The 144179-nt window shown below is 37.1% G+C and overlaps 4 protein-coding genes across 6 annotated transcripts; 2 read left to right on the top strand and 2 right to left on the bottom strand.

The window, feature by feature from the left end:
- Positions 1–60359: 60359 nt before the first annotated feature.
- RXFP1 (relaxin family peptide receptor 1) lies at positions 60360–105756 on the top strand. The gene is made up of 18 exons (XM_051790719.1): positions 60360–60740; positions 76580–76735; positions 87540–87644; positions 88494–88599; positions 89745–89816; positions 91366–91437; positions 92482–92553; positions 93399–93470; positions 94135–94209; positions 94493–94564; positions 95516–95587; positions 97439–97510; positions 98226–98297; positions 99560–99631; positions 99854–100083; positions 101308–101718; positions 102184–102402; positions 104436–105756. The coding sequence occupies exons 1-18, from the start codon at positions 60692–60694 to the stop codon at positions 104735–104737; spliced, it is 2301 nt and encodes a 766-aa protein (XP_051646679.1). The 5' UTR covers positions 60360–60691; the 3' UTR covers positions 104738–105756.
- Positions 105757–106576: 820 nt separating this feature from the next.
- Positions 106577–108167, bottom strand: CUNH4orf46 (chromosome unknown C4orf46 homolog). The gene is made up of 2 exons (XM_051790726.1): positions 107913–108167; positions 106577–107812 (listed from the first exon to the last, which is right to left on the bottom strand). Exons 1-2 carry the CDS (start codon positions 108072–108074, stop codon positions 107657–107659), a joined length of 318 nt encoding a protein of 105 aa, XP_051646686.1. The 5' UTR covers positions 108075–108167; the 3' UTR covers positions 106577–107656.
- A 113-nt stretch (positions 108168–108280) lies between these two features.
- Positions 108281–126921, top strand: ETFDH (electron transfer flavoprotein dehydrogenase). 2 transcript variants are annotated; one of them, XM_051790720.1, is made up of 13 exons: positions 108281–108426; positions 110390–110536; positions 110934–111163; positions 111983–112064; positions 112348–112466; positions 112787–112864; positions 115274–115420; positions 116850–116990; positions 118612–118755; positions 123709–123877; positions 125583–125765; positions 126062–126283; positions 126584–126921. In XM_051790720.1, exons 1-13 carry the CDS (start codon positions 108393–108395, stop codon positions 126742–126744), a joined length of 1857 nt encoding a protein of 618 aa, XP_051646680.1. In that variant the 5' UTR covers positions 108281–108392; the 3' UTR covers positions 126745–126921. The 2 variants fall into 2 exon arrangements, with proteins under 2 accessions (XP_051646680.1, XP_051646682.1); XM_051790722.1 differs by lacking the exon at positions 108281–108426 and adding an exon at positions 108677–108801.
- Positions 126922–127485: 564 nt separating this feature from the next.
- On the bottom strand, positions 127486–143290 carry PPID (peptidylprolyl isomerase D). 2 transcript variants are annotated; one of them, XM_051790725.1, is made up of 10 exons: positions 143128–143290; positions 141296–141436; positions 140745–140851; positions 135910–136098; positions 135029–135151; positions 133335–133441; positions 130647–130788; positions 128377–128463; positions 128256–128298; positions 127486–127713 (listed from the first exon to the last, which is right to left on the bottom strand). In XM_051790725.1, the coding sequence occupies exons 1-10, from the start codon at positions 143210–143212 to the stop codon at positions 127625–127627; spliced, it is 1113 nt and encodes a 370-aa protein (XP_051646685.1). In that variant the 5' UTR covers positions 143213–143290; the 3' UTR covers positions 127486–127624. The 2 variants fall into 2 exon arrangements, with proteins under 2 accessions (XP_051646685.1, XP_051646684.1); XM_051790724.1 differs by having other exon boundaries at positions 128256–128463.
- Between the last annotated feature and the right edge of the window lie 889 nt (positions 143291–144179).

The raw sequence follows: 144179 nt of genomic DNA, 5'->3' as shown, positions 1-144179 counted from the left end.
TTGTCGTTATCTGCCCATATAAAAAATCTCTCAGTTTTTATACACCCCCTTAAGCTTCTGGAAGGCTGCAGTGAGGTCTCCCTGACACCTTCTCCATGCTGATCTCTCCCTAAGTGGACTAGGTCTGTCTAGAAAACCAAGACATGGCAGTCAGGCTACAGTCTTAGAAAAACAAAGACCAACAGTAAGATTATGGATTTTTTCCCCGTCCAATTTGCAGGCTCTGTTCGTGGTTATACATCATAGTATTACACATTCCATGGTTACACATACATAGGATGACACTTTTCGCTATCAGGGCTTGATATTGTTAACATGTTCAGATTGCAATTATAGTTTTGCCTTTCTCCCTTCCAACCTTCTTTACTCTGTAACAGATTTGATCATAGAACAACTGTTACTTAACCTACTTTTTCCCATCTTGTGTTGTTTATTCCAACACAAGTGTCAGTACTTGTTGTCTGACAAGTTTTTTCCCCTTTAAGCTATTTCTCTAATTTTGGTCTGTATGTTAATCCCGTCCTTCAGCAAATCAGCAGTATTTTTCAGTCAGATGTTGTCTGCAAATGTAATAAACCTACTCTATAATTGTTGTAAATAATGAAAATGCTGCACAATACTGGCCTTTACTTACTTTTTGAAATGTAATACTTCTTTTCACTCTGACAGGGAACAATTGATTACCCTATCCCTCTGTACAATTTCCCTCCGTCTTAGAATGATTTTATTTAGACTGCTTTCTCTGAGCTTTTACATAACATCTGTAGTGGGTTGACCTTGGCTGGATGCCAGGTGCCCACCAAGCCACTTTATCACTCCCCACCTGGAAAGGGGACAGAGAATAAGGTGGAAAATGACTCATAGGTTGAGATAAGGCAGTTTACTAAAGCAAAGGCAAAAGTTTGTGTGCACACAAGCAAAGAGGAAAATAACAAGGTTTATTCTCTTCTTTCTGTCAGCAAGTGGTATTTGGTTTTTTTCCTGGGAAGCAGGGCTTCAGCACCTGTAGCAGTTGCTCCAGAAGGCAAACATTGTAAATAATGAATGCCTCCCTCTTTCCTCCTTTCCTTAGCTTTTATATCTGAGCTGATGTCATAAGGTATGGAATATCCTTTTGGTTAGTTAGTCTGAACAGGACCAAGAGCTACCGCACAAGCTGTTTCCTGTTTGATCTTCTCAAAGTCAAAATATCTGGCCACACAAACCCAATATAGATCTGATAGAGTTGTTCAAGTCAAGGTACATGATGTGTTCCACCCTAACGCCTGTTATTGGACAGAAAACTGGTCATTTCTGTGTTCAGTATCCAGGCACAATTTCTCCTTGACAGATTCTGGACTGTTATTTACCTAGCCATTATTCTATTGGCTCAGACAAGGAAAAGTAATATGTTTACATGTTTTTTAAATAAATTAAAATGGACATTTATTAACTTCCCTGGATCAGTTTCCTTTCTTAAAGATCACAATCCTAAAGGTTCCCTTAGTAAATATTACTGGAATACACTCCATGCCATAAAGTTGCTGATAGACAAAGAATTGGCAAAACCAAAATGCAGTGTTCTCAATCTTCTCTAGTTTACAGATCTGCTTTAATATGGCAGTTCTTCCCAGTCAGGATTAGTTTTTATTCCCATGTCCCTAATCACAGTTATGTTAAACCCGGGCTGTGCTCTGTTTAAGTAAGACTGAAGGAACAAGGGTGCTATTCACCTTAGTTTACAATGTCATTGCGGAATAGGGGCAAATTATTTCTGATTTCAACACAGGTACTGACAAAAGTACTAGACTTGTAACTCACTATTGTGCCAAAATATTTGCAATGCAATACAATATTTTTATAGTGTGATTACAGCACCAGTTCACTTCGATATACCAGTGCAGCTGCTCAGGCAGGATCATCTGTTTAGTTTACTACTACCTGTAGATCACCTTTCACATTTGGTTAAAGTCTGCAAGTACAGTGTATTCAGTGAGGTATACTCTTCACTAGTTTATGTTTGGTAAATTACTAACACCTCCGTTCTGCTCTCTGGGAGGTGGCAAAGGTAAAAGCGGGAGGACCTGCCTTGGACAAGTGGGTGACAGCAGCAGGGGCAGAGGCAGGTTCCTGTCCTTCACAGGCCCTGTTGCCCCCCCAGCCCCTCGCCTCACCAGCTGGAAGCCCCTGCTCTCAGTGAACAGAGGACTCTCCTCAAGAAACAACCCTCCTGCTTAAGGCTAGCGCTCCGGGCTCTGCACAGGCTGTTCTGGTGCCCCTGCATGGCAGGATGGACAGGGGATGCCGATTTTCCAACCATGCTCACCTGTGCCTGTTCCATCTCAGGTGCAAGACAGGTGCAGGCAGGGTGCCAAGAAACTCAAGGGTTCATGGTCACTGTAGCCAAGATGGCCACCAATCACCACTTTGCCTATGAGAGCCTCTCTGGGAACAAGCAACAGATCGCGGAGCACACCTCTCTGGACACAGCTCCCTGGGTCCCTGAACCAAGAAGTTGTTGTCCAGGTGTTTTAGGAATCTGCTGGAGCTGTTTTTACCAGCTGTGTGGTGTTCCCAGTTGACACCTGGCAAGGTGAATTCCTTCAAAAGGACAAGGGCAGTTGGTTTGGAGTTGTCCCTCGATTCCTTAAAGAATAATTTGTTGGTGTCGTCACTGTGACTGGATGACCAGTAGCAGCCTCCCACAATGACAGTGCACAATATTCTTTAACTTGTGTCCAAAATTATGATCATTTTAGGTAAAGATAGATCACTTTTAGATGAAGAAAAGAAACTTGGATGCAATATTCCATGCTGAACTGGCATACGGGAGATGTTATAAACTTTACATTCTGTTCATTGTCTCTAGAACATCCATGATTTTAAAGGCTCAGGATATTAGATATACTGCAGGAAAAAATCCCAACCAAGTAACCAGGTGGGTTTTCTTCTTCACTACTTGACGTGGACCCAGCTCAGCTATGGAGGGAGTACTTGATCCTGTGACTGCCGGTATTTCCATGATCATGAGAAACAGCACTACAAAAGAGACCACAACTTCCTCCCTTTCTCCTTAGCCTTCCTGCCATCCTACACCCATTCCCAGGGATAGATGATATCAAAGCCTCTACTGTTTCTTGAGGGATGCTGTAAAATTAACTTCTGGTATGAACACAGCATCCATTTACTGGATATGATTACAATTGAATCTTCCAGAGCAGAAGCACCTTTACATTTCCTAGTTTCTGTACAAAGTCATTGGCTTTCTGAAACAAACCAAAAACCTGAACTCCTGGCCATAGCAATTGCCATGTAAATGTATGTAGTTTGATGCAGTTCTCCAATCTATGTTGTAAAGCTATCAGATGTGCAAATTTAATTGCTGACTGCTAGGGTATTAATTAAAATTCTTGTTTGTGAAGTCTCAAGTATGACCTTTATTAAAATGGTTTTTAGCAGCTATCCTATTGCATTTGAATTGTCAACTGCAAAAAAAAAAAAACCAAAAACACCTCTTCAAGCACTTTGCTGTGAAAAATCCCATGTGGTAGTTCACCAGGATTCATGGTTTAAATATGTATGTATTCCAAAATAGTTTTTGTGATGATCACTTGGAATATGTTGTATAAATATTCCAATCATTTCTGAAATTTTCTTGGTCTTTAAGTTTCTAGTTAGAAGTAACACTCTTACTTCTTTCATGGGAGAATGCTGGATTAACAGCATGTTTATAGAGCTATTTGTACAAAACAGTCTGGCAGCAACCAAGTTTAGTAAGAAAAAATTCAACAACTAATATAAATTATCATTGTTCTGTTTATATAAGCATGTTTTTGTGTAAATGGAAGAATCACATTTCTGGGAGACAATTGAACTTTCAAATATTTGTTTAGGCCTGTTTAACAACTTTTAAGAATATATTTCAGCATACTGGAGGAATTTCTCTGGTAATACTTAAAGGCAAAGCAGCCTTTGAAACAGACTGGGAGCTCCTAAAATTTTTGTCCAGTGTTAGGAACCAGGGAACTCAATGTTATCTTTTTTTTTGATTTTCCTACCTGTTTATTCCTTTCTCTGTATTTATTATCTCATTCTGAGACTCACGGCCCTTCCAGATTTTGTTCCTTTGTATTCTTAGTAGAAATGATTGTTCTCTGGAAAAATAGCAATAGTTCCTCTCTTCAAATGTAAGCAGTGAAAACTGGCTTTTCTTATCCCCGTATAAATTTTATATTTTATCTATATCATAATTTTCTTTTTCAAATTATTCAAAGTTGATTAAATACTATTTCAACAGTCTGACCTGATCCTTGAGCTTTCTTGAATCTGGTGGGAAAATAAAATGAAAATCAAGATGATGCATGCTAGCAATTAGTGTCTTTTTTGTTCCTTTTAATATTGACCTTGCTTTCAAATAGAAAATGCCCTATTTTTTAATGCCCTATTCCATAATTACTGAATGACTAATGGATTCCACTTTCCTTAGCTATATAAAAAGCTGATAGATGGTTACTATGAAACATTTTATTTTGATGAAGTTGTTGTTCTTACATTCCTCATTCTTATCACAAAACATTTTTTAAAAATATAAAATATATTTAAATTTTTAAGTAAATACTGAATGGTTCTTGTGTCTCTTATTGCACCAAAGGGCCTGTTTGAGAGTATAACCTGAGAAAGGACATAAGACTCAAAGGAAATAGGATTTGCATTAGTCCTGCCAGTATCAGTGATTCAGGCAGTCTGACACCATAATCTGTTTGCAGATGGTGCAAGTAACTCCTAATGAACACGGATTTTGGTATTTATATAGGAACCAATGCACTATTAGTGACATTACTTACACCTCGAGATACATCAGTTATTTCTCATGTCCTAGCATTTTTCACACTGCATATCTTCTAAAAGCATTTCCTGCAGAACTAGAAGACAAACCACACAGTTTCCTGGACTTAAATAGGGAAGAGGTGGGGAAGGAGAGGTTTTTCACCTCACTAGTTAATAAAATGAGAGAACTGGTGGCAGCATTGTTTCTGTGGCCCTTGGTTTGCTGCAGTGAGGAAACAAACTAGCTACTCTGAGCTAGTCTCACTGAGCCCCATAGGCAAACCTTAAAGGACACTGGTTTTTGTTACCATTTGTGGACCAGAGAAAAAATTGTAATCTCTAACTGATGAGTCATTTTTCCTTTTTATTATTTGCAGATGGGGAGAGGAACACTTGTTCAGGAGTTGCAAAATTATAACTGGCCCTACCTGTATTTGCACATTTGAGCTTTGATCTTAGCTGAGGAAGAGCCCCTGGAATGCAAAGGCCACAGGCTCTTTGCAGATCCATCTTAGGCAAAGGGCTGATCTGGTACTTAACTGGTTAGCAACATTTCATATCAAGAAATACCCTGACACCGCAGTTTATTTTCCAGTTGATTTTGTGTGCAACTGAAAACTTGGAACTCATTGTATAAAACCATATCATGGCTTGTGTTTCTTGAAGCATATCATGCTCATCAAGTTCAAAGGAAATGGTTTTTAGACTGTTGGCTTGTTGTCTTTCTTCCAGATGTACTTGCAGTGAACATGCATGACCTCATCATCAACTGCTTCAGATGTTTGTGTCTAACATTTTTGAGTGAAACAGTTGAAATGCAGTTCATAAATCCATACAAAAGTTAGAGGTTTTAGCTAACTAAAGCTGTATGTGTTTAAAAAATTGACTCGAATGTTTTTAGAAGTTGGCAGCATTTCATATTATGTGATGTTTGCAATGTGAACAAGATATTTATTGCAAATAAATTAAGCACTTGCAACTTGTGACTCTTGCGATGTACATTGTGTTTTCTTGGCTTTCAAGACCTAGTCACCACAAAACTTTCTTCTTGCACTCTTCTAACTTTGCAGACATTGAAATAAAATGCTTGTCTTTTTTTTCTTCACTGATTACACTTATTATAGTTTAGAACTAGATAGCTTCTTTTTCATAACTTAATGAGCAACAGTTCATTCAATGAAGCAATTTGCAAAAAAGGAGGATAAACTGAACTATGTAGATATATTCATATGTGGTTTTGGTGATATCGAACCATGCTATTCGTTAGCAGATCACACCTTTTACTACTTTTATTTGGCAATTGCCAATCTTGCCTCGTCCCCTGCATGTCCTTTTTTTGAGGAAAATGGTGGTAATCAAGTTGGACTGATCTGGTTAATAAACTTCTGCTATCGAATCAGGGTTTCACTCATGGTTCTCATTATGTGGGTCATGTTGATGAAAGATTATGTAACTACCCAAGTGTTTGCTACTACCAGATACCTTTCAGTGAAACCAATGGATGAGATTGTGAGGGAGGTTGTGCTCTTAGGCAAAAAATCAGTTACATTAACTTTCTTTACTGTGAAGATATCACCTGATGAAATTCTGGGAGCAGCAAATGGCACTTCAACGTAGCACATTAAGAAGAGTATGCCCTTGCTACTTTTTATCTGATGCTTAGGACAAAACTGATGCTTCCTAAAACCTTTATTTCCTCTTTGTTTTACTTTGGTGAAAAGATTTAGTTTAATTTTTTTATCTGAAGATAAGCACTTTGCAAATATTTGCAAATTAACTATGCTCTGCTAGGCTTGCAAATTGATTTGCTGCTTGTCCTATTTAGTATAATTTCCTTGCCTTTACAGATATCATCTTGAGTTTACCAGAAATTCAGAATCTTGGCCACTTTAAACACAGTTTTGCATATGATTTGTTCTTTATCATCTATGCCTCAGACATTGCATATTAATATTTTCGGCTGTTTGGGGTTAGGGCTGTTTAAAGAAGAGATGTGTAAAGTTCAATGGTCTCTCTCTCCAGCGGTGGGTCCACAGAACCATTGACAAGGGTGGCTAGGATGTACCAGTCTTGACAGGAGAGTAAGTCAGGTAGACAAAATGTATATGCCCAACCTGTTCCTGCGTGGTGAGGACTACCACCACCAACTGGTAATCCTGCTTCATGGATGTTTTTCCTGAAGGAAAGCTGACTAACCATCAATTAACTCTACTCTTGTCTGTAACAGAGAAAAATTGTGTAGATTTCCATACTGATTCAGACCTGATAAGATAATCAGAATACCTATAGACAAAAAGCAGAATAAAACCTTTTTCTAGAGAGAGGAGGGACTGTAGAGTCTCTGCCTGTGATAAAAACAAGCTAGGCTCAAGGAGGACAATTTCCTTAAATTGCCACGAAAATAGGATTAGAGTGTTCTCAGCAGTGCAAAATGGTCAAGTGTCAGAACACACAGGAGTGGGTCTGACAGTGTCAAAGCTGAGCAATATAACATGATGTACTTTAGGTAAATCTTGACAAGCTTTAGCAGGGAAAAGAAAAGCCTGTTGCTCTGAAGAGCTGTTAATTGGCATTGACTGGCCTTGGAGTCCAGGAGTGTTCAGCCCCCACCATTGACTCGGTAAGATATTTATCCATACTGCCTGGACAGAACTGAGAGTGTATCTAAAGATTTTGACTGATTTTCCTGCTAGGGAAAGAAAAAGAAATCCTAATTTTTTTAGACAGAACTTATTTGAAGTCAATAGAAAAATAATTGTTATTGCTGCTATTGGTTAACTGAAGCAAATGAAACCTTAACACGTGAAAGAGAGTACTGTTCACACTTCTTTAGAAGACAGGTGCACCTGCAAAAGAAAAGGCATTCCCAGGTAAAACCTGAGCTAAAACTGAAAATATGATCAGTAGAAGGGTGTCTAACTATTAAGCTTTAACTTTTTCAAGTCATAGATTCTCAAAAGTATTCTTCTGCAGGATTTTCCAATTCAATAACTTTTGAAATGTTTAGTTCCATACAAAACATGAATGTTCAAGTATCTGTGAATTAAAAGTGCTCTTACAGTGAAAAACATTTACTTCAGCAGATTCTCATGAATGGAACACGAGCAATTATCAGAAAAAATGCATTCTTGCCAAGAGTCTGCTTTAAACATCTGTATTTCTGATTTTCACCTGCACTCATCTTCACACAAACTTCTTTTATGAGCTAATCTTTTTGTTTGCTTGGTTTTGTTTCTAGGCATGGAATTTGGTTTAAGATCATTTAAAACAATGTAGGAGTTTAGGGGGACAAAAAAGACACTGGAAAAGTGTGTGGGGTTTATTTAACTTAAGTGCAAATAGGGCTTGTAAAGCACAGTATTATTTCTTGAGCTTTAACTAATTATTTAATAGGAAAGGATTGCAAAATCATCTGTTGAGGAAACAGCATTTTAAAGATGAAATCTCATAATGCAAATTTGACCAAAGAGAAAATGTGTGAAATATGCCTTCTCGTATGATTCGGGGCAAAGCAGACATTTCCTGGGGAAATTTAAACTTTTGCAGGCTCAGAGGCCAAGGCAATTTGGGATGCAGTCTTTGAGAAGAGATGACTTTCCTCTCCTTTCATGTTTTAAATCAATTAATGGAAGGAATATAAAATTAATTAGCATAGGGCTATGTTTCAGAAGCTTCTTTCCCTCTCTTTCAAAGACTTCAAATAAATCTTCCCTTTTAGGTGACATTCCCTTTGGTCTTTATTTTACTTTAAGCTATACCTTACTTCCTCACACAGTATATGAAGTTCCATTTTTAGAGAACCATAGAAGACTTCTTTTATACTCATTCAAAATTTAGAAGTTGCTTATTGCTCTGTACTTTTCAGAGGTTTTTTACATGAAAAATTCCTTCATTGCAAAATATGCAAATATTTATGTCTTTATGATAAGAGAATAGAGATAGTTATTACTAATATTATTTGCTTTGAATAACTTATCTAATTATTATTGCAAAGAGATCTACAATATGTGTGTCACTTATTTCTTATTAAAGGTATGCTTGAATTTTTGACTGTAAGAATTTTTGTGCTATAAGACTTGAAAAAGATTTATAATTGCATAGATGGGTTCAAACTTCTGAATTTTTGTAAATAAGGGACAAATCCTTTTTATGCTGACAAAAATATTTATTCTTGGGGGTCTCTTCTTCCACCATGTAGCCACATGGTTCATGAATATTTTCAGGAGACTAAATAGACACATCTTACTGCCTTAAACCCTGTGTCGGAGTGGCAATAAGTTTATAGGCACAAAACATGCTATCCTCACTAAAGCAAAGGGTAATAACATTATTCCTTGTAAAAAAAATAGCTTGTCTGAACTGTAACAGAATTTCTTCTCTGTTCAGTCAAAGTCTATTTAAGTCTAAATCAGCATTATTATACTTGGTGCAATAACATGAGTTCTCCATTAAGCAAGTAAAATGCTGAAGTTTATTCGAGTTTAAACTGTGCAGTTCCAGCCCTGCTGTTTGTGGCTGTTTGAATTCAGCTCCCTAACCAGGATTCTGTTACACATTGTGCTCAAGTAAATTAACATCTGAATAAGTGATTCATTACTAGCTACGAATCACAGTTGCTTCCAGGAAGGTTCCATATTGTTAAAGTGGGCCTTGCAGTAAGTATAACTCCTGAGATAATTATAATTTGAAACTTGAAACTTCAAGATTACTTCAGTACAAACACAGGAAGCTGAGGTTTTGAGGCGTTTATTGGAATCTGTGCATAATTAGAAATGCTCACATGCTTATGCAATTGAATGTATTTTTTTTAAAAAGGGTTAATATCATCAGGAACGTAATTGGCAAAATAATGTCTCCATTATGCTAGGTAAGTAATGAACCAATAATCTTTTTCTCCTAGCTCATTATATGTGTCTGTCTCTCAACATGATTGCACCTGTTTCACAAATAGTGTATCTGGATCACTAGAAAATAAATAAAAAAGGGAGTTCCTAAACTGGTATGGCAATTATTATATTGTATTATTTATTTCAGTTAAACAAAAAATCATCTGTTCAACAATGTTCTTTTTCCTGCTCTTAATATCTTTACATCATGAATACAGTAGAATTTTCTTAATTGGTTTTGAGAGTTTTAGAAAATTCCCTTGTTAATAGATGGAATTTCTTAGATTTTTTTGTCTTTTGTTGTAAGGTATTCTGATAAAATGGTCAGATGCTAAAATGAAGTTATATTAAGAAACTCATAAACTGGAGTTATAGAAATGTATTTCTTTGGTTTTCTCCAGGTCTCTGAAATAATTTCTAATGAAAAAAATAGGGTAGCTGCTCCCACATAATAAAGAAAAACAAATTCTTCACAAAACTAATGTGGAAAATAATTCAAGCCTAGAATTTTATTTGCATATCTAAAAGTCTGATTTCTATCTGTTTAAATTCCATATTGTGACTCATAAAATGACTTGCACACAAGGCTTTTTATGATGCTGCAGTAGGATGTACAAAGAACAGTATGCTCTAAACTCTTCCACCTCTGAAGCAGAGTTTTAAAGGGGGCCCTGTGGTTTATCAGTCAGGAGCCAGCAATGGAGAAAATTTTCTTAGTGGGTTATTTGACCCTTTCTGGAGGATTTCCTTTCTTCAGCAGGTTACTGACTTGATTGTTTCTAGTGGCAAAACCTATGCCTGTAAATGTTATTTCACTGGATGAATATTGGAGGTCCTAAAACTTGTCCTCTCTAAATAGCTCCAGATTTTCTGTTTAGGAAGCAATGGTGAATCCTTTCAAAGTAATTCCTCTTTCATCCTCTTTGATGTATCCTTCCACAAAGAATCTCATACTGGAATGATGTGGAATTGAGCCCAAATTGACATAGTAGGTAATTCCTAAATTGCTGTCCTTAGGGTTCTCTTCTTCCACCACATAGCCACATGGTTCATGAATATTTTCAGGAGACTAAATAGACACATCTTACCCTTTCAAACACAAAAAACAAGAGACATTTTCCACCATTGTTATAAATATTTTGTAGTTAGGAAACGGATATGATTTAGTTTCGAACGCTGCTGGTGGAAATGCTTGTGCAATGTACTAGACTAAAGAACACATTATTTAGTTTTATTCTGTTTGTGACACAGAAAAATAGTTTATTTAATCATTGCACCAGAAAGTGTGGCATGCTCAGAAGGTAAACTTGCAAGACTTTATTATATTAAAGACTTTCCTGCATTTCTGCAAAAATATAGTGCTTTAGTTTACAGATAGAGACTGTAGATTTTCAGAGAAAACTTTGTGTAAATTCTCTATGTCAATTATGAGTCTATTCATTGAGGGATTACTCACTGATTTCTGTAAGATGATGCACTATGGAAGAGCAGAACATGATCAGAAGTTATGCTTCTGTCTAGCAGGCATATTGGAACCATAGAGGAGAAGAGGAAAAAAACTAAAGAACAGATGTTCAACAGAGACCTTTAATATGGACATAAAGAGCTAAACATGCTGAATAAATCTAAATATACCAGAGGACTGACAAGAAGGTCCTAAACAAATTAGTGATTTAACTTAAGTTTATACTCCAACATTCTGCAAATATCAGTTTGCTGATTTTGAAAACTAAGGCCTTCTCAGAGAGAAAGAGTGTGACCAAATATCTTGGTAACAGCAGATTATTTTATTTGTGATAAATTAATCTCTTCAATTGTTAAAATTGGTAATTAACAAAAAAGTATGTTAACAATAAATTCAGAAATAGATAATGACATTAGCAGACTACTGCTGCATTTTGCTAGATGTAAGGAAAATCTGCATGTTTATGGATTTTTTTTTCTTCTCATATTCAAATAAAAACATTTTGGCAACTTGACCATCCTCGTTTCCAGTTCCTTTCTTGTCAGAAATCCTACCTTCCTGGAAAACCATTCTCCTGACTTTCCTCTCATAAACTAAATTCATTATGCAATTTTCTTATATTACCATGTGTTTTTAACCCCCTAGATCCAACCTAGGTTACTTTTAATTCTCTTCAGTAAGAAGCTTCTAGCTTTCTGCCGCAGTCATCAGGAAACTAAGAATATGAAGCTGTCATGAATGCAGAATGGATCTGCTTTACAAGGCAGGTCTCATGAGATAAATCTCCAAAGTGGGATGATGTTGGAACACTTGCCTATCCCTTAAAAATTTATGCGTTGTTAATATTTTCATAGAATCATAGAGTGGTTTGGGTTGGAAGGGACCTTAAAGATCATCTAGTTCCAAACCCCTTGCCGTGGTCAGGGGCGCTTTCCACTAGACCAAGCTGATCAAAGCCCCATCCAACCTGGCCTTGAACACTTCCACAGCTTCTCTGGACAACCTGTGCCAGTGTCTCACCACCCTCACTGTGAAGAATTTCTTCCTAATATCTAATCTATACCTACCCTAACCTTGTCAAAATTCACTCTCTGGCTTTCTTGTAAGCCCCCTTTAGGTAACAGAAGGCTGCTATAAGGTCTCTCAGGAGCCTTCTCTTCTCCAGGTTGGACAACCTCAGCGCTCTCAGCCTGTCTTTGTAGGAGAGGTGGTCCAGCCTGCTGATCATTTTGGGGGCCCTTCTCTGGACTCGCACCAACAGGACCCCAAAGCTGGATGCAGCACTCCAGGAGAGGTCTCATCAGAGCAGAATAGAGGAACAGAATCCCTTCCCTTGGCCTGCTGGCCACGCTGCTTTTGATGCAGCCCGGGTAGGGTTGGCTTTCTGGGCTGCAAGCACACATTGACAGCTCATGTTGAGCTTCTCATCAGCTAACATCCCAGGTCCTTGTCCTTGAAGCTGCTTGGCCTATATTGATATCAGGATTAACCCTGACCCAGGTGTGGGACCTTCCATTTGGCCTTGTTGAACTTCCTGAGGTTCTCACAGGCCCACCCCTCAAGCATGTTAAGGTCCTTCTGGATGGCATCCCTTTCCTCCAGCATGCTGACCACTCCACACACCTTGGTGTTGTCAGTAAACTTTGAGGGTGTACTCAATCCCATTGTCCAGGGAGAACTGATAAGGGAAGATGAGGAAGAACAACTGCCAGACAGTTGTGGAGCAAGAGAATTTAAAAGGATTACACAGTTTAGGCAAAAGCCAATAGAGCAGTGCACACGTGCATGAGTGTTGGATGACAAGGATAAAATGAAGTAATTGACACATTTGCTTGTACTGTAGGTCTGCCTAAGTGTTTTAGAGGTTTTCAAAATGAGAGAAAGAAATCAAACTACGTGAGAAATCATGCACAGTTCTACTTGCAAGTGTTAGAACAATTTCTGATATGAAAAGTAATAGGAATTAAGAGAAAATACTTCTGAATGATATCTTTATTTTTATTTAGCAAAAATCTCTGAAACTAGTGATTTCTATAGCATACTAAAACTTTGAGATTCTTTCATGTCCTTTCTTTTTCCTTCTTGTTTTTTTTACAAGGCAAAACCAAATGTGGGCAGAGGTACTTGTCCAAGTCACTGCAAATTACATTAGTTTAACACTTCTCCTTTATTGTCAGTAAAGTTAATACAGCAGCATTAGACTACTGAGGGGTGAAAAATGTTGTGGTCCATTTGATTGCTGGTTCAATTGAATTACACTGGCAGAAGTCCTTAAAATTGCCAAGTTGTACCAGTAAAACTGCATTCTTCTCAGTAGAGCTCACACAATCCATTTACCATATTGGTACAGTGTGATCTCTTTAATACACCTTCATTTATACCAAGTGTTTTGCTAGTACCATACCTAACTCTGCTGGTATGGTGAAGCACTGCTAACATTGAAAACATTTAAGAATCCAAATGCATACTGTTTCTCAACCTTAATAAACCCTGTGTGGGCAGAACAATACGTTCTGTCATGAGCAACTTAAGCAAGAGGCATGTTTCCCCATTTCTTTTTTCTATTTTCTATTCTTTTCTGTCCTCAGCTTTGCTTACAAAATTTTTATCTGTGGTAGTTGCCTGCCAACAGTATTATTATTGGGCTTGTTGATGTTTATATTCGTGGTCATATTTTAAAAATAAATTTGTTTTTCTAAAGCAGGTGTCTGTCAAAGATATTTTATCAACAGAACGATTAGCTTCTTTTTCTTCATACTTTGAGAGAAAGTTGGCTTTGAAAAAGTCTTATCACTGTACTAGAGATAATGTTGCAGACTGTTAAGTCACAATCCGATTCCTCAAAGCAAGTTAATTAATCTTCAAATGCATATTTAATCACACATCCTATGCATTTCAGCACAGTTCAAGCATTACATACATCAGATATTACTTTTCAGTAAAAGGTGAAATGAATAATATATAACATTTGAGAAGCATGAATTTTAATCAAAAGTACATTAAAAGTATTTGATTTGGGATCTACAAGGCTGAACCTCCAGATGACTCGCTTTGTTACACAGCAGTGTTGCTGAATATCATTATTATTGCTTGACAGATGCTCTGTATCAGCTGTGAAGGAGTTACTGGTTACAGTTCACATACAACTGACAAGTCCCTACTTGGTAATTGTCACCAAGTGACACAAATTTGTAATTTACTTGGGCAAGTCTAAAGGCCAAAGATCAAAATAACAGCAGAGGGACAAGACACATAGGTAGGACAATATGTGCTGCCTTTCTCTGGGATGCATTTTCTCTTTCAGAGCTAATAAGTTACAATTTTTTAAAAATTTGCACAGAAACCTTTTCAAGGAACTTTGAAAACTCTTAAGTTATATATCTCTATTCAATTCCCTTCAGCAAAGTACATTCAATTTGATGTCCATTACCAACAGATCCATTTACTAAATTCATTTGCTTTAAACAGGGACATTTCTACTAATGCTTGCTCTTTTGTTGCTTCTTATGATCTTTTGACTATCTTAAAGATACACTGACAGTTTATTATTTCTAAAAGAACCAATTTCTAAACTCTGGATTTGGCTAGAATAACTGCTAAGACCATGTGTCTGTTTTAAAACGTCAGTTACAAAGTACTTTCTTTTCCTTTACCATCTTTTTTGTTCAGTGCTGCAATTTTCTCTAATACTTTCAACTCAATAACATGAATTTTTGATTTGCAGCATCATGACCTCCTTTATAAAAAGTCAGCTTTCAACTACTCTGGATTTTAGTGAAACAACCTCATAACATTTTCCATAGCAAAATGCTATGATGTAATTGCTTTTGAATTATGATCACTGCAAGAGACTATAAATGAGAAAAGCCTCACAAAGTGAAACAATAGCTAAGCATGTTTTCTTTGTACAAATACAGTCTATTTCAAAACTTTTCTATATGTAAGTTTTCTTTTAATAAGCATTGTACTACAAATGTATGACACTGTTGGTGGAAGATATGCTTATTCTGAGGAGACATAAATTATTTAAATTGACTATTTCATAACACATCTGTTCCTTTAACATATGAAAGAAATACTTCTCTCTGCTGTCAGCTGGAAAACAGTTAATTAGATTTTCATCTACATGTAGAGAAAATTAGGCTATTAGCTAAAAATAAGTCACCTGACAGACACAAGGCTTCTCCTGGTCCTAAGACATTATTTATAGACCAATGCTTAGTTAAGATGGTTGTTTTTCATGAATACCCATGAATACAGATTGTCTTTTTTCAGCTCATGAAGGTTTCACAAGCCATGTGATGATTGGTAGGTATTAAGAGTATCATATTAATGATTTGGGTTATAGTTTACTATCCCTTTTGCTTAGTTGGAAGACTGAGGTATTTCACTTGCAACATCATGTCTAAAATTCAGCTAGGAACTTACATACATAGTGCAAAGAACATGAAAATCCTTTGATATGCACCTACAGCATACAAAAAAAGTACTGAATGCCTTTAATGACTTCCTACTGTTGCTTCAAGAAGAAATTTGGTATTTCAGAGTGCAAACTGAGAATGCTTTTAGTATTAAAGCTACTTAAGTTGGAAAATGAAGCATTATTAGATAGGTATGATATTTCCTTAAAAACAGAGGGAAACCAACCAACCAACCAACCAAACCCCCAATATTTTAGTATAAGAGAATTCAGCTAATAATTATTAATGATAAAGCCACTCTAAATCTTGAAGCTAATGATTCTTCTGAATTTAAAGGTACTATCCTGAGAAAAGATATAATGGAATCAATACTTGACTCAAAGAGGACCATCTTTGAGAAGAATGAATTAAAGAAGAATCATCAAATGTGTTTTCCTTTTGTGCTGCTTATATAAAAGTATATCCTTGTCATACAACATCTTTTTTTTTTTTTTTTTTTGCAGATTGCTCTTTCACACTTTTAAAGAAGCAGGGAAGACTAATCCTCTGTGACTGCTAACAGGCATAACCAATGTGTGTTGTCACCATATTTTTTTAATATAGAGACTCCATTTAATTTCTTTGCCTTCTGTCTAATAATTTGTTTTTAGGCATAAGTACTAGAATATCTGAATTTTAAAAAAATCCAGCTTTTTGTGACTACTGAAATAACATTGGACACTACATACTTAGACATTACTTGGAAACTCTTTTGGAAGTGGGTTGGTTAACTGGTTATGAAAAGATTTTTTTTTTTCTCTTACTTTAAAGTATCTGGTGCTATCCCCAGAGGAACAAATATTAGCTTGACAAGAAAATGGCATAATTTAGTTAGATATCAATTTGGTATGATCACTTGGTAGCACTCCTTGAAAGGAATTTAACCTGCTTAGCAAGTAATGTACTCTGTGATTGTTCAAAAATCTCTTCTGTGAAAATGTTCAGCTTTTCAGAGTTGAATTCAGGATGAGTCACAAAGCACCCAAATCTTCCTTCATTCTTATTAGAACACCATTAGAGCACAAGTGTAATTGAATTTACATTATTTTATGGCACAAGAAACAAATCTCTAGGATCCAGAGGGAACTCATGCTGGATCACTGTGGAAAGAACCATTTAAAGTTGACTCTGAGAGAGCAACCTCTAAAGTTATATAGGAGTTTTGGCTGCAGCAATAAAAATCCTCTGTAAGTGGGATGTATTAAGTATGCAAAGAACAAAGGTGCTCAACATCTGGCAAAATTAGACCTTAGTTTTATGATCTGCTCTTTATATATATATAAATGTATATATATAAAATAGGCATTTTTATTTACAAATCAAAAGCTGGATGCACCCAGAGTAGATAAGTATGAGAAGTGGTCACAGCATCAAGCCTTGCAGAGTTCAAGAAGCATTTGGACAATACTCTCAGGCACATGGTGTGACTCTTGGAGATGGTCCTGTGCAGGGCTTAGGGTTGAACTCGGTGATCCTTGTGGGTCCCTTCCAACTAGGCATATTCTCTGATTCTGTGACTTCAAAAGCCAATTGTGTTCCCAGATCACAACAAATGCCAATATGAATCTAAGTGTTCTTAGACAAAAGCAATCTCATAACATCCTCTTGTCTTGCAGGGCTGTTTTTATACTTTCTCTTTTTGATGCCAACTGTTCTAATACAGACTTTCATTAAAGAATAGCAAATACAAAGTGTACAGCCTCATTCACTCCCCACCAAATACTAACATAAGAGTTTAGTTCTTCATATTAAATACAGGGATTTATTTTAATCATTGTTCACAGCAAATGGCTCCTACTAGAAATATACACAGAAGAGGGTACTTCAAATTTTCAAGAATGTACTCCAGACCATTGGCCTTATGCAAGTGTTTTTCAAAAGGCCACCTTGCCATTTTCCAGATAAGTGTAGTAAATATTCAGTCACTAACAAAGTACTTAAAACATGCTCTTCCTCTCTGTAGATTGTCTCTAGACAAAGGGTGTGTTACCCTTAACATCTCCCAACAGCACACTCTCTTCGTAGTGAGGTTACTAAAAGGGTATTCCTGTAGTGGAATTAAAAAAAAAAAAAATGAAAGAGAGAGAAGGAAAGAAGACTTGCTGAGATGTTTTCTACTCCAGAATTTTATGCTTAGCTTTAGCAGAGAAATAAACCAGAAGCTTGGACATCTGCTGGAGATCTCAGTGATATGGATAGACCTTGTTTTTTGCTGTAGCCAGTGAAAGTTCCATGCTTTCAGCAGTGGAAGAATTGGGTCATTTTGACAGATTTTGAATTAGTCAAAATATGTCTTTAACTCAACATATTTCAGTAGCCGAAAAGATGCATGACTAACTAATATAATGTGGAAAAATGTGTCAGGCTTAGTCCAGTATTCTTGTTGACCTTGACCTTGATCATAATTGTAATCTATTCTAGTTCAGGAATCGTGCAAGTCCTTGAGCTGTGTGAAGTTATTCTTTACTTCTCTCAGGTAAAATTAGCAAGTGGTTCTTTCAAATTTTTCAAGGGGTTTTTTTTGTGAGATTTCCAGATCCTCAGTTGCTATTGAAAAGAATATGAAAATCCAAAAGACCATGCAATAAAATAGATGTCTGTAGCTCCAGTTAAACTTCTACTAATTAGTTTAATGATCCATAGAGTATAAATACTGTGACAGATGACTGGGAAAATTTTTAGTTCTTTTTCACATAAGCTTTTTCTTACCTTTACTTATAAGTGTTACACTAGATTATGGAACACTTCTGAAAAGCACTTGGTGGTTCAATTACACATCTTCTAGATGAGTTGCCAAGAAAACATTGCTAATTTGCAAGTTCTGACCTTCCATAAAGGAAATCAGAGAGATGCAAATTTAAAATTGCATATATAGTGAGGAAATAAATGATTCATCACCAGTTTAGCACATTCAAGAAATGCTTTCTATGCTAAAGATCCAAAGAAGGATCATTCAGGTCATACAGGTACTCAACCAAAGCATAGTTTTGCATTTTATCATAGCTATATGCTAAATGAAACCATTATTTGAGGAGAACAGAGTCTTTAATTGATATCTAACTACTAATGTAGGACAAGAAAATGCTTTCTGATTTTCAAGAAATATAGTTGAACTTGTCAGATAAATAAAGTAAGAGATAAGCTACTAGGTCTTGTGTCTTATCTAATGCTGGAATTGATACAGTGCCACTTGCACCACTTTTGAATTGCAAGCCATGCTATAAGGGTATAAGCATTTAACCATATCATTTCCACAGAGAAGATATCTTCCTTATTGCCAAAAAAAAAAACTAGCAAAGTAAGAAAAAAGTGTATTAGACTCTGGAAGAGTATTAAATGATTTGGTCTTCTCTTTGTCCTTTGTGTGATGCCGAAAAAGACATCTGTTTCAAGAGATGAGCATTTAAGTCTTACTTCTGCTGCAGAGCTAGAGTATTGATTACTCTCCTGGTCTCGGGAGTAGAGAAGGCTGTTATTAGGAATTTTCTGAGAAAATACTGATGATGAGAAGATGTGTGTTTACTTAGCAAAAATATGTTGAAGGTTAATTAACTAATGAATTTATTACCTTCTGACACATTTGAGTCAGCCCCTTCTGCTTCAAGAGAACATGGATGCCACACCCTTTTATCCAAAAAAAATATTGGGATCACTGTAGTCGAGGATAAGAGTAAAACAAAACCCAAGCCTGTGTATATCTTAGGGTGTTTTCCAATCTGTGCAGGTCCCTCTGCTGAGTGATTCGTTTTAGCATTTCAGTGCCTCCCTTAAGCACAATTAAAAATTTCCTTAATGTGTATCACATTACTTCTTATACATCTCCTTCTCTGAGGGAAGAATAACATGCAATTCAATGTTTTGAGCTTAGGAGTTCTGATTCTGGATACTTGGTTTGGTGGGTTTTGATGGTAGTGGTAGTAAAGTGTTCTTTGGAGAGATACAAGATTTCCCTTTACTATCTTTCTTTCCAGCCTCTTGGTTTTTTACATTCTTTGTTTAGTCATGCAACAGTTGGGCAAACACACCTTTCCTCCTGTGAGTGGCTTTGCAGTTTAGAAGTCTAGAAAGCGTAATCTAGTGGTTAAAGGGCAGAGGGGTGGAAAGAAGGGGCTATAGAGTTGCTGAACCACTCTTAGCCTCCTCTTCTTTGATTAGATGCACTCTACTAAAGACAGAGTATGTCAAAGCAGACCAATGAAATGAGCCTTCCCTTGAACAGAAATTCTTAGTGTGGAATAAATCTTTCATTTCTAGAGGGGATAATTTTTTTAAAACTTCTGAAATTAGCTCTCTCATTCTGCCACCATTATGATTTCTTTAGTACTTCGCATGAAGCTTTTATTTCTTTCATTTTCTGGAAGCTGCAGTTGACATGTATTTTTTCATTGAATATTTGAGTTTTACCTATCTACTTTCCTCTAGCATTGCTGAGACAGAATCTGAGGTTTTACATAAAATAAGGTGATTATAGTTTGAGAAAATATAAGCAAACAAACTTGAAAGTTATGGGTATGCAAATTTATTAAAATTAACCAGCATAAAATAGTTTGCTATTCTAAATAAACCTGAAGCTGGTGCAGAACTACATCTGCTGCAGAAAGCAGTGCTGATGACTGCCTTGTAAATCTCTTCCATTTGGTTGGAGGTTTTGGAGATATACTGTGGGTTTCTTTTTTAAAAATTTAGAATTGCCTTTTTCATACTACAAAGTAAATTCCTGATTTTTTCCACTTTTGGCAATAGAGAAGCATGGTTGGTTTCCATACTTTTTACATTTAAATATCAAAATTTGTGATTATAATCACAATTCTAGATGTGTCAGCAGCAATAAAAAGTAGACTATTTTAAATATGAATGTAAAATATAAAGAAATTCAAGAACACAGAGTCATAGAATGGCTTGGTTTGGAAGGGGCCTTAAAGGTCATCTCATTCTAACCCCCCTGCCATAGGCAGGGACACCTTCCAGACCAGATTGCTCAGGGCTCCATTCAGGCTGGCCTTGAACACTTCCGGGGATGGGGCATCCACAACTTCTCTTGGCAACTTGTCCCAGTGCCTCTCCACCCTCAGAGTAAAGATTTCTTCCTAATATCTAATCTAAACATACTTTCTTTTGGTTTAAAGCCATTCCCCTTTGTCCTATCACTGCTTGGCCTTGCAAAAAGTCCCTCTTCAGCCTTTCTGTAGGCCTCGTTTATGTTTGGAAGGCTGCTATAATTTCTTCCCAGAGCCTTCACTTCTCCAGGCTGACAACAAAAAGGGATGTAGACAAAGCAGAGATGTGTATTGCTTTTTTTTGCCTTGATCTTCAACACCAACCATGTGCTCTGGGACCCCCAGAGCTGGGGAACCATAAGTCTGAGAATTATAAACTCCAAGACAACCCTGAACTTGTGAGATTTGCTGATCCAGCTGGATCCCTATAAGTCTATGGAGCCAATGGGATTGATCCCAGAGTACTCAAAGAGCTGGCTGATGTCATTGTGAAACCTCTCTCAATGATTTTTCAACAGTTTTGGGAATCTGGAGAGGTCCAAATCAACTGGAAGATTGCAAATGTTGTCCCAGTTTTGAAGAAGGACAAAAGAGATGACCCTGGTAATTACAGACGGATCAGTCTCACTTTAGTGCCTGGTAAAATTATGGTGAAGATTATTCTGAGTGTTCTTGAAAAATACCTGAAAGAAAACACAGTCATTGGTCACAGCCAGCATGGATTCACCAAGAGGATGTTCTGCTTGATAAACTTAATTTTATTTTATTACAAGGTAACCTACGTAGAAAAATACATAATGTGATGAGTGAACAACTAGTTGATGGGTTGAGCAAAAGGGTTACAGTAAATGGGGTTACAACAGGCTGGTGAGTGGTCATCAGTGAGGTTCTGCAGGACTCCATGGTGAAGGGTCTAGAAGGAAAGCTACATGAGGGGCAGCTGAGGTCACCTGCTCTGTTCAGTCTGGAGAAGGGGAGACTGAGAGATTCATTACAGTTACAACTTCCTTGTGAGGGGAAGAGGAGGGGCAAGCACTGATCTCCATGGTGACCAGTGACAGGACCCAAGGGAATGGCCTGAAGTTGTGTCAGGGGAGGTTTAGGTTGGATATTAGGAAAAGGTTCTTCACCCAGAGGGTGGTTGGGCGCTGGAACAGGCTTCCCAGGGAAGTGGTCACAGCACCAAGCCTGACAGAGTTCAAGAAACATTTGGACAACAATCTCATGCACATGCTGTGATTCTTGTGTCCTGTGTAGGGCCAGCAGTTGGACTCAACGATCCTTGTGTGTCCCTTCTAATTCAGGAGATTCTATGATATCTTCATTATTTGCAACAGTGATCTAAAATGTGGGTTGAGAGTAAACTTTGGCTCCTGTTGGATCAGAGTTTTCCAGAATGTACTTTCTAACACTGCTTCAAACAGCAATGAAAGGAAAACACAGTGTCTTAGGCTGAGATTTCTAAGACAGGCTACTAAATAAGTAAAGGAGGAGAAGGTGTCAAAATTACAGGAAATTCTTCTACAAGGCTTTTTTACTGCTTGTTGATCTGATGAGAAATGTAAAATAAAATGTGCTAGACTTTGATTTCCAAATTCTGTGAATGTCAACAAAAATTATGCAGCATTAATGGTTTCAAGAGCTTGGCTGCAGAGGATAAGTTAATTTTTGCAAACACAGCAGTAAAATGTAAGTCTCCCGAGGGAAACCTTGCAGTTCCTAGAAAATAGCATGATGTTTGGGGGTTTTTTTATGGGACTATATAATTTTACTCTTTGCAAATTAAATTTCATTTTGGGTAGATAAATAGCTACCAGTCAGATTCACACAGGAGAGAAATTACAAATTTTATTTTCCTTTCTTTGATGCAAGGGCTGGCTCAAGGCTGCTCTGATCCCATTCCAGTTACTTCATCCAATTACAAGCTTCAGCAAGGGTGGTCTGAAACTAAGGACAGCTACAATTCAGTGATACAGTCACATCAGAGGGTCTCCACAAACCAGAACTGGAAGACCAAAGCACAGCACTGAGTGCACTGACTGCCAGCTTTCCTAGTAATCTTCTAGGATGGGGGAAAATCCAACAAACAGAATAAACGATCTTCTGTTTTCCACCTGCCAGTATATAGATAAAGAATTAATTTTGGGAGAAAAAGAAGTGGTTTGTGATCTGAAATACGTGGTGTGGAGAAATGATTTTCCATCTACAGACCTCTTCAAAGGCATCTGTGAAAGGTAACTGCTTGATAGTAGGCTTAAATTTACAGTAAATTGTTTACACCTTCACTGGTGTAACTCCACAAATCAAAAACTGTTGAACACTCCCATGGAGAGATTCTGTGATGTAGGGAGGGGGCAATCTACAGGAAATATTTTGGTTCTCAGTCAAAACAGATATCACTTTGCAACACATTGCTAATGCTGGCGTGCAATTTGGGCATAGATACGTGAACAAATGCATTATTTTGAACAACTGTGGCAGAATAGTTTGGAAAAAAGTAGTCTAAAAGTTTGAGAATATTGTGAATATTCATCTCTCGAGAAATGAGGCAAAAAAAAAGAATAAAGCAATGAGCAATAGTTTTTTCTTTAGGTTATTTTTTATTTATTCTCTTCCCTCTAAACAGAAGCAAACAATTTATTCTCTAGAGCTCTGAAAGGTTAATCACTTGCAGTAAAATAAGAATGTGAAGAATAGCTAAGTAAAAAGAGCTAAGAATGCCATATGCCTGGGGATAAAGCAAATACTTCTGCTTTTTTCAAATCACTGGCTATTGTGTTTTTCTGAAGACAAGCATATTAGTTTAAATAATACATTACCTTTTGCATAAGGGGAATTGTCACTGGAGGCAAAGAAAAACATCAGTTTGGAAGTGGTGAAAGACTATGACCATTATTCAACTTTTTAGTGGACCACTACAGTGCAACAGGCAGGGAGCTTCTCTGCTGTCAGAAAGCACACTCTCATGCATGCTCAACAACAGGCAAGCACCAGATAAATCTTTTCAGAGAGACTAAATTCTTTATGAGAAGACACTTAGGAAGTTAATGATAGGTGTATTCGAAGAATATATATGTATATATATATATATGAATACCACCCCATTCAAATAATCTCACTGATCTAGGAAAAATAATGGGATCATTACGCAAAGAAATCTACTTTCAAAAATTTGCATCTGAACATTGCAAGTGTATCACCTAGAGATGTTCAAGATGTAAGATTTTATCTATAATTCAGGAGCAAGAGGCAAATGAAGGAATTTTCAAAGTTTATAATAAAATTCCTGAGACATAATCTCTAATTAATCCTTTCAGTAGTTTAATGTAGTTGCTTATGCTTGCTCTAGAGGCAGAGAATTAGTATATATTTCACACATTTTGGATACACAGGCCAAGAATGGAACAGTATTTTAAAGCTTGGTTTGTTTTGTGCTGCTCTCAATTTCATAACTTCCATGCCCCAAAAGCATACAAATTTGGAGAAGCTGGTTTGCAGAAGTGCAAATTTAACCTCTGCATTCTCCTGCTAACTTTTATCACTTTCTAATCTACAATTAAGTGATTGGAAGAGACTGCCTTGGTGGTAAATACAATTTTAATGAAAGAACCTTCTAAATCATGTTCTGATTATACACTCTAATTTGTTTTGTAAGGCATATTCCTGCTACAGGTTGTAGTCTGTTTACATTCACTTGATTCTTGGAGACAGGTTTATTTTCCTGTAATCCAAGGCAGTCCCAAGGCAAGCAGAAAGAGAATGAGATTTTGGCTGCAGGCATCTATATGGTTGACAATGAAACTATTTAAACAGAAAGAGTTTTTTCACATAGTACACTTTGTGATTGAAAGCAGATTTATTGTTTGAATGACCTGACCCTTTTCACAGTTGGGCACAATTTGGTTAATTTTGTGGAGGACTGTATCTTCCAGGGCAGCATGTTCTGTGGATACAGTAAATGATCTGTCCTACATTTTAGATGTATCAGAGCCACATTTAATTAAAATGCAAACATTCTGTATAATGTAACAACAGAACTGAGGCCAATCCTGGCTCCCAAGGAAATTATCTACTTTAACCAAAAGTTATTTTCCCTCTATACTGTGTAACTGTTTCTTTTATTAAACTTATTTAAACCAATTTAAGCTTTGATGTTCTGATGCTTTTTGGCTGGTGTTTTCATCAGAAGTTATTCATCCTCCTAAGGCATATGTTCTGCTTTCAAAGCAGATACGGACACTGCTCAGTAATTTATTCCTGTTTAAAATTAAGTGCATTTAAAATGTATCAAATTGACAGACCTGGAGATGTTAGTCTTCTTTATCCACATGATAGAAAGTGCACAAGCTGTAGTAGTGTCAGTTTTTCTTTATTAATCTAAGCTAGCAACTGTAAGCAAGATGATGATTTGTTCATTATATTCTTAAATAAATATATATGTATGAAAGTCCTTCTTTTATCCTCCTTATCTAGAATCTTGAGTGGTGTCCTCTCCTCTTACCATCAGTTTTAATGACATATTGCTATGAATATCCTTATACCTATTCTGGCTGTGAAAGTTCATCAGATAACTTAGTTTTTGTACAAGTAAGAAACTAATCATGGAGGATGATTCCTTTCATTCTCCCATGGGCAAGCACAATGAATTCTAGGAAACTGACTTCAAACAAGTTGGTAAAGAAATTTTATGCAAGGGTTCTACAATGAGGACCAAGAGATTTTGGAGGTAGTATGAATACAGTCTCTAGGATTGCTTCAGTGAAAAGTTCCAGGTCAGATCTTATTCAATTCTCATTGCATTTTAAGACCATATTATGAAGAACATCCAAATAGTCTTTGGATAATAACAAATAAATCAACAAATGTTACTTCTTGCTTTGGAGATATGCATAACATTTCTAGATTTTATTTTTTGTTGTGAGGATGATGTCGCAAATCTCCACATACAAATACTAGGAAATTATTCATTTCCTCAGGCTAAAGGACGCATTTTTTTGTCCAAGAACTCAAATGTGCTGCAGAGTTTTATAACTAGTGAAATAAATTTTATTCAGGTTGTCAAAGACCAAGCTGCATGTTTGAATGAACATAATAAACTGATCATATTGTTAGGCACCACATGTTCCTTTTCTAAGCCAAAAATGGCTAATGCTTCTTCATTGTCTCTTTTACAATTCCAGATAAGTAATAGATAAAATGGCATATCCACAATTTTTTAGAACATCAAATATTTTTTGAATATGAGGTGTCAGATACACTTCATGACAGACTTCATTTCTCTTTCAAGCTCTCTTAGTAATAAAGCAGCTTTGTAGGTTTGGACCAGCATTTTCTACTGCCCTCTTATCACATGTAACAATGTTCATATTATCCACATCCAGACAAGTAACAAGTACATCTTGACTATAATTAGTTTTCTCACCTCTGCCATCTCTATCAGATAGAGGGTTCCACACCTTTTTCCCATCGTGGTTAGAAACTTTCTCTTTGTATCTGTCCCAGGCTTTCATGTGACCACATTATGCTCAATTATTCTTAAACCAGTACTGGTTTATAGCTCTTTCCCTTCCTAGTGTTTAATCCACCAGATTTATCTAGAGGGATTGTGTTTATTCCCTTTGGCCTTCATTTTTTCTATGCTAAATTATACTAGTTTCTTTTCTGTCCTATTATATGAACAGACTGTGCATCCCTTCTGTTAGCAATCCTAATAGGCCTTCCTTGTTTGCACTGACACTGTTTTAAGAACTATTGCCTAGAAATAGGCAGAGTTAATATTTTAATTTTGTCTTCAAAATTTTGTGTTTAATTAATTGAATTTTTGGTGGGGCTTGTGAACTGAGAAGTGGACTGCAAAGGTGTATCAGTCCTAAACCAAACTCATTAGTCTGAACAAGGTGTCAGACCTGGGAGAAGTTTAGGAGGACACAGAGCAGCTCTCTAGAAGCTAAGAGGAAAAGAGGTAATGCTTCAGGTACATTGCTTTTCTAAGACTGTAACTCAACAAGTGTGATAGAGCTTCTCCTAAACTGTGCTCACAGAGAGAAGCTGCCCTGAAGGAAAGGGATAGGGGCATCAGTCTGAGAGTTAAGTGACCTGAAGCAGAGATAGAAAATTGAACAAAGGTCACTTTCTGGTTTGAAGTTTTCCAGAGCTGAGCTATGATCCCCGAAAAGATGAATTTCTGATAGTGTCTGAAATGAAGGAGTGACTCTATAAAGATTATTGTGGCACAGGAGACATATGCAAAATAGGCATGCAAAATAGTTTTTCATATTTAATATACTTTAAAAAATTTAAGTACATTCAAAATAATATCTCTTGGGAGATACCTGGTGAAGAAGAGAACTGAAACTGAATGTAAATAGTTATTTGGTCATCTTTTTTAAGAAGCCAAAACATGCTGCAAATATTGTTCCTGAAGAATAATTCTGAAAAGAATGTCACATAGAATTTGTAGTAGAAGAAGCTAGTTTTCCTAATTTTCAGAGCTGCTGCTTGTAAACTGAATCTTTTGATTGCTTCAAATAAGATCTAGAGTTCCAACAGACACCAAACCCTGTCTTCTGTACTTGTGCTTTTATTCAGGGTAGCCTAATAGGAGACAGCATTCATGTAACTCTCAAACTAAAAAGAAAAAAATGGGTGTAAAGTGTTTGGTTATACTGATATAAATTCATAATTAGAACTCTTCACTTACAGAAATTATACTGAACTTTCTTGGTCTTTTATAAGGCAAATGGACGTGGCTGGACCTTCATCTTAACTTAGCTCTTGTGAGTTACTCTGCAAAAGTTTTGGTCTCTGGAGCAAAAAAGAATGGTGACCTATAAGGAATTTGTGGAGGAAACTTTTAGTCCTCGTGAGACATAATAGATGGATTGAAATTGGGTCAAATAGCAGGAGATAAACTTATCAGTGGCTAATCCTTTGCCTCTTTTTCCCCTCCAGCCACTTCCCCCTCCCTTGACAGAAGATCTTCAGATTCAGAATTTCCTGGCACCACAACTGAAGATGCAGCTCGGAGTTCTGCAAATGTATTTTAGAAAGGTATGGTATGAAATTAGTAACTCTTAGTCTGAGAGTTTAATGGTGTTTTACAGCAGTGCTAATGTCTCTGTATGCCAGAAAAGAAATAGACTGAATGAAAGCATAGCTCAAAAGTTGTGTTGACTGAATTCTGGCAGCTGCTGGACCTGCCCATGAGCCATGCAGCCAACTGTGTAATGCCACCTCCTCCCTTCCAACAGTAGTGGATGCAGTGTATTTGAGCATCCCTGTGCACGACAGTCTCATTTCCCACAGCTACAATTGCTGTAGAAGTAAAAAAAGAACAAAAAACCCAAACAAAAAAAAAAAGACCCACACCAACCCAAAAACAAAACAAAAAAACCCAAACAAATTTTAAAAATCCTTAAATCTATTGCAGTCTGTTCATATTGAATATCCCTAAGCATCAGACATTATTTCCTGATGCTTACCTTTAGGATTATGTTGGCTGCTGGTTCTTCTCTACCCACACCACTGTTTGGGATCTGAGAACACTAACAGCCCTAACGTTTTGACCTTTTCTGCTTTTTATTTCTGAAGAGCTAAAAACAAATTCTTATTTTCTCATCTAAATGTTTCTTTTCCAAGAATCTGTCTTCTTTTTTCCAAAGAAAATAAGCTGTCTTCTTACTTTATAAACCTCTCATCATTCTGATTATTTTTCTTCTGGACTCTCTATTTGCCTTTTCTTTAAGAACATTTCAAACACACCCAGTTTTGGCCCAGTGAGATCCCATCAGTATCAACTAGAATAAAAGAATAACCCCTTTCTCATATGCTTATTAATATATCCCAGAGTGTCATGTTGAAGTTTGCTTTTTTTTTTTTTTTTTGCAGCAATCTATATGCTTTGAAGTTTTTGATCCATTATAACATCAGAATTATTTTCTGCCCTATGGCTCCTACTCAATTGTCTCCACGACTGACATCTCTGCTTCTGTTTCTTTCTGACATGTAGCTTTCAGTTTGTGTTGGCTTCCACCTTTTACTTCTGGAGCATCTGTCCAAGATATCAGTACCATGCTGATCATCTTTGAAGCTACCACAAAAACCTTGCTTGTTTACTCTCTAAATATATATCCCTTTCATTATTTAAATTACTAAATAATGGTACACATGTGAACTACTCTTGCTCCCACGGAACATCTAAAGACAAATCACATTTGTTTTCCTTTAAGATGAGACATATACAGTAACACTGTGCAAACCTTTCTACTTGCTCATACAATTTTTCATGACGTTGTTATGAAGTCCTTCCACACACAGAGTATAGCTGCAGTTGCACTGATCATGATGGGTTTGAGATGGATCCTTTCATTTGGCCACCTTCCTTGCCAGGAAGGAGGAGATATAAAACATCATTAAGACATAAAAAATACAGAAATAGAAATAAATTCTGATAAAAGTTAACCAGAGGCACAGTGGGGGGAGGGAGGGGGCTGGGGAGAGGGAATTGTGTGGTGTGTGTATATTAAATTGAGCTCTGACTTAGAAGCTGAGGGTTTTTTGTGAGTTTTGGTTGTTGGGTTTTGTTAGGAGTTAGGCTATGTATACTTCAAGTAATGAAGAAATCATGAAAGAAAATCAGATTGTTGTAGATAACTTACTCTTTATGCAAACATAGTAGTAGTTCAATATTAAATATCTTCTGTTTTCTCTACATTTCCCAATAAAGTCTGTGAATACTGATAGTATATAAGGACATGCTTGCAACAGAGAGGTTGCAACAAGCAATGGTTCCTGTTCTCTGCGCAGGAATCGCTTTTTGAGGAATTTCTCTTAGTTCACTTATTTTCCTCTTAGAGATATAAAAAGCAATTCTACAGTTCTTTACTGAGACCTCTTATCTGAACAGATTCCTACTATTTTGGGGATATTAGTAATTGAAGAGACCTTACTGAGTTTACATTAGAGTCCATCACCTGTGCATCAAAGGCTGTTTTGTCCCTCCATAGCTGACATAAACCATATTCACTGCAGTGGTGAATGGGGTTAATGTGACCATCTGTAAGTCTTTTATTTACATAAAATTTTTATTATTTTTCTATTTGTACTAAATCAGCTACAGTTTTTGAGATTCTAGCTAAAGGAAATATGTTGTAGTTTTTATTCTATCTTTCTGGCATGATTGTGACTGAAATCAAAAGTTCAAAATTACAGTTGACCAAAGTCGAACATGTAACATTGAGTTACAAAACTACAGTTACTCAAGTAATTCCAAATACTCATCCTCAACTGCTCAAAATACTTCAAACAAAAACTCAAGTAATTTTTTTCTTAATCTAGTTTTTTTAAAAAGGGGGGAAAAAAAAGCTCAAGTACTTTAAACTTCATCTTGATTTCTGCTTTAAGTGAAAGGTTAATGATATTTCCATCTTTCTGTAAATTGTATTCCTCCCTCAGCTGAACTAGCAAGCAAGAGTTCTTAGTTCAACTTGTTTCTAATCATCAGTCATCTAGGAGGTTTTTTTTTTCTCAAGCTTCTTAACTGTAAGTTTCACACTCAGTATGCTGAATCTGATGAAGTAAGTCGAGGAAATGTAATGTTATCTTTATAAATTTTGTGTGGTTGGGAATTTAATAACTAAAATAACCCCATCAGAATTCTTACATCTAATGTCCCAGCTTGAAAACTTTCCATTTTTTATGGGCTAGTTGGGCTGCATGTTTTCTTGTACTTTGTCAAACATTTTCTCAGAGCAACACCACAACAATTTCAAGAATCTTAAACCATGAAAGTGCTGTCATCTGCTTTGTATCCAAATCATTTTATGGGGTTTTAGCACAGAGGACAGTTTCCTGGGAAAATGAATATGCAGTTTTAGCCTGCTTTATCCTCTGAATGTTAAGGTCTAGTTTGAATTACATTATTGTTAATGGTAATGGTTTTCTATTATATTTGACAGAAATTTGATCTTGTTGACCCACACCTACTCTTCAGTAGGTGTGGCATAATGTCCCACTTCTGTATATGATGTTCAGAATTTTACTGCCTTTCAATATATTGCATAGTTCACTTGATTAGGACTGAGAATGAAGTTCTTGAATCCACTGCCTATCTTGTTTCATGAAATAAAACAAGGAATTTCATTCCACTGCAAAGTAAGTAGGTCTTTTATTGGAATTGATTGATTAATTACCAACAGAGTTTCTACAGAATATTAAGCACTGTTAAACAGAATATTATGCACTGTTAAACAACACAGTTGATATTATGCGTATCAGCACAGTTTCTCCAAAAACAACATACTGCATAATTCCCTTTATATACCTCTTTCTCATTCTTGAAATGGAGGAAATATGATGCCATTTTTGTTTATTTCAGCAGTTATTCAAGGATCTGAAAGAGTTCACTGAAAATCTCCATAAGGAATCACTAGTCCCAGCAAATCACACTGCCCAGCTTGTTTTAACATACCATTGGGTAAACAACCAAATCAGAATGTATGAAGATGAAAATCTTCTGAAGCAATTGCTCACCAAATGGTGTGGCTCAAGAAGACAACTTGATCCCTAGTTATACAGGATGGCAGTGTTTTTACAGTAAAACTAATATAAATAAAAATAGCTAATAACTAGAGAGTATATTGATGGGTTTGTCACAAAATCAGAGTCAGGCAGGCATGTGTCAATGTCAAAAGTGACTGGGCAATTTCTGCAGCAACAAGGATGCTCAGAACCTCCAATAGAGTAAAGCCATCCTGCTCACCAAGGACAGTGCCAAATGACTCGCTGCTTAGTTACAGGCTTGCTAACTGGCATTAACCTTTTCACATGCAAAGATTAATCTATGTGTTTTAGCCATTTGCCTCAAGTGTCTTTTCTGTTTTAAATGTGACATTCCCAAATTAATACCCAAAGACTCATACCAGTCCTAGGTAAAGGTGCAGATCTCTTAGGTTTCTGTGGAAACCTCATAATATTTCAAGTTGTTCTGCAGATCATCCAGTTACTGTCAATATAAAAGTAACAGAAGAGGTACTGTAGAACAACTAATCTTGGAGAAGATTTTGTTCAAATTTATCTTTTCAACTTCTTTCAATAACATAGACAACAGGCTTGAATCTAATGTGTTTGTTTTCTTTTCTTCTTCCTTCTAATTATTCTTTTGGGCAATGATTATCTATGCTTCTTTTCTCTTGGTGGGAATAATCTAAATTGCTTTCTTCAGACTTGGGTTTCCACTTCCATGCAACTGGAAATGATATAAAGCAATTCTGTATCTTACCAGAAATGCATTCTGCATTTCACATACCATGTTCCCTCCCTAAGAAAATACTGTGCTGCAGCACACTGCCTGGAAATGCCCACTACCTTCATCTTGTCAGTATCTGTTTTCTCTTGTCATACAATTAAGGTCTTAAAGAATTTTTTACATAGATCTCAGATTAATTTGAAGTTCGTAATTCTGAATACAATTGTACTGATTTTATTTTATTATTTTTTGCTTGCTAGCCAAGCGCTTCCACATGAGGGAAGAGTTCCCAAGCACTTTCTAGGAGGCGAGGGGATAAAACTGCATCTTAAATATCATGTGTTGTGCAGAGAATTATCTCAAGAAAACTACACTCAAACGTCCTCGTACTTATGAAGTTTCACAAGTTGCTCTATCATTTAGAAGAGGACAGCCTATTTCTCTGAGTGCTGTTTGCTTGCTCTGTGGGTTGGCATGAGGGAAATAAAACCATCATCCTGCTTCATTCTTATTTTCTTTGTGACAGATATTCATTTGTCTTTTACATGTGTACCACAAGAATATGCTCAAATCTTTTATGGTCCATGAAAGGTTTTCTGTCTCAGCCATTCTGCCACTGCAATTTTCAACTAAGGGACATAAATTTGACTTTTGTGGACTGTCCTGATTTTTACTATGATTCCTGTAAACATTGAGTGAAAGGTGTGAAATGTAAAGTGATGATGATTTTAGAGTACAAAAACTGGAAATGGAATATAAAAAAAATCAGGCTACACTTTAAAGTCAGTTTGCTATTAACTTTTAAACAAGTAATAACACAGCTAAAAATGCAAGCTGAGCTCCCTCACAACTACTTATTCTGTACTTAGACATGTATGCTGAGCATAGACTTCCTTATATTTCTGCACATTACTGCTTCACAAAGCTGTGGTTTTGTAGCCCTCCTTCTGTACATCCTAAGGTTTGCTGTTGACAGTATCATGAGTACAGCATTTTCCACTGCTACCACGTTTTGATTACTCAGGGTTCATAAATCATTTATTCAGGACAAATCAAATGAAATAAATAAATTCATTGATAGGCTTTGAGGATAATTTAATAATTTTATTTATTTATGAAAGTTATATGATCAACTCTTAAAATAATCATTCTTTATTCATGAGAAAAAACCCTAAAGAAATGCAAAATATCTGTATACATTCCCCATATAATTTCCCTTATCTGTTCTGATCATTTCAGACAGGAGTCTCCTCTCCCACCCATGAGCCCACAGAGACTCCCATCTCTTTCTGCAGCTCTGTCTCAGTCTCTTGCCTGGTTTTACAGACTTCTGTCATGAAATTTATGCCTCACTCTTTCATTCCCTCGCTAAGCACTGGAGACTAATATCTTTCCAACTGTCTCAGAACTTGAGAGCCTTGAAATAAGAAGTCTTGAAATCCTGATTTGGCAGGTGCCCCCTTTGTCCTATTTCCAAGGAAATACTACCATTTTCTGAAGTTAGAATTGGCTGGATAGGTGTCTCTAATCCCCTTGTTCACATATATCCTTTTGACAAATGTCAAAGTTTCAGTGACCTTTCTCTTTGCCTGGTCTGAAAGAGATGTGACAACCAAGGGTTTGCTTGATTGCTTTAATAAATAATGTATTCAATAATCTAACAGTACAATATCCTCAACTAGAACCAATAAACCACACACAGGTGTTCTTTCTAACTGAGAACCTCTGTATGTTAACTCTTCAGTCATTTTTTAAAATAGTATTCTGTTATCACTAGGAAAAAAGTGTAATTTAATTTTATTCCATGTTTAACCTGATTTTACAGTGAATTATCTTAGAAGAGACAATCAGCAGTCCTAAGTCTCTGCAAAAGAAAAATAGAAAAGATATTAAAATCATGTCTACAGCCTTTAATGGCTAGATATAAATGTGCTAATCACTCTAGCTCCAAATCCATCAAAGTGAAGGCACATCAAGCAGTAGAGGTTCATAAAACCTAGATAAAAATCCCTTTCAAATATTCTGTTAGTCTATGTATATGAATTTTCGTATTTAAATAGGCTTAAATATGCACAAGGAAAACAGATTCAGCTCTGAGCTATTATCATGAAATACTGTGGCACACCTACTTAGAGAAAGTAATCCCAATATCTGTCTGTCTGTCTATCTATTTATCTATCTGTCTATCTAAAGTCAGTACCTGAATAACTCAACTTTAACACAACACTTTTAACAGTGTTAGCAGCATGGTTTAGTGGGTGTGGAGGGAGTTGCTTTGTTCCTCTTTATATCTTGAGGTACTTTTACAACATATTGGACTTCAAAAAGAGAAAATAGAGTATCCTTTATTTCCATATGTTCATCCAGGAAAGCATGTTTGGAAAATCTTTGTTAGAATTTTATGCATTAGATTATTTGTAGTCATGATTATATCTGAATATTCAGGTTACACATTAAAAATATACAAGAGATTCCTCTGCCACACTCACCTTGACTTTTCAAATTCACTTTATTCTGGGCCTTCACAAAGATGCTAACTGACTTGATTTGATCAGAATTCCTTGTAAGACTAGACAGGCAATGCCCTGATAATCCTACAAATACATCTGCATTACAGTAATATGAAGAATTGTTCTTTGCAACTAAGTGCTACTTTAGAAAAATGAGGTCATATACACCTGAGATACATGTTGTAGAAAACCTGAGAATAAAAGATTCATCCATGTATCACAAGCACCTTTGAAGAACTTTGATGTAATAAGAGACTAATAGATTATTTTTCCTGTTGCCAAGACACTGCTGTATTCAATGCCTTTTCATTTTGTGATCAGAGGCCAAATGGTCTGTCTCCTCTTCCAGTCAGAATAGTATTTTTCTAGTCTGAATAGAAAAGCTCCTAAACAGTTCACATCTATAGAATTATTAGCACATGCCTATTTCAACAGCCTATAACAACCCAGCTAATTTGGGCAATGAGTCATATGGCAGCCTCCCCTTCACTTTCAGGTTTTAGTGAAACCAAAATGAGAAGACTCTTGGGGAAATTGTTTTAATTCATAAATAGGGAATGTCAGAAGCAAATTAAATTCAGTCAGCCTCTGTTCACGATCCCAAAATGTCATGAAAGTCAGTAGGAGTATCACAGAATCATAGAATGGTTTGGCTTGGAAAGGACAGTAAGGATCATTTAGTTCCAACCCTTTCCACTGAGACACTGAAAGAATCATGTTGATCTGCTGGAAGGCAGGAGGGCTCTGCAGAGGGACCTGGATAGGTTGGAGAGTTGGGCTGATTCCAACGGGATGAGGTTCGACAAGGCCAAGTGCCGGGTCCTGCACTTTGGCCACAACAAGCCCCAGCAGCCCCACGGGCTGGGAACAGAGTGGCTGGAGAGCAGCCAGGCAGTGAGGGACCTGGGAGTTTGGATTGACAAGAAGTTGGGCATGAGCCAGCAGTGTGCCCAGGTGGTCAAGAAGACCAATGGCATCCTGGCCTGTATCAGGAACAGTGTGGCCAGCAGGTCCAAGGAAGTGATTCTTCCCCTGTACTCAGCGCTGGTGAGGCCACGCCTGGAGTGCTGTGTCCAGTTCTGGGCCCCTCAGTTCAGAAAGGATATTGAGGTGCTGGAGCAGGTCCAGAGGAGGGCAACGAGGCTGGTGAAGGGACTCAAGCACAAGTCCTCTGAGGAGAGGCTGAGGGAGCTGGGGTTGTTCAGCCTGGAGAAGAGGAGGCTCTGGGGAGACCTCATCCCTTTCTACAACTACCTAAAAGGAGGTTGTAGCCAGGTGGGGATTGGTCTCTTTTCCCAGGCAACTATCAGCAAGACAAGAGGGCATGGTCTAAAGTTGTGCCAGGGGAGGTTTAGGTTAGATGTTAGAAAGAAATTCTTTACAGAGAGGGTAATCAGACATTGGAGTGGGCTGCCCAGGGAGGTGGTGGATTCTCCATCCCTGGAGGTTTTTAAGAAGAGACTGGATGAGGCACTCAGTGCCATGGTCTAGTAACTGCAGCGGTAGTGGATCAAGGGTTGGACTTGATGATCTCGGAGGTCCCTTCCAACCCAGGTGATTCTATGATTCTATGATTCTATGATTCTATGCTCTGTAGTTGAAGACTAACTTTAGAAAAATCATTACTGTTTTTTTATATTATTTTTAGACACTGTGCTACTGTATTTCTTCTGACAGTACTAGAAAGCAACCTGTAGTACTTAATGTTTGAATGTGGCTATTGTCAACTGGCTACTGCTCCTGCATTCCTTTTTATAATGTTATTTGCATATGCATACCTTTTCCCTCTGTTAACTACTCCATTATATATTGTCATCCTATATAAGCAATCCAAAGGGGGCACTGTTACGTGGTAACAACCAAAAAATCAACTGCCCAAGACTCCAAGTTCCCTCAAGCCTGATGTCTTGTATAGGGTGGTGGTTTTTCACTGATTTTCCTTTGAAATACTGCTATAATACTACAGATCAAAAAAAAACTTAAAGAAAAGCCCAGAAAAAAAAAAAAAAAAAAAAGACAGCAGAGTTCTGAAGCTGATGGGACCAGCACTCTACTGTGACTTTTTTTCCTACAAAGCCTTGGTACAAAATACCTTAGCACTGGTATTCAAAAAAAACCCAAAAATCTAGTGATGCTAGGTAAGGCTGTTTTCTGACAGAAGAGCCTTTCATAAAAGCAGCATAAAACCTGGGAGTTTCATACTGCAGAGGAAATGGCAAGTACTAATTTGTTCATCGTTAAATTTGCAGTTGATTTTCTTTTAAAACTCTAAACTAAAGTTGCTTTTAGTAACTTTCAGATATTTTATTTTTTTCTTCCTTTTTTGATTGTTATCTTCATCTGAAAACCACATTATATATTTTAACATGCAGCTTTTATCCACATAAAATGACCAGTCATCTCACATAACCTTGGGGATAGAAAGTTATTTGGTTTCTGTACCAGGTGTAACACTGTGGTACAAAACACACTGTCTCTAAAAAAAATTATCTAAAAATTGTTACTCCCTCAAATGGACATTTTATTTTTGACTGACTAATTTCTGGCCAAGTAAATCATCAGTATTTTCTGAATGTTTTTTCTAACTGGCATTTAAAGGACAGGAATTACTGTCACTTAGCAAGGTGTTCAATACCTCCTCACTGGAGATTTTAACAGACATCCATACCATGGCAGTGAAAAGAGGACGTGGCATCATGGTTCCAAGGGCAGAACCAGTGGGATATTTTTGGCAGAAAAGGTAGAGTGAAAAATTATTCAAAGCATGAAGTGTGGTCAAGAAAGATGTGAAGAATAGGATCTAGGGAGATAGAGGGTGAATAAGAAAAAGGACTAAACAGGCGGTAAGAGCTAAGTGTGATAGATAGAAGAAGCAGACAATTATTTAGGGAGTTCCAGGTTTAGACAAAATAGATGAAACTTCAACAAGGGAGGATATTAGCAGAAGGTTTCAAAGATGGAATTGATCTGACATCAACAAAGATCTTATAACACGGTGTCATTTAAAAAAAAATTGATGGTGATGAAGAGAATAATAGAAATTTTTTCAATGTAAGACATAAACACCCAAAAAGTTGTACAGTAATAGGAGTTGTATTTTCACTTCTCAGGAAGATAGAGTGATTTGCTTTAGTAAGGACAGATGTAGTGACAAAGACAGAAGCATTACTAGAGAAGAAGATGAGAGATTAGTTATGCATGGGAAACAATAGGCATTCGGAGGAGATGGAAACACACCTCACACGTTAATTTGAAGAAGCAGTGTTAGGAGGAAGCAATTTCAAGGTATAAATAACCATGATGCCAAAATGTAAGCAGCAAAGCTTGGTTCCTGTGCATAGGAGGAAACATAAGTTCAGCCCTTGTGGGTGTGAGGTCAGTGCACCACTCAATCCAAGTATAGGGGTGCAGGTCCCAGAAAAGGGACAAACAGCAGGCCCTGAAGATTTCTGGGACAGAGTACAGAGCCCAAGAGCTTGCAGACCTAGGTGAGGGCACTGGCAGCTTTGTTTCCTGTATGATATACAAGCCCTTTCACAGAGGGTAAAAGGAAACAAGGAAAACAAGAGGGAGGAGGGAATTGTAAAAATCTGGAGGAAGTTCACAGGAAGGAGACAAATGGATTAAAATGTCAGGGAGTAGAATAAGGAAAAGAGAGGAGATAGGAATGAAAAACAGGTTTCAATGGTAAAGTGTACCACTGCAATAAATACTCTGAGAACTATAAGAGAGGTAAGAACAGTCTGTGATCTGGTGTTTGGGAGTGAGACAAAGCTGAATAGAGGGGAAAATAATCACTCATGAAAAACAAATAGTTTATTCAAAGCATAGAATTATAATAAATAGTCTATTTAAGCATTGTTTACTAGATATTTTGTGCATGAAAGGCAAGCACAAGGCTTCCTTATCTATAAACCATTTTGTTAACCTATTTTTAACTTTTGACTGTTGGATTCTGAGTGATAATATTAAAAAGGAGACAAGTCTTATCTGCGGTGTCAGTGCCAATGCTCTGTTTAAAGCTTAGCTGCTGCCATTACAAATTGCAAGCAAGCCAAATGGCAGCTATACCTGCTTTTTGCTTTCTCCCTCTCTTCTCTCCATCCTTTTTAAGGTTAGCAATTGCACAGCAAATAGACACAGCAGAAGGATTTATTTACAGAGGCCACACTTTCATACCACCTCATTAGTTTCCATTCCTTCTGAGAATATTCTGTAGGTGTTGCACCGGGTCAATAACTTCTGAGAATAGTTCAATAATATTCTGGACCCTCTACTAAGTGTCCTGTACCCTTAGACATCCAATAAGCAGCAAGACAGTTTGTTAGAGAGTACTTTTTATTTCACCTTGGGAACTAGAATTTATTTAGGAGTGAAAATTGGTTTTTATGTGCATAAATTCTACATTTAACATTCCTCTTTGAGGGGGCCGGGGGGTGTTGAAAAGTATAGACTCTAAATCCATTTATTTTTACTGTGCTGGTGTTACACCATATTTCAAAACATGGTGTTAAAATGCAGCTGCTTAGCTATGCACTTTTTAATGCTAAGCTTTCCCATATTTCAATGGGGTCAAGAGAAAAGGAAGAGAAAATTAAATAGTTATCTTCAAAGCCCACCTTGCATAGAGCCAATATGTGACCTGAAATTTGCTTTGGGGGAGATGATGAATAAAAATTACTAGAGTTGCTTAGTATGTGTTTCTCATAGTAAAATTTATTAAATTATATAATGAAATATATGCAAATAAAGAATATAATGCTAGCTTTGGGTAGACAAATGGTGCAATAAGTGCATTTTCATAACATTGTTTTATGACCTGAAATCAGACTATTATGCAGAGCCCTGTATATTGCAGTGTGTGTCTAACTTGAAGCATGCAAATAGTTCAATATCATTTGAAGAACTCAGGACGTAAACAAATAAACATTAAAATACACATTATGAAAAATATTTTCATATAAATGTTTGTTGCAACTCTTCATCTTTGTTAGCAGAGACATGCTGTTAAGTGCAGTCAGGCTGGATTCAGCATCTGAAAGAAAGTGAATACCGGGAAAGAAAATCTTTTATGTCCCAACCATAATATAGCAATCAATGAGATTATAATTTAATTCTTCAAAATATGATTATACCTTTTCCCTGGAGTCAGTTGAGTTCATTCAAATTAGTATTTCATTTCAAGAATGCCTTTAAAGTGCCTGAATATTTCTGGCTGAGGTTCTTGCAATTGTGTTCCTTCTTGCACCAAAATAAAGCATAAGTCATAACTATCTTCATACATCAGAAGTCTTCATCACCTACAACAACTATCTCTGTTTTATTACAAAATGAAGCAGATGTAATTGCTAAACGGAATTCAAATTATTATCAGCACATCTGGCAGAGACAGTAGCATGAATCTCACACTAAGATTTCTTGGTTCGCATCACAGACTCGTATACATATGACACCTGACCATCATTATAGTAAATTGCCAAAACTGAGGCTCTTTGTCATTTTAGTGCATAAGCAAGCCCTCTGTTGGTTACAAGGTGAAAATTTTTTACCTTTTTCAGTCTCAGAACCATGAACGGCATGGCACCACATTTAAATCACTTTTTGTTTTTTCCTCTGGCTGTAAGAACAAAGGAGATGGGGAAACAAGGTTGGAAAATTTAGAGATTCTTTAAGGTTTCATGTAGATAAAAAAGGGTCCTGGCCTGAAAGATACTTTCTACATGGCTGGTGTGGTAGATAGAGACATCACTGAAACCAAAGAGCAGTCCTGTTCAGATAAAGATGGCAACAGGTAACACTTGTGCAGGTGACAAGGAAAACGGAAAACAAGTTTTTATCAACAGACAAAATACTATGAAAAGAGAAAGATGCAAAAAGCAGCAAAAACTAGGAAAAGGTGTCTGTGTAAACTAATCTTATTAGGTATGCTTGTAGCAATTGAGAAAGGGATTTCATTGTTTTAGGGGAAGTCTGCAGTAATTAAGAGAAGGTAATATGCACTGGTTTGTCCCCAGAATGAAAAAAAGAGAACACTTACGAGCAACATTAAAGGAGTCTAAGAGTGCAAGAAACTTTTAGCAGGTAGCTAAAAATTCAGAGGAAAATGGAAAGGACAGGGGTTTTATCTTCTCTTACTTCAGTCCCTTGACTTGGTCACAAAAATGTCAGAGACTTTAAACAGAATTTTTGGATGACCAAGAGAAAGCAGCTTTCCTGCTCCTGGCCAAACTTCATGTTAATTATAAGAAAATCTTTAGGGACTGAAAATCTATGAATGGCTCAGTGGAAAAGTTATAATGGGAAGGAAAAAAAAATACCCATTCGAGATGATTTTTGCAAGTCTGACTGCTCAAATGATTGAACCGTAGTTTTGTTCTCTTTACTTTTAATGACATACTCATGCATTCTACAGCACTGTGAGATCAGTATATTTTTCATGTGCTACTTCAGTGAAGTGATTTAAGGGAGTAAACCTGTATAAATAAATGACCCTCATCTGCTTTGCCTTTATGTAACAGAAATTATAACGTAAGTATAATGTACTTTGAAATCTGGCAAAACCAAGGATAGGGCTGAGGTATAAATGGGTAGTTCACGAGTTCAAACCAGAATTCTTTCTGTTCATCTGTTATGATAACAAGCTTTGATCATATACTATCTATATGCATACTTGCCCATGCCTGAGTCAGAAAATAGGAAATCAATCCTCTTTCTTTCCCTTTGAAGCCATATTTAGGTACTGGATTTTTAGCCCATTCCAACTACCAATGTATCATACACTACTGAGCTAAGTTGGTTGCAAAATTAATCAAACACTCCAGTAAGAACATATATATTGTTGCTGTACAAATAACTAATTTAGAATAACTGTGACAATTCTTTCAATAGGCCTAGATGATATCTTCTGAAGGAGGTGGTCATCATTGCTATTCACCAGTGAACTGAAGGAAACTGCAGCACCTCAGCTACATAAAATAATGAATGTGGTTTGATAACTAGCTCTGGGCCTATCACAAATATCTGTCTGTGCCATTGCGTAGGTGTGTGTGAAAAAATACTCCTCTGGAAAATACAGGCTACTTTCATTCTGATCACTTACCAAGAAACTGCATTACATTATCAGGTTGCTTCATATACCCAGGAGCATTTATGTTCTACACTATCTAAATTTGTCTAGCAAAATTTAAATCTTTGGGTAACTTTCAACAGGATTCTGAAACAGAGCTTGAATTTCTATTTCCCTAAGCAGATGGTAGAAAAACAGTTGGTATGGCCATCAACCAAAAGCACAAGGCTTTGAGGCTTGTGTTTTTGTCCACTGAACCCAGTGGCTAGGCTGCAAAATGCATGTTACCTCTTGTTCTCCCTTGGTGCAGGTCATGGAAGGTTTTAGGGAGTCGAGTGGGAGATTGATTTTCAGAAAGTAGCAGAAATAGCTGCTACTTGCCATCATGAGAGCAACTAACAGTTTTATTAAGGACCCACATCAGTACTCCCCATTCAGCCTGTTGTAGTTGGGTAATGTTACAGGAACAAAGACTGCTTGAGGATGTACTTGCATTACTACCTAAAGTGTTAGGTGATATCAGTAGCTGTCTATTAGAGGCAAAATTAAATACTTTTCAAAGCAGTAACCATTATTTACATACCAATCAAAGGAAAGTGAATCAAAATTAACATAATTACTTTAGATTTAACAATATTCAGACAATGAGTGCAATTATCAGATGCTCAACATTGCTGGTTCATGATCTTTCATTTTAATTATGTCTATTGCCAGAAGTTGCTCTGGTTAAAGTACATTCTGATGTCAAACATCGTGCATTAAAGAGTTATTAAAGATCTAAAACTGGGAGATAGCCACTAAATCATATAAACAACACCGACGATGACTCAAAGCAGCAATTGTCCAGAAAATACAAGGGAAACATCATTGCAAGGAATGTCAAGGCCACACTGAAGGAAACAATGGTTAGAAAATGGTTTCCTTCAATCCTTTCCCTGCAAAAGTTGCAAATATAATTATTCTTCTCCAATGGCTTTACATGTCAATGTACACAAAAAGTGTGCAAAAAGTGATTTAAAAAGGCTTTGCTTTTTAATGCCACTTCAAGTTTGTATTGAAGTTCTAGATGGATTTGAGGTGTTGTACCCTTTGTTTCATACTTCCTCTGTGGTCTGAGATCACATCACTTGCATGTCAAGGCAAGGATCATGGCTGGGCTTCGCGAACGAAGATTTGGGAAGGGCTCTACCCACGTTTGTTGCAAGTGCGCTGGTGGCTAAAAAGGCCAATACAAGATAGACATGTCCGGTTGCAAAAGGCACAACAGAAAGACTCCTTAGGTGGTATATTCTGCAAGGCACGATTCTTTCTGTGTTGTCTTTTCTCCTCAAGAGTGATCCTGCGTATGTTCTCAAAAGCATCAGCAGCGTTATAGATGGTGTGTCTCCAGGCCTCCCAGTTGGAGGCCAGAGTAGACCAGTTATGTTGATCAATATGGCCAAGGCTGAGATGTTGTTTCAGGGAGTCCTTGTATCTTTTCTTTGGGGCTCCTCTCTTGTGGCAGCCAGTGGTAAGTTCACCATAAAGCAAGATCTTAGGGAGGCGGTGGTCCTTCATCCTGGAGATGTGCCCTGCCCAGCACAGCTGTGTTCTCAGCACCATGGCCTCAATACTTGTGACTGCTGCTTGTTCTAGAACAGATGTATTGGTCACATAATCTGACCAGTGGATGTTTAGGATTGTAAGGAGACAGCGTTGATGGAAGCATTCTAGGAGTCGCAGGTGGTGGCGGTAGATGACCCATGATTCAGATCCATATAAGAGAGTAGACAGCACTATGGCTCTGTAAACACTGATCTTGGTGCTTTTCTTCGGGTGTTTATTATGTTGGTGCTATTTAGCATACACTTTTAACTAAGCACAAGAATACTGCCTTTATTTTAGATCTCAGTAATACTAAAAGTATATAAACAACTCAGTGTAGATGTCTTCTTCCTCGACATTAACCTCACTGCCCAGACTAAAGAAATGCTAAGTTAGGCTAATGACGTGGGCTATTATTCAAAATTCTAATAAAAAGAAGAGAGAGAGTTTTTAATACCCATTCTAGTTTACCATAAGTATGAAAAATTTTAGGAATGAAAAAGGAATAAGATTATCTGTGAAATTCAAGTAAAGCTAAAAAAATGTTTTCCATTTGTTTGGAAGATAAAATGCATTAAATTATAATTTCCTCAGAATATTTATTAGTCAGTGTGAGTTATTTATATCAGCTATTTTGTGAAAACTAATTTGCCTACACTTTAAAAGTGATTAATATTTAACATTAGATACTGAATCTTTTTACTGTTACTAGTTCAGTGTAGTTTTTCATAAACCATATTCTCAGCAGTTTCATTGTCATAACAGCCTGAGACACATGGTATTCTGTATTTATGAAACAACTAAATATTTTGTCATTCTCTATTAAAAACAGCATGAGTACAGGAAGATTTTAAGCAGAAAAATGCTAAAATACTGAAACAATCTTAAAGTGCTTTCTTTTTTTCTCCTCTCACTTTCTTTAAGGTGAACAGAAGAGTCATAGGGTCCAGTTGAATCTACTACCACTAAACCCAGGAGCTGGATCACGGTAAAGGATTTGAATCAGAGTCGTTAAGATTGAGTCATTCTGGGTTGATTTTTGATCAATAAGAAAATCTATAGAGTATGAGAAGGCAAGAAAAGAGTGTATTAATTAGAAGATTCTGCAGAAAAGACAGGTATAAGCAACAACAACAACAAAAAAGAATAACAGCACCATCTCTTTCCTGAGATGGTAATAAAATTAGAGAAAAAATCTCAGTGAGAAGGTTGGGGCACAATTTTCAATTAGTCTTGCACATCATGACAACATACTTGTTATCTTTCTGTTGGAATAATGCAATAAAAATCAGTGTTTCCTGAGTTCATAAAACTGATCTCCAAAATTCCTTTACCAAGGAGCCTTTTTTCACTTCCTTAGGATAATTGTTAATATGCCATATTTTAAAAGAAAATGAAACAACATGAATTTAATTAACTGCTTTTAATATTGGAAGAATGATGAATGGATCAATAAACACTGATTGTCCATCTTCATCAGTGGTGATTGTCCAGCATACTGAAAGACAGACAACATAGTGACTTTTCTTGGTGACTTTTTCTCAGTCTTAGAATTAATTGGCTGAGGAAAATGTCTACACAGAAGAGTGCTGCGCTGTCTTTAAAGAGCAGTCCAAAATAAATCCATTTTCCAGTTCTACAGTTTTGTATTGTCGCTCATCTATGTGCTAGCTGGAATTTCATGCTGTCAAATCTGATTGCAGGATCAAAGTCATAACTGTGTAACTTTCCATGCAGGAAAAGTATTGCACAAGATGTAATCTTCTTCATTCATCCAATCCCTTGTACTTAAATTGTGTATTCTACAAAAAAAAAAAAAAAAAGAAAACCAAAAAAAAAAACACCAACCCCCCTCTGGAATCTCCAGGGGACTCATTGCAACTCTTTAAGTCAAAAACTTCCTCATCTAAGTTTGCAGACCTCCAACATATTTTCAAGCACACCCTAATACTTTTACTATGGTGGGCCCTTATGGGAAGCAATTGCCACAAATGTGAGAGTTGCTGTTCTTTTTCCCTGCTTTTTCCTACTCTTAATTTACACAGATGGACCCACCAAGGAACTGAACAGCAAACTAGTATAAAATACCTGCACCTGCTCTGAATGGGTCCTGGCAGAGACTGTGCAGTTATTGTGTGAAAAGTACAGCGTGGAGATGTGTCGCACTGCAGGGGACACCCAAGGGGGACATCTGCCTTGGAGGCTCTGCTTCTCAGGTAGCCATTGGCAGTTTCTCCTTTCTGTTTTCTTTTTCCCTTGTAGGTTTTCCCACACCACACCACCCCCTTCCCCCCAAAAAAAGAAAAAAAGATAAATTTTCACCATTAGAATCTGCATGGGTAATCAGCCATGAACCCTCCAAAAAGCCTGTGCACATAAGTCTGTGTAAGAAATAAATAAGAACATAATGTGATCACTCTTTAAAAATCCATCTTGACATTCCCTGGGACTACTGGAACTGCAGCAGCATAATGAATTCACTGGTAAGTGGTATCTTGATGTTGAACAAACTCTTTCACTTCAGATGTACTCTGATGATAGCATTTTTCCTCCATGAGTTACATTCCATCTCTGCTATTTTAACCATCATTTTTACTTGTAATGTTGCTACCATGACTAATAGCTAGAAATGCAATGAGAAAAGTGCCTAAACAACATGAAAATATGATTGCATGCAATCCCATATGTCATGGAAAGCTGCAGATTTCAGGGTAAACAAGCATGTGCTTCTCTTTCTCTTTACTGCTACTGAGTCTAAGCAAGAATCAAATATTTGAAACACAAACAATTCAGGGGAAAACTTAAAAATTACATGCTGCTTTTATCAAAGTGTAGAGACTTAAGTGAACCATCTAAACTTGAATATTACTTATTATGTTTTTTTAAATGTACCTACTGCACACTTTCTCACTTCGAGGATGAAAGCACACAGGTGTAATTAGAAAAAGATTCAGTGCAAGGCAGATGAAGTTATAAACACCCAGAAGCCAATTATTCTTAAAAATAAAATATAAACCAAAGCATTGTTATTCTTACATTCTTTTATTACTTGCTGTTAAAATAATTATGTGTACCTAAATATTTTAAAACCTAAACTTGAATAAGTTATACTAGTGAATGTATATTTAGAAAAGAACTTCAAAGTTAACTCAGTTGATCTTTTTTAAGCAATATGCTTGATTTAAAGGTAGTTCTGGGCAAGAGTTTGTACAGTTTCCAATACCAGGAGACTGCAATACTTGCTAAACATCAATTCTTTCTTCAGGAAAATACATCTGGCATGTAATAAAGAAGGCCACAGGTGGAGAGAATAAAAAAAAAAGAAGAAACATGACAGGAATGCCGAGATAGTTGTTTTCATCAAACAGATTTCATCAAGCAGAGCCAAATTGAAAGCAGTATGGCAGACTTACAAATGAATATGAATAAAAATGTAAACATAGTTAAATTTTACTTTACACTCTTCATCAGTCTCCAGCATTTTATAATGGCTGTTTAGAGCTTCTGGGAGTGCATATATAGAAGGTAACTCTAAGTACCATATCACAGCTCCCTACAGGCAGTTGAGCTTCTCAATAGAATGAAGAAATCTAGAATAAACCTTGTAAATTCCACTGGAAACACAGGAACATGAGGTTCCTATTGCAGACAGCTAGATTAGGTGCCTAAAGCTGGAATATATAAATTAACTTTCTCTGTTCCATTAATTTGCTTTTTTTTTGAGAGAGAGAGAGAAAAAGGAGGAGCTATTGATACAAGTCAGTACAAAGAAAGTCTTCCCATTGTTTCTATACATAAATAACCGGGACTGCTAGGAAGTCTACTAGGCACAATTTTTTGGCTCAGCTCTATTTGTTGCTAAATCAAATTCTCTGGATAAAACCTCTAAATTGACCCAATACCTTTTTCTTGGAAAAATCCAGGTTTAGAGCCCAGTCAGGATTATGACTCAGTTTCACCTTTAGTCCCTGCCGTGGTGATAGGAACCCTTCTCAGTATTGCTCTCGGGATCTTTACAGGGCAACTGGTCTTCCCCTGATGGCTTAGTCAAAGAAATTATGCCAGAGTCACATATGAGCTTCATAGCAGTCTCAGAACTGTGCCCAGGCCTACTGCACTGCCTGCACTTGTATTTACACTCCTACTGTGAGGGGGAAGACCTGGATCTGTTTAAGGTGGTATACATTGACTGGCTCAATGCCCCTCTAATAGGACTAAAAAATGTAGTGACTGCAAGAGAGGCTTCATGCAGATGCTATGGAAAGTTCATGTACTCTTATGAAAACCAGTGGACACCACACAACAGTAGGAGTCTGAGGACCTGAAGCATACTAGTAATGGCAAATGTTTTCTGTATGCCTGTGGCATGCTGCATCTTCCACAGTGTCCTTGTTTTCATCACTAGTGAGTCTCAGGGTGGCAAAAGAAATGGGATATGCAGCACATAATCATTGGCCATGCCACATGGGGAGATTTTGAATGATCAGCTACTATGTCACGTGCCATTTTGCTAGATCTTGAAATATGGCGAAGTACATTGTACTAACACACTTCAGAGCTTTTAAAGTGCCTGCTGATTGTATTTTTCATGCCCCTACAGAGAGAGAACTGCCAATCTGCATGGGGCATATTGTACCCAGTAAATTTTATAGGCCATGTGGAAGAGGGGCTTATATCTTTTCTGAATAAAATTTCAATTTAAATGTAACTCTCTGCTTGTTGTCTAGAAATGTGGAGTCACATTTAATTGGCTTTCATCGATCTTTTGAAACTGCTTATTAGTTTAATGCAGTGTTTTGACAAAACCGTAGCCTTCAAATAAATGGAAAGAAAGGTTGTTACTTACACAGAATTTTATTCAAATTTTCCATTTACCAATATATGGATGTATGAAAAAGACATTTATAATCTCTGAAATTTGCTGTTTTTTTTAAACTATACACAAAAGTGGAACTTGAACAAAATTAAAATGTGGAGACTGACAGGAAAGCATTACTTGTTTCTTCTATATGTAGTGCTTGATCTGTCTATTTCCCAAAGAAATACCAGTGATTTTGGACAGAGATAAGAGTAGTGCACCCCTAATGAAATAGAAGTCTGCAATATCCCTTACAAGCAATAAAGCATTTATAAAGGTTTATGTACAGCACCAAAGACAAATAAATTAGTCCTCTATCTGTATAAAGGTTTTTCAAACCTGCTGACTATTATCAGTGTGATGTTCAAGTAAAAATTTCCTTGCCAACTTACTAAATATTCTGCAAATAGTACCTGCCAAAGTGGGGAAAACAAAAACAAAACAAAAACATAAAACCAATGAAATATACTACTTGATTGCTTCAACTTCCTTTGGTCTCGTTCTCAAGAACTTGTGATGAAGAGATAAAACAAAACCTGATTGATCTGACCATTACCAATAGCTCATCTTGGGAAAAGCCGCAATACACAGGAGCTTTGCTGAAATAAACAGGGTTTGTTGACTCTTTCCAGGGGAAGGAACCACTCTCTTGGAGTTACACGCTTTGGGTCATCTGGTGCTCTGTAACCCCGTCATCATTCTGTCATAGCACAACCTTTATATATTTGAAGTATATACAAGGGAAAAGAGACTTCTTGCTGCCTCAGTGGTCTGGTTAATAGGCATTGTCAGAGCTCTTGTCATGGTAAATTCTGCTTCAAAGCAAACTTTCAATAGCTCTATTGTAACTTGATTAAAGTTGTTTGTTCTATTTTTGCACCAGCCTTGCCTGCTGGTTCCAAATATATTACACATTCACACCTGAAGATGCCCCTATCTTTTCTTCATCTCTTGTTCACACTTTTAATTGACAACTCTTTTGAACTATTGAGTAGCAATACCCACAAAGCTGCTATGTGGACTGTACTAAACTTTAGCTTGTAGTTTCACATACTGATTGGACTTTTGATGAAAAGGACTTCAAAATTCTTCACTGAAAAACATGGCACTTTGGGGAGGAAAATTATGATATTTTCATTCTTTAAAATACAGGAGCAGAATTTTTCCATATTCTCAGTAGCATCTACACAGCATCTGTGGATGAATGTGATTCTACTTTACAGTATTTGCCGTGCTACAAACTATATATATATATGTACTTGACAAATAACATTTCTGGCTTTTATAAATAGATTGTAATTCAAAAAAAGTACCCATGTCTTAGCTGGAAAGTCATCAAATTCTGATCAGTCAATAAGTAATAAATGTGTATTCTCTATTCTGAGGTGTAATCTAGGGCTCCTGTGTACCATCATTGTTCCAAATGGGAAGTGTACTTATGTTATTTTTGGCCATGTGGATAAGTGAGAAGAATTTCACAGGTATTGGGTCCACAAGCAATAGCTGTGCAGAATAGGGAATATAGCACACATAATTCTACAGAAATTTCCCCCAAATGAGCCCAAATTATATGTGTGTTGACTAAAGAATAGTTTATACGGTGTTTCCTGTGGTGATTTATTCTTCTGATTAACTATCCTCATTATTGGAAAGCCATGCATTATTTCTTTTTAGACTTGTCTGGCTTTCAGCTCTTAACTGCTGTTTCATATTTCATCTTCTTCTGCTATATTAAATATCCCATTAGTACCCAGCAAAAGTAACTCTGCAGGAAAGTGCTTATATATCAAGTTACCTTTTGATCTCTATTTTGAGAAAGTAGAGAAAATTACTCACTAAAACTCTTATGTTATTTTTTTTCTCAGCATACTTTCCTAGTTTTTAGCTTCCTCTTTCACAAATTTAAATTTCTATGAACTGTCCTGAAAGTAGGCCAAGTTTTAATGCACTTGACTGTTTGCAAAGGTAATCATTAAACTCCGTATTGACTTAGCCAGATGTTCAAGGCACCTTAGGGTGAAGATCATTGGGCAAAGGCAGTAGGAAGATGTTAGACTTATTTACATGTACTCCAAAATATTCTTTACCTTCTTGGCCCTTTTTGTTGCTCTTATGTGGGCCAGCTGATCACCTTGAACTTTTGAGTGAAGACATCCAAATAAAGAACATTAAACACTCTTAAATGCAGTTACACTAAAGAGCCTTCACGAGACATTCAAAGGTAAGCACAGTTCCAACCCTTTCCTTTCTTTTTATGTTATGTTTCTGATTTGATGTTTTGTTGTCTCTTGATGTCCCCTGCTAGCGGCACCTCATTTTTTTTGTTGGTTATTTGATTTTGGCCAGCATCCCTGATCTATACCTTTGTACTCATCTTCAGCAATCTGATTTCATTTAAATGTTCAGTACAGTCCTTTCCTGCACTAGAGAAGAAAAATCACTGATTAAATCTGATTTTTTCATTACTTTGCCTTTCTTCCTCCCAGAATAGTATAGTTTACACTTTTATTCTAAATACTGCATCTCTAAGGAGCTGCCAAATTTCTTCAGGGTTTTTTTTAGATCAGTATCCCAGAAGAGTTCACCTATGAAACCTCTGATTTATGAAGTCTGCTTTGTGAAGCCTGCTTCTTTTTTTTTTTCGTACTGCGCCAGCTTTTCAAGCCAAACCTTTCCCACAGCTGCATTTTCTCCAAACATGTCAGAAGTTTCAGAGCGTTTTGGGATTTGCTGAATTACATGTGGATGCTATCAAGAAACAATAACAATCCTGTACATGCAATAAGCATGCAGGGAGTAATGACTGCTTAAAGGTGGGAGATTGTCAAAGGATTTTGTGATATTTTTTATTTCACCTCACGAGGAAATAAGCAGGAGAGGAAAACTTGCACCTAAGTAAAAAGATGTGCATCACTGTGCAGAGATGCAACATTTTTAAAGTGCATGCAGTAAAACACATGGCTGAAACCACATGAACTGACCAAATGAGTATCTTATGTAAAAAGAAACACAACATTCATTTAAACTAAAAAAAATAATTTTAAATTTTTTTTGAGACTAGCCTGTCTAACATAATGACTTTTAATGATCCAGCCATGAAGAAAATCTTTGAAAACAATCTTGTGTCTTAAGTTTTTTGGTAAAAATTATTTAGACTTATATCTTGCTTGATGAGGAAATGTCCTAAAATGGATTTGACCTGCAAGACTTGTCAATGAAAGGGATTCCATGGAAACAGAAAGAGCAAATAGCTCATGTAATGTCTTGAAGCGTTCATTCATATGAGCAAATTTTAAAACTTGAGAATAACTGCTAAAAATCTATTGAATTTCTCTTCCCTGATGACTACCTTGTCTACACACACAAAACTCTACCAGTTTCCTAGAATTTGCAAGTTACCAGGAAGAACTTTAGAAAATGTATTCTATGGTATTCAATCTAGTCCCTCAGTCATTTATAAGAATTGTGAAGCTATAATACTTAGCTTCAGTTTGCCAAGGTTAATATTGATAAACATGCTCTAATTTCCCTGTCTGAGCACATTTGCCTTTAAGATGATTCTGATAGGGAAATATTTCCAAAATTAAAGATCAAAAGAAATTACAAGTGTGAGCCAGACAGTAACATGGGACTGACTGGTATCCAATATCAGACCATTTCTCAAAAAAACCAGATGGTGTCTTAAGCAGTTTCCTTTCAAAGTTATATGTTTCATGAGGCTGCAGAATGAGTAAACCAAAGTCGCATCCTCAGCTTCAGGATGGAGGTATTGTTATTATTAGCAGCAAGGACAATCCTCTCACAATTTACAGTTTATAGAGGCACGGTTCCAAGTGCTGCCTAAATTCCTAGAATTGGATCATGGATTAGATTGCAGATATCTCAGAAAAGGATTACTGTATCTGCCTTGGAAAAAAAAAATAATTAATTAATTAATTAATTAAAATCATTAAAAATAATTCAAATAAAATAATAATTAATTTTCCTTGTGTTTCCCTGCATCCAGAACTGCTGAATGAGGCATTTCAGGGTCTATGCCCCTCCCTAGCCTTCCTGGAGACCACTCAGAGGCTCCTCGGTGTCCTCATCCCTTTTGGACTGCGGACACTGTCAGGCTGTACAGCAAGTGGAGTACCTGCTGGACAAAGTGTTTGGGCTGAAAGGAAGTTCCCAGGCCCCTGATCAGGGCATGTAAATGGACCATGGCATGCAAAACTGCCAAAAACAAGGAGACAAATTGCTGGCTGTGAGACATTACACTGTCAGAGGCTGTTCAAGGTCACAAAACAGATCCCCTGAGGGACAGCTGGATTTCACTGGAGGGGAAGATTTGGGATCCTGGGGTCCACATGTCAGGGCCAGTCCCAGGAGTAATGCCACCTTCCCAACCGTGTCCAATGTAAAGAAGTAAATCCTTCTCCCTGATGCAGAGGTGCTGGTCTCAATGCCTCAGTGCTGCAGGGTTTGCGATACAGTAGGGTTTGAGTTTTACTTTGTTATGTCTTAGGCTAGTGAGTGGTTAGAGAAAGGTGTAAAACATATGTGCTTTTTGGCTAGTGATGTTTCAAGAGAAAACATGCTTCAAGAGAGATTCAGGGTAGCAAGCACAGCTCACTTCAGTCCTGGGACAGGATCAGCCATAAGGCACTTCATTCTCCTCGGCATTTCATAATGACCACATCAGGAGGATCCTTGTCTCAGGGACTGCCCTTTTACCTACCCTCATCTCTCCACACAGTTCACACAGCTGTGAAGTACAAAAGGTTGCAGTAACAAAAATGCAGGCATTGTAGTTCTTCAGTGATTGCAGGCATGTAACATCATCAGTGACAAAATGTGTTTATGGAGTAGATAAAACACAGACAGTGGCCTATGTGGCAGCCAGAGGTGCTGCTGTAAGCTGCGTAGACTCATGTAAACCAGCCTTGCATCAGCTGGGGTAAGTATTGTTGTGGCGTGGCCTTGGGAAGACATCCCAAAATCTTATCTAGTTTTACACTTCAAACAAAGTGTAACTGGTTTTGGTTGCAGCAGTATTAAAATCTAGCTATCTGATTTTAAAACCCAGTAGATGTTTGCATGGATTTCTACCATGTTTTTAGATTGCAAGTTACAACTACTTTTTTAAAAAGGTGCAAATTTCGTTCTGGAAGGACACTGGAGTACCTCTAGCTGTGCTCACTGTGGATGGCCTTTATGCTGAATGCCTTCTTCCTTAGGGTTTTTGATTATACTCTATATTATTGGAAGGCAATTACTTAAGCTAAAACTACTTCAGCACACAGTTAATGATTCATCTTTTATAATAAAAATTCAAAGGGTTTATATATTGATAGAGAAATACAGACCTAGAGGAAGCCAAACTACTAGGCATTTAAATGATGCCTGGATAAAGCATCCATGGATCAGAAATATAATAATCATTCCTTCTTAGAATTCTACTCATCAGTTCATATTTATTTGTTTTGGTATTTTGGGCAATTACAAAGTCAGAAAAGGAATAATAACTATTAATTTGTATTTCCTCAGAGATCTGAAGATTAAAGCTGATGGGTAAAAATGTAGGTAATCAAAATATGTACAATAAATTGTGTGAGATGAAAACCTGCAGATATGTACCACATCTTTTGAAGCTAAAAGGGGCATCAGCTTTTTGAAATCACATAGCATCTATACAAGCAAAATTCATTGCTAAACTGCTGCTTCCAGGCCACTGGAGACAGTTTATTACCTGTAGGTTTAAGCATCTGCAAGTTTTGTTTCATTTTACTTCAACAGAATCCAGAAACTATGCATTCATCTGCCCAAACTCTGCGCAATCTTAATTTCAGAGCACACCTGTAGAACAAAATACTCAGACTCTGTGTAAAACATAATGATGGCCCCTGCTGTTTCCTTCAACACAAGCATGTGTCAGCACCAACCAGCACTGATTGCATTGCCATCTTTCATATCATAGCCCAGTATTTATGGCTTTTGAGCCAGATGTAAAAGACTTCATTCAATGCTCTAATATTTGAGAGGAGTACGCAAGGGACCAAGGATAACAGAATGAACTATTTCTTTTACTGAAATCACATTCCTGAACAAAAAATAATCCCAGACTCAGTCAGAAAGAGAGCACAAAAAAGAGCACTAAAATTCTAGCCATTCAAGCCCTTGTCTAGGATTTTTGTCTTATTATACCTGCCACAAGGATATTTTCCAAAATTAACATAGAAATCATCCTGAGATAACATACAACCACAGGTCTAATGCATTCTTTAAAGTTATCTCGGTCTTTGTCAAGATTTTACTTTATATTCTTAATGGTATTAGAATATTCAAGATAATTGGAAATAAATACCATCAAGGCGAAAAAAGATTTTTATATGTTAGTCAGCCAAACACTTGGGAAAAATACCAAATCTTTCTGCTTGAAATGTAAAGCTGTTACTCGGTCTTACAAACCTGAAAGTTTCAGCTGTATTTCAAAACAAAATCAGAAAACAAAAAGAAAAAAAACATAGCTTCCTATGGCTTAACCATGCATTTTACATGGTTACTTTTAAAAGGTTTTCTCCACTTGTATCACTCCCAGAACTGTATGATTAATATTGAAATAAATGTCTCCTTTTGGTTCAAGCTGATCACAGAAATATTGATTTTTTCATGCGTGAATTAAAAGAAAGCAGGAAAAACTGACCTGAATGAAAAACAGCTAATATAAGCTCCTTCACCATGGGCTATCAGCTGCCCCCAAAACCAACATCTTTTCTAGCTCTGTCAAGCAATTTTTATTTTATGCTTCCCAAAAGCTGAAGCATTAGATACAGATGTTATTTGCTGATTGAGTCAAATGTGTTTCTATGTAAAAGAACAATCTAAATAGCACCCCAAACAATGAAGTCAAAACCCCAGTGAATTTAGATCTTGAATATTTACTAGAATTAGGAGAATGTTATGTTACTGGTCCCTTGTAATTATATAGCAATGACCTTGAGATTTCTGAATTTCACATCTTCCTTCTGCTCTTTCCATTCTGTTTTCTGTAGGCTATTGCAGAAATACAAAATTGGATTTGTCAATTAAGGCATTACATGAAAGCCACTGGATTGGAAACCATACCTACTTCACAAAATGTGGTTAATTTTACAGAGGTTATTTTCTTCATAGCAGCCCATTGGTAAAGTGTGAGTATGGATAGTCCTACAAATAACGTCTCAAATGCATTCTTCATTTCAGTGATTTCCATTTTTGACAGTGTCTTCTTATGTTATATATTTACCCTTTAAGAAGCCATGCTTCCTCATACTGTAACCATCTTCGTCTTCCTTCTCACTTCTTATGAATTTTGGGGGATGTTCTTTTTATTCTTTTTTTTATATTCACTTTAACATGTGTTTGTCTACGTGTCTAATCAGCTGTTCTTTTTCTAAAACACCTTCCATCCTCAAAATTTTATTAACTGCATCTTTCTGGAGTGCATTCTATCAAAGTATGACTTAATTGCCAATGTTCATATGTTTGGTACTGTTTCATGTTCAAATATGTAAATAAATTGCTATGAACATTCTATGAACTTCATACCACCATTATTGTATTTTCAGCTATTAATGTCTAGGTGTCCCTTTTCTCCTAGAAGCTTAGGTGATGTAAAACAAAAGTTGTAATTATTAAATATTATTAATATATGACAGAAAGGGATAACTTGGAAAAAGAGTCACACTGAAAAAGCAGGATGTTGTGTACAGTTCCTATGACATTCCCAAACAATATAATAACTTACCAAAGCCATTAACATGATGCCTGTTGATTATACACAGTCACAGAAATACTGTCACACTCTTTAATCAGTTAAAAGGCTGGAAATGGCTGATTTGGAAAATACATCATTAGCAAAGCTTATATGTTTGGTATTTTGAAAGAAATGTACTTTCTACACTAGCAGCAGCTTTGAGTTAGGCACACTAGTGAGATTTTATTTGATTTAGTCAAAACATCCAGCTGGAACAAACAGCTGGAGAAAGCAGGAGAAAATGAGGGAGGTGATGATCAAGTTTGCTTTGACTGTGGCCTTCCTCCACAACAGGTCTGGGACAGCTAGATAGGGTCACCAAAGAACTCAGCAACAGAGAGTACCTTTTACAGAAGAAAGGAAATTATTTCAAGGAGCTCAGAGTCAGCTAGACGCTGCTGCTTGCACACCATTGTCTACAGCCAAGCTAGTGTCCCATCTACAAACCACAAAAGACATGTAAGGGACAAATAGTCATCCATGAATCCCTCCCCCTCTCTTTGCCTTTTTTCTGTGGAAAAATTAAACTCGTTTTCTGTGTTCGCCTCTGTAGCTACAACCTGAGACCTACCAAGGGAGATATAATCACTCTGCAGCTGGCAGCTGTCACTAGAGCCAAGTTTTGTACATTTGCTTTAGCTTAAAATAAGGTTGGCAGAACTGGTTTCTGTTTTGAGACTCTTGGTGGATATACTTATATAGTAAGAAAAAAAAATCTGTACTGTTCCTGTAAATAAAGCCCTTCAGAAGGGAACATCTAGCTCAGGTAGTTTTTCCAACAGAGGAAAGTTTCTCCCCTTTTTCCTAACGCAGGTGGAAGTAATCCCAGCTCAGCTGCAGCTGTGCAGATAAAAAGGGTCTGGAGAGGGGAGTGAGGAGTCAGGAGGCCCTACAGCATGAATGCCTACAGAGTTAGCTTGGACCATTAGGTTGGGTGTCCTAGGCCCTTCAGGTTTTGGGAGGTAGATCCTATTAAATCTCTGCAACTGTGAAATGGGGAAGAGTAATCTTTATCAAAAGATAGCACATTTTTAAAGTACGGTTTGAGACACAAGTATGTGAGATAGATAAAGGTACTGCAGCACAGCTTAAACTTTGGAAAGAGCTGCTGTAAATGAGATCTTTTCATTCTGTGCTTAGACATTTGTGAAGTTCTCTTAAAAGGTCCTTTAGTTTGCTTTGCTATGGACTCAGGGAACCTGGATGTAGATGTTAAATAAGGAATATATCTTCCAAAGGTAAGAGTCGTCCTGTAAAATGTGAATGTCTTATTCTCAGTTGCACTGTCTGCAAAGCATACTGACGGAGCTTTGAGAGCAGTGTAAATTAAATGTAATTAAGCCAAACATGTTCATTTGCACAATAATTATTCACATAGCTATAATACAAAACCTGGAGTTTGGTCATCAAAAGGATGAGAAAACAAGTGGTTCACTTCTTGAGTTATCATTTCTAAATATAAAATACATAATCTTCATAACTGCAGATGGCAACATGGGCCAAGTTTTACTTTCAGTGCTTCATCCTGCATATCCTGTATTTCACTAGAACAGCAAAACAGCTGACAATCTAGTCAGTGTTTTCAACTGAAAATTTGTTTTGCTTAATAAGCAATTCTTAGGTATAAAATCAACATTGAAATACCTATTGTCTTGTGGTTCTTCATTTTGATGCATGACATAAAGCATGCTTGAAATTATTCTTAATTAAACCAAGGAAAATTGCCACAACAGGAAAGAGCAGAAGTATATCTGAGATCCAGATTACTCAGTACTTGAAAAAAACGTGGTAACGGGTGGAGTTTGTATGCACCTATCTGTCCCGTATAGAGTAAAACTTTTATCCTTCATCTATTTGAAACTTATCAGTTATAACATTGAGTGTTAAGTCAGAGTTTGATGTACAGAGGTAAATCACAGAGGTAAATCACAGAACATTCTGAGTTGGAAGGGACTCACAAGGATCATTGAGTCCAACCCTTAGCAATATTTGTTAACCTCCAGGGGAGTGGCTGCAGCCTGTGAATCAATAAACCTTTTTCTTCAAGCTGAAAAGGAATTCTAATTTTTTTCTACAGTAGCAGATTTACAGCTTAGTGTATATTTGTTTTTAGTATTGACACTCACCATGGTGATGCATGCAACTATGGTTTGTTTACTTCTATGAATTTCCTTCTACATAGCACCTGATGTGAACAACAGAAGAGTAAAAGGTGCTAGAACTTTACTAGCAACTTATTTGAAAGTGCCTAATAATTACAGCTATTTAATTCTAAGCCCTGATTACTAAATTTGATTTCAAACACTTTGTAAAAGAAACATGAGATGACTCTTCTCAATAGCATAATAGCAATTACTGGAGTTAAGTGAAATTACTGTAGTTTAATGTATTCTGTTAGATTGTGGTGTGGTGGCACGATGTTTGTTGAATGTTTGGGGGGGGGTGCTATAGCTCAGATACACTTCAGACTGAATTTCAATTTTAAAATTGCTGTAAGTAGAAATACAAGAAAATACTGACCAACCTAACGAAGTCAAATATCTTCTCAAAGTTGTTTGAAACATAGATACAATTCTTATTTCTTTTCCATGTATGGGCTCAGAATATAAAGCCTATTACTTTCTTGAAAAGAGAGTTCTAAAACACCAACATGCCATAGCTTTTTACTTTTTAGTGAGAAGTATTTATTGCCTTTCTAATACACAGACAAGCTTCTTCTAGAAACAAGTAAAATTGCATTCAAGTAGGGTAAGCTAAAACCATTGTTCAAAATATAGTCCCTCCTCCTTTTTCTGCTCTGTATTCCACAGTTCAGCAATGAGTGTGTTTGTAACTCTAGCTTCTTGGTTTAAATGTAATTACACTGAGAGAACGAGCTGAAAACTGCTGCTGCTTTTTTATGTGTTATTATGAAAGTATAAAAAATTTAGAAGAAGGAAGGTCTCAGTAGATTTTCCATAGAGAGAGTGTTTGTGTACAGCAAAATTAATTTTAATGAGTATCCTTGCTAAATAAAGGTCCTTGAAAAAGAGGAAGGCTGAAAAGTGACAACTCCCACTAGGGCAGAGCTACAGAAAATATATGTGAGTGGTATGTACCACATTTGGAGGTTTTCCCTGTTTACCCTAAGGTAGAAAATCTTGAACTTTTGTAGAGGCTCAGACTGCTTTTTGAAGAAGCAGCTTGCTTGATCTATTATATTATCAGGTAAAAATGATCTATTCCAAACACACGTATGGTTCCTACACATGGTTGTGACTAGATCAGAAGCAGAAAGCCACAGTGGAAAGCATGCAAGAAAGAAAATCCTTTCTTTAGAACATGAGGTCTGTCTCATCCTGTAAAAGGAGGTAAAGCTTTTATTTTACTTTTCCTTGAAAATATATTTTGCTTATTCTTCACTTTCTTGGTTCAATTTCTTCCCCTATTTTCTCACCTTGGAAGCACTTTTCAGCTCAGGCATTAGCACTCGAGTATTTAGGAGTTAGCTTAACTTTTAAACAGTTGTTTGAGACAAGTGTGATTTTTACTTGATATGCTCAAAAATTAGTTCTCACCCTGTAAAGAAGCATTTTATAGGTTGCTAATCCATCTGATCCATTTTTGCATCTACATTGCCTATTACTGGTATTGGTACAGTAGATGTCAATGTACTTCTTGGGGATTCCATAGACTAGAACATTGTTTTATCCCACTCTTTTATATATGTTTTATATATATATTATATAGATATCATATACAGATATCATATATATATATCATATATATAATATATCTTTTATAGTAGAAATCAAGAGACTGGCAGTTCATAATATCTATTTTACAGACAACTTTGCCATAGCAACAATCTGGACTTTGATTTTGACTATAATATAGATTTTTCTCGTTCTCCAAATTCACTGTTTGGTGCATGTGTTCATGCATGCACATACTTCCTTAGTCTGAGAGGTTCTTTTCCTCAGGCACCTGACATAGATGCTGACAGGTTACCAGGGCTCTCTGACAATTGTCATCCTGGAAAACTGTTGAATCTAACAGGCTTTTTTGTTTAAAAAAAAAAAAAAATAATTAAAAAGTCTGAAACTCTTTGAGGCCACATAAAATTTAGCTTCTCATCTCGAGTTCATCTTTACTCACCAACTCATTTTGAAATATGTTTTGCTGTGTTGCTGAGTGTTAGCCTTCACATGATAAAAAAGATTTTAACCATGTGACTGTACATGTGATAGTGCATACCATGATCTACTGGTGACAGTAAATCAAGGGTTGGATAGGAAGGTCTTAATGTATTCAAAGAAGAAAATCTGTGAAAAAAACTTTTTCTCATAAAGAATAAGTTTCTGAACACCCTTGTTTGCTCTTTCAGATTGTTTTCCTTAGCATTAGTCACAAAGAGTGGTTTAATGTGCAAAAATAGTGACATGCTGGTCTTGGAAATAAGTTACGTCATGCATTTTTCTGTATTTCAGTGAGTGACTGGCTTGCTGCAAAGGGACTGTATTTATAAATTTTACTTCCTCTTAGTTGAAAAACCTCTAGTTTTTATCTAAACTATAGCAAATATTTGGTTTCAAACAGATTTGACTAAATAAAACTGTACTTATCAGACATCTCACAGCATTGCAACTTCAGAAAATAAAAGGGGGGGGAAATTGGACTATTGGTGACAATTCTTGGGACCTGGCTGTGTTTTGTGCAGCAGCAGCAGCCGCCTTCCTTGGAGCAGACCCGTGTCCATGCATACAGCACAGACTTTGCCTGCTGCAGAACAGACTCCATCCTGTAAAGGCAGAGCCTGAGGAGCCAATGTGATCCTGGAAATCTTCATGTGCATGTGTGCCAGGGAAGGGGGAGAGAGAGAGAGAGACCTAGTGTGAAGGAGAGTAGGGGAGGAAGGCAAGCAGGGAGAGAAGGGAGCTTGCTTCACGCACTGCTGAAGGCTGTCAGAAGCAGACCATACAAGCAACACTCTGGCTGGTGCACAGTTTAAGGGACAACATTCACTGACTTTATTCATTGAATTGCTGAAGGACAGATATGACATCCAACTGCTGCTTCTGTGTGTTCTTGCTTATTGGTACCAGGGGTAAGTGTACCTGACATTCTTTCTTGTTTTGAGCATTGCAAAGCAGATAGCTGATAAACTTCAACAGTGGATTTTTTTTAAAGAACTATGATATCTCGGTGTATTTTACGTTTCATGGCAATTATTTTTCAATAGAATCAAAGTGTAATGCAGTCCCTCAAGATTACTAGCTGCATGTCAGAATCAGATATTTTTGTATTTAATGCCTTGAGAGTAACTATTAATAGTTAGGAGCTGAAATTAAAAAATAAGAAACATTTTAAACATTGTGTAAATACTTGCTGTAAATATTTAATGAAGGTACATATAGAACTGACTCATCTCAGTTGTCACAAAATCCACATTTTAGACTCAGTTCAGCAGTTTGAGATGATACTGTGCAAGTGCTACTAGAATTGGTAGTTCTCAAAGGACAGACTATGTTCAGGTAATAGGAATTTTCAGCATGTTAGGCAGTATAGCATGTAAAATGGAGACAAATTTCAGTTTCCCTCCAGGTGCAAATCACTTCAGAGTGGTGGGAGTTACACCATACATTCTGCTTACTTTAGTAATGTTTTTCTCATTTCATTTGAGTACCTTATTTGTAAATGCTGCTTTTGACTTGATAGAGCTGTGCCTGTGAAGCTGCTGATACTGATCTGTATGTTGAATGCTCCTAATGGTTATCATTTTCTTTAGCTGTAATTATTATGTTATAAATTGCTTTCTGTCGCACAACGTCAATATTAAGATAGTGGTTTTTTAATTGAAGACGAAAATAGCTACTCTTTACGATGTCAACTGTTTTGTTAAACTAATAGAAGCATAGGGTTGAATTCTGCCACCTTCTGTATTGAACAACAGCTTGTTCTCTCTCCTGCTTTTAAATTAAAGCTTTTGGGGATTGTGTGTATACAGTGCTGCTTATGATTAGTAAGGCATATTGCTCCCCACTAGGAGTTTGGTAAACAGAGCTCCACATACAGTTATTATTATAGCTGTAAAACTTAGTTAAATCTTTTGAAAAACTTTAGGCAGTTCCCATGTGAAATATAGTATTCCATGTAGGGGGTTTCTTTGAAAACAAAGCAGCACCTATACCATGTTCTTTGTCAGCACAACAGCCTTGATTACAACATGGAGAAAAGTAAATTTCAGAATCTAGTCGTGGAACTGGCAGCACTGAATAAGTAGCAAGGATGACACCCTGCCCGGGTGGCTCACCCCCCTCGTGAAGGTAGCAGGTCACTTCAGGTGTGTGGCTGGCATTGCCCTGCCTGCTGCCGCATGTCTTCTCTTAGTAAACTAATCGGCTGTAATTACTGCAGCAACTGTAGTGCATGTTTGTGCCTTTAGCATTTCTTTGATTAGCTTTCTGAGGACAAAAGCTGTTTTATATTCCCGGGCTTTGGCTAAGTGACAGAATCTCAAACAATTCATTTATCAATCATTAAGCAAAACAGAAGAAAGTTAGTATCGAAAAGTATTCAAAGTGAGTTCCAAAAGGGATTTGGCAGGCTCCTTGTGAAAAACAATTACAACTCTTACTATTTTAACCCTTTCTGTTTGTGCCTCTATCTGATGTTTTCCAATCCTACTGCTTGCACCTGCAGTTCCCTTAACCTCTTCTTTATGTTCTCCCTCTCATATGTTATTTTCCCTTCCCTTACCCTCACTTTAAAATGCCTAGGAAAACTTTCTTAAAAACATCTGAACCTTGTTAGTCGTTTCGGTGCTTCATGAGGGTGACGGCTGTTTTCAAGGCCAAGATCTTTTACAGCAAATGCTTTATGTCAAATGTGGGAAAGAGACTATTCTAAACTATTTGGAAAAGTGCAAGTTTATGATTGTGCAGGAAAGTGCTCCTGTTTACATAGTTTGTAACATAATTTAAGATCCCTTCCAGATTTCTAAATAGAAAAGTGAAATTACTTCAGCCTTTGCACAAGCTCAAATAACCATTATGTAATAATAATGTTTGGTTATTTCTTTCACTTAACTTGGGTATTAATCTGACCAGCTATATTTTTACGTCTATCACAAAAATTAGTATCTTTACAAAAAATCAGGGATGAAGACTAGATTTGCTGAGGAAAATTCACTCTAATGTCAGTTAGAGGGTAGGTAAAAGTCTACACAATGTTAAACTAAAGTTTTTGAAGTTAGATCCTGCAACTGCTGCTTGGGCAAGGATGTTTTCTCCTCTCCGTTAACAGCACCAGGGTCTACCTAAGTTGAAAACCTGTCTTGACTGTTTATAGCAACTCTACCAGACTTGAACCTATTGCTCTGAAATTTTATGTGCAATGTGGAACTTTTACACCTTGAACAAGAAGACAAGCAAAATTTTATCAAAATAATTTCATTTTTCCAGAATGTGAGGAATTGTATTTTGCCTGTGTTGAACGATTCAGGGAATCTTGTACTAAGCAATGCCTTTTCTCAAACAAATAAGAACTTTTGAAGTGTTCCTCTACAAAATCACTGTGCCTGCGAGACAGCCCTCTGACAGGACATCCCACTAGAACTGATGAGGCTGTTCAAGCCTAGTTGCAGTAAAGCAAAAAATAACCTCTTCTAATAGATGTTACTGGATGCTAGAGATCAGTGTGACACTCATCAGAGAAAGTGCCATCAGTCATCTCAGCAAGGGTTTTCTGTTGGTGCCAAGTGTCCTAGACTTTGAAGCCATCAAATCAGACTTTGAAATGGCTGATTCCAGGTGGGGAGGCGCAGGAAGCTGAGAGGATCAGGGAGTCATACTGGTTGTATCTAAAAGACAGAGAAGGTGAAAATGTATTCAGAAGGACTGAATAAGGAAAATAAAAGAGGGACCAAAGGGATGGGTAGATGGGGCAATGGAGCAGAGAGATGAGGGAAAAGGCTAATGCTACTTAGAAGGGAAAATGGAAATCAGAAAGACTATTAGTCAGGGAGGGCAGAGACTGAGGAAAGAGATGTGTGAGAGGGAGACGGCAGGGAACAGTGAATTAATTAAAGGAGTTCTGAGCGAGGGGAGTGAGCACTTGAAGAATGAAGTCAGAGGATGGTGAGATCAGAACTAGAACACTATACAGACAGAAGGGGATAAGATAATGGGAAGTAGGTAGTGATTAGGCAAGAAAGGATGGAAGTGAGTGAAGTGGCCAGGACAAGGAAAAGATGAGACTGAGCAGAAAAAGCAGCTGTGCTTGGTAGGGTGAGCACTGTGTTACAAAGCCAGAAGGAAGCTCAAGATTGTCCTGTGACTTACTGATTCCTTTCAAAATGTCTCCTCCTGCATAACACCTCTGCTCAGAGACTGGTAATTAGTGCTTTCAGAACACTCTACCCTCTCATAAACTGAAGGTCTGGAGACCTAAAGGATCTAAACTAGTGATGCAGTATGGTGTCTTGCTATAAAATGTTGGAGGAAAACTGATTTTCTCTTTTAATAATCTGAGATGTCACCTATGTTAGTGAACATTATTAATTTTGTAAATCCAGGGCTTAGGAATTGAGGCAAAAGACATGATCATAGTTTGTCCTATGTACCCATACTGCATTTTCTTCTTGCTATAGCTCCACAAAAACTCATGCTTTGTGTCCTTCATTCAAAGAATGAATCAGAAACTTATGGGGAATTATGCTGCTTTGTGACCCTATCTTCATTTGCTGTAATTAATTAATTAAGATAAAATGTGAATGGCCATTTGATTAAAGCAACCGAACTCTGCTCTGGAAAACTGATTTCTATTCCTGCCTCTTGACTCAGACAGCAATGCTCTAAATGCTTATAAGTGGATAATAATTATATGGCAGATTTTCTAGGGGTTTTGCCTTGATCATCCTGATGTGGCAGTGTTCACCGCATGGCTGCCACTGACATCTATAAAAGTTGTTCTTTAAGTAGTCTTTGAAGCTGATTCTGAAAGTAGAAACCTAAAATTAGCAGAAACACTTGCCATACATATATTAATGTCTCAGCTTCCCGTCTGAGCAATAATATCGTATTCTAAACTGTAATCCAAACAATTTGTGAAGACGTAAAAATGGGAAGTCTAATTATTGTAGCTATGTGACTGAACTAATTAGGAATTTAATATTGTAGCTTGTAAGTGGTTAGACTGTAGACTAAGCAGCAAGATGTCAGTAATTCACCAGAAGACTAATTAAAGCGTAGATCACATGCCTTTAGTGTGTTATATGAAGGTGTGTTTGCAGAAATGTATGACATTTAAAGATCTTGAGTTTGAATTCACAATTTCAACATGTGTTGCTAATAACTGATGTTGCACATGAAGAAGTAGCTTTGTATATGCAAAGAAGCAATGCACAATATTATGCTCAATACCTTCTGTGTCTCAATGCTCGTGAGGGAACCAGCATGCAGTTGACTTGTGTGACAGTACACAAGTACACAAGATACATGTACCAGGAAGAAAGACAGAGGGGAAAACAGGGGTTTGGATGAGTCTCTGGAGCCATCAGCCGTGGCCCAGTGGGGAGATCCAGGCCTGGGAGGACAAGCTGACCTCATGTCAGGGGAAGAGGGTAGGGAGGAAGAGCCCAGGAGTAGTTTCTCTGATCCTACAGGACTTGCACACATGAAATCTCTCAGCAGAGTTTATCCAGAAAGGATGTTAAATCATTCAGTCTCATATAACATAGGTCACTGTGTTCCACCCATGCGCCCTGTATTAATCCTGAGGCTTTATTTGGTCAAAATGTTTATTCTCAGTCAAGTAATTTTTATTTCCAGGGAAGAGCAAGTGTCACTACACTACTAGGAATGGCAGTGGCTGTATAGCAACTGAGACTTAAAGAAGCGCACAGGTCTGTCAAAGTAGGCAACCGTTGCCTCTTTCTCCTCTACTCTGCAGAAAAAATAAAAGCACTGGCTTGACCTGTGAGAGGAGACTTTTCCCCATCACAGATCTGATTGTTAATATTGTGCTCAATGTAGGGGAAAAAAGCATAGTGCTTGGGAGGGGGTTGGTCATGGTATTTTTTAACTTAGCAATTTTTTTTCTATTTTTATTTTTTCAGTTTCAATTAAAAAAGAAGAGATCTAAAAAAAGTTCTTAAGTTCTACCCACAACATAGTTAAAGCCAAAGTTTGTGCATATGAGGAAGAAAAGGACTAAATTAATGAATTTAAAAACCATCTGATTGTACATCAAATGCTTTGATTAGTCTGGAGAATTTAATAGTAATACAGCCAAAAAAGATGATCTGCATTTTTAGAGGTTTGGTTCAAGAAGACCCATCTACCATAAAAATGCACTCCCTGATGTCATTTTCTGGACTTCATGTCCATGTTAATACATGTGACTTAACTGTTATATTGTCTTACCTAGAAATTACAGGCAATGGTTTTCAGAAACTAATTATTTTCTAGTATTCAAATAACACTACAAATCTGTAACTATTTTGGTATTGTCTTCATATTCAAAATCTGTTGTATAACAAAATCAGTTTCAAAGTATTTCTCAGCTAATTCCTTTCAAGTTCCTCTGGTGGCTGGTTTGAAAATACATTCATTTATAAATGCTTTGTCTTTGGTATGGATTTTCAGGACCATGCAGAAAGAGTTTCTACTTTTCCAAATACATATCAAAAATGGTTATTGGATAGTTGGCTTTTCTACAACCCTAATATTTATATGTCACGTGAGGTCTTTCTTTTTCTTACTATGTTTTAGAAAAAATATTTTAAAATAAATATAGATTAATTCTACAGCACACCTTCCTATATTTTTTTTTAGTTTTATCACTATTTTGCTTTTTTTTTAATTTTTAAATCTTTCATTTACATATTCACTGCTTTCACATCATCATTTAACTAGATTGGTTTCTTACTCAGAAATATTTCTTGGGTTTATGGGTATGCAGCTTTGGAGAAAATTACAGATTTTTTACGCTGCTTTAAGTACTGGGATATGATCTCATAATTTACAAATACTTTATTGTGATATAATTATCTTACTCAAGCTATTAAAAAAATGTGACCAGATTGTCATGTCTGATAACACAAAAAACCTCTTATTAAAGTAAAGTATCATAACAAAAATTCTCCATTTAAGACACGAAGTTTTAAGATTTACTCTCTGGATATGTCCAGCAACAAGCTGTACATTTTATCTAGGGAAACATTTGGAGCAAGAACCTTTAATGCACCTTCACTAAGTAAATTACAGGCGATCGTGTAGGTAAAATAAAGCAAAAACCTTACAGTTAAAAAAAAAAGGAGATACTGCCTTTAATACGACAGACATTGAAAGTACACTGACACTTTGACTTTAGAACATAAATGTCTTCTCACAACTCGCTGTGTGTGATTTGAAGTTATCAAAGCATTTAACTACGATGCTTTTAAAGCCTTGGGAAAAGCTGTGTTCTGATGCTTCCTCTTCTCAGTCTGCTTTCCACATCATGATGCAACTATCACAAGAATCTCTTAGGATTCCGCATGAGACCAGGCCTGTATTTGCCTATATTTGCCTAGGCACTCTTCTGCATGTCTTGTCCAGAAGTGCCCTCTGTCTGAGTCAACCATTCAGATATGGAATGAACAGGGATTGAGAGAAAGGTATCACAGGACCAAGGTGATGCATTGGAGCAAACCTTTCCTCCTCCCAGCCTGGTATCCTGCCTTGTGAGCCAAGCTTTTGATGGATCAGGATACTCTGACTGAAGCTGTGTTTCCCAGAGCATGCTCTCACTTATGTTAACAATGAGAAAACACTTGGTGTCAGGAGCAGACATCATCGTCTCTTGATTTAACTGAAGTGGGGTTGAAAGGAAGAGAAGGAGGAGCTATAGACTATATGGAGGTGGAATCCATCAGTAATCTATGCAAAAATATTGTTCAGTCAAACTGCATTTAAAATGGAGACACACTTCTGAATGTTGTCTCTTGTTATCTTTTCCAACCTAGTTGGGATATCCCAATAACCTACACATATGTACTGCTAATACAGTATTTCTTTATGCACATTAATATAAGTGTAAAATCTGAAAGTTATAATTAAAAAATCTATTACTCCTAATTTGGATGCACGTTTTTATATAACCTGCAAAAAAAGAAATAAGTCAGGTGTCTCTAGACATGGAGTCCAAAGAGAGGTTTTTCCCAACCTAAATGATTCTGTGGATCTATGGTTTGACCAGCTAACATTATTCCCTTTAAGAAAATCAAAAATCCTATTATCTTGAGATAATTTTTGGTTTTTTGCACTTTAATTGGAGCATCACAACTTATAGTTGTGAGTTATGTGTACTCATAGTGAAATAGAGTAGAGATAGGAAAATTGTGATTTTTAAATTGAACCCAATGTTAATGAGTCAGAATCCAATAATAATGCATTTATTTAAACATAGTCTGCAAATTGATTTTTCACAAAATAGTTCAGTGAGCTCTTAGAGTTTCAAGTTATTTTACTTCAAAACAGAACAACCAAGAGTTCCATATTTCCTAATACTTCAGGAGGGTAGAATCTCATAGATTTGTAGGGCACCGCCACATACCAAATCTGAACTTGTAGTGCTATATAAAATTTAAATTCTGAATAGTTATAAACGGTTCTTAGTAACAAAAATATGTGAATAAATAAAATGCACCAGATAATCTTGCCTCAGGGTCACCAAGAAATAATATATTTTTATTGTTCCAAAATTAAAATTAAGTATCCTTCAGAGTTCACTTAAAGCCATGCTGGCTTAGTTCCATTGTAAGAACTATCATTATGTTCCTTTTAGTCTTTATTAAAGCCACAATGAATGAAGGGGGAAAAAAAGAAAAGAAAAACAAATGATTATATTTCCTGTTTCAAATACTTTGTGTAGGGCTCCCAAAACATTTCTCTCTCCGGAGTCTCAGAAAAAGCGTGCCTGAGATTATTTTTCAAAGATTTATTTAAGATTGTGTTACTTGAGAGAAGAAGGAAAATATTGTGGCATTTGAAATTGTGGCTGATTGTGCATCTTGCTTAGTTGAAGTGCCTGTATAGCAAAATAAGAGACTAGAGAACAAGAGAAGATGGAGAAAGAGAAAACAGAATCTCCCACTGCCACCCTTAAGGTTCTTTTCCTGATACCGTGTCTGGTCTCACTGTTCTCAAACTTATTTTTCTATTGTCAGCATTGCAAGATGTTCATTCTACCATGTTGGAGTTTTGTGGGGCTTTTTCCCCATCCCAAGAGCACACCAAATTTTTAATACATTGCATAATTTAGCCATAATTTGTGGGGGTTTTTGAGTGGGAATGTGTAGACACACAACAGGAAAAAAAAAAGAAAGACAGGATTGCCCTATTTGACCTAAGAAAAGTTAGGCAAAGTGTTATGGTCTTTTGGGTTGTTTTCTGTTATGAGGAGAAGTTAAAGATAGTCACATAATTCTTTGCTGTTCTGCTTATTTGCAAATACTGTATTCTCAGACCATCCTACAATTTGAATATCAGCAAGTAATTTCCCGTTCATTGCCTTTGTAATTTTAGCTTTCTAATTGCCTTTCTAATTGCAGCTTTCTCTTAAGGCTTTGCTCCAAGTACTTTCTGTCTCATCCCCTGAATTTCTTTTTACTTCCATGCTTGAGTGTACACAAACTCTTCTCCTGTATATGATATTGTGTCATGGAGTCACTTAAATCCACCTTTTATTTATGGAAACTTGAGAGACATATTACAAATGTCTGTTGTTCGTTAACTTAAATAATTTAGTTTTCACAAATCACTGTTTCACTTTTGCTTACTTTACACATGGCTGAGTTAACTTGTTGAAAGCAGTCTGAAATTAACTTCTTTACACTAGTCTCTAACTACCCTCATCATGTATTTAAATTCAGAATTCTAGTTATCTAGATGAGGTGAACAATTGTTGCTTGAGGGACACCAATGTATTGATAAACATTTATCTTTAATCTTTTTGGCTAAAGCAAACTCCTTAGTGGTTATGAGAAAGAATCAACTCCTGGGAGAGGAGTCTTCCTTGATTTTGTTAGCTAACCATTGCCTTTCTAGGCCTTCCAGGTGGGATGGTACTGACTAGCACTGCATATTTAACTGTGCTAGTTAAAGGCACATTGGTGCCTTCATTTTTATTCAATATCTAATGCCACCTGAGCAAAAACCTAGTGTTTCATGTGTGCATCTTTAGACTTGATGTTGCTCTGCTTTGAAAAAGAAATAAGTGAAATTAAGAAGTTACACTGATGCAAAAAGACACAGGGGCAGGCAAAAGAACCTTCCCTTGATGTACTTTCTATTAGAAATCACATCAGAATACACAGATAGAACTTATTTCTAAACGGAAATAACAATCAGATCTAATTTAAATTCTGTTTATTTGGAAGAAAGGAGGAAGTGAAGCAACAGAAAGGTTTGGCTCTGTTCATTACTTTATGTCTTTGCTAGACATTATGCTGAACCCTCATCCTCTGGGAATGCCCTACAGAATTTGAGGTTTTGGATACAATTCATTTTACTACATGTTGGGACTTTTACAGGTATTATTATCTCCTTCAGCCCTTTCTGCGCATCAGAATCTCTTTATTCCAAGTTCTGTGCAAGCAGAACAAAGCCACAGATTAAAAAAAGTATAAGAGCCAAATCCTCTGGCAAGATGCCATGTGACCGGTCCGAGTTGCTCTACTGGCAGTTTCTGGCCCTGGAGTGGACTTGACTGGCGGTTAGACAAGAAAGATCTTTCAATCTTATAAGTGGATTAATTTTGACTGAATTATCTGTGGTGTAACCGATAACTAGCTTCAGTGATGTTAGAGATTGGAGGTGATATTTTCAAAAAGAGAGTACAAATTTTCTGCTTTGGAAGATGATTCTGAAATGAAAACATGGTGTAACCCACAGCAAGATATAAAGGTACTGTGTGAAATTAAAATAAAAATAATTACCAGATTGGCATGTAACAGTCATAATAGATGCACCTTCTTCGCTAAAATCCTTTGCACTGTATTGTGTTTCATGAAAGCAAACATAAACTTAGGTGTGTAGCTCAAGTACTACATATTCCTAGAATGACATCTAATATGGTCTACTAAAGATAAATATAATACAATAAAACTGAAAATGTAATTCTTGTTGCAAAAGAAACAGCTAAACATAAAAAAAATGCTAGTGTTTTAGAAATTACTCTGTTGCAGCCATTTGATATTCTGAATAAATGACACTGTGTCACTTGCACCCAACAAAATCTAATATTACAAACATGATGCATATGCAACACATATATTTAGAACAATTACAATAGCAGAGGAGCAAATTACAGAAAAGGCAATGTGATGATAATAGTTTAATTATACTTCTGTGAGGATCCTGTACAGATGTTTAAATCTTTTAAGCTACTGATGCTAAAGTACCTATCACCTTGAGACCAAGCTCTATTTTGGTCTACAAATTTTGCCCAAGGGGCAAAACAATGTGTGTACATTAAACAACACTAAGGTTCAAGTGTATAAACAAAACACCTGTTTTGTTCTTGCATGGAACTAGAATTTTTTCAATATGCTACTTATGTACAGTTTAAAAATTATTTTTATTAACATTAAATAATATAGGATTTCTGTTATGTATTCCCAGAAATCACTAGGAAGCTTTTCACAAGTGAAGAATCCAGTTTAGGAGAGTTTTTATAAAAGCATATGTTGAAAAAAGAAGTTGATTCTCACTGAAGAAGTTGTAGTAGGTTAAAAAAATCATGAGAAAGTTAACTTTTTTATTTCTATCCTGGCTTAACTTCAACCTTGTCCCAGTCATAAATTACTCAAAAATCCCTTGTTTAGTGGGAAGAAGCTGAAAATTCTGAACAAACCCAGGAAAACTAATGTAAGAAAGAATTAAATATCATTCACTTCTAGATATTCTTGTAATGGTAAAATTTAGACAACAAATTATTTTTAAAAAGTTTTTAAGATGTCATATCTTCTTTTTTTTCTGTCATTTGGTGATTTGAATGCTTCTGATCAAAGTTGTTCAGCCACTTGTCACTATTATTCTTTGTTAATCGTTAATTAAACATCTTTTGAGTTAAAAGAATTCAGTTATAAACTTTTATAACCTTGTTCTGATGATTTTTCTTTGAAAATTAAGGTTATAGGGCCTATGAGGTCTGCTCTATATTGTGCTAAAGGTTTTTCAAAGCCAGTTCACCTGCCCTTAACGTACCTTTCAGCAGAAGGGGATATTTTTTAATCATCTTGAAATATTCAGGCACAAAAATGACAGGCAAAATCGATTTCGACTTCAATGTTTCTTTCATTGACTCCTTCTGTTTCAGTTGAAGAAAACATTCTGTTTCAAAGCAAGCATTTCAAAAGAATATTTTCAGTCTTGATCCAGCCCATCTCCCAGTGTGTCTACAGGTACAGCAATTAAAATAAGCTATTGGAGCGTGGGGAAAATCCCATCATTTTTACATTAGTCTCTTTGATAACTTGGGCTTTTGTAGGTAAAATAACTTTCCATCAGAGTAAGTACAGGGTGGATTCTTCCTTACCATGATCATTACTTGGTCCTTGGCATCTAAGGACCCTTTTTTAAAACAATTGGATTTCCTCAGCACCAGTACTTTTAAACTGCTAACTCAATCAAAGTGAAAAAAACATGTTAGCTTATTTGACTGGTGCAATTCATGAATCATTTTGGACTCATGGCAATGGGTTTCATGCAAGTCAAATTCTTGAAAACACAAAAATATTTTCCTGATATTATGATATGCCTTAATTTGAATCTATACAGCTGAGACTGGTGTGACTAGTAGATACCAGGCAATGAGTAATGTTGCTTTGATTAGTTTAATTGCTTATGACTCAGTTGAATTAGGCTAGTACTGTTCCCATACAGAGTCATACTCACTTGTTTTATGGAAGCTAAAAGTAACTGTGCTAAGTCTCCATTCTTACAGCGCACATGTCCCTTTATTTGGTTTCTCAAACAGTGCTTGTGACCCAATCTCTCCATTTCAAAGAATGCACTAAACCAGCAAGCTTAATGAATCAATTTATTTGGAAGGAAAGCCATGTTCTCCTGGGAACATCTTGTTCTTGGCTTTCCCAAATGCGTTCCTTCTTTTTATTTCATTATATGAGAGCTTAAAGAGGGGTTGCCATGTTCTTTCTCCAGTTATTCTGCAACCATGCAACAAAGGAAAGAGACCTACCATCTATCCTAGATGACAACCCAACTCTTACTTATTCCTTTAACAAGGGAAAGCAGAGTTAATTTAGTCTTGTATTTAAAGACTAGCAGGAGAAGTTATCCACTTTCCCCTTCACTGCAGGTGTCTGCTATAGCAATAAGTGTCTTAAAGCAGCAGGTCTGGACAAGCTTAAAAGGTGCATGGCATGAATTCTTTTCTTTTTGAAAGTTTGAGAAGAACTGGGGGATGGTGGGGAACCTTAAGTACGTGACAGTCAGAAATATTATATTGCAGAATCATGAAGATGCAGTACTAGGGAGAACATTTTTCTATATTGAGACAACAAGCATCTTGTAAGAAAGATGCTTGTTTGTGGGTCTGCTTTTTGCATTGATATTGGTTCACCTATTTATTTTTTATTTGTTCTAGAAACATTGGAAATATTTTAATATTTATGCTGATCACTATGAGAAAAAAATTTGCTTGTACAGAATAGGTGGAATGCAGGCAATTATCTCTGTGTCAGCAGAAGGTAGCAGATGATTTTCTGCAGGAAGTATAAAAAGAAGAGGTTTTTTTACTTGGACATATCTGTAAAAGCAAACCTTCTGATATAAGCAAGTCTGTCACAGGTTTATCACTTTTCCTCTTCTTTCAGCTGCTAAAAAAAAAATTGAAAAAGAAACAAGATGCAACAAGAGCAGTTCAATCTTTTAATAGTGGAAAATCAATCAAATGTAGAAAATTCAACATCTTTAATACTGCATCACAAACATAGAGTGACAGTTCATTGTCTTGGCATGATAAACTCCGATGTCAGTCAAGTCTGTATTTGCAAAATAATAAGCACAAGTTTTAGTTGCTGCTGATGCATTGCTATTTTTATCAATTTCCTCACATAAAAGACAGTGTGTTTACTTCCTTGATGCAGAACATAATTGTTTGGACATTATCTAGCATTTTACAATTAATTTAACTCTCTTATCTCCTGTCTACCTTTGTCAGCTTTGCCAAATATTTCCTCAGAGAGTTGGTGCTTTTCCACACATAAATCTCCTGCAATCTGCAGAGTCCAAACTTCTGTCTTTTTTTGCATAAACAAAGTGATGTTAACAAGTCAGTGGACGAAGACCAGTGCTTTCAATGATTGTATAACTAGTATGAACTGTTGAGTTTTGATGCCTTAGTATCTCCTTTCCCAGGCAGATATTTACATGCCAGGGTAATCCAACATAGCAAAATATGAGTAATGCAGAGGAATAGATATCATCAAGGCTATAAATGTACAGAGAATTCAAAACATTAAACACTGTGAGTTATTCTTCATGGAAGAGTATAGATTTCTAAAATGCAACAGCAAATCCCTTAATTAGTTCAGGAATTAATACTATTTGACTAATGAATAATAATTCTTGGAACATGGTGTAAAATTCCATTGAATGGTACTGTGAGAAAACAAATGGTGTCATTTGAAATTTAAACTGCATGGAGATCAGTCCCTTTAAGCACGAGTTCAGATCAGTTTAAATATGTCTCCAGTGTGCAGGGTAAAAAGCTTGACAGGGTAAGCACAACTGATCTACTGCTTCTATAATGGATTGCAGAGTAAGAGGCTGATGGTTAGTTTTGGATGTTTTCATTTATGTTTAATTTTCCCACATTGGTGTCTTTTACCAGACATTTCATTAGCTACTTAGATTATAGCAAAAAGCTTTACTAAAGGGAGCCTCAGTTTCCTGCTCAGCTTTTTGCAGAAAGACACTAAGTACTACACATACCCTGTTTGCTTAACATTATGTCTGCATAAGATTTTTTTGCTACTTGTTTTCTGAGTGGGACAAGTTAATGGTAATGTTCTGAATACAAGTACAGAACAGCATAAATCTTTATGAACAATGTGCAAGTGTGAATTCACCCTGGGATTAGGATGTAGCTTTATTTTTGGTACCTATACATAAAAGGCATGAGGAACTAAGGCTCTTTGAGTAATTGCATGGGTTACACAGTTGTGGATAAAAGCAAATCAACTTTTCAAAATCATATGGTGGTTGTTAGCTGGAACATATAACTTTCTATGCAGGGAGCTTCTGACAGCAGAGGTAATTCTGTACATATGGAAATAACAGGATATTTATCTCAGTTTTCTGCAGCTACTGCTCTTACATTTCAAACAGTTGTAAAAAACACTGTCAAGGGCTTAACTGGAAGAAGGTTCTTCCAGAAGAGACTCCTTAAGAATCTGAAATATTTGATACAATTTCAGGTGATTTCCCTTAGGCCAAGAGAAAAATGAGTGCAAAAAATCAGGTGTTGTGAAAAAGCATATTCCTTTTTAATCTGAGAAAGTTGTGTGAAAGATTAAACTTTGACTTATGAAAATAGCCTGGAAAAATAGCAGTAGGTATAAAAAGTAGCAGATTACTATCTGAATAGGCATCACATCCCAGTTAATAAAGTTTGTATAGAGTATTTCAAGTGCTCTAAGACAGCAATGAAATTTAAAATATAATTTGTATTAGAATTTTTTTTTGTAACAGCATCCATTAAGTCAAATGATAGCTATAATAAGAAAGTGATATTCCTTTTGAAAGTACTTCAAAAATGTGAACCGAACAAATTTCATTCTAGAATAATTTAAAATCCTCTCCATAGTATACTCCTGGGAAGAAATTGGTCTTGTATGACAAGAAATCTGGCTTGGCACCCTGCAATCCGTTACAGAAGCAGTAGATCAGTTGTGCTTACCCTGGAAAAAGTGGTGGTGGCAGAATTTGTCCCTCAGGTGCACTGAAGCAACTGGTAAGTCATCAGGCAACTGCAAATGTAGGTAATTGCAGTACAGATTGCTGAGGGACAGGGGACAGGTAGACAACTCCAGCTGCCTTGGCTGTCCCTCATCAGCATCACTCTGCCTTTCCCCTCAGCACTGCTTGAATGAAGTCCCATGTTCTGTGAAACTACTTCCTAAAAAGCATGGGCTTAGCAGAACAATATCTGTATATGTAAACTTCACATTAATAGATTTTAAGCAGTATCTCCACATTTTTTGGACCAGACTGACAGCTCTTCCAAAGGATTCATAACGGCATCTTTATGTTGTCTTACTCATTTTTCAGCAAAACTGTGTCACAGATTTGATCTTAATTGTCTTGCTCTTTGATCCTTTACCAGTTTACACCTAGAAACTGCTTTAAAATGAGAATTAAATCAAAAATATATGTCTGATTTGTATAAAAGGGCCTCTCTATCTGGGTCTAAAATTTCAGCACAAATGAATATCACAGAATGGTTCGGGTTGGAAGGGACCTTAATGATCATCCAGTTCCAACTGCCCTGCCACAGACAGGGATACCTATAACTTATCTGGTATATTGCTATCATTAATTAATCTCTAGTGCAAAGAGAAACAATCCTTTAAAATAGTGGCCTTAGGTCATTTGTCTTGTATGACTAACCTTTTGATCTTATTAGGAGGATGAATGGGGAGGAATTACCTGTTTGCTGTGTATCAAAGGAAATTTTAATTAGCTAACAATAGAACAGTATTTTGCCAAGTTTAACAATTATTTCATATACTAATTGTAATTGAATGTCCAATGAACTAATATGTATTTCTTGCTTGATACTCACATTCAAATGTAAATGAGTATTTATAAAAGCATAACATCAAATATCTTTAAACACATCACAAAGTAAGCATATTTTTTTTTTGTTCCCATTTAGTCATCTGTGACTCTTTGGAAGATCATGTTTCTGGAACTGGGGTCAGGTGCCCCCTGGGCTACTTTCCGTGTGGCAACATCACAAAGTGTTTGCCCCAGCAACTTCACTGTAATGGTGAGGATGACTGTGGGAATCAGGCCGACGAAGAAAACTGTGGTACGTGGTTGAGACTTTTTCTCTGTGTCTAGCACCTGTAGTCACTGAAACCCATGCAGCACTCATACAAAACAGAAGACTTTACAGTGTTAGGAACAGAAATGTAACGTGCTTTGCAGAAGATGCAGCAGGTCTGCTTTAGCTAATAAAACCACCCAACAAGTCATTTGTTAGGTGAGAAGAATGGATCACATTTTTCTTTGTATATCGTATCAGTTTATCCAGTTTTATCCCTGCTTTGAACTGGTTTGCACATTTTGTATGTGTACAAATGGATGTATGTGATCTGTCAAAGGTCGCTGCTGAGAAGTAAATGTGTGCTCCAACACAGTTTATGTAAAGCTTAATGTGACTTAACGTGGGAGACATAATTTAGAGGAATTGTTAAGGGTTTTCAGAAATTACTTATGTCCTTATTTGAGAGAAACACATCTGTGTGAGTGTACTACACAAGCTGCACTACCAGCAGGCTTTGGGTTTTGAAAATGTAAAAATTTCAGGGAATACACACAGTCAGGTCATTTCTGCATGTTGTTATGATCCTTATCACTTCTGGCCTCTCTGGATGTTAGCTGTGAGCTTGACTTGGCTTGTCAAGTCCTGATCCTACCCTACTGTAAACTGGGTAGGATCAGGATATAGGCTTTGCGTGGGCACTTACCCGTCCACGCTGCTTATTTGTGAGCATGGCCCTGGCACAGCTTTAGTTTGTGCTGAGCCTCATCTCTTCCACAATGTTTAGATACAGCTTAGAGGTGGCACAGTCCTGGGATAGTCTGGAAAGGGGCTCCTATATGTTGAGAGAAGAGAGCTTGGCCATTTGGTTGTGATCTAAGACCACGGGGAGAGAAAATCAGCCCTGACACATTTTATTTATTGGTACTGTCATCTTACTAACAGCCTGCATATTTTCAGAGGTACTGATCCATGGTAGATGGGGAAACTAGGCTTCCTATTCCTTAGTAGTTTGCCTGTAGCCATGGAGGACAGCCAGGTGCATGATGCCCTGCCTCACACATTGCCTCCAGCTCTCTGGACCCAAGCAGGTGAACTGTTTACCTGTCCCAGCCAGGCATGTTGCCATCAGATCTGGGTGAGAGGAGTAGGATTTCGTAGTTTTATGTCATTTACTGATACTATAAACTTACTTTCTGTTGTAATTAATCAAAATCCTGAACAAAAATTGCTCATTCTGTTCTTTTCCTGTAATCATCTTGGCATAAAGTGGCAGAAATTGCTGATGGTGTTGCCCTCTTATGTTTAAGAAGTCCAAGGTCCATAAACCATGTTTTATCCGTGTTTAATTTCTGTATAATACCACAAGGTCTACTGTACAAGGACATGCTGAAAGCATACAGCTTGATACAATGCCAATTAGGATATACACAGTTTTGTAATGGGAAGTACAAGACAGTATAGAATCACAGAATCATTTAGGCTAGAAAAGAACTCTAAGATCATTGAGTCCATTAATCAAAGAGAGCTCTTCACGTCTAATCTGTATCATTACTGATACAGAACTGAGGTATTCTTGGATTACTGAAAACAAATTTCAAAAATTCAGTTAGGACTAACATGGATTGGCAATGAGCAAGGACAGTGTTGCAAGAAGGGATTTATTACTGAACCCTGAAACAACAAACAAGCTTCAAGTCATTAGTATTGCCTTAGTGTTCTTCTATAGGAAGGAACATACAAGACAATTCAGCTGCAATATTGAATCCTCTTCTGTGTCTAGTAATTCAAGAATGAGTTAGCCTTGATTTCTGAAAACCTAAATTACAAAAGATGAAGAGTCATTGTATTGACTTATTGGGAAAACTATACTATTGATGTTTTTCTCATATCTTGACCCCCTATTCTTATTTAGAAATGTATGCCATGTATAACAGATTAATGTAATATTCAGCAGTAATATTTTCTCAAAAATTGGTATTGCAGTCAAACTTCATTGTTCGGTTAAAGGAAGAGTCACTTCCTTTCCTGAAAATATGGAATGTCCTGATGAGATTTTCTGCAATGCCTCTACACTGTAGTAAGTGTGGGGATCTTTGTGGGATAACTCAGTTTTGTGACTATTCATCTTGCTTAAAATACAAGAAAGGAAGCCTCAGTGATTAGCTCCTGAAACAAAGAAACAATGTCTTTTTTTTTCCCCTGAAGTTTCCCAGGACCACCTCAGCATGACTGGCTTGTGTCAGCCGTTATATCTGGCTCCTTCTACCCATTTTTTAAATTTACAACTAGTTTTCAGTTGAAGTCATTACTCCTGGTTACAGAAAAGAAATTAAAAATTAAATTATTCCAGTACAGTAATTGTTTCATGCAGTACCATTAAAAATTTTAATCTCATCCACAAGGTATTCTAATTAAGTAGCTCAACTTTTAAATTCCTGAACACTTTTTCTTCAATTTGAATGAGAACTTTGAGGTGGCAAATCTACAAGGTTCAACTCAACAAGTGTGGGAAGGAAAAATCAGTGTAGACCCTCAAAGGAATTAAGAAATATTTTTTTTTTTTTTTAATGCATGTATCTCAAACAAAGCTAGATAAACCAACTGCTTTACTAACAATTTCTTTGGTAATGATAAAGCACAGTAAAACCAGTATTATAATATAAGGAAAAAGAAAGTAAAATTATGTCACAGACTGTAGTTCTTCCTGTGTTGGAAAGAAAAATATGTTGAAGAAGAAAAGGAAAAAAACCACACTTCTTTTGAAAATATAATACTGCTGTTTGAAAACAAAACAAAACAAAAAATACAACAGATGCTCTAAACACAAGAAAATTCAATATCCAACCGTTCAATAGAAGCCCTTAATTGTGCTGAATATTAGCAGCAACTGCAATTACTGAAATAACAGTTATAAGAAACATCGGTGAATGAAATAAGAAGAGAAGCAACTAGCATAAAAAGCACATGTAGGTCTTTCAAGAGAGTTACTTTATAAAACTGTTTGAATGCCCTTGAAACAAAAAGACAGCAGTGCAAAAGAGACCAACATTATAGGAGCCTCTGAAAATAACGAAACATGTCACTCCAACTATCTTGTAGCAAGTCCATCCCTTTTTTCTTTTATTTAGGAAATTTGTCTCGTTCCGCTCTTCATTCCTATAGAAACATTTATTGTTGTAATCTTCGAGATAATTTGCAGTACTAATCCTGTTTCAGGCACTGTGTGTGCCTGGTAACAGCAAAACATCATTATAAATATTGCAAACTAAACCAAATCCTCATTGAGAGATGTGTGCTCAGATGTGCTGTAATCACTGTTCATATCCAGCCTCGGCACATAAAGATTGGCTTTGTGGTGTTCTCTTCAATTCTGCTTCCTCTTTCACTTCCACCATCCTCTCCATGTCCAAATAATAAACACAAAAGTAAGGTCCAGAGAAGTGAAATGACCTCAAATTACGACCATAGGTAGAGCTGAGAAGAGACTATATCTCAGACTGCTGTGTTAGTGCTTAACCTCAGGGTGTGGACATTAGGAGGCTCTCCTTGATCTATTGCTAGATAACCTTAAATGTGCATGGAAAATACAATCTTATCTTTTTAACTTGAAAACATAGTCCATCAAGTAGAAGTGAGCATCTCTGCAAATCTGTCATGATAATAATATTTTTAAATAAAAATAATTTATTTAAAGTTTTGTAAATTGTCATAAAGCTCAAGGTTTTGAGGAATTTCCTTTTTTAGACTTTAGTATGGCAGTAAATTTTTCTCTCAGATTCTTCTTCATTGTCATCCTTGCTGAAGCACCAAGTTCTTAATTAGGCTGAGGGCACCGTGCAGCAGTTTAGCCTGTATCATGCTTCACCTGGAGTTTTTTTTTATCTGTCAAAAAAATTCAAAATGTGCAGGGAAAAAAAAATATAGCAATTCCAGCATCCTTCTGTGCCCAAGCTTGTTTAAGGATCAAGTTGGCAAAGCAGAGGAAGTTTGATACTGTTTTGTCCTCCTGAGACTAGATTTGATTTCAAACATAATGGCTCCTGGCTAATTTTCCAAGTAAGAACTTTTCCTATTTGTTTACAGCTGTAAGATTTGATTCTGTAGCTACTTGGAGTTTATAGATGGGAGGTTAGAGCATTTGTTTACTTCATCAATTTTTAAACATGAGCAGGAAGGATAAATACTAGGCATAATCACAAATTCTGCTCTCCTAATGCTATGGCAGTGTTGACATGGGATTTGTTCCTAAAAGAAGAAACTAATATTTCTTACATTGAAGACATTACAGCTGCAATGTTACTGTTAATGTAGTCTAAACAATCTCTAGGCAAATTCTTTGACGCCCAGTGGCATAGTAAAAGTGCATAGTAAAAGTCCCAAGTACAAATTCATGGAAAGAAGTGTTTTGGGATCTTGCTTTGACAGTGATGCTTAATGATAAAACAAAATTAAGATTAGCAACAGTAGATTAAAACAGCAGTTGAATAATGAAAAACAGAAATAACAGAATAAGAATATTTTTTATGTCGTTTTTTACTGAGCCTACAGGTGTTTGATTATCTCAAGGTGCATATTTGTTTAGATGAACAAATTCTGACACATGAAAAATTGAAAAAAAAATTATGAAAAGTTAAATTGCAACATAAATGTACTCCATGCATTTGGACAGAAGTAAACTAACATTGCCAGTAATCACCCATGGTTGGTGTTTGTTTTTTTTCAAAATACCTACTGAGTCACTTTAGACTCAGCAGTAGTACACACACACACAAAATAATTCTTTAATCTGCTCCTAATAAAGTATTTAAATTTTAAAACTTACACTTCATTTTTTCTTTTTCTAAGTTCTCTGATATGCTGTCTACTTAGAGGACTGAATGAGCAAGTTTTTGTCCTAGATAAGGGTCAGCTTTCCCTGAATAAAATTATCCTACTATTACATGCAATGATAAAAGCCTAATATTCTCAGTCTAACAACTTTTGTGTAATTATCTCTTCTGGATACAACACTGAGTCAGTTACCATTTCGTAGTCATAACATGCTAATTATGAAGTGCTGCAAAAAATCTTAATGTAGTTAAATTTTAAATCACTGAGAGACTGAATATTTGTTTTTCCTGTGTGATCTTTGTTGTAATATTGTTCCTAATATTCCATACATTCTGCTGGATCATCAGCATGATTTGGTCATTGGAACTGTAAATTAGCTGTAGCATTATTGTGATGCCAGTTCATGGAAAAAAGCTTTCCAGTAAATTGCAGAGCAGCTTACCTCAAGTCTCTTGTTTCAAAACCACCCATCAGCTCTATAATTTAGTTCAGGAGAAATATTGAGCTATGATCAGACCTCAAAAAGTACTGGACTTTTCTCTGGACTTTACATCCTACCTGGCCAATTTAAAAGCATATTTTATAAGGTGTCTCAAAGACACATCCCTCTTGCTCTGTTACTAATATAATTACGTGTCAGCACCCTGTAGCTACATGTTCTTAAAACATGTACATACCCTTGTACGTAAAGTATAGGTGCACTCATTTCTTTATAAATAATGCTGCTTTCAGATTTAGAAGTTTTACTAACTTCCATTAGTGTTTGATAGTACTCAGAATTGATTGTTAATAGAGGTTCTTTTATTACTAGTAATCTCTAGAGGAAACTATTATGTGCAAATAAGACAAGTATAAGTCCTATTTAGAATAAAAGGTATTTAAACATAAGAATTGTAAAAAATGCAAACAGCAGCATTCTTAATGATTTCAAAACAAAAATCATATATGTTGTACCTAATCACTTGCACCTCTGCAAACCAGATTGGTTTGCCATGAATGGGACACCAAAAACCAGCAATTGCTGTTACACATTTGACTACACTTTACTTACTAGCAGCAATAAAATTGGCAATGGAAGAGACAATGTATCAGTGTTTGATTTTATCTTTTTTCATAAGCAACATCTTTAATTATGCAGAGCAGTTAATGGAACAAAGCAACCTGAGCTATTTTAAGAGCACAAGTTTCCTCAGTGTTTAAAAATTTGGCTTCTGGACAATTTTGCTGATAGTTCTGCAAAACTGTTTTTTGGCAGCTAGGCAATGGTTGCAGTGTGTCTGCATTTGTTTTTTAATCACAGTGTCATAGCCACATTTTTCCAGTCCAATGAAGCAAGAACAGGCATGCAGATTTAATTTGTTTCTGACTCTGGAGGAGTTCTTCACTGGCTAAATGTATTTACCATTGTGTTGCTCCCAGGCCCAAGAAGTCTCTGAACAGAAGACAGCATTCTGCTCCCCAGTTGTAAAGTTCACTTATAGAGGTTCGTTAAGCTCTGTGTAGCTCATAGGCTGAAAATCACAGAGGTTTGCAGAAGAACTGGGGCAGGGAGCAGCTGTTTGAAGTCTTGCACCTATTTGCCTCTAAAAACACAAGACCTCATCTGCTGCTGTGTGCCACACACTCATTGGGTGTCTGGCTTACCTTGTTTAATAAGTTACAACATATTACATCTTTTTTTTAATGGGTTTATAAAAACTTAACAGGGTAAAATAATACTCTATATAATCTCATGGTATTTTCATATGTGTTTCTTTGAAGGTCTATAGATTTACAGACAATTATTGCAGTTCTGTAGATGCATTAAATCATCACCTGGATTTCCACAGCAGTAATCTAAATTTCTATGTTTCAAAACATCTGTACAAAAGAGATATGTTTTAATAGTGCAGGATTACTTATAAGGGATGAGAAACTTTAGAGGGTCTCAGTTTCCCATTTTTGCCTCATGACATTGCAGAAGACCTTGATAATTTTATTTTGAAATTAATACTAATAATGAATAATGTTATAGCTGTTCTCATGTTTTCCTGGCATGGCATTATTTCCCATCATACTTAAAATATGAGATTTTATTGTATGAGGCACTATTCAGTTTTGCGCATTAAATAATAAATTTTGGGTTTGAAGCATAACATAAACATTTGATAGTCCATAGTATACTTAAAATGTAGCAAATACTTGGCAAAAGGTAGGATTTTCAAGCTTCACATGGAAAATTTTTTATATGGCCAAATTTTATTCTCATTGTCACTGCCATTTGTCAACAGTATATGGCACTGAAATAATCAGGTTTTCTCTGACGTGCAAGTATCAACAAATATAATTGCTTTGCTGAACTTCTGGAGGCTTTTAATCAATTTTGCTATTGAATCTTTAAATATTGTTAATAACTAAGAGGAACTTTTACATTTCACTAGACTTACGTCTCTCCTGATCTCCACTGTAGTGGCATACTGCCGAGTAAACGCTGAAGCAACTAAAGGTTTCATAGGTGTATTCATGCCATTAGCTTACTTTAATTTATTTAAAAATTTGAAAATACTTTGAGAAAAACTGAATAGAAAATCAGAATAATTTATATAGATTGAAAGTATTGTTATAAAACTAAAAAGCTCCTCTTTGCATGTGTTTTATGAGAATAAAGATGCAATATTGAGATGTTTATCTTTTGGAAATTTGAGCCTGCTTATTTTCCTAAAAGTTGCACTAGCTTAATTAAGTTGTTTTAAAATCAAGAATAAACTTGGTAGGCATATAATCTAACTCATCTAGAGAACTGTAAACCTTATTTGAATTGATTTATTTCCTGTCTGTTTTACTATGATTGCATTGTCACATATAAGCAGAAGAACCACATTTCAATTAATCAGAAGGTACAGGAGGCAGTCAATGTGCAGTGACACACAGTTGGATGTGGGGTAAATTGCCTTTGAATTGACTGATAAGATGTCCGGTTCTAAGTTCTTAATTTTTTCTGCTTGGATATATAAACTGGGACTGTGAAATTCCCTCTTAAATCTGAATGCTCCAGACACCACAACCCTCCACTTGGTAAAATCTCGGTGTGGTTTTGGTCTTGCTGTAAGTTATTAGGCTATATCGGTGTGGAAAAGGGCAATTATATTTCTACATTTGTAAACATTTTTAAAGGAAATGGGTTTTCCTTGTATGAAAAGATATCTTTGTGAAAAGCCTGAAGTAATTTCTTACAGCAAGAGAACGTTTATTTGAACAACTGACAGAAAGAATATATCCACCAACAGCAAAAGCAAAACCAAAGGGAGACACAACAGTGTCTCTTTAGAGTGTTTATGCATTTAACTGATAGCATTTCTCTGCATAATAACCAATGAAGACATGGCCGAGAGAAGGGGAAAGTCATATAGATAACATCCTGGTCATAAGCTCCATACTAAGTAAGATGTTTGTCTTTAATTGAGCAAAGATGATATTTTCTTGGATCTGTTACTGAAATGATTACTCAAATCTGTAGTTTGTCAGGATTAAAGTGCTCTTTCTTGTTCCCATCAGAAGCAGTAATCAGCGACTTTTAGCGAGGAACAGTGTACTAATCTGTAGTAAGATAAAACCAGTTTACCAACACTTATTTCACTTATCCCATGTAAAAGAAGATTTGATGATGCCTTGTTTTCCTAGATCTCTGGTTATTTTACAGAAGCACAGCCAACATAATCTATTTTAGAACTGGCTCGGGGGAAAAGCAATTTCTCATCTGAGCTGTACTCTCTCAATGATAGATTTGGGATTTCAAGACCAGTACTATTACCAGTCATTTCTTAAAGTGTTTGGAGAACCTCGCCTCAAAAGAGGTTAACAGGTCACAAACCTTCCATATAAACTCTAAACAATCACAGAGTGATTTACAATTCTGCCATTGAATGCTTCATCAAATGTTTCTACTAAATATAGTTATTTGCACAATACATTCTTTCAGGATTTGACAAAATAGTTTGTATGAAATAAAGACTGTCCCAGGCTTGGGCATAAAACTTGGCCCAAAGTGTATATTTCTGAAGGTCAAAAAACCTTTAACAACTTGTTAGATTATATATGCCTTTGTATTTCTAGTAGAAGGCAAGAAAATCAATTCCATCAGAAAAGCCCATTATTTGAAATAAACTGACTAGAAACTCCAAACTGGAATGATTCCAGTACAAAATAATCCATCTTCACTGCAATTTTTTTCCCCTCTTTTTTTATGGCCACCCAAAAATACACAGTTGCCTCTCAACTTCCTCAAAAATGCTGTTGAACCTTTCCTTTGTAGCAAACTGCTCCATCATTCCCATTAGTGTGAAAGGCCCTAGTCATTTTCTCTGCAGATGTGCAGTGATGTCACCTCCTGTACATGCTGTGTCACATGGCAAAGAATTTTAAAAGTATAAAATGGCGGAATAAAATCTTGCATATCCACTGTAGAGTCAGAAGCAGGGAAATGCAGAAAAATTATACTTTATGTGTTCATTGGCTTACAGGTGGATTAGAATTTATGGCTCTTAACTATATGTTTAAAATGTGCAGATAAGTGTTTAGTTGTCCAAAACTTTCTATGAACATAATTATGATTTAGAAAATCCAAAAGTATTTGAGACTATATTCCTGACTGCAAAACATTTATTTAGTATGATTAAAACTTCAAGAACAATCTCATTTTTAAAAATCTTTACGAATTTATTTTTTAAAACACTCAACAAAAGATTCCTTTCTTCTTAAATCTTACTTTCTCTGCATATGTTGTGTTCCCACCAGTTTCTTCAGGTCCCAGTTGATGGGTCCAGTCATACAAATGAAAGCTAAATATTCAGAAATATTTAGCTTTCCAGCTAAATATTCAGGAATAACGATAAAGGAAACCTCATTATGGTCCCATCTATGGGGCAGTAGGTTTATAAGGCAATTGCCACTTGGCAAAGAATCTGTTCTCATTGCTTCACCAATTACAAATTCCATGCTGCAGGCAGTCCTAAAACTGAGCTTCTTCTAATGATTTAAAACAGGAAACAGCAATGTTTCTGCAAGTTTGCCAATACCTTTCACTCAGTTCAAAATGCATTAGGAACATTGCTGCTGCTGTGAGTGTTCATTAAATGAGATGCTTTAAACTAAAAGGGTGTGTCAAAGGTAAAGAGAAGTCAGACTCAAATTGATACAACTAAAATCCAATCACAGCTTTTAAAGGCAAGTTACCTTTCCCTTTCCACCCTTTTTTGGAAGTGGTTACCTGATCAGTTAATTTACAGATCTCCCATACACAATAGACTTCCAAGAAACAAACAACTAATGTATCTGAAGTTATTTCCGGCACCACTGTATCTTGAAATGTCCCTTTGGTGGAAGGAACTGAAAGGTTTGCTCTTCAATTTTTGCTTTTTTAGCCATAAACTCATTTCCAGTATATTTATGCACAGTGACCAAACTGATAATATGGAATCATGCTTTGTTTAAGATGCCTGTTAACTTAAACACACTGCCTTGAATACATTACGCCAAGCCTCCTTTTCTCTTGAAAAGCAATGTTTCTTTGGCCTTTGTCTAGATTTTCAAAAAGAAATTATAGACAAGATGGCTCTCTGAAAGAATAAGTCAGAGTCACAGTAATCATTTCAGTTTCCACGGACAAAGTGACAAACCCACACATTTAAGGATGTAGGGAAATATGGTTCCCTCTCATCTTTAGACTCCTATGTAAACAAAAATTTCTAATGTCAAGATCGTAGTTTTTTCAGTGTGACTGTCACAGAAAAAGTTGTTGAAGGTGTAATAAATTGTTCCTACTATGCACCTTATAATCTCCCTAGCTATGTGTGATTAGGCAGCTCTAAAAGATAAGGTTATCTAATGATCTGTGAAATGCGCTGGAAAAAATCCCATATTATTTAGATAAAACTTGATGCAACTAAATTAAGTGAAGATATTAATACCTTCTGTTTGTATTCCAATGTCTTCTATTTGTGGTCTGTTTGTGTTGTGGTTTTGTTTGTTTTTTTATTAGAAGACAACAACGGATGGTCTCTGCAATTTGATAAACATTATACAAAGGACAAGTACAATAAACTGAAATCTCTGTATGCATTTCAGAAAAAGACACCTGAGTGCTGTAAGTAATTACAGATATTATTTGAGTGATTATTAATGATGATTCCTAGAGAAAAATACACAGCAAATATATGCTTATCAGGAAGTGAAAGATAATGCAGTTTCATTTATAGTAAAACAGAATTAATGTCTCAGATAAACAAATGCTAATTTGAAGTTAATTTCAGTTTCATTAAGGATGATTCATTTTCTGCAAGAGGAGTGCCAAACATATGCCAATTAACATATTCCAATTAGGAGCATAATATAAACGTTTATTTGAATATGTTGATACTGCTGGAAAGACATATATTTCACACATATTTCAGAATGAAATGAAGGCAATATTCTCCCCAGTTCACGTCTTTGTACATCAAATGAAACTTGCAAACCTGCTCCACTTATGCAGGCCTTTGTACAGACTTTTTGATTCTGCTGCCTACTGTGAGCAGTAATTTAAAACACAGAGTTGGGCTGAAAGGGAGCAAAGACTTCCTGACCCATTTTCATCGCATTTTCACCCAGGCAGAACTGTGCTCATTCTAGTAAAATAAGAGGACTGAATAATCTAAATAAGTGCTGCAAAAAATCCATGCCAGATTCCTGTACAACAAGCCTAAGGCTCAAGAGCTTTTAAAAGCCCTTTCACAGAGGTCAGAAGGTAAAATAATTTTTTGTGTTCCTTTATATTTATTGTTAGGTTCTTACCAGGTCTAAATGAATTATGTAAAAACATGTGCCTTAATTTCTGTGTAACAGAGCCTGCTATGTCTACCTTTGTGCTCATTGTTCTTTTACACCATATTTCTTTTCTTCATATCCCACCACACATCCCACCTTTTGCCACAACCACCTTCTTGTTCTCATGCAGTGGCTGGTGATGTGCCATCAGAGTGTACCTGCCAAGGGCTGGAGATCTTCTGTGATGCTGCCAAATTACGAGCTGTCCCATCAGTCTCTTCAAACATAACTGTAATGTAAGTAAAGAAGTAAAGTGGTCTCTTGCTCTGTTCAGGTTTGACTATCAATCCTGAAACCTTTTCACAACTACAGCCTTATAATTATGATCAGTTGGCTCAGCTGGTGCTTGGAAAGCACCATGTCTTACTGCTGCCAAGTACTTTGCCAGCAGGAAGTTTTAAGTAGAGATTCTTCCTATATAAAAGGAGAGAAAAGAAACTAAAAAACTGTGTGAAGTGAAAATTTTGTTTTTGTAAGAGTGACTTGAGCTAGCAAGTTTCAGGAAATCTAAAGAAATCTACAGAAGTTTCCTTTAAAGACACAATGCTTAGAACCTTTTTATTATACTACAATCCTGCCAATATTCCTAGTCTGTATTTCTGTCAATAAAGTCAATAATCTTGAAATCAGTGGAGCTACCTGCTTGAGCAAATCTTTTTAGTTCTCAGCTTATGTGTCTGAATACGCTGTTATTTAAAAGGGTTTAATGTGGGCTGAGTCATCGTACAGATATGTATGATAAGCCAAACCTTTTTAAGAGATGACAAAATGGTTAATGTGCACTTGGTTTGCATATCACTGTTTGAGAGGCAGCTTTATGTGTGGTGAGCAGAGTGCAGCATCACGTGTCCTGAGCTGAGGATCTACCTTGTAGAGCAAGGGTACGGATCCTTCCGAACAGTACCAGTCTGTGCTCACTCGTGGCTGATGTTCTCCTTGTTGAGTTGGTTCAGCTGCCTTTCAGGCTAGATTCTCTTCTAATCCAATCATGCCCCGAAGGAATTTTGGTTTTGACAGGACACTTGAGTATCCCCAGTGGAGACGGGGACATAGAGACACATGAACTGGGAAATAAGCTCTATATGCATTTGATGTTTGAAATAAATCTGTAGTTTATACTCAAAACTTTTTCATTCTTAGATTTAACTATTATATTGCCAGTTTTCCTGGGGACATGGAAGAATTTTTTTTATTATTATAAAGCATTTATCTTACTGTTAAATAGATACAAATATTCAGACAAACAAAAGTAGCATGTTCAGATAGTTTCATATTGTTTTCATTATTTAGCAGTGTGAGAGCTGCTCTTATTGAATAACAAAAGTAGCAGCACTATAGGAAGCTGGGACAGTAGTTTTACTGTATGCATTCATTCCTACAGGTCTCTTCAGAGGAATCTGCTAAGAAAGCTTTCTGCTGATGTTTTCAAGAAATATCAAGATCTTAAAAATCTGTAAGGGAGTGCTTCAACCTAAAATATCTATTTAGTGCCTTAAACATTCCTCCTCTCTTTCTTCCATATGTACACACACACAGAGCTTAACATCTAAGTAACAAAATTCTGGTTAATCTCACCCTTCAATACGTCATGTGTAGTCTGTTTGGCTCAAGTATCTTGATTTGACATCTGTCTTTTTTCAAAACCATAATCTCTGCATATTTAATGTTTTTATATGGACTGGTTTATACCAAAAAAATGCTAAACTTTCATTGTGTCTGAAGGAAGTTACATTTATAATGAACAGTATATGCCAAAATAAATTAAAGTAAGTCAATCTGTTTATTCTGCAAAACAAAAGTTTGGAAATTCAAACTTCCCACTGTCATGGGAAGCTCACTCACATGGCACGTGGTTTTACTCCTAATTATGTCTGGTACCAACTCAGTAATGCCCCAACTAGTCAATTGTTATGGCAGAACAATACTGTGTAATATTTCACAATGAGTAACATTTATGTTGTTCAAAAATCATAGACTTTAATAATTTTTTTTGATCTAGAATTAGTGAAATTAAAAATTAAATGAAAATCTAAAACAGGGCTCTTAACGTCAGTTAAAAGGTCTCTTTTATGGGAACTCTGCTGTACTGCAGCACCATCTTGTGTTCTGAAAGTTAAGTGTCATTATGACCTTACAGTCTTGAAAGGTACATTTTCGTTAAAAGAAACATATCCATATCTATCTGTACAAAACACTTGCTTCTAATGTTGACTTCACACCCATCTGATCTGAATGATATACATTTTCCAAAAGGTCTTGAACAGTGTTTGACAGAAGCCCAATGTCAGATCTCTTATTGCTTTAACAGGAATGCATCTGGATGCTTTATTAACTGTAATTTAATTAAAAGAACTTATATTTAAATATTGCTCAGAGAATAACAATATGATGCTTTAAAATTATTTGAAAATTATTTAATATTTGCAGCTGATAATATTTTCAGCTCATTATTTCATCAAAGTAGCTAAAGAAAACCATAATTTAAAAAATTAGTATCTTTCCTTTAGAGAAGATTAGTAAGATTTGCTGTACATTTTTATTATATTATCTTAAAAAGGCAGCATTTTGATAATTCTCTGATACTGCAAATGGAAAATTCAAAAATTGTTTTAAACTAATATTTTCTGTGCAAAATTTTGCTTGTAGCAGAGATCTGGCTAAACACAAAGATCAGGTCACACAGGTGAGCACTGCAAGTTTAGGACCTAATCAAGGAGGTTGCAAACAACCACTTCATTGTTCATCTCAGGCAAAGTACGAGTCCCTTTGAATGAATTTTGTAATTCTGCTCTTCATGTGTATTTCTTTAAAAACACCTTTGCAGTCTTTGCAGCTATAGCTGTGAAATGGTTATTGTCAAATTCAAAGTGTAACAAGTTTGAAAACTTATTTTAAAGTATAAAATGTACGTTCAGTTTAGCTGATAGATTTTAATTATTTACTCAGGTTTGCTTTAACTTTCCTTATTTAGAGAATTAATTGTTGGGTTTCTATCTTCTTAGGTATCTTCAGAATAATAAAATTAGAGCTGTGTCTGAACGTGCTTTCAAAGGATTATACAATTTGACAAAACTGTAAGTATTGCTTTTAGAATATTGAAGTAAAAACCAGCAGTCAGAGCTCTGAGAGTTGCTATGGATGTCTTGCTCTATTTCATTCCATGTTAGGAACCTGCAAAATGGTCCAAATCTTTGACTCAACGATTGGATTGAGAAAGCAAAGACAGATTAAGAGTTATCTGTGCAGGACGATACTTTGAAAATACAAGTTGGCTCCATACTTCACTCCTATTCCTCATATCCTCAGAATGGAAGAAGGAGATAGTATGATAGTTACCCTGCAGAAAATCAAAGAGAATGAAAAAGAAGTAAAATGAAAGTGAGAGCTTGTGATGGATGAAAAATCTTTAATGCTTGTTATTTTGGTTTACAGAAGCAATTCAAAGTAACCAGTATAGGTAATGAAAGGAACATTTTTTTCTTTATTTTGCAGCGGCTTTTTAAAAGGTGTTTCCAACCTTTAAGAGATACTTTTAAGAGATGAAAGAGACAACACATAAATTGTATTGTTTGATTAAGATTTTTTCTGCAATATTTTTTAAAAAGAAAGTTTTTTAAAATTGTACCTCTTATTTTTTCTGTCATACGAGTGTGGTTGGTTATCTGTTATTACAGCTGCTGTTATTATCTTCCCAGACCATTTATAGTACCTCTTCCCCTTCTTTTTCAGCCTTTCTTGTTCCATTATTCTGGCATCTACATTTATGACCAGTATCCTTAACAAAAACTGAACAGGTCCAGGGAACATCCATGGAACAAATCACTCCACAAAAGGAAACAGGGAAGGGCCTAAAATATGACACAGTGAAAATATTTAGCTGGCTGTGCTTTCTTATAGATAAGACAAAATGCTCTAATAATTGCTATTAAAGTCCTCATTAGAGAGAGTCTTGTTGTCAAACAATGGTATGAAAATTACCATACTCAAAAATTATAATTATGAAAAAAGTAGTAGTTTTCTGATAAATAATCAAGGAAAAATAATATTAATACTCATTTTCATGCACCTACTGCTAACTAATCATTCCATTAATTTATCTTTGGTTGATCTTGTTTTAGATACCTGAGTAACAACAAGATAACTAGTTTGGAGCCTTTTGTTTTTGCAGACCTCCACAGACTTGAATGGCTGTATGTTGCTTTCTTATTTGTATGTTTATTTATTCAATAAATAAATTCAATAAATTTATTATTTCAATAAATAATTCACAAAAGAGAAATATTTGGATAACTTTAATTTTTGTGCATAACAGTACTTTTTACTAGATAATAACTAAGGAACTCCTCTTGTACTGTGTAAGGTAAAAATGCAATTGACTTTGGTGAGAGCAGAAAAAAGTTCTTGGGCCTTAATGGCTTCAGTGACTGATGGCATATACAATAGTAAATAATATCTATTAGCAATTGCTTGTTACAAATTAATAAATTAAATAACTCAGATACTATAAAACAGTAGAAAGATAACTTTTGGGGGCCGGTCTTTTCCTGTAAATAATGCTTGAAATGTCCAGACAAAATGACTGTCATAATCTGAAATATTTTCTTATTACTGCTTTTCAGACAGATTTCAACTAAGAAAAGTTATTAAAAATAAGAAAATAATATGTCTAACCTGCTTCCATATCTTTGGAACTGTTGGATCACCACAGAACACTACTGTGTTGTGCTGCTTTGTTTTCACAGAAAATCCATTCAAAGTATCTTGATCAAAGAATTTAAAAAACTCAAAGGAAAACACTTTTTCTAAGATGAAATTAATTATTTTCTCAGAATTAATTTTTTTAATTAAATTTTTCTGAAAGGAAATTAATTCAATTAAGGCCTTAACTTGTTAAGGAGTAGTGTGCTGATTTTTTTAAGTAGTTTGACTGAACATTTGAAGAAATCCACTTTAAAGTATGTTACTTTTTATTATCTGTTCAATTTAATACTCAAGTCAATTGTCAATCTGATACATGCTTTGCTGTAATTTATAGGATAATTGAAAATAATAGGATAAATCGGATCTATCCGTTAACATTTTATGGACTCAAATCACTTATTCTTCTGTAAGTATGAAATAAGATACAAAAGAGTTATTTAAAAGAACAGAATAGAAAGGGCACATACATTTAAAAAGCTTTTTATAATGACTGTGCTTGCTCACCACAGAGTGCTGGCAGCACATCTGAAGCTTTTTCTTACCCTGGGCAAAATGTGTTGGAGTAGGACATGCCATGTCTGGAAAAGATAAGAGAGATGGGTGGAGAAAATGGTAAAATGCATCACTGAGAGTGCAAGGACAAGGCAGCTGCAGCAGTTGTGCAGTTCCAGTTGTCCTCCAGAGCCGTGGTGCAAGAGGAGGGTGTCCCATAGTCCCTGCCCCTTGCAGCTGCCCAGCCCTGCCCCCCAAATCACTGTCTATAACCTGCCGCTGTTGAATTGCACATTGTGTTGGCTTGCTATGTTTTATTTCAATAGCAGGGAAATGAACATCTTTCCTTTACCTGCTAATTAACAAGTAAAGGATAAAGTACTGCTCCACAGAATGCCACAGTGAAAATATGTGGAAGTTTAAGAAAATAGTACTATTTTCTCAAAACTATAAGAAACAAATTAAGATTTGAATTATTTTTTTCACAAAAGTACAAGGAGAAGAGACATCAATTTTTTTCTATATCTTTAACTTTAGGCAAATACAACTAGCTATATACTATTCCTCTTTTTTTCCAGTGAAATGATGAATAATTCTCTTGTTCGTTTGCCTGATAAACCTCTGTGCCAATATATGCCAAGACTAAACTGGCTGTAAGTATACCTTATTTCACTAGAATAATATTATTTTGTTGTCTTTGTATGGCACTTCCATGACTCTTTTTCTAATGGGGCACTGGATCTTGCGGACTGCCTGCTGGGTCACTGCAGGTTTGATGACCTGAAGTCATCAATTAAGTGTGCAGAAGTATTACATGTCCATCTCCCACTTTCTTCTGTGCAGTGATGAAGTTCTGGTAGTATTTTTCTTTAATTACCTTATAATAACTGCCTGAATTTATTTTCAGTGATTAATGGGGTTTTCTTTATATTCTAGAGACCTTGAAGGGAACCATATCCATCATGTGAGAAATGCTACTTTCATCTCCTGCAGCACTCTAACTGTATTGTAAGTAATAAGATATGCTGGCTAGCCAGAGTGAGATATGCCTGTGCTGAACAGTCAAGTGATTCATTACAGCTAATATAAAAGTTTCCTGATATCATAGTTTTTTTATCTCTTGAGTATATTATTAAAATGTGTGGTTTGAAATGACCCCCACAGGGAATTAATCACTGTTTACATTTATAGCAAAGTTCAGCAGTGAAATGTGCAACTAAACTTCACTGAAGTGATTTTGGCTGATACTAAGGTTTAGAAATTTTCATTATAATTTTTTTCTTGGAGGCAAAAATCTCATAATAAAAGCAGAAAATGTACAAAGTGCATAGCTTGTTTCTTCATTTTAAAGAGTTTGATTGGTTGGTAGGTTGCCTGGCTCATCAATTCTAGAATTTTCCTAAAAGTTTCTTCAATGATGATGTAACCATCTTCAGAAAATCCCTTCCACTTTTTGAGAGATTAGTAGCTCCATGGTATCTGTCACTTTCAATTTTTAACTCCTGTGCAGTACCCATGTCTTTGGCTTTCTCATTGTTTTTAAAATCCTGGTTGTTCATTTAAGGAGCAAGTTCAGTGGCAGATGAAATAAGAGTGAACGCGAAGTTGCACAACCATGTGCCTGTGTCTGAGATGTGATTAGGTCACAATCCTTCCAGTCCACTCAATGTTCCTCCTGCCTTCAGTCAATTTACACCAGCTTCCCATGGGTGTGTATATGTGTGTGTATGTATATACATATGTGGAAGTACATGCATGCATGTATAGGATGCATAGGCAAAAAAAATTACTTACCAAATGATGAAATGGCAAGCTTCTAGATGAAATTAGCTTAACTGATTTGGGCAAATTCAAATTGAAGATGCAGAAAAGAGAAAATTTTTAAAATTTATGAAACCTTTTCTCCAAAACCAAATAGTTATCAAGAAGGAGCAACGTAAGTTGGTTTTGTTCTTTCAGGGTGATGAGACGAAATAAAATCAGCTCTCTAAATGAAAACAGCTTCTCTTCTCTCCAGATGTTAGATGAATTGTGAGTAGATTTCTTCTCTTATTTGTACAAGTCACAAAGTTTGGTAATTTATATTGCAAATATCATTCATCATAACTTCTATTTCATATGACATGCTCTGGAGATGTCATCCTTTCTTATGGTTTTTTAATACGTATTGAACAGGGAAGAAATAGTCAACAAAATGCATAGTCTGTACCAATAATACTGGGGCTTTTGCTCACAAGATTGTTATGTTCCCTGAACAGAATAATATTCATCTTGCATTACCACAGCCCAGTGTACATGTGCCTTCAGTGTCTTTTAGACCAGTTTGCCAGCTTCAGTTGGACTGAGATCCTTACTCCTCTGTTATTGGGATTTATGTTTAGTAAAAATAAGGTGAAAGGTAGAGACAAAACCAGTACAGACGTGCTGTTTAGCCCATGTGAAAGAATTCTTATCATGAAACAATGTTTAATTAATTTAAAAATTAAAGGTATTTTACTTTCTTTTTGACAGAAACAAAATAACTGTAAGTTATGTATCTAATGGTACTGTGGTGGTTTGAGCCACCGCAAAAATATAAAATCCAATTTCCAGGCTTCCCCCACCCCTTCCCACAATTTTTATCTAAACACTGAAGAGAAACTTTCAGGCAAGAGGCTTCTATAGGGGAAAAGGGGAAGTATATACATTTATTTTACACAAATAAATATACTGTACAAGCTAAAAGCAACTATATACATATAATATTACACACTTCTATCAGTCCCTCTAAGCTTCTCCCTCAATTCAGTCCAGGAAAAGCCCTTCAGGCTGATAGGTAAACAGTCTTTCTCTCGTGGGAGTGTTCAGGGAAAAGGGTTCACTACTCCCACCAACCTCCAGCTGTTTACTGAAGTCTCTTCTTCCTTACAAAGTCCAAGAAAATAGTTTGAGTCCATGCTCCTTGGTTCCATGTCAGTCTCTGCTGTGTGATACTCTCTCTCATACCTCGGTTTCGTAGCTGCTGTAGTTTAGTTCAGCTTATCACACGTACGCGTCCTGGAATCTTCATTCTTCCTCCGAGTTTTCGGCTGTCCTCCGTTTAAATCACTGCAAGGACATCCTCCGGGCCTTTCTCTGGTCCGTTTCCAATTTCGCCTGGGGTTATCTCCCTGGTGCCGGGCTGCGTTCAGCCCATCCACTTTGGCTTGGCTCCAATGCTGAGCCTCCCCTCTGCTTTACAGTGAGAGGGAAAAGAAAGCCCCCTCTGCAGACTAGCTGGAAAGGGGGCGGGGGGAGGAAGAGGGCCTGGCTCCTCGCAAGGAGCTTACCTTATGTTGTGAGTCTCTCTCTCTCACAGCACTCCAGTGCTGCCTCCAACCCTGGCTTGGCCAGAGCTGTGGGGCCGCAGGGTTCCCCTTCCCCCAGAGGAAAAAAAGGGGGCCCTGCCACCCCTGAGCCTTCTCACACCCACACACCCACACAGCAGCAGACACAGCAGCAGCCAGACAGACCGATGGCCAACCACTTCCAGCAGTTGTGTATATATGATTTTTCACAGGAGCGAACAAAACGAGCAGTGATTGGCCCTCCAGGGGAGACTGCCCTGGAATCCAATCACCTCACCTATCGGCCCCCCGGCTCCCAGGGGGGGCAATTTTCAAACCATGACAGGTACATCTGAACTAATAATACAGAGAATGATTTGATGGATCTAGCTTCCCACCTTGTTTTAATAGTATTCTATTAAAATAGAAGTTTCTGATAACAAGTTTCTGATAACATTTGGATAAACAATATCCTCTTTGGCAGATAAAATAAAATTGTGTGTATTGAAATTGTGAAACTGTTTGGTAAAATTATTGAGCCTAGTAAGAGTTTACTGTATCCTTCCTGTTTCTGCAGAGATTTGGGTAGCAACAAGATTGAATCACTTCCTCCATATATATTTAAGGATCTAAAGGAGCTTTCACAACTGTAAGGATTCTTCGTTATTATTACATATAACTGTATTTTTCTCATTTGATATGATACTTTTAGTCATGTGTACTAGGAAAGAGAAGAGCACATTTGTTTGTATGCATCATTTAAGCTCTACCTAAAGTACACTTATCCCAGAAGTAACTCTATATAACCAAGTGTGTACAGTTGCATTTATTGAGTTTACGCATTTTAATTACAATATTAAGAAGAAAACATAAAGAAAAGTTATAGGGAGAAGTAAAAGAGGATGTACCTAGAAACACTCTTGCACAGAGTGACAGTGTATAACGCTAATGTTTATTTTTCCATTCTGTCCCTGTCCCTTGAACTCACATGCAAAATCAATTGTAATTTTTTTCTAAACGCATGAAGTTCAGATAGGTTCTTTTACTTGAAAGACAAGTCTGTAAAGATTAATAACTAAATATTTCTATAGTCAAAACCTTTAAGCATCAGGCTGGGGGAGGAAGTTATGTGTCTCTGTGTGTGTGTACATGGCAATAGCATGCTTGTGAAGCATCCGACCACTCTTTCCATTGGCTTAGGAAGCTAAATAATGCTAAATGATTCTTACCTTTTGCAATCATAACTGCCAAGGGTACAAGTCCTTCCTACAGGACTAGAAAAGCAAGTGGGTTATGTAGTTTCACTTTATTTTTAGAACAAGCAGTAAGGAAGATAGCCAAAGTTACTTATGTTTTATTTACAGGAATCTTTCTTACAACCCCATCAAGAAAGTACAAATAGACCAGTTTGATTTTCTAATTAAACTCAAATCCCTGTAAGTATCAAGTCTTTATATTTTAGCTATATTTTCTTTGTGGTTATGCTTATCCCTTGGAAGGACATGATCCAGAATATGTTTTGTAAGAAATTGTCCTTGATATATTTTATGGTTATGTTGATGATCTTCAATAATTTAAGCCTGGAAAATTACTAGCAATACTCAAGTTTTTCTTCCTGAGAATATCAGTTTTGTAATGGAATTTTTTCCAGCAAAAAGAGACCATAAATTTAGCTTAGAGAATAACATTGTCAGCTATTACAGAACAAGAGTAACACAACCCTCATTTGACATTGTACAATTTGTTCCCGGGCCTTAAGGATCATGCAAGGTCCAGCTGGGGCTATTAACACTATGGGCAACTACTGTTAGGATATGTAAAGATTGGAATTATAAAAGAATTTCACATATCTACAAGTTTGGGGACACATTTCCATTTTTACAGAATCTACTGCTAACACCATTGGAAGAACAATGGTTAAGTATGATTCAGCTTCCATGTCAGAGAAAGTTGGGACTTATATAAATCTTTCTAAAGAGTTTAGGAGAAGTTTTTATAGGTGCACCAACAGAGCAGTTGCACCATCTAACACAGTGAAGAGGATGCACTGCAAAAATACAGAAACTGAAGTTCTAAAAGAATAACTTACACAGATAAACTTTACTTATCTAACACTACAGGGGAAACAATATTGCTGTTTTCAATATACATAAAAAAATTAAAATGAGGAATCCCATCTCTGTGTCACAAGAAAGCCAGCTTTTTCCCCTACATGCTGTGGTCTGTGTCCCAGGTTCCCGCTGTTCTCGACATAATGAAGACTGAGTTCCTGCAGTGGTTTGTTTGTCTAGTAAAGCACTCCCTGGGATAAAAGACAGATGAAACATCTAAAATATTATTACTAGAAGAAGTTATTATTTCCCCAGAGATGATGAAAGAACATCAGTAGAATAGCACTTTGGAAGGGCAACATGTTAATCAGAGATTCAGAGATTCTCATGGCTGAGAGCACCAAGAGTTTTCTTCACGATTCTGGAAGAGCAGCGAGTTTATTAGAATTAACTGCAATTTATTTTATTCCTCTTGAGATTTTGTGCGGACTTTCTGGTCAAGTTTCAAAGGGGTAACAGATTAGACGAAATTAAAGTTCACCTCTAGTTTCCTATAGTCATCATGTAATCACAATTAAATGCTCATAAGGTTTGTTCTTTTACTCCTGTTTTTCTATGGCCTTTTACTGAGAATATATTTTTTACAGCAGTTTGGAGGGCATTGAAATTGCAAACATCCAGAGAAGAATGTTCAGACCCCTGAGAAACCTTTCCCACATGTAAGTAGATTACTCTAATTTGCTTTCCTAGGTCTGAATTTTACAATTAAAGAATACTGGATAATTGAAAGCAGGCATATGAAAAGCAGCATATGAACAGTTGTCAAATTTTGACAGATTTTGATTAATTTTTCTTCTTTCAGAATATGTTTTCTGAGTAGTTACTAGAGGGTTTTCTGATAACCAAACTAGAACCATCTCTTATCTGTTTCTCACAACCAGATATTTTAAGAAATTCCAATACTGTGGATATGCCCCTCATGTGCGCAGCTGTAAGCCTAACACTGATGGGATTTCCTCCCTCGAGAATCTTTTAGCTAGCATCATACAGAGAGTGTTTGTCTGGGTTGTATCTGCCATCACCTGTTTTGGAAATATTTTTGTTATCTGCATGAGACCTTACATCAGATCGGAGAATAAGCTGCACGCCATCTCAATAATGTCTCTTTGCTGTGAGTACACCATGCATAAAAGAATATCTTTTTAGTCTGCTCATAGTATGTGTGATAGTACTTACTATAATACAGAGACATATTTCGAGCACTGGATTAACTGTACTTTCATGCTGTTGCAAATGACAATACAAAATACTGTACCATATATACCAGAAGTTCTCATTAAATGTTGCCTTTGGTGGCTGATATATTCCAAAGCTTTCATGTTTGGTTTTCATGCTGTGGGTATTTTCTCAAATTCCCACTTTCTTCAGCGTAAAGAAATAGAATTTCAATGTTTTCAAAGGTCCATAAATCTATATTTCATTATGCATTTCTAAGTAACAATTTCTGCATGTAAATATTAAGATATTCTATTTTTTGCATGAGCAAAAGGTTACTTATGCAAATAGAGAAAATTAATCTCTCCCATATCCCCAATATTAGGAATTGGGGTTTTTTATTTTACTTCTATAAGCAAGACAAGTTTATGGATGAACTATCTGGCAGTACAGTTACTACAATCTTGAGTACCCTGTCTCAATACAGGAGAGTCTATAAGTATTTCACAAATGCAATTAGATGCATTTTGAAAGGTAGTTGTCAAGTGTCAACAAATGATTACAACATTTCTAAATGTCAGTGATTTTGAAACTTTGTTGTTTCCATAGGAACAATCTGAATACTATGAAAAATTTTTAGGCGAAATATCTAAGAAGCCTTCAGTTCTGTGTTGACAGGTCATCTTCCCTTTTTAGGGTTAGAAGACTATGCACAAGAGTTTTGAATTAGCATAAGATGGACAAAACTAACCTTTGAATCCAGCAGAGATGGCTTATTAATCTTAAACCAAATGTTAATATCTAAAGAAATAAGACCTAATAAAAAAGGGTTGCAAGAATATTTTTATAAATGAAGCCATATCTTTTTCTACTTACAAACCAATTTTACCTGAGCTTTAAAAAAACAGGTTGGAAACAAGTATGAAACATAGACTGTCAGTCCAAATAAAAACTAAAAAAAAAAAAAAAAAGAAAAATAATTATAAAATGATTAAAATTAATTATACTGCCTTAATTTTAATTCATAATAGCATTCCAACTGTAATGTGGATTTTTATATCTATTAGCTGATTTGTAAATAAGTACTCGTATATATATGTGTGTATGTCTGTTTTCCAATATACAGAGATAATGGGAAATTCAGATGTGTAAATAATGATGTTAAGCACTGTGCCCACAGGTGCTGACTGTCTGATGGGAATATATTTATTTGTGATTGGAGCTTTTGATCTTAAATATCGTGGAGAATACAACAAGCACGCTCAGTTGTGGATGGACAGTATTCACTGTCAATTGGTTGGATCGCTGGCTATTCTGTCTACAGAGGTGTCAGTCTTACTGTTGACATATCTGACTTTGGAAAAATACATCTGCATAGTTTATCCTTTTAGGTGTTTGAAGCCCAGAAAATGCAGGACAATTTCCATTTTGGTTCTTATCTGGATAATTGGGTTTGCTGTTGCTTTCATCCCACTGAGCAATAAGGAATTTTTCAGGAACTACTATGGCACCAATGGTGTCTGTTTTCCTCTTCACTCAGAACAATCAGAAAGTTCAGGAAGTCAGATTTACTCTGTTGTCATTTTCTTAGGTAAGTTGCATTTCTTCTTTATATATGATTAGAGTTGCTAACTAACCTAGTTTTCAAACAAATAAGATAGCTGTGATGTTCACACCTCCTTGGATTTAGAGGCTTCAGCAAACACTTAAAGACTATTCTACTCTATTAGATGAGTAATTATGTATCTTAAAATGCATGAAGGGCTGAAAAAATAGAAAGAAATTATAGACCATGAAGTTCCTGAATTATTAGATTTTTTTAGGGAAGTAGAGCAATAGTAAGATCAGAGGAGAACTCTGTAGTTTGGATCAGAAATAAATACCTGAGTGGAGGCAAAAATTCAATCTTGAGGTGAGGACTCAAATTTTCTGGCCACTTAATTCTGTGGGACTAGAGTTTAGATAAAATATTTTTCTTTACTACCTAGATTGCAAATAGGTGATGTAGAATTGCCATTATGCTGCTAAATTATAACAAATTTTAACTTTTAAACAGGTGTAAACTTGGCAGCTTTTATCATCATTGTGTTTTCCTATGGGAGTATGTTCTACAGTGTTCACCAAACAGCTATTATGGCTACTGAAATTCGGAATCATATTAAAAAAGAGATGATCCTTGCTAAACGTTTTTTCTTCATTGTATTTACTGATGCACTATGTTGGATACCTATTTTTATTCTGAAACTCCTTTCTTTACTTCAAGTAGAAATACCAGGTATGTCCTTTCTTTTGTGAGGCTGTTTCAACTGTGCCTGCGTGAAGTGTTGCTTCTACTTCAGAAGAATTTAATAAAATGAACTATAGTACTATAATTAACTTCATGTTTTTGATCTATATATACACAGAATCTAATGGACTATATAGTTTTACCATTTAATTGAACTATATTACTATAATCATCGAAGATTAGCCAGCTATGAGTCAGATAAAAAACTTGAAAATTCAAATCATTCAAGTCTGTCTCCATATAATACCTATAAAATGTACAAAATGTATTTGAAAACCAAGGCTGAGTTGTATTGACTTTTCTCATCTTATGACTTTTGCTGGTTCTGTTGCCTAAATATGGCCCAGGACATTATAATGTTTCCTACCTTGATTTAACTATGTAACTCTTACTTTGAAATAACTGTGTTTTACAAACTGGTAATTATAGCTCAGAACATTGAGTTCTATAAAGCTCTGTCTACCTTCTTCATGCTGTGAATATATTCCCACGTAAAAATAGCATAACCTAAAAGATTAAAAATTGCATCTTATTTTTTCCTTCTCTTTGCAATACCAGTACATGCCAGAAAAACAGCCTCTTTGTGGGGGGTTTGTAAACCCTGTTAGAACATGTAAGCATGAACATGTGAGCAATCAGCAACAGCAGATTCAGACTCAAAGTACAGATGTTATTATGTTGGCAAGAAAGCATTGTAGCTCAGAGGATTTTGCCATATGTGCTGACCAAGAGGGTTGGGAGTTGCCTATTCAAAGTTTTGACTTCTGTTTCAAATATCTTGAATTTATGCTGATTATGTCAAATATTCAGTTATTTTAATCTTATAGAATGCTTCTTTGTGAAATTATCAAACCACCTCAGATATTTGAAAGAAAATATTGTGAAAAGTAGAAGCAGAAGTATTCTGAGTCAAGAAATCTTGAAGAAACCTTAATGAATCGCGGGGTGATCCTGGGTTCAGTAAATTAATATTCTGCATTTCATAAAATTAAAGACATCACAGCTAGCTGTCTGAGTTTACAGAAGTTTTAAACTCTGTTTGATAGCATTTGTTTTACTTTGGGGATACACTGTGACAGCTTTAGAACTAAGCATCTGCTGTTTTCCAAAAGTGTAGCCAATGTGGTAGGCAAGGACAGGAATGTATTGATATTGCAACAAAGTTGTAAAACTGGAGACGGGGATGGAGAGGGGTGTCACGGAGGGAGAGTGAACTAATTTTTTTTGTGCTTCTTGGAACAGTTCTATAATAGTTTTATAAATCAAACAATGCAATGGAGAGCACCCACTAACAATTTTTAGCACTTTAATCCTGTCCCTTCTCTGCCTGCTCCTTGGGTAACTTATCTCCCAAACAGTAAGGATGAGAAGGGGATGTTGTAAAAATGCAGACTGACCTAGGCAGATGGTGTGAACACAGAAATTCTTGACAACAGAAAAAGAAGAAAATAAGGAGGATGTACACAATGCCCTTTGCAGGGGAAGGAAACAAGTAGTCCTGGTGCAGAAGAGAAAACCATGGAATGGTTTCTCCGATGGTTTATTCCATTCTCCGATGGAATACAGGGATTGGACGATTCTGTTTTGCAGGAGGATAGGACATCGGGGACCTCGTTAAGACTGCATGCCACTAATCATGTGAAGAGGATGGGGAATAGAGATCACAGGAAGAGACAGAGAACAAAGCAGAGACAAAAAGTTTTGGGGCAAGAAAATGGGCTCAGCCAGAACAATAAGTCTGCCAGGGTAAATAGGGAGCTATGGCACAGAAAAGTAAGAGGGATAAATAGAAATACTGGGAGAATAAAAAAATGTCAGGTTTTGCAGGGAGTCCTGGAAACAGAGGGAGGTAAGAGGGCAGTGAGAAGAAAAGTACCTGTTGTGAAAAGAGCTCAGCCTAGGAGCATGACCACCCCTCTCACCAGGAAGCTGTGCTGCAGAGGCATTAAGTGCTTGTGTTAATTAATGGGTACAAACTCTGGAATGCATATTACAGCTGCCTTTCTTTTTCCCTCCCTAAGGTACCATAACTTCTTGGGTGGTGATTTTTATACTGCCAATAAATAGTGCTTTGAATCCTCTTCTCTACACTTTGACTACACGACCTTTCAAAGAAATGATTCATCAGGTTTGGTACAATTACAGACAAAGAAGATCCAAAAGAGGTAAAGGCAGCCAGAAAATATATGGTCCATCATTCATTTGGGTAGAGATGTGGCCAATGCATGAAATCTCGCCAAAGGTTACGAAGCCTGTGCTTTGTACAGACTCTTCTGATGCTTCAGTGACTACACAGTCAACAAGACTAAATTCATACACGTAAACACATTCTGAATCCTCACGGTGACATTGGTACTGTTAGCTTCATATCCGTGGGCTTACTCCTTTACAGCAATGAGGAAAAACGAGGGAGGTGTGACACTTGGGCTCACGTGAACCACTGCGGCAAGAAGAGAGAGCAATATGTCTGGGTATAGGTAGAACTGACGTAACAATAATTTTACCATCTCACAGCAGTACCTGACATTTTGACAATTCATCCTAGATCAGAATGAGAAATCAGTTGTTCGGGAATTTTTTCTTCCAGAAGCCAGAAGTGTGGAAAAAAATTATTTTTCATTTAAAACATCTCATTCTGAAAACAGATTGTTTCAAAATTATCTGTTTCTAGGGAAGTGTGTGTGGGGAAAAGTTATTCTATTTTATTTTTTTTTAATTCCCCATTTCAACAGATGAATTTTTTTAAGAGTTAACCTATTTCCTCATTAAGAAATGTGTTTCACCACAGAATTCTGGCTGGCTCTATTTAGGCTGCATCAACTCTTAAAAAGCTTTAGGGAGCAATAGGTCTACGAGAAATATTTCAATTTCCTAATTGGTCAGAGCCAAACAAGTGACAATTGTATTCCTTCTATAATTTTACCAGCTATTTCACTCATGTAAAGACAATTATGAAGTTGTAATGATAGTTCTAATATAGTTTCCAGGTTGGACAAGACCTTGAGTAATCTGGTCTAGTGGGAGGTGTCCCTGCCCAGGGCAGGGAGTGGCTGGGACTAGATGATCTTTATGATTCTAATTCAGGCAGAACCAGGCAAAGAAAATGCTAAAATTGAGGGTTTTTTCTCAAGTGAGTGTCCCCCAGCTACAGCTGGTGGAAGTTTCTACCTTCAGAAGAGTATCTGTTCCTGGAAAGACTGGACTGAGTATCCCAGCATCTTGATGCTGCTCTTTTCCTCACTTTTCTTAATGGGCTACCATAAGTAGCTCAGCACAGCTTGCAGACTTCAACAAATTCCTGTCTTAAGATGTCTCTCTCTGTACATGGAAGACAACCAAATAGAAAACTATTAGTCTTAACAGGTGTCATGACATCTACATTTAATCAACTTGTGCATCTGACTGAATGCATTATAGTTAAAATTTCAAGACCACAGCCATTCAGCAGTTTTTGGAGCATTATTTTTTCCCAGAATTACAAGGGTAAAAAAAAACAAAAAAAACTTATCCCATCTGAAACAGTCCCCTAGAGGCAGTTCCTTCACATATTCTTACTGAAGAGAATCTTTTCCATTATAAATTATTACAACTTCCCTTCTTCTTTCAGTATCGTACTCAGTCTGATGGCCTAGAAGCCCACAAAGGTAAAAGAAATGCTTTTTTTGCATTGATGATTTGAAACTATTTAAAATTAAGTTAAAAGATATTTCCAATGTTTGCACTTAACTTCTTAACAGTATAAGAAGTAGAATTTTGAAAAAGTGTGACTCACACTTCAACTGCTTACAGAACTTTGGATTATTTTGAAATTGAAGATTGTTAAACATCTTGTTTCCACTACTGTATGTTTTATTGAAATAAAATATTATCTGCTGAACAAAATGACTTCTTTTCCAAGCTGTTTAGCAACATTTTGGGTTCTGGGGTTAGAAACAGCTAAGTGAAATCCTGCCACGTGGATTGCCTTTAATGAGAGCAATTATAACTCGATTCAATAAACCTTTCACGCTCTGAGGGGCCAAGCCCTCTCAAGGACTCTAACTGCCTTTGATGAGACATGCAAGGATCCCTGTCCTTACCACTTGTTGTTTTTCACTTAATTTGATTACTGTATAGTCAATGTCACCTTTGTTTCTATCAGTAACAGAAGACTAGTCAATACTTCAGAATTTTTGTAACATCTTTATTGTTTTGATAAGTAAACTACAGTTGGTCTTTCTAAGACTCCTACCAGTAAAAATAAAGCCAACTAATAAATCATGGTAGAGTCATGTTATCCTGCAGCCTGCCCTTGTATTTCAGCATTACTTTTTTTCACAGTGCTCTGTGTGGCACAGGAGTTTCAGTTACAGATTAGTGTTCTTTCAGACCAAAAGGTTCTGATAACAGTAAGGTATAGACTAACAAACTAGAAACTGCTTAAGGCAAAGATAAAAAAATAGGACCAAATACTGAAAAAGCTCTGAGGTGCTTCCTGTCTCAGATTCTTTTCTAACTGATGGAAGCCTTTCCTTACAGTTCAAAGTAATCCATCCTGTCAGTAAATAATGCTGTCAAACTTTTACCATGCAGAGATATATGGTCCATCATAAGGCACTTTATTACAACAAAAGATAATGTAAAATAGTTTGCAATAATAAAACTTCTTGCAAAAAATATGCAGTTTTATAGACATACATTGCAATACTGCTAAAAATAGTAAGGTCTGGGATATAGGATTTTTCTAAAGCTCATAAATAAGCCAAAACTTGCCATATTATCCATTACTCAACATGAAGAAAAAGTGTGCATAGAAAAAAAACTGAAGCGAGTTCAAGTCTCTCTGAAGTTGGCAAGGTTTCTGCTGGTGACAGCTCTAAAAAGGAGGGCTGACAATACTTCCTCACAGGACACCACTTCCCTACAAATAATGAGTTCTGAATGTACCACACATACTAACTTTGTATCTACCACGTTAGCATAAGAAAAAAAAAAAAAAAAGGCGGGAGAGTATGAAATGGCTTGAGCTGCACCGAGGAGTCTAGAAGTCAAAACTTATTCTCTAAACAAAGAGTTTTTTACATAAAACATCCACACGAATCGTCAAGTATTTCTAAAAAAAATCCGGGCTCACGGGGAGCTGCTGAGGGCAAAGAAAACTCGGCGTGAATTCCCTAAAGAAGGCGGTTTAAAAGGAACCCCGCTGCAGTCCGACACGAGCGGGCGGCTCGGCGTGACCCGGCGGGGCTGGCTCAGCCTCACCTCACCCGCTGGGCTTCAGGGACTCGTACCCCTCCCGCAGCAGGTCCCGCCACGTCCTTAGGAACCGGGCGTTCTCCGAGCACTTGGTGGCCAGCTCCTCCACCTGGGCCGACACGGCCGAAGTCGCCTCCAGGATTTTCGCCAGCGAGAAGGCGGCCTGGAGGAAGGGCAGAGAGGTTCGGGGTCGCCGGCGCCCGGAAACACCCCCACCGGGACCCCCGGCACCCTCTCCCCAGGGGACCCGCGCCGGCACTCACGTCGCCGATCTGCATCTCCACCTCCTCCAGAAGCTCCCGCGTGTCGCTGCCGGGCAGCTCCGGCGGCCCCGACCCCTCGCTCCCACCGCGGACCCTCTGGGACTCGGCGCCGGGTGCTCCTTCGGGCACCGCCGCGGGTGGAGGCAGCGCCGCCTCGGCCATGTCCCGCTCGCCGCTCCAGCACCGCCAGCCCCCCGCCAGCCCCCCGCCAGCCCCCCGCCGGCCGCGCCTCCCGCCCGAGCACCGCCCCCTGCGCTCCCACTCCCTATGAGCGCCAATGCCCCGGGAGCGGGTCGGACCGCCCGGCTCCCTGAGCGGCGCCCTGGGAGCCCTGGGAGCCCTGGGAGCCCTGGGAGCCGTAGTCCTGCGGCAGGAGGGGGCGGGGCCGCGGCGGGGCGCGCAGGCGCAGCAGGGCGGAGGCCGGCACGGGGTGCGCGCAGGGCGGTCGCGGGAGGCGGAGGGAGCGCCGGGTTCGCTGCGATGCCGCTCTATCGCTGCCCGTCCGCCGGCCGAGGTAATGCGCCGGGCCGCGCCGGGGACAGCTGGACGCCCGGGGGCCGGGGCTGGGGCTGGGCTGGGCTGGGGCTGGGGCTGGGGCTGGGGCTGGGCTGGAGTGACCGCCCGGCGGGGCGGGTGGGGCCGGTGGCTGGCGCGGCGCCGAGGAGGGCAAAGGTCGCGGCTGGGTCTCGCCCGGGTGTCCGGGCGGACGCGGGGCTGGAGAGGGGCCGGAGCGGGGCCGGCGGGCGCGGGGCCCCCGGGGCTCGCTCTGCCTGGGGCCTCTGTCCTTCCGCGGGCACTCCCGGGGCGGCAGGAGAGGACAGAGATGTGTGTGAGCGCTGCCCGCGCCTGGGCTGTGCGGTAGTGGCGTGTTTTATTTACCTGCAACGCGGTGCGTGAAGCGATCTGCGGAATTTTTTTGGAGCGGTACTGGGTGTTAACCTGTTTTAAAGGGTAAAGTAAAGCAGTGGAACGCATGCCCTTACTGAGGAAAGAGTTGTGGAAACGGCATCCGGACAGGTGCTGTTAAAGAGCTGTGGAAGAGCAGAGTTTTTCCTTGGGGATCGCTTGGCTCGTGCAGGCATTTCCCATCACGTTCCAAGGCCAGGAGCTCCTAGAAGCGCTGTGGCGCAGGCTCAGGTCTCTCACGGGGGAAGAATGTGCCCGTCCAGCGTTTGAACCTATCTTTGTAATTATCAGACATGTTCTGGGCCGGGTTTCACTTCTTTTGCATATGTGTGGAATAAGTGATTTTTTTTTTTAATATACTATGTGATTCTTAGTAGCATCAGTTCTGCTCAAATAATATCTCAAAAGTTAAGTTTCACGGTTTAATGTATGTGTATAGGTGTAGTTGTTATCATGCTTATAAAATACTTGTTCTCAGATCCTGCTTGGTTGCAGGTAAAGGATAAATAAGAATAGATAGCTTTTATGTTATGTTGGTTACAGAATTGCTGTTAAGAAACCAACATGGATAATACCTCCTACTTTGCATATAGAGACCTGTATGCTGACTGTCACTGGGCAGTTATAACATGGGATGTTTATGTTGGCCTTGCCAATCACCATTCTCAATAAAATATTTACGTCATAGAATGTACATTTTACTTGTGTACTTTTGCAGAAATACTCTACTTTAAATGTGATATTCTTCACCTCTGAAAATAGAGAAAGAGGATTCTTAAAGGAAGGAAAAGGACCTTTTAACTATAACTAGGTTTCATACTAACTGTACTAGGTTTTTTTAACTACAAATCACACAGATATATTTTTTTCGTGAAAGAGGAAAATTACAACATGTAATAATCCTCTTAACAGAGTCCTCTTTTGATAATTTGAAGCTTTAATTTGGTCTGTTTTCTTACAAAGAAATTCTAATTTGTTCTTGGAACAATTAATGTTTCTGCAGCAAAGTTAAAGATTACTTGTATCTGCTGTTCCTAATTTTGGCTAAAGCATACTTGGGTTTAAGTCTGTGCTTTTATTGTAGAACATGACATTTGCTTTAGATGAACTGTCTTGTACTAGTAGCCCAGACTGTGTGTCTCCACATGTGTTGAGATGTCAGAAGAGCTGAACTTTCATGTCCTGTCTCTACAGTTGTTTGGTCACTTTTGATGAAGTCTGAAAGAAATCTTTTGAAGTTCAAAATAAAATAGGAAATTAAAATGTGTTTCACCTTTGTACACACATGTTGTCCTACATCAGCTGTGTATGGCTGGCCTGTGTATTGAGTGATACTATGTGAAGAATGCTTAAAGGGGAAGCTCTTTCATTATTTTTTCCCTGATGTAAAATTATACAGCATACTCCTAATTTGAAAATTAAAAAATCCATGTTTATGGTTCCTCATCTTCGTATCACCTGGTAGTCTTTGTGAAGGGGAAGCTGTCATATTTGTTGTGCCACTTGCGTCCCTGAAAATTTTAAAAATTTGGAAAAAATGATTTGACAAATTTGTTTCTTTGGTTTTGCAGCACATCAGTGCTTTCGTGCTCTTAAGCTGATAAAGAAAGACTGCCTTCTATCACCACGTGTCTCAAGATGTGCATCTACTGCCTCTGTGCCTCGCATAACTACGCACTACACAATTCATCCTCGGGACAAAGACAAACGATGGGAAGGTAAGTGAAAAATTGCGTTCTTTAAAAGCTTCATTATTATTATTATTATTATTGCTCAGTTTTAAAGACACTCAGATGTGTTGCTGTTTTTTTCTTTTTATGGAAATTCTGTACTCTTAAATACAGCACTGATGTTTCAAATGAAATTTTTGGTTGCTATCTCAAAATTGGTGTCCTTAGTGCTATAAAATAGGATCAGATTAAACTTTATGGTTGTTTTCGTAAAATATACAAGCAGCTTTTGGTTTAGTGATTATCAGAAGATTTAATTCTGTTCAGTATGTATCTGCTAGGTTTTTTTCCATTGTTCTTACCATGAGAGTTTAGCTTTAGTGAGAGAGAAGTTGGAAGTAATTGGAGATTGGTTTATGTTATTATCATTTTTTTTCTATTGAAGGGGTAAACATGGAAAGATTTGCAGAGGAAGCTGATGTTGTCATTGTTGGAGGAGGCCCTGCAGGCCTTTCTGCAGCTATTCGACTCAAACAGTTGGCTGCTGAGCATAGCAAAGAAATACGTGTTTGTCTGGTGGAAAAGGCTTCTCAGATTGGTGCCCATACATTGTCTGGTGCCTGTCTTGAGCCAAGGTCCTTAGAAGAACTCTTTCCAGACTGGAAGGAGCGAGGGGTATGTATGAGCACATAAACACTGAAATTAATTTCTAGCTTGTAATGAACTCCATACCTGACTCATTCTCGTATGACTTAGTACCTGGTACAATTAGTAATTAGTACCATTATAAAATACATTGATCTAACAAAACAAAAAACTGCTGCCTTCATTTTAGTCTGTTTCCTCTAGTTTGACAATGCTAGAAGTTTTATGTCTATATGCTGTGGCTTTTGCTCTTTTCTCTAGTAGTCTTACTGCATATATACAATATGTCTTGTGCATCCTGGGGTGACCTGCACTTTCTGCCTTTGAGCAGAATCCAGCTCCTGTGCACAAGCAGGAAGGTGTTTGATTCTTACCAGTGACAGACTTGTTGCTTCTGTACAATAGTTCTTCATGGAAATGGCACACAGTACACTGACTTCTGTGCAGACACTGTGGTGTAATGAAGGCCTAAGATGATTTTAGGAGGGAGGATAGCAGAAAATAAGCTGCCATCTCCACCAGAACAGCCATCTGAGTTGCAGCCAACTGCCTGCTATCACCTGGGAGCTGCAAGAAGTTAGACAACAACGAGTTTTTTTGTCTTACTGTGGTAAATACGCAAGTTGAGCGGTGTTCTTTAGAGAGGTCTAGAATATTGAGTGTTGATTCTTTCCTGATGACTGCCTCATTAAGTACTTTGTCTTCTCTCTTGTGGTACCTTCCTATAGAAGTGCTGTACTTAACCTGTACTTGTCTGCCAGTTCGATTGTTTGATTTTGTTTGTTGTTGTTTTTGTTGAATTGGCTAGAAAAACATAACTCTCTTCTTTTTCTATTTCATTTTTTGTAGGCTCCACTTAAAACTCCTGTAACTGAAGACAAGTTTGGAATTTTAACAGAGACATCTAGAATTCCGGTGCCAATTCTTCCAGGTAAAGTTTAGCAAGGGAGTAGAGAGTCAGCTTTCTTTGTGTCTTTTTCAACTTTTCCATGAATCAATAGTACAGAAAGTGTATGTAGAATGTAATAGCTTTCAGGGTTACAGTCTATGTAGATGATGGCTGTGATAACACATGACATATGTGTTATAGTAATGGACTATCTTCCATTACTTGGAAGATAGTAGCTGTAGAAGATGTGACGTCTGATGTATACAGCATCAGTTATTTTGCCTAGTGTCCTATTTTTTATGTGTGTGTGTCTTTTTTTGCCTAGGACTTCCGATGGTTAATCATGGAAATTACATAGTACGTCTGGGCCACTTTGTGAGTTGGCTAGGTGAACAAGCAGAAGCTTTGGGTGTTGAGATATATCCAGGCTATGCAGCAGCTGAGGTACTCATGACATCAGTGTGCGTATATGAAAAGTGGCTTTGAAACCCCCTTCAGAGCAGTCACAATCATTTGTACATGCAGAACATTCCTTTTAACAGATATATATTATGAAAACCGTGTTTCAGTGCCTAAATTCCCTGGTTCAGATCCAGCAAAGTGCAAGATCCAACAAAGTACACTATGTGAATAAATACATAATCTTCATGTTTGACCATTAAAGTCAGAGTGCTTAGAAGTTCTGCATTAGAACTTTTAATGAATGGATTAAAATGGCAGATCATTAAAATGGTTTTTATTTGTTTGTTTAAATATTTCCAAAGGTTCTTTTCCATGAAGATGGTAGCGTGAAAGGGATAGCAACTAATGATGTAGGCATTCAGAAGGATGGAGCACCTAAAGTGAGTATCTTATCTTCCCCATACCTAGGGGTTTAATTATGGAAATTGTGATATATCTGCTTGTACTGCCATCGGTAGTCTTGCTGCAGTATAAGAAAAAGTGTAAAACTCAGTATGTGTCTTTTCTCTCTGTATTTAACTTGATTGATTACTTGTGAAAGTTCTGGTTTCGGAATGTTGTAAAATTCTTCTGAAATTAGTAGAAGAAGCTTTTGCAGAAAGGGTGACTCGAAGGAAATATTGTAAGGGTGTTTTGGCATATGTGAAATCAGGAAACAAAAGGAACTCCTAGAAAAAGGTGCAAAGGTGAAATAGAAAGCTGTAGTCCAGCTGGTAACTAGCAATGTGTAAGAGAGTGTGCTTCTGGCTGACTTGGTTTCTTTGATATTTACAACTGCACATTTGTTGACAGTCTGTCTACCTTGTTAGGGGAAGGTGCATACTGAATCTTTATACCTTTTTGCTAGTTCATGTTTCTGCATCCAGAAGGTGACTCCCTGCCCTAAGTATCAGATTTGGACTGATTTTGTTTTTAATTTTTTTTTAGTGGAATCCAGGACGTGCCCAAAGTGTGTTGCTTCCCTGTGTAATATGTAGGGAGAATTTGTCACATCAGAATAACTCAGAACAACTTTCACATAAAGTTATTTGACTGCAGAAATTAGGAGTACAAGTTTTTTCTTAAGATTTACCTTCTTTTACAAGGTTTCTGTCTAGTTACATGAATTTCAGAGAGTTATTCACATTCACATAAAGTGTGGGCTATTTTTCCATTTAATTCAGGGCATGAGAAGAAAAGACTCATTCTTGTTTTGAGAGAATATAGCCAAGGGAAGAGGAAGTGGTGACAGGGAAAAGTAAGTTATTTTTCCAGTGTAATATTGTCCATCTGCTGTAGGGAACAGACATGCTCTTATTTTCCAGTGCACATTTTTTCCAGTAGGAGGCGCAAGTAAAGCGTACAGCTCACTGCGGGAACAAAGATTTTTTGGGAGTTTGAGCTTGTTTTAAAATGGGAAGGAACGATTTTAGTTATATTTTTTTAACGTTCTCAAAACATAGTTTTTTCTGGAAGAATGTGTCTATTAACTTCTTTAATAGAATAATTAGTGTGCCACTACTGCAGCTTTTTGAGTATTCAGGTGTTTTCACTGTCAGTTAGGTCAGCTGATACTAGCTTCAGTGCATAAAGGTTCAGGTAAATAGATGGAGTTTTGTAACCTTCAAGGCAAGAGTATCTTCAATGAGTTTATAGAGAGCCTAATCAAATAGACTGTGGTTAATGAATAGAGTTCCACCTTGCAGTCAACACCAACCAAACAAAAATTACAGTGGGAAAACATTCATTGTAAAAAGTTGCACATTGATTCTTATGTAGATACTGGAGAAGGACATTAATTGTGAAATACAACTCTGTCACATTACTGAAACATTTCAAATTCATTAGTTTCTGATATTTACAATGTCGACATTTGTAGTTGATTTATTTTATGTAAATCTGCTTTAAAATGGACAGTATATATTTTTAATCTTTAGATCAAGTGGTAAGCCTCTGTAGTTCTCCTAGTATTTTGTAAGATTAATTCATGTTCAGGTTCAAAGAATACAAAAAATATGGCAAAGTCTTGTGACTGTTGTTTAAAGGTAATTCCCAACTAGAGGGAAGATTTTTATTTGCTAGTCTTCTTCAGAGGTTTCCAACCAGTAAGTTACAAGCAAGTGAGAGACAACTCAAAACCAAGCAGTAAGCTTCTCCTGGACCTCTGCTGTCTTACCTTGAGATGGTTTAGACGGTTCTGTGGGGTACTGCTGGATACCTTCGTCCAAAACTCTTTTCACTGTATTTTTTAACATTAAACTTTCTGACTGAAATCAAGCTTTTTTCTTCATAAAAAATTTGTATAAAGAGATTATGTATATTTACAGTCGTCTCCTTACATTGCAAATATAATGGGCGATGCAGATTTTTCAGATGTGGAAGTTCTGTCTAGTCTCTGTCATATGTGTGGGGACACACACAGTGTTTTATTGTAATGTGACTTTATGAGCAAAAATTAAGGTGTGAAGTTATGGGAACAGTTTGTTTGTTCCGTCAGGGTTCCTTTGCACCCTATGAATGAGCAGATGTAATATAAGTATCCTCCAATCTGGAAAAGATTCTCTTTTTCAGTGACTAATGGCTATTCACTGCAGTGCTGCTTTACTGCAGTCCCCTTGCATGACTTGCCAGGAGTGCATCGTGGTTAGGTGGAAAAAAACAGCTGGACTAGAGCCATGATTTGCAATGGTTTGTAGATTCAGAGCTATGCCATGAAGTAGTGTAAAATCACTTCATTGCTCTCCATTTTCTTGCTCTGAATTTGATGTGGCACTGATGTAACTGCTGATGAAATGCTGTACTTTTTGCAGGCTACCTTTGAAAGAGGCTTGGAACTCCATGCTAAAGTCACAGTCTTTGCTGAAGGTTGTCATGGACATCTAGCCAAACAGATGTACAAAAAATACAATCTAAGGGAAAAATGTCAACCCCAGAGCTATGGCATTGGACTGAAAGAGGTATCACTTGCATAATTTTAACAAATAAGGAAAATACTGTGAAGATTTAAGGTAGCTTCTGTTTGCTTTCAAGCTAATTTGTGTAAGACATAAGAATTAAAGATTTTTCTTTCAAAAAAAAATCCTTTTCTTGGGCTTATGAAATTAGGATAGGGATGAGGTTTCCTTTTGAAAATATTCTATACACTGGAAATATCACTCATGAAAAACAGCTGTATTATTGCAGAATTTGTTCAGAGTTTGACTATAACCTATTTTTTATTATTTTAAGTATGTGCTTACAGCTACAAAATGTTTGTTAAATAATTAGTTTATGCTTCTGTAGAGAATAACCACTCTGTAAATGTATGACATAATCTTAGTTACAGTTTTTAATACTGAAGTTGTTCTTAAAGCAGGGTTTTCCTGTGGAGTTCTCTTGCTTCCATATGAGACTGTCTGCTTTAGCAAATGGGGCAGTCCAATAGGAATGGATCTGTAAAGTGAAATAGTTAATGAACTGACATCTGTACTATGCACATCTCAGGTTTATTTTTACTTTGGACTAGCTGTGATCTTGTCTCATGGACTGAGTACCCTTTCTTCACTGGAATACTCTAGGTGGGCTTTTGGGACCCTGTCATACAATTTAGTTCCATGTGAAAGGAATCCAGTTCACGTCTTCCATGGTTGCTCTGCAATGTGAACAACAGTGCAGTAAGTGGGAGGAAACAGAAGTCCCACTCCAAAATGTGCTCCTTAATCTAAACTGCAGCATTAATGTAGGTGCATCCTCCATGCTTGAGCTGATCTTATAGTGCTCAGCTGCCCTTCTGCCATTAGACTCTGCCTATCACAGAACTCCATGGTGAAGAGACATTTTGTGAAATGAGCAGAAAATTGACTCACGAGTGGAAACATGAAAATGCTTCTGTGAGTTCACCATGGGTCAGTGGAGCACTGGAGATGTGTAGGAGAGAGCAGAGAGAGGACAATTTGTTTGACAGAAAATATTTAGATCAACTCAGGCATATTGTTAAGCACGACCTTGAAAAACTTGCAAGATAATTCATACGATCATACAAAAATACAACATTTTTAAAGAAAAGAAAGTCAATGTCAGCATTGCTTTCTGTAGCAGAAGGATCCGTCAAAGTCAGTAGTAAAAGGCATCTTGTGGTTGAATGAAAATTTTGGGTGTAGTATTGGAGTATGTCACATTTTCTAATATGCAACAGTTCAAGCAAGAGAGGTATTGGGAAAATCTTAAATGGTAATCTAAAAAGGTATATTTATTACTTGGTATTTTGCTGTATGCATTTATTTATATTATTGGTCATAGCAGTAAATAATTTTATTCTATATGTAATCGTGTGTTTGTCTTTTATTATATTATTGAAAGGCCATTACTTTGCAATCTAAAGTAATTTTTTGGTCATCTTCATTTCAGTTATGGACTATTGATGAAAAGAAATGGAAACCAGGAAGAATAGAACATACTGTAGGCTGGCCTTTAGACAGACATACATATGGAGGATCCTTTCTTTATCACTTAAATGAGGGTGAACCTTTAGTTGCTCTTGGATTTGTGGTAAGTGAAGTTAGGTTTTTCATGCTTGCTTGTTGTTTGATCTTCATTTTTATGAAGTTTCTTTTCTCTGTTTTAATGTAAAAATGAAAACACAAGAATAGCAACAGAGCAAATTTAGTATTTTCTCAATCTTAAATGCACTTATACTCATATTAGGGAAGGTTTATTTGTCATATTAATTTGTCTTTAATCTAGTGTCTTTTATTAAGACCAACTAGAAAACTTATGAATAATTTTTTTTTGCAAACCAAGTAAATTTTTGTAAAGCCAAAACCAAATGACTAATCAAAGTTGTGCTCACAAAATTTTTGGAGGTTAGACAATCTCTAAATCACATGCACTTCATACAATTCCATTTCCCAATTCATGTGTCAGCCTCAGGTGCAACTCCACTTTATGAGAGAAGTATATAAAGTGGAAGCACTCTGCAGCTCCACAGGCAGCGTCACTTCCATTTCTGAGCTCTTCACTTTGTTCGTATTATTCTTATCCCTTGCCTTCTGCAGTTAAACTGTCTTTCTGAATTGGGCAGGCAGCTTCTTCCTTCTTATTGTCTCTTTATCAGAACTACTGAGATCACTAGAGACAGGCTGGTGTCATTCTGGCAAGCCAACTGATGCAAGGAGCAATGGTTGGAAATATTTATCACCTGCAGTCCTAAAAGAAACATTCACTATTTATCTTGTGCATGTGCTTCACATGCAGACATTTTAAGAGTCAAGCACTCAAAATGGACTTTTAGCAGCATGGGACTGAGCTGACACTTTGGTCTCTCTTAAGAGAGACCTTAAAATCCTTTCAGAAGGATTCCAGAGTGTGTGGGGGGTGAAAACAGTATTTTTGTCTAGCCATTTTGTAAAAAATATTGAAAAAAAGTCCTGTTTGTTGCTGAATTGTGATATATATATATATATATCTCATTAAATGTATCATTATATATTTTGTTATTTGTCTCAAGTAAAGCTCACTGGAACCTCAAAAGAGAAAAATTTGACAACAGAAGTCCTTTTAAGAGTATATTAAAAATGGGAAATGCAGAGTATATCTGGGCAAATTCTCAAATGCATAGGATAAGAATCCTGGGCATCCAGCCAGTTGGCAAAGTCTTTTTTCTCCAATTTTCTGCTTTCATCATTGCTCCTCTATGCTTTATTACAATGACTTACCTAATTGGAAATTATAATTGACTACTAAACAGTGTGAAGAACTGTTTAAAATAAATGAGCACAAGGACATAATGATCAAAAAATAATTGTTTACCTCTCCTTCCATCTTTTTTAGGGCAGAGGTATGAAACACAACTTTAAAACAAGTTTTCTTGCTTATCCCACCTACTAAACCATGCTTAATTTAATTTGTTTTATTTCAAAGACAGGTGAAAGGTGGATACAATGCAATTAAGTTTTTTATTTCTAGATGGAGCTGAGAGCAGCAAATTTTCAGATCTGCTTCTGCTGTATTGTTAATAGAATGTATTTCTGGCAGCGTTTTCTTTAAATAGGAAGATTCTGAGATTGGTTTAATATAAAATAAAGGCTTGACGTGGTAATATGCGATTGTTCTTCTTTAAGTTTTCTATTTCTTTTTCATTAATGTTGCACTTTTTCCTTTTTCTTTTAAGGTTGGTTTAGATTATCAAAATCCCTATTTGAATCCATTTAGGGAATTTCAGAGGTGGAAGCACCATCCTAGTGTACAGCCTACTTTGGAGGGTGGAACAAGGATTGCTTATGGTGCCAGAGCACTAAATGAAGGTGGTTTCCAGGTAATATTTTCATGAGGTTTTTAACTTTGAGTTCTCTATAGTCATGTATTTAGTGCTGTAGATTTGGGTTCCATGCTGTGCCAAAAGTTTTTCTGGACAGAAAAGCCTTGTTATCTTGTTGGGTACTGGCTGCTGAGATTTGCTAGACTTGGGCTCTGTCATACTGAAAATCATCTGACATAGTCATTTACTTTATAAGTGAAACACAGAATCATAAAATCATTTAGGTTGGAAAAGACTATTTACATAATCAAGTCCAACCATTAACCCAGTACTGCCAAGTCTCCAAGTGCCACATTTACACACCTTTTATGTGCAACCAGGAATGTTAACTCAACCACTTCCCTGGACAGCCTGTGCCAGTGCGTGACAATCTTGCCTGTGAAGAAGTTTTCCCGAGACCTCCCCTGGCACAACTTGAGGTCATTTCATCTCATCCTGTCACTTGTTACCTGGGAGAAGAGCACAACCCCCACCTGGCTACAACCTCCTTTCAGGTAGCTGTAGAGAGCAATAAGGTCCCCACTGAGCCTCCATTTTTCCAGGCTAAACAATTCCAGCTTCCTCAGCTGCTCCTCAGAGGGCTTACTCTCCAGACCCTTCACCAGCTTTGTTGCCCTTCTCTGGACACACTCCAGCACCTCAATGTCTTTCTTGTAGTGAGGGGCCCAGAACTGGACACAGTACTTGAGGTGTGGCCTCACCAGTGTCAGGTACAGGGGAAGAATAACTTCCCTGGTCCTGTTGGCCACACTATTTGTGATAAGGGCCAGGATGACATTGAACTTCTTGGCCACCTGGACACACTGCTGGCTCATGGTCAGCTATTGTCGTCCAGCACCCTCAGGTCCTTTTCTGCTGGGCAGTTTTCCAGCCACTCTGCCCCAAGCCTGAGGTACTGCATGGGGTTATTTTAAACCAAGGACAGGACCCAGCACTTGGCCTCGTTGGTTCTCAATACAGTTGGCCTCAGTCTATCAATCCAGCCTGTCCCAATCCCTCTGCAGAGCCCTCCTGCCCTTCAGCAGATCAACGCTCCCACTCAGTTTGGTGTCATCTGAGAACTGACTGGGAGAGCACTCAATTCCCTCGTCCAGGTCATTGATAAAGGCATTAAACAGGGCTGGCCTCAGAACTGAGCCCTGGGGAACCCCACTAGTGACCAGCTGCCAGCTGGATTTAACTCCATTCACCACCACTCTTTGGGCCTGGCCATCCAGAAAATTTTTTACCCAGCAAAGAGTCTGCTAGTCCAAGCCATGAGCAGTCAGTGAAGTGGAATTTATATTCCAGTCAAGTGTGTTCAGCAGCAAAGACAGTACAGCCAAACTTCTGTTGTGCCTGAAACCTTGGGGAAGGCAGGGTAGCACCACTCATCTCTTCTTCTTGTGGGTTTGGGGAGGCATGTCTTCCCTATTACTTATCACAGCAGAGGGAACTTCTTTGTGACCCTTAAGTCACTGATGGTGCTGAAATTGTAATGTAGTTAGTGAGGTGAATCTTTAACTCCTCAAATACAGATACCTTGAGTATCTTTCATGGACAGTTTTGAATTTCTGCTTTCTTGAGAGGTGGAATATTTTGTTCATTGTGTTAAGGAGTCTAAAAGGTACAATTTTGAATAGGTATTCAAGACTTAAGGTCAGTTGAAATGGCTGGAACAGCTTGCAGAAAAAATAATCTAGTTTATATTTAACAGTTTTAAATTTCAACCTATTAGCTTTTCATGTGGGAATCTTGGAACACAGGACATGGCTCTGTGTCACGTGCTCCCAGATCCATCTTCTAGATGCTTCTTTCAACCTGGAGCTTAAAACTGAGTGTTCATGATCTGCACCTTGTGTGTGGGTACATTCCACTCTGCTCTCTACTTTGTCTTTCCTTTTTGAACCTCTTTTTTCTTAGTATAAATATAGTTTCATGTAGTTTTTGCAATACAAGTGGAATTTCAGCAGTAGTGTAACTCTTGTCACAGTCATGTGGAGTTAGGCTTTGACCCCAGTGTGCATACCTGCTAGTCATCATGTGGGTTCATGAAGTAACTTCTTAATTACATGTGATACACATTTAGTAAATCTGAGGGTTGATTTTGTGCACTCTCTAGTAGAAATATGTTGTACCACGTTGCAACACAGCTGTGTTACTGGTTTATTTCAGAAACCATTGTCCCTCCATTATTAACACATATACAATACAAAATACCAACATGTTTTAATATACACTTTTATGCAAGAGGAGCTTCTTTTTCCACCCTGTGCACTGGTTTCTGTATCATAGATAATCATTGAATTTCTGGCTTTGGTGAACTAGCCAGATTGTGACTTCAGTTGCATCCTTATACTGCTCAAAACATACGGCTAGAAGAACATAGTATTTTTTAAGTCACTTACAGACATTGTTTGTGCTAAGTTACACAGTCAGTAGGATTACAGCTCTTGTGCATCTCTGCCTAATCTTTGGACTTCTTTGCTGGACTTTGTGTTGTTCCTAATATAAAAACATGTTTTGTTTTGTTGTGTTTTGTGTTTTTTCTTTGTTTTCTGTAGATAGATTTGTCTAGTTAATCATGCAGTCATGTTTTTAAAAGACTTAATACATGCCTTCAGTAAAAAGAAGCTTTATTGATGATTCATTTACGAAGAGTTTTAAGATTAGCTCTTCTTTTGCATGTGTTGTTTCAATTAATAACTGTAGCAGTCTGACTCATTTGCATCACTGTAGTCCAGGAATATTTTCTTATGTAAGTCATCCTGTAGCTCCAGTTTTTGAATTTGGTAACAGTATTGCATCAAATAGGTGTTTAGAATTGCCATCAATCTCAGCCTTTTTTTGTCTGTTATAGATAACCTTATGACCATGTTCTTCAGTCTTTAACAGAGAGCGAGCGAGAGCACCCTAGTGCACGCTCTTGGATGTGTTTTGGGATATGTGGAAGGAGGGAACAGAGTTTAGTAGTCTACACCTACATAGCTGCTATTTCTTATGTTTATTAAAATTGCAAAATCAAGCACTTAAAAAATTCCCATGCACCCTCTGTTTTGTCTCCATTTTATCAAAAAATTGGAAAGGTTTAAGAGTTTTGTGAACAAACCAGAAAGTGTTGCTGTTGGTTGAGCAATGTATGTTATGAATATCAGGGGGGAAAAAACCTTCATATTGATAACCCATTCAAATGTCAAATATTAGACTCACTTAACAGATTTTAAGCCCTGAGCTGAGCTCAGGGGAGGAAGAACGTGAGGTTTCCTGTCTGCTGGAAGGACTGACTCTGTAGGGAGCATGTGTCTCCCCGCCTTCCTCCAAACTATCCTTGTTTGGTGTCTGTATCTCAGGGGCAGGGAGGGCTTGTGCCATACTGGCATGATGTATTTCTTCAACTGACTGTGGAAACAGGCACCAAGTGCCATAGTACTAATAATGAGAATTCCTAACAAAGTTGCAATATAAGCTAGCTTTTGCGTTATATGACAGATCTTCGATCTCATTTATTCTTTAACAGTATGTTGGTCACTGTGCATATTAAGTGAAACAGTAGTTGCAAAAGAAAAGTACTTGATCACCATCTTTTTATGCAGTTCAAAGAGTCAGTCAAGAAATCTTTCTATGCTTATGTCAGTGCTGCATTATTTTATCCTAAAAGATATAACAGAGTGGCTGTTTTCTGTGAAAAGAGAGGACATCCTACATACTTAATCCCTTTGAAATACTATTATGTAGCTGAACTTAAAAATTCTGCTTCCAGAAAAGTTGTAATTTGTAATTGTATTTTCAGCCTAAATTACCTTTCCTATGAACCAGAGCACTAAATCTGTGATTAAACAAACTGTGCAAAAAACAATCACAGCAATGAAATGCTGTGTAGTACAATGTTTTTTTAGAGACTCCTGTATGACTATTTAAAAGTAAGCAGTCCTGGGTGAATAGTAAGCAGGTAACAACGGAACAAGCAGAAGGAAACAAAATTTTTGTTTTGGGTTATCTTGAATTCTGAGGGATATATTTTTTTGAACATTTTTCATTAAATAAAACTACTTGTTTGGGGTCAAGTTATTTAGGCCATTACAAAATTAATTCTTTCAGGCAGTTTTAATAAAAGCAGGATGCTAGATTCATAAGCACTGCTCAGTACTAAAGACTTTGGAGGAAGGCTGTGTTCAAAACTTAGCTTTAGTTTTGAGACTGAGGCTTTGATCACTGCTTTCTGCTAAAAAGCACTGCTATCAGTCCATGTTTTGAAGATGGTCCCTGTCTAAAATCTTAGTCTCATTGGATGAGGGTAACAATAACTACCTTGATATTAAGGTATTCCTTAATATAGGTGTATAACATAGTATATTAATAGTACAGACATGGTATTTGCAAATCATTGGACTGTCTTAGGTTTGTGAATTGACTGTACTCAATGACATTATGCTTACAGAATGGGAGTAAGATGATGATTTTACACCAAAATACATTTGTTGGCTGCTGAGCAACTTCTAAAATAAGGGGGAGGAGGACAGGCAGGGCATAGAACAAGAACATGCGGTTTCATAGAACAAGATTTGTGGAAAAAAGGCACTGTGAGGTAAGATGTGTACAACTTATTATGTGAAAATCGGGGAAACAAATGAGGTTTCTTTGTTTTGGGTTTTTTTTAAAAAGAATTCACTTGAAGGACAAAACAGTATCAGTGGGTGACATTACCCGAGTCTTGTTCAGATAAAGCAGCTGGAGAGAGGATATAAGGAAAATGTCATTCTGTCACACTCAGTGCAGGTACAATGCCTGCATTCCTATATGAATACTATGCTAAAATTCCTTGATGGAGTATCTCTGGTGTATGTTTAAATAGTGCACATGCAAGTGTGAAAATGTAAAAGACACTCAAGCCTTGTGCCATTTTAATTTCTAGAATGTTGTTTTCAATTTAAAAAACAAGAACAAACCAACCACCTTTCTTTCTGTTTTTAGTCAATACCCAAACTCACCTTCCCAGGTGGATTATTAATTGGTTGCAGTCCTGGACTCATGAATGTTCCTAAGATCAAAGGGACACATACTGCAATGAAAAGTGGCATGTTGGCTTCAGAAGCAATTTTTAGTCAATTAATCAATGAAAATCTCCAATCAAAGACAATAGGTAAGATCACTGTACTTTGAGTTGTAATTACCTTGCGTTCAATTAGAACTACCAACAGCTAACAGCAGTAACTCAATGTGGCTAATAGGTGTGTTTAAAATATATCTATTGTTAATTTACTATTAATAATGTTAAATGATTTAAAAAAGAAAGAAATTAATACAGTTTTGCTCAGTTATTCTTAAGTACTTATCCTACTGTTTGCTAGAACAAAAATACACCTCTAAGTACCATCTGAAAAGCTTATGCTTCCTGTATAAGTAAACAAGAATAATATATTTTGTTCCTACAAACATGTTAAAAATTAGTGCTTTATGATTCAGAAAGTGTTATTGAAAGACTGCGGAGAGATAAAAAAAGGAACAGATTAAATGTAAGCAAAACAAGGTGAGATTTTTCAAATTTGCTCTTCACTCTTGTTAAGATGCTTTTTTCATTCAGTCCTTTTTTCCTGTCTTAATCTTATCGTTGTCTCAGTTTGAGACTGTGTATTTCATTTTATACATAATGCAAGCACATTGAAACAACCACCTGGTCCTGACCACCTTGTAGTGACTAGTTTAAACCTTGGTTGTACCCTTACATATGTTAATAAAGACTGTACATAGAGAGAATTAGAATTTCAGTCATTCTGGAGATGGACACTATAGCCAGGTGCCACACAATGATTATATTAGAAATCTCTTCTCTGTACTGACGCATTCAAACCTCATGAGCTTTCATGTCATTCAGCTGAAACATGCCATACACAGAAGGTATGCTGTACAATTAAAACTTCTGCTAGACAGGTTAAAATGCTTAGAATCCATCTGAAACTATCAACATTCTTGATGGGTAGTGTGCCAGTCTTGTGTGATTATGGACAGGTTTTATATGCTGTTTTCCACTTTTGTCAAGACTGGAATATTATACTTGCTTCACTTGGCAGAGATAATGGGCTTTCTTCAGAGCCGTATGAGATGGGAAATACAGACTGAAGCATGTTTTTCATGTATAGACAAGGCTTAAAACTGGTTATTTAGAACATTTATTCCTATACAGTAGTAATGGAGAATAGTGAAGGGGAAGCTCTCAATTTTCATTTGAAGAAAAATTTTTTTCCAAGATAATTACATGACTTTTAACTACACTGCAGTAGATGTGTCAAGTGTCCAGTGTCTAGTATTTGTAAAAAATACAATCGAAGAGTTTGTAGTCAAATATATCTCATTAATGTGTTGATTACAAAGGGAGAAATAAAGTTTTCTAGCACTAGTTCATGCAGTGGGCCATAGGCATAGTTACTGAAATGGGAGTGTTTGTGGTTGCAGAATTTCTAAGGAAGAAGATATTGAATCTGACATTAGAATTGCAAACCTGGCTTTAGATCACAGGTAAATGCTCCTGGTCAGTGCTCAGGGCGAGAGCTGCTTTTCCATGGAGGCACCAATGTAGCCACCTGGCTGATTATATTTTGTGGAGGTTTGAAGTAATTCAGTACTGCCTGTGGCTCATTTAAGAGGCTTCTAAAAGGAGCAGTAGATACCTGCCAACAAAACAGGTCTCTTCATGAGGCTGAAACATGTTGTCTAGTATACTCCTAGAATATATATTCTCATTTTGCTGACTTGATTGCTAGCAGTTGCCTTTATTCAGAATTTATTTTTTTATTTCAAGGATAGTCTTGATGTACTGTAGGTACCTAACACGTAATGTACTGCCTTAGGACTTCATGTGCAAGAGTATGAGGAGAACCTGAAAAAGTCCTGGGTCTGGAAAGAGCTGTATGCGGTTAGAAACATCCGACCATCCTGCCATACCGTACTTGGTGTGTATGGAGGAATGATTTACACGGGTATATTTTACTGGCTACTGAGAGGAATGGAACCATGGACATTAAAACATCCAGGTAATTTCATTGAAGCTAATGCACATCTGGTCCAGTGGTGAGGCCTTGAAGTGCAGAAAAGAAACAGATTATAAGGCATTAAAGCAGACTTTGTCATATTACCTACCATATAATGTAAATTAAGACATTAAAACACTGCCTAGTATAACAGCCTTTTTCATGAGACAAAAACTATACTATCTTTTATGAAGTACTTAATTCTGATGGCAGAGAAAATAGCTTAGTAAAATTGTTCTTGAGTAACTGAAAATTACAGTAATTCTGTACTGAAATCTATTTATTAAAAATATATTTAGGACCAGATTTTGCTCAGCTCAAGCCAGCCAAAGATTGCACACCTATTGAATACCCAAAGCCTGATGGAAAAATCAGTTTTGATCTCCTGTCATCTGTGGCTTTAAGTGGTACAAACCATGAACATGACCAACCTGCACATTTAACTCTCAAAGATGACAGCGTCCCTGTGAGCAAGAATCTGGCTGTATTTGATGGACCGGAACAAAGATTTTGTCCAGCAGGTAGGTAACAAACTGTCTCAGCTGTTTTTGCAAGATCAAAGACTAAGTACTTCAGGAAGAGTCCATGTGGCCTACTACTTCAAGCATTCTATCCCAATCCTCCTCCTAGAATGGGGTTCAAGTGCAGGTTGTAAAGTATGTTAACAGTACTTTCATACTGAAATAACTATTAAACATGAAAGAAGGCAGTTGAATCACACTAGTAATATCCATCCCTCATTATACTTGCTGATAAGTACTAGAGCATACACGGAGGGGGAAACTGTTCAGTGAACTGATAGCTCTTTTGGTCCTTTGCAGGAGTCTATGAGTTTGTTCCTCTGGAAACAGAAGGATCAAGGCTGCAGATAAATGCTCAGAACTGCGTCCACTGCAAAACATGTGATATTAAAGACCCAAGTCAGAACATTAACTGGGTAGTGCCTGAAGGTGGAGGAGGACCAGCTTATAACGGGATGTAAACTGACACATATATTCAGTGACTTCTGATCGCCAACAAATATGTTGGAGTATTTTATGCTGCAGTGTAATTTATGTACAGCACTGACTCGAATGTTAAGAGTTTGAGACTAATATGCCATTCTGGATTTTACACGTGACTGTTGCATTAAATGGAAAATTGGTGCCTTCTGATTAAACCCTAGCCTTATTTAAATAGGACTTCTTTACAGGAGTTGTATGGCAGGCCAGAAGACTTAAGTTCTTCTTAGTACTGATAAAGGAACTTCGGATCTTGGATTTACTGCTGAAGTTCAGTGATAACAAGCCATATCCAGAATTGTGCTTACAATGGAAGAATTTAGTACCCACCCTTAAAAGTTTTTTCTCTCTCTAGCTGGAGTGATTTACTATACGTAATCCTACCTTACAGACAGGGAAATACATCAGTCTAGAAAATTGTCAGTGCTTTTAAGTGTTACACATTTTACATCAAATTTACAGTTAGATTTTTTTTCCTGATGTTAATAGGGAATACAACCTGTAATGTGGTTTAAAAAAAATAATACTTGCACCTTCATTCTATGTCTACCATTTTTATTCCTTACAAGAAATCAGGCCTTCTCTAATAAAAACTCTACTAAGAAAATGCCTAAATCGTCTTAGTGTAAGGTGCTTCTTAGGAAGCATTATTAAGCTGGGAAAACACAACCAGTACTGAGTTGCAAAACACAAGCTGAAAAAAAAAAAAGAAAACCACAACATCTTTGAATAGTTTGTCTTTATTATTAGACTTTTTGTGTTGTAAACACTGAAAACTGCAGCAGAGAGCAAATGAAAGAAGCAGCTCCGTTTATCCTTTTGCATGAGTTAGTGCATAGATTTAAATGTTTAGGAAAAAAATCAAGCAAACATTTTAGCATAAGCTGCTTTCTCTTTCTCCTTTTGGGCTTTTATCTTCTGCTTGATTTTGAGTGTTTCCGTCTGGATAGCTGATTAAAAAGAAAAATCATGACAGTTACAGTAATCACTTACATTAGGTCTCCTAATAGGTTAAGACCAGGTCACAATGCTGGAGCGAACTTACGTTATTTCATTTAATAAAACTGCATTCAACCTTGGATTAGGTCAGATAGTAGCAGCAAAAAGCCTTGTCCCTGATCCTGTGTTATCTGGTAAGGTCACCACGTAGAGGAGTGTATAGCAAGCACAGTATTGGTGCCGACACAGAATTTATGAGCTAAAAATCTCACCCACTTTGACCAGGAAACTAAGCTAGTAAGAGCCCTGAGAGATAGGGACATGGTTCAAGAGGAATGCTGTTGACCTACATAAGCAGGTGTTCCAGTGCAACAGAAGCATCACTTGCTGTATAAAACCAGGTTTTCCACCTCAGTGGGCTTTGTGCTCAATACATCAGTGTTTAAGAAGCCAGCATTTTAGGCATCACGCTGGTATAAATTCCTACTAAATACTACCCTGCATACTTTGTTAAATTCTTAACAGATTTTATGACGAAACAGTTTTATTTTACCTTTGTCTTCAGGGGCTATTTCATGAGCCTTTTTAAGATCAGCCTTCAATAAAAGAGAAATATAAATTAATGGTCTGATGAAATTTTTAGATTTAAGGAAAAAAAAAAAGGTGATCATTACCAATGCCTGATCGAGATCTTTTATTCCCTGCCATCCTTGGGCCCGTCTGTAGAGAGCTTTAGTATTTGCAGGATCTATTTTAAGAGCCTGTAAATTTAATAAAATTGTCACATTAACATTTCTTATACTTCACAGCCTCCCATCTCCACAAATGGCAAAATTCACACCAGCAGACAATCTTCCCAGTTGGTTTGAGGGTAAACTGTCAAAACATTAACTGTATAAAAAGGAATGCTGTAATGCAGCACACTGAATATCTAGCTAAGCGGCTTCAATACCACTGCACCAAAAGTGGTCTTTTGTGAAGGATGAGCACACAGGAGGCTAAAATGGAACAGCTGTGTGTGTGTATATATAGCTAGCTGTCAAGGCTGAGGAGCTGCTGCAGTTCAAATTATCCTAACCTTGAGTCTCACCGTACAACTCTATATTGCAGCTCCTTCCTTCACACCAAAAAAACCTCAAATGACATCATAAATAAAACACAGATTTCCTGTAAAGCTTTTTTTCCCTGTAGGCTAGAAAGACACATGCAGGCAATCCATTTCATCATGCTTCAGGAACCTTGCCAAGTTCCAGTCATTACGCCTTTTTTGAGATTAATGTTTTCGATAATGTGTATGTGCCAGCTCTAATATGACAATATCAAAATAGGAAATACAAAGAGATTGTTCCACTATTTGATTACTTCGATTATTTTTTCAAAATACCTCAGTTAATTTGGCTAGCTAGCAGTTACCTTGCCTGTGAAAATCACATTCTTCCTGCAGTTAGTTCTACAGTGTTTTAAAGAATATAGTTTCTCAGTGATTAGAGGGAATGTCTTCACAGAAATGTGTCACTTTATTAATTTAATTTATTCACTTTAAATCATTAATGTGGATTATAAACATTAGACAACACATCCTTATTTTTTAAATCACATCAGTATTGGCTGTTAATACAAAGGAAGTGTTACTCCAGGCACTCCCCCTGATCAGTCTGCTATAAAGCCTTCAGCCTCTCTCTCCTGTGTCAAGAATTAGGGGTCTGTGTTGAATACACATAGGTAGCATTCTTTGGTTTTACCTCGACCATTGTGCTTACAACTATTTCAAGGCAAGGTTTGTTTGAACAGGCTCAGCTGCTCATAATTCCTTATTTACACCAACAAATGCATGTTTTACAGGTTGTTAATTTAAATTCCTATGGGCCTTAAGAAATCATAAAAGTGTATGGTTTCTCACTAACAATTACCTAGAACTTTAGTAGCTAATTTTAGGAAACTGGTGCTCTAATTAAAACATTGATACATTGTGACACATAAGCTAAATCCCTTTCAGAAGTCTATTACAGCTATGGAGTTGTCTATATCCAACAATTATTTAATCTCAAAAATAAAGGAAGTGTGATTGTCTTCCCACAGTGGCAAGTATTATGATTAATAATTTCTATCTGTAACACTTAAAATGTTGTTTTAATTTTTACCATTTTCTCAGTGACAGGTATCACATTACACAGTTTTCTTCTTTTTTCTTTCCTCATTCCTCATTTGTCCATTGTGAATATAGGTTCATGAAAGTTTTCCATGTGGTAACACCATCAGCAGGTTAGAAAGCAAGCCAGCTCTCTAATGAGCTCTCGCACAGATTAGCTGAGACTCCTGCTTTCAGCATGAAGCGCTAGGAGATGCTGCTCAGGATCCTCTGCTAACAGATAAGAGCGTTCTTTCCTCTGTTTCCTTCAAAATTTCAGAGTTTTACTAAAGTATTTAAAGTTTCCTTAAATTTACTAAGTTCTCACTGTATCCTTTTTTTTTCAATTCTAGTGGTTTTCCATATTTATATTACCTTCTTTCTTTTTTCCTATTCACTTTTTTCACCACTAAGCCTACCTGAAAGGTTAGTTACTTAGTTAGAAAAGTCACTTTCATGAATAAAATATGACACCATCAAATCTAAAAGCAAGTAGAACATTTTGCTCATAGTAGTCTTCCAGAGAAAAGTACTCCCCTTTCAGTGAAGACAGTTTAACTCTTTGTTCTGCAAACCAAACTGACAATGACAGTAAGAAACAGCCCTCTTTCCTTTGTTTAATGATTCATTTCAATTTCAAAATCTTTTTAAAAAGCCACATACTGGAAAGCTAGTAATAACTTCACAATGAGCTTCTACTTTGTTTACTTTCAAATCGTAAGCTTGTCAGAAGACTCCTTAAAAAAGCTTTGCAGTTTCAGTCTACCTTTTCTATTTAGGCCAAATGTTAATCAAAATGCTAAATATTAAATTTACCTCTGAACAGCTCTCAATGGCTCCCTGCCAATCTGACAGTTTTAGTTTACAAGCGCCAATGTTTAAAACACAGGTCAAAGCAACAGTCTTCAACTTTGGTTTGTCTGCCTCCTCTGCCACTGCTTCAGAAGCTTCTACATACCTGCAGAAAAACAGATTCACATAGAACATGTATTAGTGTTGCAACTTTCAACTTCCTTGTCTATCTTTCCACAGATATGTGCAAACTGGCCTATCCAAACTACTATTTCTAAAGCAGCTTCAATTCCACTATTACAAATGTTTATTAAACTAAATACATAAAACCCACCCTGATGAAAAAGATCAACTCACTGGTGAATGTTTTCCTGTAATTCCTAGTCCTCCATGCTGCTAGCATGTACTAGCAGCATTTTCTTAGACAAATGTACTATTCTAGACAGCAGGAAACTGTTAGAATTTATTTCAGTAAGTTTATTATCAAAAACCATGTTGCTCATCAGAGCCAAAAAATCAACACCACTGCTGCACCTTCCACATTCATGGAAAGCTTCATCTCCAGTTCCCTCAGTAATATTTTAATTAGCTTAGGCATTTATGGTTAAAATCTGAAGGTAACTCTACTTTGTACAGGAATATGGTTTTATGAGCATTAGTAACACCACCTTCTTCCCACTGTTTTCCTTTATGACTTTTTTCCTGAACTTCAAAACTGATACTTGTTCAAGATTAAGCCACAGCAGTTACTGCATTTCTCTTACAAAAGCAAACTGACAGGCAAACTGTATCTCATTAATTACAATGTACTACAGCTGTCTGGTTTTTATTTCAAGTGGCAAAGGTCTGTTGTGGATACAGAAGTCTCAACTCTTTAATGGCCTACTTAATAGAACTTCAGTAGCTTTTATTTAAAAAAATAAAAATCATGTGCTTGCATACATTCACATTTTAAGCACGCCATGATTGATGCAGCCTTTGCAGATCAATGCCTGTGTAAGTTCAATTTTGCATGCTCTGTCTTTTGAGTGTTACATGGTTTGTATATAACTTTGGATCACAGAAATAAGCAATACTTAAAAAGTGAATTAGAAGTAGTTCCAGTGATTTTTTCCACTTGCTGGGAATTATGCAAAAGATGAGAAACAGAAGAGAGAGAAAAGAGTAAAAAAAAGTAAGGAGAAATGGAACACAAATCGGTATTATGTTCAAAACAAAGAAAACACAAATATAATATTTATAAATCACACCAAAACATCAAAGGCTGCAACCATTCTGGTAACAAAATTAGAGCTTCCAAGTCAAAGAAATTAGTAAGATGAGTATCAAGGGAGACAACAGGAAGTAATGATTTTTTTTACAAAAAAGGTTTAAATTCATACATACAAACTTAAAAAAAAGGCTAAGAAGCAATAAAACAAGAAAAAGAACAGGGGGCTACAATGGTTACTATTGGTAAAAAGAGAAAGCCATGGTGTGCTAGGCGAATTGTACATGTGCCATTGGAGACACCCTGGTAAGAGCTATTCTATTCCTATCAGTTCTGGCAAAGTGCCAGCTAAAGTCCACCATTCCTACATGAAGTATTAGATTTTAAGATACAATAACAGAGTGTCCACAAAAGTATGGCCCCCTAAAGAAGAGCTGGAATGATCAGATTTGTTTAGTCTAGAAAAGTTACTATGCTTTCTACAAGGAAAAATAAGCACTTAAGAGGATCAAACTGGAAGAGCCTTCACTGGGTGTGCTTAAAAGTGAGCAAGACAACTAATAGTAAGGGATGGCATAATTATACCTGGTATTTACCAAAGTATGGGGGGAGAAAATAGACAGATACAACACAAAGATCCTTAAAGATCCATTCCAGCCTTCTTTATATATGACTTCCAAAAGGTTTGCACAGAAATCCTATTTGCTTCAAGGTTTGTGTTGGTCTATGATGGGCCTTTTGAGGGCAGTGGGAGACACTGCATCTTGGGTTAATATCTGCAATTAAGGAATTCATTTTATGCTTCAGAAAGACATAATTTATTTGAAACCCAGTCACTTAAAAACTCTGCTGAAGCACTACGTATGCCTGAATTTTTTTCTTTCCTTATCATTATACTAGTTACCAATGATCATTAAGAAGGCAGGGACAAAGGTCAGTTTATTTTTAAGAGATGTTCATATACTGAAAGCAAAAAGCTTGGAAAGAAGAAAGGAGCAGTATGGAAATAAAAGCAGAAAGACCATGATTTTGAAAGCAAGTCTGAATTATACATGGAGTCAGGATGATGGTATGGAGCCTCAGAATAAAAACAGTAATGAATGGATAAGAATCACATTTGTCTTTTGAACTTACCGATTTCCTAAACTTACTGCTCTTTAGAAATCAGAGAAAAAGTATCTCCCTCCTTTGCTATCCATTAACTATTCTGTATACTATTGTTCTTTTCTTCCCAGTTATGCACCACCACAGCAAGAGTGTTAAAAAAGGACTATTTAGTCAGTTAGAAACAATACTTCTGCCTATAGCTCTTACATAGCAATCAGCAGAAGACCTACATAAGTAGCCAAAAATCAACCAGGTGTTTTCCAGATTCAGAAGGCTCTTTATATAAAAAAGAGAAGAGCAATGCAACAGGCACTTTTTAAATGCACAAATCATTGCTTCATAGCAGTATTAATTTGGGTTACAGGAACTATCTGATTGAGTGATGATAGCCTTACCGTAAACTTTTACTATATTTTTTAGCTGCCATTGCCCAATTTTGCGATTTGAAGAAAGTATTTCCTATATTCTTTGTGTCTTCTGCTATGGCCACAATCTTGTCAACCTAATAAAATAGATGGGAAATATACAGTATGAATGTGTTTATGAAAGAAGTCTTGAAGTAACTAATGCTTAACAGTAGGATCCCACATCCATCTTCCTTCAACAATTATAAAACCTTAGAATAGAAATACTCCAATTTTAGACAAATACCAGCTTCAAACCACTTCTATAATATTATCTACTTTATGAAACACAAATGTCTCAAAGATTAAATTCCTAGTGGGTTTTCTACACTATGAAAGGTGAGAAAATACCAGAGACAACATAGCAGTTCAGCTCTTCCTCCTAAATGCTGTTACCCACATATTCATTATTTAAAGAAAAGAAGATATGCTAACAATCAAAGTATTCAACCAAGATTGCCTATTCTTGAGAAAATATTATCTGCTTCTCAAAATGGTATCAGTCACATGAAATCTGCACCCTCTTAAACTAGGAACTCATATCAACACAATTTTCCTTCTCCCTAAACACTTAAAATAACCATGGAGGGAGAAAAAGAACAACTGCTTGTCTTTATCAAATCCATCATTTCTATTTCCAGACTCATATACACTTCTGTGAAGTTACTTTTCCAGTGGCAATAAACAGTCTGTAATTACTGCTGCCTGTAACACAGTTGTCTTAAGCTCTGTCAAATGTATATATTGCCATTTGTAATACTATCAGTTTACACTTCTACCCTACTAGAAATAATGACCTTGAAGAGAACAGAGTGAGACCAATGTCACCATGGTTTCTGTAGTTGGTTTATATGAACAAGTTTAAAGTTAAAGGACGCAGACACCTGCCAATTTCAATTCTGCACCACATCAAATGCTATCCAAAAACATTTCCACAAGCTGAAATGCTTCTCAACAGCCAGATACAAGGAGTTCCTGTTTTCTAACTGTAATGAGATTTTACTATTCTATTTTGTAATTCTGTATTTGCAATCTATACATGCAGCTCCCTTTTTTCCTCTCTCACAAATCACTGTTTGACTTACACAGTTTGTCTAGTTCGCTTTCATGATAAGAGTAAAATCCTGCAGATGAGCTGCTTTCACCAGTCTGCTCCCTAAATTCCAACCATAGACTTTCCTTCAGTTTGAACAATTTGAAAAGCAAACAACTACTGGGAACTGAGAATGACTAGCTCTGATGCAGTAAAAATCTGTTTTCTAGGAAAAATTTCTAGGAAGTGAGGCAAAGTCTGTTTAAAGATGGTTGTTTAAAATATTGCACAGAAAAAGTGTTTAGGTACAACATTAAATTAGTCATCCGCAGGATGGAGTTCTAGTAATTGCAATTTGACACTACAGCACAAACAAAAGTAAAAAGAAACCAAGAATAGAAAAAAAAAGTGTGACAATTGTAAGTAAATGAGGTTTTAGTTACGGGGGAAAAAAATCGGCTGCAATTAGCACTGAAAAAAAGAGATAACAATCCCCTCCACAGCATTCTCTTTCCTAAAATACAATACTACTGTTTAATCAGGACTTTAATCCATTCTTAAGGAAAAAAGCTTAATGAACATCATCAGAGACACCATGTAACTACCTACAAGTCTTGCTTTCTGTAAAATACCTAAGAAGAAAAATACTTACATCTTTCAAGTCTATATCTGAATCTTCAGGAAAATCTGGATGAGCATCTCCAGATCCATCTTGGGGAACAATTCCCCAGTCATCTCCTTCCTTTAGCTCTCCACAATCGGCAATGACACACAACTGAAAAAATAAAGTGTAAATAGCAGTACTGCTTATTAAGACAATTTAAAAAAAAAAAAAAGCCATAACTTCTGAGTGCTCTCTGAAATTTTTTGAAATTCAGTAAAAAGGCTTTTTCATCTGTTGTTTGGGTGCATTTGTCTCAGAAGCCCATCACATCATTAGCCTATCCTCATCAAAAGGCTTTTATCACACTAAGTGTTGTGCTCAGAGGAGCAGCATTCCAAGAACACCAAACCCACGCTTCACAGAGAGGCTGGAAGAGGAACTGACAACAAGCTGAGCTACAGCAAAACACAAGACATGGAAGTTCTACTACATTAGAGACGATGGTTCTTTCTTCAACTGCCAAGTAAGTCTTTTAAAGTTACAGAAGTATTAATTTTTCAAACACCCACAAACTGACATGACCTACATACTGATTGCTTTTTCAGAAACACGACTTCTGACACAAAATTTATAAGAAGGTAGGGTTGTGAATTCCACCTTTTAATTTCATCACCCATCCTACACTTCTAGCAAAGGCTTCCACCCTCCCAGCTGTGTTGAAGAATAAACTGTTTGTGCAGGGGAAATTTAGAGTGTAAGAACAAAAGCCTCTTAACAAGAACAGTAAAATGGAAATTAACACTGTTAGCAGAAACAGCTGTCTAACATTTAATACTTTTAAACATTACACCAAGCATTTAAAAGAAATGAATATGCATCGTACAATGGAATAATAAACATCATCCCTCAGTGCTTTGCATTTTGTTTACCTTAGCAGGATTTTCTCCTTTTACTTCAACGTTTTCGAGTATTTTAACTACACCCATTCCTTTGATCACTTGGCCAAACACCACATGTTTCCCATCCAGGTGAGAAGTAGGCACAGTTGTAATAAAGAACTGAGAGCCATTAGTACCAGGTCCTGCATTTGCCATGCTCAGCAGACCTGGTTTATCATGCTGCATTGGGGAAAAAAAAATCACAGTCAACATATATGAAAGATCTGTTAGAAAACCATGCATAAGATTCTGTAAAGCTGTTCATATATATAGCAAGGACAGCCATAGCAACAACTTGGTAACCCAGACAGTTACATACAGTTAGCAACTAATTTTACCTATCAGACTGAAGAGGGCAAATACTCAGTCTTTATTTGCCCCCCCACCAATCTAGCAAGCACAGCCACATGTGATTTCATGCTTTAACACCTTTCCACTGCTTCTACACGGGGCCCCCTGCCCAGGTTTAGACATCACCTCAGACACATGAAATTCCTCACTGGATTATTCAAGACTACTGGCCTCCAAAAACAAAGCTAAACACCACTTAAACTAGTTTTAATGTTACACTGCCAAGATGGCTAAGTACTGTTAATTTTATAAGGGCTACTTACACAAACTATATTGCAAAACAGTGGAGTTTAGAGGACTGTGGTCTTTGTTATTTACAGGGTAGCGTTTTGTTGGGTTTTTTTTAATCTCCTTCACTTTCCTGGAGACAGAGTTTTTAATCTGTTGGGATTTTTAACCATCTAATTATTTTGGCTCATGCTGCCAGGCCACAAACTAAAAAAGATTATTAAACAGCCTAATATGAGATGATACTGTTTATCTTGTTTCCCATAAGTACTTTTTCCTTTTTGGAAATAAGAATTATCTTGTTCCATCTCACAGATTATTTCATTTTCACTTGTACTACAAAAAATGTACTTTTCATATGTGTTGTGATATCTCATTTAACTGGCATGATACAGCCATTAAGATTTTATTCTCTCCAAGTTGATCCAGTTACTAAGTGCAAGGAATTCTGTTTAATGTAAGTCAGTATGTCATACCAAGGCATTGGTACATGTCTAAAGTGTGCGTGCTTTGGTATTCCTATGAAATTTGATACTGTGGGGAGGAGGGGAGTGGAAAGAAAAAGTATGACAGCACAGAGGGTATGGAAACAGAAACTGCTGTGAGGCACACCTCAAAGCTCGGTGGGAGGTTGACTAGTTTGAGACAACAGTCTGAGACAGCTGTATTTAAGCACTTGGTTTGTCCCTATATTCTCAACTGGTTTGAAGAACCTGTTGAAAATTGTTTTCCCATACAGTGTTTGGACTTCCATGGTGGCAGGGAGAACTCCTTGCCTAAGCTCTTCATCTGGTCATAAGGTACCATGAGTCTGAATCTTTTAATCACAATGTAGTTTAGGAACTCTGGGAAAAGATTGTACAGCTGAGAGCTAGATTGGCACCTAGCCAACAGAAATCTACTGGAATCCTGACTTTGTTCTAACCTTGAAACTCACCCTGAGAGTCACAGATGGCAAACAACAGAGAGAAGCGTGTATTCCACAGCAAGAGAAGGCATCTGGTAGGAACAGAGCGTTGCAGGAATGTGGCCTCCAAAAGAAGTATCTGACATTTTGCATTGTACTTGCTGGCAAACAAGTTAAAGAATGGTTCCCCCACAGAAGAGTTTTGCAAATACCATTTGAGGCTGGTCACTGATTCACTGCCCAAGACCTGTAAATCTTACCTTTCCCTCTGCCCTCCCACCCCCCTACAATTACAGCTAATGCTAGACAGCAATGGTTTGTAAACAAAAAGCCAAGTAACAGTAAGTTCTGGCATTGCCTTACACCTTCAGGTTTAACTTTTGTCTGTAAAGATCGGGGGACAAGATGGAAGGTTACAGACAGGAATCTGGTAGCTTCGGTCTTCACACTTACTGCAATCCCACTTCATTTGGGACCAACTCTCAACATTAGTTCTGTGATGAGCGTCTTTATTTATAAACAAAACTGTTGTCATTCATGCATTTTCTTACCATGAGTGTTTTGAAAAACACTGCAGATACAGTGTCTTTCCCATGACTGTTTCTGCTATCATTCTGCAAGTTCATTAAGCAAGCAAAAAAGTCAGGATAAAAATCAGATTCTCTGACAGATTCAAGGTTTGCAAAACTATACCATGGTAACTATGCTTGGTAAGTTGGGTGTTCCACAACAGGAGATCCATCAGCTGGAGAAGTGACACCAAAAAAAGCCTAGTGGGATTGATCTGAGATGTGTAAGGGGACTACTGACGAAAGTCTTGCAGTTTACTGCAATTTACAACAAACCATGCAAACAAGACAAGAATAAACTGCTCCAGTGTCCTCGAAGCATCAACAAAACAATTCACTGTTGTCCGAGACAGCAGGTAGAGAACACCTTGCAGGACTGCTAGATTAAGTGCAAGATCCAGTGGATTTCTATGTAGTAGAGGCATTTTAACTCCCACTAAAAACCTAACAATACTTGGCAAACAGATAACAGGAATCAAACTCCCAGACTCTGTACAAGATCCTCATGAGTTCCTAAACTCATCTCTGGCACTTTGACAACATTTGTTATAGCTGAGCAGTCAGAGAAGTACAGAAATGGGGATCATTTGCATCATGTTCAAAATTACCTCCAGATCTCAAAGAACAACCAAAAAAGTAATGATGACAGTCTGCTTCTCAGGGAGCTAGAGATCCTGTGACAAGGACCAATCCAAAAGAGTAACTTTTCAAAGTAGTGCTATGGGCACCACCTTAGCAAGTGTCAAGAGTTCAGAAAACACCTCTCACAACTGTAATTATCTTTATGATGAATACTGGAGACACATTTCCAACTATGGCTCGAAATCTAAGTCCTATAAGTCCTCTGAGGAGCGGCTGAGGGAGTTGGGGTTGTTTAGCCTGGAGAAAAGGAGATTCAGGGGTGACCTTATCACTCTCTACAACTACCTGAAAGCAAGGTGGGGGCTGGTCTCTTCTCCCAGGCAACTAGTGGCAGGACAAGAGAAAATGGCCTCAAGTTGCACCAGGGGAGGTTCAGGTCAGGAGGAGTTTCTTCACAGAAAGGGTTGTGAAACATGGGAATGGACTGCCCAGGGAAGTGATGGAGTCACTATCCCTAGAGGCATTCGAGAAACGACTAGTTGTGACATTATCATGTAATTGACAAGATGGTGTTCGGTCAGGGGTTGAACTCCATGATCTCAAAGGTGTTTTCCAACTTAACTGATTCTGTGGTTCTGTGAACTTGGTAAAGGATTTTGATGTCTGATTAAAGGACTGTCATATTTTCTTTTCCTAAAATAGTTTGGAGGCAGGCACAATTGCAATTAAGGCTTTGCTTTAACTCCTGTTACATTTTTCAGTCAGTGTTGTTGAGGAGTCTCTCATATGCTATCACACATAACATGATATGAAAACAGCTAAAGCGAATGCTGAGAACTGTTACTCCTACAGCAGCAGGTGTCCTGGCTGTTGTAAGGGGTACTTGCAGAACATGTTATTTTTGTTTTTTCCAAGTAGTACTCCTACCCAGGTTCAAACCACAGTTACTGATAGTTCAAGCACAGGGGGCTTTTTCCAGTCACACAGCCCTTTATGTACAGCTGAGACCACAGATGAACCCTCAGAACAATTATTATTGTTGCCACTTTTCTCCAGAATACCTGACTGCTAGCCAAAAAATGTAAGTCATGGTGTACAGGTAATACTTAAATTTGGAGATCTTCAAATGCTGTATAAATTATAGGCTTAAGGTACACAGATATGCTGACAGGAACACTTGTGTGTGTAAAGCATACACACATGCAGTCTCCCTGGTGTCACCAGATGTTGATTTTGTGGATGAAGATTTAGAATCATGTGCAGAACTCTTGCAGCACAGCTCCCTCCTCTCTTCCTGCAGCGGGGCTGACAAAACTGCTTCTGGGACACACTAATGGTTGCTAGTTATGAAACAGTGGTAAGTAATGGGAGAGGCAGGAATTTCTGACATGAAACCCAGTATCTTTGAATGTTCAAGTCTGGATGTTCATGTTTGGTGTTCAAGATGGAAACGTTTAAGGTCAGATGGGGCTTTGAGCAACCTGGTCTAAAAAAAGGTGTCCCTGCCTGTGGCAGGGGGGTTGGAACCAGATGATCTTTAAGGCCCCTTCCAACCCAAACCATTCTGTGATCTCTTTAAATGAAGTTCTCAAATCCAGACCTTTCAAAAGCTTGCTTTGTTCACAGGACATTTTCCCAACGTTTTGGTTGAATAAAAGCTATATATAAACTTTTACTTGCCATATCATTGAAAATAACTATAGTAATGAAAACGCTTTCTTTTAAATTTTCCTTTAGATTAATTCTGCAATCTACCATGGATTTCCCACTTCTTAAGAAAAGTATTTCTCACATCTAATCTTATGAATATTATTAGTGTATGAAAAAAGCATAAAATCCAATTAATGCTAAGATATTGTAGATGCTTCAGAGTAACAAAATTTGCCACTCTTTTAAAATAATACCCTTACTTAAAGGAGAACTACTGTTTAAAATTAATTTCTGATGGTGCAATTAAGAAGAAAAGTAAAACTACAGTTCTTTGTTTTAACAAGGCTGACCTCTTTTTGTATGTATTCCTACATGTATTTGTTCCACATTCATGAATGATCAACTAATTTGGGGCTGTTTTGCTGCATTCTTTCTATTGCTTAAAAATACACTAAATTTGGACTAAAAAGCACTAATTCTGACCTTGAAGAAAAATAAAACTTCACCAACTGAATACAATAATATTTTCAATAGAGTACCTTATAATGAAAGTTTTCATCTTCAAATTTTTCACCATATATACTTTCTCCACCTGTGCCATTTTGGTTTGAGAAATCTCCACCCTGGACCATAAACTGCTTAATAACTGTAAAATAAAATAAATATAAAATGTATCACCAAGGCAGGGAAGGCACGAAGAGAAACAATTCAGAGATGAAGAGCAATCCTTGTCACCAGCACCTAAAAAAGCCCAAAACCCACCTTTTATTTATTTATCAAGTGTCCACTAAGTACTCCTTCAATTTTGTGGATATCGCTTGATATTTCAACCTTTACCTGAAATTCATTTCAACCTGTTTACAACTCAGAATAAACTAGTTTTACTATTACTAACTTATTGGTAAATTTATAATTTACTATTGTCAGTGCAGGGTAAGAACATCTAGCCATTAGGAGGATCAAAAAGTCAAAAACTTTCAGTCAAGTTATTTCTTAAACAAGTCCTTGAAATATTATTTAACACTATTTCAAATACTCATGGTAGATAACTTGTTACCGATAGGAAAACAGAGGGCTTCATAGAACTTACTCCTGTGGAAAGGACATCCTTTATAATGGAGAGGTTTTCCAGTGGTAGGCCCTGTTCCTTTTTCTCCTGTACATAACGCACGGAAATTCTCAGCAGTTTTAGGTACAATGTCAGCAAATAATTCAAAGACAATGCGTCCAACTGAAATGACAAAGAGAGAATGAGACATATTTTTTTAAGTCTTGTCCTTGGCACGGTGATGTGTTGAGCATTATATGTCAAAAGAAATTAATGTTTCTAACTTTATCATTTTATTTACATGACTATTAAATTTCCACTTGGGGGGCTGCTCCATGGCAATTGCTGGTAGTTATACTGGGCTTTTAGCAAGGTTATTACCAACAATGGATTCCATTCTGTCAAGAATAATGTAGGAAGAATAGAGACAGATTCCACCAAAAACTAATGAAAATGCTGAATGCATTTTCTGCCAAAAAAATGTGTATGGAAAATCACACACAGATATATCAAAGCCAAATCATGTATTTTAATATGCACACTTATTTTATGTCTAATTTAACATATACATGTAGCTTGTTCAAGCAAAAGTAGATGAAATATAAGAAAGACTGTTTTGTGTAGACCTTTATTTGAACAAAAAGCTTATGCCAAACACATATACCAACCCTACTCCTCTATCTCTTAAACCTGAATTTTACTAAGACACAGTAATAAACATTAATTCCAAAACATGCCACGTTTTAACCGAAGGACATGAAACCTGAGCAGGTAACACATCCTGTAATAGTCAATAAATGGATTCTGTGCAAAATTCTTATCCCTTCACAAACTGGCTTCCCAGGGAAGCTACTTCTCACTCCCAGCAGCTGCCATCACTTGATGCTCCTGTTTTCTCATCAGCCTCACAGTCAATTAATTAACATAACTTCACTCTACCGGAAGCTAAATGTAAATACATTAATTCTAATTAATACAGGAACGAAAACAAATTAGACAATTGAAAGTCAATAAAAGGCAAATCATCCTAGAGACTTTCTTCTATTCCTTTGAATAGCAGAATGAATAAATGAGAAGCAATATCCCGACAAAATTTAGTCAGCCTCAATCCCGGGCATATTTTGAAAACCTACACTTCCAAGTATTTCCTCAGCTTCCATGTTTTTGACCGTTTGCCCAGATTTCCGAATGACCTCTGGCAGCACTGGCGATGCCAAGAGTACCAGGGCTGCCGTACTGCCCTGAGCTTTCAGTCCCGCAGACTCCACTGCCCACCCAGCAGCCAGGTACGACTCGCCACGCCGCGGCAGGTCCCAGGGCTTGGAGCCCGGAATGGAACGGGCGGCCCTGGCCCACGGGCAGCACGTGGAAAAGGCGCGCAGGACCGGCCGCCCACGTGGGCAGCACTGGGAGCCATGGATGGGCAGGGACGGGCGGGCAGGGCTGCCATGGGAACGCGGGGCAGGGGTCACTCATGGCGCTGTGTGCGCACCGGCACCCCGGCATCACCCACGACTCCTTCCCCGGCCGTGGGGAGAGGGCGCCAGTGCTGACATGTTGTCTCTCTCTAGACTCCGGAGTCCCGGCGGGAGCGCGCAGGGCCCCGCGGGGAGGCCTGTTCGCGGCGGGGCCGCCCTCCTCCTTCTCCTCCTCCTCCTCCTCCTCCTCCTCCCCGCTGCCGGGCTGTGCGCTCGCAGCCCGCGGCAGCACCTCCCAGTCCGTCCCGGCGGTCTCCCCCATGGAGAACATTCCGCTCGGGGCCGCGCGCGATCCCCGCCGCTCCCGCCGCCCTCCCGGGCCCCGCGCGGTCCGCACGGCACACCCCGGCCCGGCCCCGGCCGTCTCGCCCGGGCGCCGTCCCGCCCCCTCCCCACCTCGCTCGCCCCCGATGTCCACATCGAAGAAGGCGTGGGGGTTGCTGGCCTTGCTGGGCCGGGCGGCAGGGGACGGGTGCGCCATCCCGCAGCTGCCCGCTGGCGCGGTGGCTCCGCCCGCTCGGCCGCCCGCGATCCCTCCCGGCCTCCCGCGGGTCGCGGCCGCTCCCGCTCCTCCCACCGCCGGGAGCGGGCGGGGACGGCGGCGTGTCTCCCGGGAGCCACGGTCCTGCAGATGGGCTGCAGGACACGGCTGCAGCTGCGCCCGCAAAGGAAAAACGTGTCTTTCTCGAGGTCATACACACACACACATACGGAAGGCCTGAAAAGGCGAGGAAGGAGAGGAGGTTTAGGTTTTGCCTGGATTTATGTTTTGCAGGGTCTATGAAAAGCTGTGACTCATGGAAAATTGTCAAAAGTGACTACTGCAACATAAATGTTTAGAAACACTGAGTAACTCCAGTCTTTCTAAGGTCTGAAAACAAAATATATTTCTTCCCAAAGTAGGAATATCATGATACCTGCTCCAAAGCAAACAATCTCTTTCAGGCACTTGTGTTGGCCAAGGGGTGTGAATACCATCAGCACACTTGGGGCTCCTCAAGGTGTAGGATTCCCAAAGAGGTGAATAGTCAACATGACCACATCCTGTGCTCACTGGCATCATAGAGAAAAGGCACATACTGAGGTAAAAGTAGAAGGGGCAGAAGACTGCTAGGGTTTGACTCCTACAACCTTATAGTCCTTCTGGGAATGCTGATCATCAAAATGAGCCTCTTTATTTCTTGGACTCCTCCAATCCATCCCAGAAACCTCTACATTCATTCTTTGATTCACTATATCCTCCAAAGGCTCTCTCTTCTAATTCATGTCATCTTTATGTGTTTGGACTTGAGCTTCGTCAAGGTGGTTTTCATCTCTCTCGTAGTATGTTCTCAATATTAGGTGTGTCAGAGGGCAGGTGTTATTCCCAGATTGAAATAATAGATAAAGTAGCATTGATATTAATAACTTCAGTCCATATACTGCATCATGATCATTCCCACAGCCTC

This window comes from Manacus candei, unplaced genomic scaffold (assembly GCF_025592945.1).
Source record: "Manacus candei isolate 608988 ecotype Guabito, Panama unplaced genomic scaffold, ASM2559294v1 h1tg000028l, whole genome shotgun sequence".
NCBI lineage: Eukaryota > Metazoa > Chordata > Aves > Passeriformes > Pipridae > Manacus > Manacus candei.
Note: the sequence above shows the minus strand (reverse complement) of the source record. Positions and strands in the feature narration are given on the sequence as shown.

Bases quoted from the DNA above. Each gene is read 5' to 3' on its own strand.
- RXFP1 (XM_051790719.1), top strand. From the start codon at position 60,692: ATGACATCCAACTGCTGCTTCTGTGTGTTCTTGCTTATTGGTACCAGG. The intron at 76,736-87,539 runs GTACGTGGTTGA...TTTTTTTATTAG, and splicing joins GGCCGACGAAGAAAACTGTG to AAGACAACAACGGATGGTCT. The intron at 97,511-98,225 runs GTAAGGATTCTT...TTTTATTTACAG, and splicing joins CTAAAGGAGCTTTCACAACT to GAATCTTTCTTACAACCCCA.
- CUNH4orf46 (XM_051790726.1), bottom strand. From the start codon at position 108,074: ATGGCCGAGGCGGCGCTGCCTCCACCCGCGGCGGTGCCCGAAGGAGCA. The intron at 107,813-107,912 runs GTGAGTGCCGGC...CCCTTCCTCCAG, and splicing joins TGGAGATGCAGATCGGCGAC to GCCGCCTTCTCGCTGGCGAA.
- ETFDH (XM_051790720.1), top strand. From the start codon at position 108,393: ATGCCGCTCTATCGCTGCCCGTCCGCCGGCCGAG. The intron at 112,065-112,347 runs GTAAAGTTTAGC...TTTTTTGCCTAG, and splicing joins TCCGGTGCCAATTCTTCCAG to GACTTCCGATGGTTAATCAT. The intron at 118,756-123,708 runs GTAATATTTTCA...TTCTGTTTTTAG, and splicing joins TAAATGAAGGTGGTTTCCAG to TCAATACCCAAACTCACCTT.
- PPID (XM_051790724.1), bottom strand. From the start codon at position 143,212: ATGGCGCACCCGTCCCCTGCCGCCCGGCCCAGCAAGGCCAGCAACCCC. The intron at 141,437-143,127 runs GTGGGGAGGGGG...TTGTCATTTCAG, and splicing joins GGACATCGGGGGCGAGCGAG to TTGGACGCATTGTCTTTGAA. The intron at 140,852-141,295 runs GTAAGTTCTATG...TTTATTTTACAG, and splicing joins AGGATGTCCTTTCCACAGGA to TTATTAAGCAGTTTATGGTC.